The 142,388-nt window shown below is 41.0% G+C and overlaps 5 protein-coding genes across 10 annotated transcripts; 3 read left to right on the plus strand and 2 right to left on the minus strand.

Moving 5' to 3' along the window:
* Nucleotides 1-25,069: 25,069 nt before the first annotated feature.
* Nucleotides 25,070-33,465, minus strand: RAD51AP1 (RAD51 associated protein 1). The gene is made up of 9 exons (XM_074872030.1): nucleotides 33,386-33,465; nucleotides 32,522-32,571; nucleotides 31,024-31,165; nucleotides 30,143-30,252; nucleotides 29,729-29,803; nucleotides 28,929-29,078; nucleotides 27,636-27,791; nucleotides 26,632-26,778; nucleotides 25,070-25,755 (listed from the first exon to the last, which is right to left on the minus strand). The coding sequence occupies exons 1-9, from the start codon at nucleotides 33,403-33,405 to the stop codon at nucleotides 25,628-25,630; spliced, it is 978 nt and encodes a 325-aa protein (XP_074728131.1). The 5' UTR covers nucleotides 33,406-33,465; the 3' UTR covers nucleotides 25,070-25,627.
* Nucleotides 33,466-33,489: 24 nt separating this feature from the next.
* On the plus strand, nucleotides 33,490-56,793 carry FERRY3 (FERRY endosomal RAB5 effector complex subunit 3). Of its 5 annotated transcripts, none has more exons than XM_074872024.1 (15): nucleotides 33,490-33,630; nucleotides 34,541-34,653; nucleotides 35,245-35,439; nucleotides 35,713-35,858; nucleotides 37,264-37,445; nucleotides 39,156-39,255; nucleotides 39,350-39,471; nucleotides 41,698-41,804; nucleotides 42,576-42,773; nucleotides 46,157-46,285; nucleotides 47,416-47,484; nucleotides 49,108-49,310; nucleotides 54,219-54,276; nucleotides 55,478-55,545; nucleotides 56,542-56,793. In XM_074872024.1, exons 3-15 carry the CDS (start codon nucleotides 35,262-35,264, stop codon nucleotides 56,632-56,634), a joined length of 1,653 nt encoding a protein of 550 aa, XP_074728125.1. In that variant the 5' UTR covers nucleotides 33,490-33,630; nucleotides 34,541-34,653; nucleotides 35,245-35,261; the 3' UTR covers nucleotides 56,635-56,793. The 5 variants fall into 5 exon arrangements, with proteins under 5 accessions (XP_074728125.1, XP_074728128.1, XP_074728127.1 ...); XM_074872027.1 differs by having other exon boundaries at nucleotides 46,157-46,264; XM_074872026.1 differs by lacking the exon at nucleotides 33,490-33,630 and adding an exon at nucleotides 33,672-33,689.
* Nucleotides 56,794-82,406: 25,613 nt separating this feature from the next.
* Nucleotides 82,407-85,970, plus strand: FGF6 (fibroblast growth factor 6). Its single transcript, XM_074869511.1, has 3 exons — nucleotides 82,407-82,746; nucleotides 83,652-83,755; nucleotides 85,794-85,970. The coding sequence occupies exons 1-3, from the start codon at nucleotides 82,407-82,409 to the stop codon at nucleotides 85,968-85,970; spliced, it is 621 nt and encodes a 206-aa protein (XP_074725612.1).
* A 22,246-nt stretch (nucleotides 85,971-108,216) lies between these two features.
* FGF23 (fibroblast growth factor 23) lies at nucleotides 108,217-111,545 on the plus strand. The gene is made up of 3 exons (XM_074869512.1): nucleotides 108,217-108,439; nucleotides 110,481-110,584; nucleotides 111,108-111,545. Exons 1-3 carry the CDS (start codon nucleotides 108,217-108,219, stop codon nucleotides 111,543-111,545), a joined length of 765 nt encoding a protein of 254 aa, XP_074725613.1.
* An 11,551-nt stretch (nucleotides 111,546-123,096) lies between these two features.
* On the minus strand, nucleotides 123,097-136,318 carry TIGAR (TP53 induced glycolysis regulatory phosphatase). 2 transcript variants are annotated; one of them, XM_074872032.1, is made up of 7 exons: nucleotides 136,248-136,318; nucleotides 134,216-134,253; nucleotides 131,864-131,985; nucleotides 128,280-128,357; nucleotides 125,406-125,516; nucleotides 124,769-124,981; nucleotides 123,097-123,369 (listed from the first exon to the last, which is right to left on the minus strand). In XM_074872032.1, the coding sequence occupies exons 1-7, from the start codon at nucleotides 136,277-136,279 to the stop codon at nucleotides 123,352-123,354; spliced, it is 612 nt and encodes a 203-aa protein (XP_074728133.1). In that variant the 5' UTR covers nucleotides 136,280-136,318; the 3' UTR covers nucleotides 123,097-123,351. The 2 variants fall into 2 exon arrangements, with proteins under 2 accessions (XP_074728133.1, XP_074728132.1); XM_074872031.1 differs by lacking the exon at nucleotides 123,097-123,369 and having other exon boundaries at nucleotides 123,495-124,981.
* Between the last annotated feature and the right edge of the window lie 6,070 nt (nucleotides 136,319-142,388).

The following is a 142,388-nucleotide window of genomic DNA, read 5'->3' on the forward strand; positions in this document are numbered from 1 at the left end:
GGCAAGTCAGTAATAAGAAAGACAAATATAACAGGATTGGCTGTTCTCCTTGCCGTCTCAGTCTGTTCTTTCTCACTGAGCTCATGTGCTTGTGAAACCAAAAAACACTTGAACTTGTATTTTTTCAAAATTTGTCACACTGACCTCGCTATACAGTGAGTGAAATCTATTCACCAAGACTGCCAGTCTGGAAAATAAAAATAAATTAATACATCAAGGGTTGATTTCTCATGGGACATTATATGTAATTTACTGAGGACCAAACTGTGGCTCCTTGGTCTGTGGTTCCTGTTGGCACCAGTGCAGAGCTGCTCTGCCCTGTGAGATAATGAGGCTCTCATTTGGGTGTGGATAGTGAGACAGAGCCTAGCTGCCATCCTGTCTTTCCTTTTCCTCCTTTGGGTGTTGCGCATGTGTGACGGAGCACTGATGGAGGCGTCCCTATTCCTCCACCATTTTAGGGGAATATCTAAAACCGAAATTACATTGTGATCTCCTCCTTCACACAGCCAAGGAATGGCATGTTCCCTGCTGGTCTTAAATCTGTTGACAACCCAGAATAGTTCTACTTTCACTCAGAAACCAGGGTTTTCAAAGAAGAAATACATGCTCACCCACAGAAGTTATTCTAGAAGGCTGCCACTTTTACTGATGCTCCTGGAATGAGCACCGCTTCTCACAGTGTGGTCAAAGGACACACAGCATTCATGGTGGCCCACGTAATGCCCTTGACTAATATAATTGCTGAGGTGCACCATCCTAAAAGGCACATCACTCCCATTTCCATCACTCCCACTTTTCCATTCTTCCAAGCTTGGCAACTCTCTAGTCAACAAATCCTCCCCAATATTACACCTCACATGCAAGAGAAACTTCTCGTTCTCCAGCCAAATAACCACACAGTCATGCCAGCAGGGCAGGTTCAGCCCTGGGAATGTATGGACATGCCATGTGCTGGAATGCAAATTAAACAGCATAAACATGCATCAATTGTATTTAAGTTAAATCACTCCTGCACAAACATACACAAACAGGCACGTGCAAGCACTTACAGCCAGTTACACTCCAACTCTTCTCTCCCACAGGTATATTAAGCATTTCTGAGTAATTTCACCAAGGTTCACAAGAAGGGATTTAACTAATGTAGTGTGTGGCATGTACTCTAACTGTGAAAATATAGATTTGGGATACTGGGAATTATCCATACAGTCCACTGTTGATATCACGTTTATGAACTACGTAGATGGGGAGGTACCACAATCACTACTGGCACTTGCTAATAGCACACAGGGTTCTTCTTTCGACCAGCTGTGCTAGGTATATGAGGTGGGGTATGTGACAGAAAGCTGCACACTGCATTTCCTCTGGCTGCTTATAACGCAGCCATTCTTTTAATGAGAAGATTTATAATACAACTTTACGTATCTCCACAACCCTCTTGGCCATACCTTTCCCTCTCAGGTTTTGACTCTTGTTGAGAAACTATTAACCTTCCCAGGATAGCCTACATAGATCTGATACAGATCTGACCATGCATTCAACTGTCCATAGATCTGACACAGATCTGACCATGCATTCAACTGTCCCCCATTAAGAAGAATGTGCTCTATTTTCTTTGATTTATTTCTGTTCTTTATAATGCTTTCTATTCTTCTCATTTTATTTTATTTTATTACATTCTTGTAAGCATATTCAAATTTGCTGTGCCAAGTCATGCAGGAATAAAAACTATCTTCAGGATGATTCTTTTCTCATACCTGAAGAGGACCAACTAATTCTTGACAACACAAGAAACTGTATAATATACTACATTTTCAACAATACTCTCAAAGCAAGAAAAACCTTCCAGGATTACTACAAAGTTTCAGTCACGATACACTGAAGTAAAAAGCAGTGCATAAAATGTTTCAGCTATAAATTACAAAGCAATTTTGTTAAGTTTTAAGGAAATATTTATGGTGTTTGTAACTAATTTTTTTAAAAATACCCATTTCTGAAAGATATTTAAGGAACTAAGTGCAATGGTAGGTAAATTCCTCATGGATGTGATCACTGGCTGTGATCATCACATCGACAAAACCTTAACTATAAATCCACTAACTTTAGCAACATGTCTGTGAAGTAGAAATTAAAGAACTTCCCCTGCAAAGGAACAGGCGTTCTGGAGTGGAAGAGAATGAATTCCATCTTAGCCTAAACACTCAGGGTAAACAAATTTCCCTGTGAAAATCCCCCTATCTTTTTATTGGCTTGGCTTGAGAAGGAGCCTATGCAAATAATGTAGACTAGCTATCCCAAATTTTTATATCCCTAAAATTAGATTAGATTCATTCTACTCTTTATACCATTTACTGTGCTCCTCCTGCACTTTAGTCCTCCTGATTTGAGTGAGAACAAAAGATCCAGAAGAACAATGAACTGAACACTGTCTCCAGCCCTGTGCTGTGACATACATACAGGCTTGACCAGTGCCATGGAGAAAGTCAAATCCTGTCACTGCAGGATGAAGTAGGGAAGGTGAAAACTAAAAGTCCATAAAGAATAATGTGAGTGGAATTAGCAGAAAACTTCTTAAATCACTCCTGCCCTATTTGCTGTAATAAAGCATATGAACTATGTCAATAAGACTGTTGCAAAATCAGTGCAAATGGAATGGGTGATTTAAGGTTTTGCATACATTTACTTGGGCAGAGATCCCATCAGATGAACCAATTAGTCCAAGTCTGATGGAAATGGAAAAGCCAGTTGCACAGTTTCTGACTTCTTCAGAATGTGTCTTCCACAGAAGAGTGCAAAAGCTTGGGATAAAGTCAAGTTTCTAACATTTAAATTATTTGCTAGGAAGCTGGGTCTTTAAAGTTTATTAGCAATTCCTATCATGGTTAGGATCTGCTCTTTTTCCTAGCAAACATGAAAAATAAATTAATAATGCTGTTCAGTTCTAAAAGGGCTCAAAAGCTAGATAAGAATCATGAATGGAATTTTACATAGTAGGAAATTAAGACATTGTGTAGCTAAGGGAGATAATTCCTAACATCTGATCATTCATGACTGAATTCAAATAGAATTTGGGTACATGGGGCTTTTCCAAACAGCTGTTTGACTGTCTGAAGCCACCAGGACCTTAGCGACATCATCATTTCTAGGAAACAGACTGGGCAAACAAAGGACGGCCTAGAAATCAGTGCTCAAACAGGTTTTTCTAAAGCATCAATCTGTTCTTAGGACTATTCCAAGAACAGAAAATATGGTTATTCCTGGATTCAGAAAATGAAGAGGAATCACATGAGAAGCAGGAATTGGACATGGACCAGATAAGCTCATTTCAATTGAGTGGGGTGCACAGATGAAATGTAGCTCTAGATATGTGGAAAAGTCATAGCAAAAAAAAAAGTTGATAGGCAGATAAGATCATTACCATGATGGAAAAAAATTTTTAGCTTTCCTATCAAGCCCTGAAAGCCTTGTAAGATGTTCCTTTCAAGAAAGAGCTCCAGCTGTTTCTAACGATCTGCAGGTCAAACTTGGGAAACGCCTGTGTCGCCCCTGTGATGACTGGGAGTGGAAGCTGGAGAGGCTGGTCCAGAAGAATCAAGGCCTCTCGGTCCTTGTATAGTTCATAACTACACTGCTACATTCCTTCCCAAATACTACTGCCATCAGACATCCACCTGTGCATTCAGATATACTTCCTAAATAGTGCCATCTGGGGAGGAAAAGCAGGGGCATCATTTCACAACTTCATTACTTCAGAGGGGTTATACTAGTTTAAAATTTACTAATTTAAATTACAATTTTTATTTAAATTGAAAATTACATCAGTGAACGATCCCTCACATTGATTTTCCTGTAGAAGGTCAGTTTAAACAAAATGATCAAATTTTAGGTTTAAACTTAGAAACATGTGTTTTTAAAAAGGCAGAACTTTTGATTTCAGATTACTTTCTATAGAGCATCTCTTTTTCCTCTAAAATATAAAAAAGACTGTCTGTCTACAATATACATATATTTTTAATAAATCACAAAGCAATTAAACCTAAAGGTCAATCGGAAATCTTCTGCAGAACCCTAGGTAATCTGGGATTCTACAAATTAATTATTTATTCACCATTTATGCACAAACCTATAAGATATTCCTGTACCTTAAAAACGTTAACAGTTCTTAACTTTGTAGCATTAATAATGTTAATGTTTCCATTAAAAATTGTCATCTTAATTCCACTTCTCCAAACAAATCTAAATAATGAATAATCCAATAAAAATATCATATGGAATTAATAGTAGATGGTACTAACTGTCTTATTTCTGTTTTCTAACAGTTATTTTCCATTCCTCACAAGATGTATGTACCTAATACAAACATTTGTACCTCAAACAATAAAAACAAATGCCAACCACTATTACCTTAGGCTTGATTCTTCTATTTCTTCTCATTCGTAAACAAGAGTTATTGAAGAAGCTGAAATCACAGCAGCTCTCGCTGCTTCCTTCTTTCCCCATAATGACAAAGCTCCATGTTTTAAATCTGTCTCCATTAAATTGTTCTCCTTGTAATTTAAACCTGACGCTAGTGTTCATCTAATCCAACACGGCCGCACAGGTGCCCCTCTATGAATAATAGCATGGGTTGACTGATGATTTTTATGGGTGAGCTGGCTGGAATCAAATCACATGTTGTTTTACCACAGTTCCACAGCATTGACACAAACCAAATAACATCCAACTGAACTGAGAAGAATAGCATATTTGCTGACGTGCTACGAAATCTTTGAGGACTTAACGCGAGCACAACATGTTTGTCAATTAGGCTCAGCATGATTGCAAAACCGTCCCTTGAGGCACCACAAGGTGCATCGTTTGCTTTCCTTTTCTTTTCTTTTTTTTTTTTTTTTTTTTTGAAAGACACAACCATAGCTTTAGCTCTCCTGCTATAAACATAAACTGCCTAACGAAGGTAATTCAAAGGTAATTCAGCGTTTTACTGAGAATCCAAAGAGTGCCCCAAGCATTTCACTCACAGCTTCCTCTTAGCCCTCAAAACTACTTGCAATCTTGGAATGACTGTTTCTAGGTAGTCTTGTTTCTGATTAAATTTTAATCTTCTATGCACCCTGACAGCCTTTTAGATACTCCATCAGCAAAACAAATGCTTGCAGAAGGTGCAGGCTTAGCTTGGAATATTAAGGGAATAGACTTCAGTGATCTTTTATTCAGCATGCCGTAATCTATTTTTGTACTCCTGACAGGCTCCATGGGGGAATAGCTAACACTTAGTCTCAATTCATTATTTTCTTTATTTTTCTTCTGAGAACAATAAAGCAATTCACATTTCATAAAAAGCAGAAAAATGCAGACAGAATCTTTGTCAAAGTGAAAAAAAGATTTTAAAAAGCGGAAGAGCAACACAAGCCTTATGACAATAAAGCCATAGTGGGTTTGGAATAAAAAAAGAGAAAAGAAATCTCCAAATCTTTTTGGAAAAGACTGAAATTAATACCAGTTAAATTTCTTATATTTTTAATGTTAAAAAATAATTTTACAAACACTATTATTATTTGATCCTTAAAAATGTTTTCATGCAAAAAAAGATTCAGGACCACAGAGACATAGAAATTATATTCTCTTGTTATTCAATTTTTATTTCCTTTGGAAATTTGAAAAAAAAAAAAAAAGGGAGGGAAGGAAAGAGAAGGATGAGAAAAAAGACAATTGGATGACAAAACATAAATGCCAAACAGTCAAATCCCAGAACTGTTTTGAATAAAAAACCCAAGGAAACAATGAAATCTGAAGACCATAACTTTTCTTACAAAACAAATAGAATCTCAAAGCCTGAGAAAGATTTTAGAGAATCAGCAAAGAGTTTGTTCCACATGGCAGGAGATACAGCAATAAAATAATAAATGGAAGGACTTGCACTATAAAATCTATAATGAACAAATTCTGCGTTTGTGTTCATATCCTGCTTCTACAGGATGTGAACTGTTCTTCTGTTCCCAGGAGTCAAATTTAGAGCTTGAAAGGAGACAAGGCAGGTGATGGAAAATGGAGAAACTGTATGAAATCAAATAAGTTTTTTGTGAAGTCTAGTGGAAGATGGATCATTTCCCAGATCCTGAACCACAGTCACTATTAACTGAGCAAGTCCACATGACATATGTGAGCTTCCATTCAAGCATTGAGAAACCTGTAATGACTCTCCTAGTTTTCACAAACACAATACTTATGAACCTGACAATCAAAAGGTGCCAAATAACTCTGATCATTTTGGTGTAGGTTAGGATAATTGCCAAATTAATTTGGAGGCGTCAGGAGGCGGCAACTTGAAAAACTTAAGTTGATTTGGAGGAAAGACAGCTAAATGAATCTGCACCAGCTCCTTCTACAGCTCAACAAGTGCAGGTGCATGGCAATGACTTGTCATCAGTATACTACTAGAGTAAATATTACTCACATTTGGAAAATAATAGATATTAAGAGGTGCTGAGCTTGTGTGTACCTCCTATAAGGGTATAATTTGATCTGCACTTGTGAAAAACTGAATGGGTATGTACCGCAAAGGGAGTCTGAGAAGGGCATGGCTGAGGGAACTGGGTTGTTTAGTCTAGAGAAAAGGAGGCTCAGGGAAGATCTGATCGCTCTCTACAACTACCTGACAGGAGGTTGTAACGAGGTGGGTGTCGGTCTCTCTTCCCAAGTAACAAGTGATAGGACGAGAGGAAACGGCCTCAAGTTGCACCAGGGGAGATTTAGACTGGATATTAGGAAAAATTTCTTCACCAAAAACATTGCCAAGCACTGGAACAGGCTGCCCAGGGAAGTGGTTGAGTCACCATCCCTGGAGGTATTTAAAAAACATGTAGCTATGACACTTAGGGACATGGTCTAGTGGTGGACTTGGCAGTATTAGGTTTATGGTTGGACTTGATGATCTTTAGGGTTTTTTCTAACCTAAACAATTCTATGATACCCTGTTTCCCAGTGTGGATCTCCCAACTAGGCAGGTCCTAGACCCTTGAGAGCTGAATCCCTTTCCTGCAAGTTAAAAGTCACAGTGCTCTGCCATTGCAGCATCTGGTTCAGTGGTTAAATGTTTGCCCACCCTACCACAGATATCTCCTGCCTCTCTGCTGGATAGACATCAGGCCTATTCAAGCAACAATGCCACCGACATTACCTGTCCATACTTTTCCCATTTACATTACACTAACATTTTCATGTCAGTCTTGCAAATTGTTTACTGCTGTATTTCCCTAGAAGTTTCCAGAGACCTGCTGCTAATCATAGGCCATGTCTCTTCTAGTGTAATCAGATAGAATCACTTCAATTCCTCATACAGAGTGCTCACAGTAAAATAAAATCATTGGTTTATTAAAACCATACATGTAACAGTTCAAGACCCTCCTCTATGGACTCTCCTCTACACTTGCTTCACTACACCTTTGATTCTTGCAGCTACCTCTATGGAGAAAAAGTCTTTGCTATACACAACAAGCCTATATAAAAAATTACATTTGTTTGCTGCCCAGATTTAGGGTTCCTTGAGGAATCTTTATTTAATGAATCTTTTCTGGTTAATGTTTGATAAAGACAAACAAAAGTATTCTCGTAACAGAATGGGCTTCACTCTAGGTTTGCCTTTATTATCACATACACAACTCAGAGTTGGGCCACCACCTCAGTGAATGGCAACTTACAGCAGTCCCTGCTCCTTCTTATGTAGGTGTTCTACACCATTACATCATACAACGTCCACCCCAGTTTCCCTTGATGTTTCAATTCTCTATTCTTTCAGTGATCAAAAGTGTCCATAAATTTCCATCAGTCAGCAAGCCCTTTGTTGTCTTTGGTTCTGCTCCTGCTCACATTGTCTGTTTCAGGGTCATCAAGTCATCCATCTTCAAACAACCCTCTTTTCTTCAACTGTCTTCCACAACCTTTCCTTGATGGTCCATTTAACATGTCTAATTTCTGAGAAGTTAATTTTAAGATTAAGTTAATCTTTAAGAACATTAAAACTAGATGCTTTGATTATCACCCATTTCTTATATCAGTTAAAATATTATAATTAGCTTAAACATGCTTAAATTAAAGGTTTCAATTCATCTGTCTTTATCCACTGATTAACTAGGCTGGGTTTTTTGGCCAGTCGTGGTGAGGGCTATACATGGGACGAATGAGCAGTACAGCATGGTTGTATGACTTCAGACTGTTTGAACACCTGCATCCTTACAATTGTTTACTAATTTCTAGTCTCTTATTCAGAATCACAATGACCATTGATTTCTTATTTCTATGATCTCATTTATTTATAAGTAATAATTAAAAAAGAGAAATCTTCATCTGTTTCTTAACATGTTTTTATACATTATTTGACTGGAGTTATCAGTCAGGTGTCAGGACAACTTTGTGCTGTTAATGTTTAGCATTGCTAGGTAGGGACTGATCCACGAAATGTGGTTTCATGTAAAGCTGACATCAGTGGTCATAGCTAAGGGGAGGGTAGAAGAGGAGGAAGAAGATAAGATCACTGCAGAACAATGAAGCGTTACAAGCAAAGAGGCAATCACAGTCTTTTCCAGCTAAATAGCAGAGGCTGATAGTAGGTAACCTGGGAAGAATGTTGGAAGAAGGAACAATTTAAGAAAAAAACACTTTCAAAACTGGACAGTTAAATTCTGAATGCAAAATATAATAAAGCAGATAACTGAATACTAAAAAACCCAGGCATCTGTATATGCAATCACCTGAAAACGTTAAATCTTCTGTGACTCCTAAACTGAAAGAAATCAAGTCCCAGTCCACAAGATAGATGGCCACAGTTTTTCTGGGGAACTATATCATGGCTGCCAGTGAACCATTTAATAGAAAAAGTATATGGTAAATGTAATCTGAATGAGTGGATAAATACAGGAACAAACTTCAGGTCTGCACATTAACTATCTAATTATTATCAGAAAACACAACCTAGATTAAAAAGAAAAAAAAAAAAAAAAACAAACAAACAAGCAATAACAACCAAAAAAAGAAGTCTGTGACTTTCCAACATTTTTAATTAGGCTGATGAAAGAAATCACCTCTCTCTCCAAACTTTACTTCACTTATATCCTTAGTCATCACAACTGCAATTACATGGCCCCTACTAAAAAACAAAGACAGCCCTATCCATATATTTTTGATTAGGAATAAAAACAGATCTAATGATTAGGTGGAAGTATGTGAAGGCAGGATGCCACTTCCAGGCACATCCCTCTGCCTGCATTTTGCTTTTGACTAGCTCTGGGTGACTCCCTCTGGGTGTTTTGAATGGTTCTGCCTTCCTGCAAGGGCTGTATGTGAAGCCCAGGGACCTTATTTAGGGAGACTGGACTATCTGCTCCTGGTATTTACTTTTAGGTATTGCAAGATATCTACATTTAGCTATACAGGTTCCAGTGGCCAAAAGCCAATTTTCAGAAATGCTGTAGGCACTGAGATGTATCTGGAATGCGGGTGTGTGCGGAGTCCAGGGGTTCACTGCTGTCCAGTCCCTCCTGCTCTCATCCAGTGCCTCATTTAGGAGTCCATGTCCACCTCCTTCTCCAGACCAGCAGCAGCTACAGCTGCAACTAGAGGTACAGAGGTGCTGTAGTATGAGGAAGGGGAACCAGACATGGAAAGGGTTGAAATTGCCTCCCATAATAGCTGCACTACCATCCCCACCGCAGCCTCCTCAGGGTGTTAACAGCTCCTGGCAGCACTGTGTTTGGCAAAGGGGCCAAGTGAGCAAACCTGGCAGGCCTCCTTGATTCACCTATGATGCTGACGTGCATTGTTGGCTGGCAACCACTGTCCTAGTGAGGTATTTCTCAGTGCCTGGACACCACAGGAAACCCCTGGGATTCAGACTAGTTTGCATGTCACGTGCTGTTATTAAGCTGAGAAGTCAACTAGGTCTTGAATAACGTGGTAAGGCAACACCTCTGTGGAGGAGACGAGTTAAATAAGCAGTCTGAGGCACTGATTCAGTAAGGTATTTCAGCACACAGTTAATTTGAAGTATGCAAGTAGTTCTATGAACTTCAAAGATGAGTGCTTACAGTCTTTGCTAGATCCAGGTACGGACACAATCTCAGTACACATGCTGAATTTTAATACATTAATCTCACTGTATTAAAGACAGATGTGACAAAAAGTCCATAGCTGGCACGTGTGTACTGCTACCGATAATTTAAATAAAAGATTTTAAGTATATATTTTGCCTCACTTTCTCTTTGGAGAGGAAAAACCTGTTACAAATCATGCCCCAGTGGGATTCCAGGAGAAATATGTATTTAATAAACGAGCTGTCCTATTATTTCAGGAAAACACTTGAATAATACTCTCTTTACATGCATTATAAATACACAGAATATTAGGGAGATTTTAAAGGAAAACTATTTCCTTAACCATTACATATTATTTTACAAAGAATAATTGGGGTTGAAGTAGATGATATCAAGAGGTGCCTTCCAACCTAAACAGTTCTGTGACTGTCATATTGCAGTATCACTGCAGAACACACAAAGGTTGTGTTCACCTGTCTTTTTACTGGTGTTACCACAGTCGTGTCTCACACTTTGGACAATAACACTCATTTTCTTAGCTTGTGTCAAAGACGCCCCCTGCATGTTCAACTACAGAGTGTAAAATAATGTCATAATCAAAACAGTAATAAATCATATCACATGTTAACAAAACCAAAATTTGTTCATAAATCTTTTTTCCCTTACAGGGAGACATGCAGAAAGCATGAAGAGTGTAGAGAGGAGCTACTGCAGTATGTGCTGGGTAACATGTCTCAGGAATGATACAGATCAAAATTTGGGAGTTAGGAACAGTTTCTGCTTAGGAAAAGGCTGGCTGTGAGGAGGACAGAATGTTTCACATCACTTTAATAACATACTTCCCCACTCTTTCAGGAGCAGCTGGAAAAATCTGCCTCCAAATTTCTTTGGCAAGAAAGATGAATCAAAGCAAATGAAAAAAAGGGGAAGCAGGAGCTGATGTCAGCAGAGACAAGCTCACTCATGTTCCAAAGTGTACACAATTCAGCAGAGAACATACAGTCTATTATCACTTATTTTTTATTACAACCTCACTGGGGCTAATGAAGATACAGTGCACAAAGGTGATGAATGAGGAGAATCAGACTTTCTGTATACAACTGCATAAATTAGAGGTGGAAAATATATCCCATACAGACCATGATTTTTCTTGAAATGATGGCTTCAAAACTATTCAGTGCTGTATCTATATCTTGCTGATTTAAATGTTCCCAGGAACTTTCGCAGCTCTCCACATTTACATTTCCTTTGTAGGTAGCCTGAATTCAGCCAGCTCTTAGTAAATATATCTCATCTTTGTGCTTTATGGGCACACTTCAGCCTTCCTAGAAAAGGCTTTGGGCTATCATGTCTGCAGGGCTCTGTCAGAAAGGCAGATGGAATGGGTGGGGGCAGCCAGACGAGGCACAAGAGCACTAAGACCCATCCACGTGGCAGGAAAATGAGCTCAGAAGTGTTCACTTAAGGATCTTTCTCTCAAGCATACCAGCTGGCCCGCTTCTCTGAAGCTGGCAGCGGCTTCATGCTTACTTCTGCACAGCCATGTGAACACTGTCAAAGAGAACATCTTTTACAATGGATTTGAGTTCTACCTAAACCGTTACAAAAGAACTAGATATTATCAAAATTATTATGATGAACCTGCTAGGTCTTCATATACATGGACACAGAGCTTTAGCATACATCATGTACTGCAGAAATGCCTTTGATGTAAGATATGACTCAACTCAATGTATGCTGACGTGGTCCAGGACAAGTAGAATTTTAAAACTCTAATGGTTACAGGTTATATAAACGCTTCACTATGACTCGCCAGTCAGAGAGGGACCTGGGGGTGTGGATTGACAGCCGGCTGAACAGGAGCCAGCAGTGTGCCCAGGTAGCCAAGAAGGCCAATGGCATTCTGGCTTGTGTCAGAAATAGCGTGGCCAGCAGGGACAGGGAAGGGATCTTGCCCCTGTACTCGGCACTGGTGAGGCCACACCTCGATTCCTGTGTTCAGTTTTGGGCCCCTCACTACAAAAAGGACATTGAATGACTCAAGCGTGTCCAGAGAAGGGCAACGGAGCTGGTGCAGGGTCTGGAGCACATGTCGTACGAGGAGCGGCTGAGGGAACTGGGGTTGTTTAGTCTGGAGAAGAGGAGGCTGAGGGGAGACCTCATCGACCTCTACAACTACCTGAAAGGAGGGTGCAGAGAGCTGGGGATGAGTCTCTTTAACCAGGTAACAAGTGATAGGACAAGAGGGAATGGCCTCAAGTTGCGCCAGGGAAGGTTTAGACTGGATATTAGGAAGCATTTTTTTACAGAACTGGTCGTTAGGCATTGGAATGGGCTGCCCAGGGAGGTGGTGGAGTCCCCATCCCTGGAGGGGTTTAAGAGTCGGGTCGACATAGCGCTGAGGGATACAGTGTAGTTGAGAACGGTCAATGTTAGGTTAATGGTTGGACTAGATGATCTTCAAGGTCTTTTCCAACCTAGACAATTCTGTGATTCTGTGATTTCCATCTTATCCTCAATTTCCTGAAAAAAGTTAGAACTTTTAACAAGCAATATTCCAAGATTTTTTAAAGCCAGAGAAACCCATAATCAACTGTACACTGGAGGCAGTGAATGTGTTGAATTTTAGTAGAATTTCTACAGATGAGGTTCTAGTATTTTACTATATTCCAAAAACAGCTTAAAAGATTTCAGAATATAAGCATTTCTTTGGAGCCCTCCAGCTTATTGGACTGAAATAGGGATCTGGGAAAAGAAAGATGATTACTGAAATTGTTCATTTTTTAAAGTTTGAAATCTTATGACCAAGGATAACCAAGTATGAATTGTCACTACAAATGGAAAATGGGGAAAGAAAAATGCCTCTGAGTCTTCAACTAATGGTCCTTAAAGGCATTTTAACAATACTGTTTGAATACCAGTTCAGGGAGTGAGAAACTCTGCATCTTAAATTAGTATAATTCTATTGTCTAGCTACATTTGAGATAAAGGCAGTCTTCAGTGTCAAAAGCCCTTGTGTCCGCTTGTCATAACCTAATTAAACAAAGACATATTTAATGCTCAGCCAAGCTTCTACACTGAAGAGAAAGTGGATCAGCCACTCTAAAAGGCAACTCATTATCCTGGCTCCCTCTTAAACAGAGATACCCCCCCATGCCAAGAGAAATTATCCACCTTGTTTAAAAAAAAGCAACCAAATGCAAAAGATCACAGGTAAAATTAAGTCTCTACATGTCAAGCAGTGAGAACACAATGATGCCTTGCTTTAAGTTCTTCCTAGGGTATCCACCGTGGGTCAGCTCAGAATTGCTCCATTCAGTGAATTCTGCTGGGCTTTTCCAAGGTCACCAGGAAATAATGCATTAAAAAAATAAAATAAAACTAACATCTTAGTTATTACCAGGTACTGTCCTCAAACGACCTGACCAAAAGCCTCCTGAAATCAAGACTGACCACAATTTCAGTTGGCCTTGAAGCAAACTTTGAATTTCTGGACCTGGTGACCTAAATCATGTTGCTATCATTAAAAGTGAATTTCCTGCGTTGAGTTGGTTGAAATTCAGATTCATATTTTGAGAGGATAAAATGTAAGTAATTGGCAGTTATCCCTCATATACCACATCTTTTCCTATTGGGATGTGTTATCACAGATAAAATGCCAAATACAGAAGAAACTGCATATGTCCAACATTGTTATTGTCTGCTCTCCCTCACCATGTGTTTAATTAACACACCTTTCAAAAAACGTTAAGTCTTTCATACACCAAACTAATATTTAGAATTAATAACAGCAGTTTGGATGGGTCCAAACTGAGAACAATCGAGAAAAACTAGATGTCCAAGATGTCACTTCATGCATACTGAGACTACAGCAGGACAGAGAAGAGCACTGTATTTTCATGAGCATTTTAAAGCAGCACTGTTGCTAAAAGGGGGCTGGGGAGGAGGGGAGAAGTCTGCTTCTCCCTTTGCTATTTATTCTTAATCCTCAGCTGTCCCCTTCTTCATGCCAGCACAAATGTTCACAAAGTCCTACAATAAATTGGATCAAAAAATAACGCAGGTTAAAATTAAACCAGCAAAGCAAACTCAGCTTAGTTTTAACCTGCACCAGTCCACTTCCAATTCAGCACACTGTGGCAGAAATGTTCCCTGGGGTTAAGGACAAGTGACTGGGGTCAGGGAGGTATCTGAGTGCCTCCTCCAGCAGTGGTTGTCAGTTTATGCTGCTTTGCTATGCCGATGGAGCCACCCTCTTGGTAGCATCTCTGTTGTGCTTTGACACTGCCATTGCTGTCTGACATTTAAACTGGGAGCACAGAAATATCTCAGCAAGCTGGGGGCTCTTTTATCTTTTGCTGGTGGAAATATTAATGCTTGTGTGGACCTTCCTGTTTCCAGCAGTCAGTTCTTTGTATCACTGATGTTCCCTCGTAGCACCAAAATAACAGATCAAAATCTGTGCCAAAATGGTAACAATAATTAAAAGAATAATTGTCAACACTCAAGCAGAGATTATTTTTATTGTCAAGAGAATTTGAATCATTAATCAGGACTTGAGTAATCCAGCAAAAGTGAAAATGACAAGTAGCACCCAAAGGAAATCACAGTGTCATGAAATCAGCTATGAATTCCACATTTAATGACACATTATTGAGACTGAACTGACAACATCAAGAGTACTGTGATTACTTGAGTTCAAATAAGAGCAAGGCAGCTATTTTGCAGTCTGAGGGCTTTAGACACCGGTGAAAATACTGATGTATGGAAGTTGTCCCTAATGTCAGATTTGATCGGAACAAACATTTAATACAAAAAAGATATAATTCTGAATTTTTCTCTCATTCTTATACTGTTGCCACCATGAGTCTCTCAATGACTGATTCCCCCACTTTCACTGACATTTAGCAAAAAAAGCCACTACTTTGCCCATGTTGCATATGGATCATCACTCTGCTTGCGGTCCTCCAGTAAAACACAATCCTTCCAATCCCCTTTATAATAATCCAAGACACGTAACACATGTGGCACAACACGGCTCACTTACTGGCATAGGTTAAAATACAAACAATTGTATAGAACAGCAAATTTGTTTTTCTATTATTTGTGCAACCCTGAGTTAGAAAAAAATATGAATTTTGGAAGAGAAGATAGGAATATTTGAGAATCTTGCATTATTACTATCACTTTTTGTTTTCACACAGAGAACCCACAGTTAGCAGTTCCCCCAGTTAATAGACCTCTGAGTCTCCTTCAGTCATCAGGAAGACAGATCAATACATCTTTGAAATCTCTGGGCAAAAACAGTAGAAGGTGGTCAAGAATATGTTGGCTGTGTCACGGAGGAAGCTGGGAGGTGCAATGCACTGAAGAGCACGGGGTGCCAGGCTGCAAAGGGGGTGGGAGCCACCTGCTATGCTCTTCTGAACATCCTACACAGGCAAAATGAGGAGAAGTGCCTTCTTGAGACAGCAGTCAAATGTGGGAGGGGAAAGGAGCAAGCCAAGACATGGTCTGCCCTGCCACCGTAGGGGCCTTGGTCCTCTCCAGCTCCTTAGAGGGAGGTTGGTCTTGAGGCACGGGAAGACAGATTTCCCTGCACTGCTTCAAGTACAAGTTCGTAATTGCAATTGGCCTTTGTGAGAGAAGCAGAGAATGAGGGAGGATTTGAGTGATGACATACCATCTGGACCTGGACAATAGCTGCCAATTGCTACCTAATTTCACTACAGGGAAGCACTATGGCATTCTGAATTATTGCTAAGTTAAACCTAAGCCTCCAACTTCCGAGGTCAATGAAGTTCTCTTACCTGTGGTTGTGCTGAATGCATTCCTTTTCCTTGGAAGATGACCAATCTGGCTATTCTTACGTTTTTCTGACTTGTAGTAACTTTTTCCTACGAAATAGTGACAAAGAAAGTGAACCAGCTGGACCACACTCACAAATTGCATCAGTATGATTTTTACCCAGGTAAGGGCAGGTAAAAATGCTTGAGAAAAATTATAGCAAACATCTGGAAAAGAACTATACATTAAAGCTTATAACTGAATGAAATAATGCAGGAAATACCTACTAGCATTATTACTCACTTCATCTATGAAAATGTATCAGAGTAAAACTGTGTTGCTGATACAATTTGACAAAAGTTAAGACGATTAATACTTATTAAATTTTTATTCTATATATTTTGGATTCAAAAGAAATAGTTGTAAAATAGATAGCTAGAATACCTTCTGGTTATTTTTTTCCCGTTCAGCGAAACATATTAGACTTTTAAAGCTGCAAGATACATTAGGGCACTAGCAGTGTACTGCAATGTAATATTTTATTTATTAAGTGATAATTGCATTTTTTGTAAAGCACTTGTGTTCAGAGAGTAATAGACATCAAATATGGAAAAGATTTATAAGATCATCTTCAAATCAGTACATATTTGTTTTCTGTAGAAATTAGAGTCGAATCTTGCTTCTCTAAGACTCACTGTCACTGGATAATCAAATGCTAGGCTGATGATAACTGAGAAGCACCCGTCACTGCTGGTGCAAGTACAGTATAGATACCTGAATGTCTTCATTCTTATTTCACCTTCTGCCAAAATACTACATACATTCAAAAAACCTACAGCAGACCTGAGGAACAGCTAACTACACTGGCAACTGCCACCTAATAGCCTCATTCTCATTTTTATCTTTTTTTCCTAATTTCATTGCAGTGTGTTCTTTCTGTTTACATCCAAGTCTTTCCTATGCATACACTTTGCAAATACAAATGTTAACCATATAGCTCTACTGCACTGGAATAATAACTTAATGTACTGCCCTCTAACGCTGATTTCCAATATAGCTGCAAGCTCCTGTGTGTTCCAAGAAATACGCATCTACCTTCTAACGTTTCTGCTGAGATGGGTTCACAAGGTATTTCTAAAAGAACTACCTGATAAACACTCTTCAGAAACCTTCAGTTTAATGAATCCTGCAAAACTAACAGGATTAAAGATAGATTTACACAGATTTAGTGGAAGTAAAAAAAGTGAGATACTTGAGGAAGATCTCTCATCTGTTTAAGGAGGGAAACAGTAAGATAATCTGTATTTTTGGCTCTAGTTTACAAGATGGTCTATCTCCAGGCAGATAAATATCACCTGTCTTTCATGTTTGATCACTTCTATTGTCTCATATTTCAGATGGCTTCTTTGTTCTTCAGAGTCTGAGGATTTTTGATGACAACATAAATATGATTGCTTTGGGCATAAGGACTGTAATTACAAAAAATAATTTGGTGAGAGGACTGGAGATGCCTGAGCATTAGATAGAAGCTTAAATACACTAAGGAAAACATAGAACCTGTCTTCTACACACAATGACAATTAGTTAAGCTTTAAGTCCTTTCATGCTGTTATTCAGTTAAGGCTAGGGAAAATTAATCTTTAACTTTTTAGAAATTAGAGTTATATTCAAAAACAATGGTGACAGAAAAAAGTTAAGAAAATTAATTTTCATATTTTCACTATCCCAAATGTATGGGAACAACACGTGCTCAAAGTCTCTGTTTAAAATGCACACAAGCATTGTGAATATTGGGTGTGTGAGGAGTGAAAGATTCAGCACAGCAGAAGCAGCCTTAATTCAAATCAGATCTGTTTTTTTCACAGCTTTTTGGCTTCCTCTCAAGAGAATGATGCCACACATGAGTGGAGACAGACCAATAATTCTTTGAAGTAGCAGGACAAACTGTTTTAAAATGCAAAGAGCAGGTTTCTGCACAGAGGATCACAGGAAGTGGTAACATTGGTTTTTCATTTTTGTGGTTTGCACTGACACGTTACTCGTCAGCTGGATAAAAGAAAGTTGAGACAACACAAAGGATCAAACATGGAAGACAGATGATATTTATCTGCTTAGACATAGTGCATCTTGTAAATGACACCTAACCCCTGTGTCAAAAATTAAAGAGCAGTTTAGGGAAGAGCAACCCACAGAGTTGCACAGAATTCCTGATGCAATTGATCTCAGGAAATGGTATTTGGGCATTCTTGTTCCTATTACAAAAATAATGCAAAAAGGTTTGTGTCCCTTATTAAATCCCATGGCTCCGAGTAAGCATTAAGTTACACCTTTATTATTTAGCTACTCAAAAGATGCAGAATTTCACATTAACAGAATATCTGAGAAAAACCAGTACAGACCAGGAAATGAGGGCTGGGTTTCAGACCTTTTGAATCATATAATGAATTATTCACAAGCTGAGAGCTTCTGAATCAAAAGTAAGTTCATTTTTTTCAGAAAGCTGAAATAGTGGTTTTTGTGTTATGACGGTAACATGATTGATAATATATCAAGAGAAAATAAACAACAAATCTGCAAGCAAAAAATAAGTGAAGCCATTAATGGAATGCTTTGCAAAGGCATGGATTAAGGATGATGGTAGCAGCACATGTATTTGACTAAGTATTTAATGATAGCTAGTGATTTCTCCTATTTCATAGAGATTTGACACATATCATTCTCTGCACATACCATATTCTATAAGATAATGCTAAAGAAGAGAAGTGATTGCTCAGTAAGAATTGCTAGTCAGTTAAGTTGCATTCATTTCTCAGCTGCAAAATTTTGATATTCTCACACGTTGCTTCCCAGATATGTTACCAGAAACAGGAGGACAAGACAGAGAAACACAAAGGAAAAACTTGGACTAATAAAACTGTATTAAGACAATATTCATGAGTTGGTTAACAACATTTTGAGGAAGAATTATACTGCATAGAGAGATTCAAACAACATGAGAACATGTCATCATTAGACTTTGAGTAGACTCCAGCTCTACCAAGTCTGAAGACATCAGTTTATACCTGGAGACGTAGGAGAGTGTAACAAGCCTACAGGCTAAATTAAAAACTCAAAGATCTCCTTACCCCTGCTGAAAAGCTTTTTGACAGTGTGCTCTGCCAGACTCAAGTTCTAGAACAGATCACCCAAGGAAGCTGGGGACGCTCCACCACTCTCAGAGAAGATTTAGACAAACCTCTGTCATGACAGGATTAATGGATCCAGCCTCAAGGATGGGCATATGAACTGCTCAGAATCTTTCACACTTACTTCGTCTAATCCCCAGAAAAGCAATTTTACAGGTACAAGTTCTTAGATATCTTTTGCTGAAATTCAGTGCAGGGCTGAGTCTGAGCATAGAAACAAAGGCTGAACAAATTATTTTCAAGAATTTACAAGTAGAAAAATATTTTATAACTATCTGAACACTAAACACAAGGATTATTTGCACATTATATAATCTATTCCACTAAATTACAGCTCATCAGTCACCATAACCAATTATTTATCTATCCCAAACTCCCTCAATTATAATTGTATACAATGACTTTGTTTTATTTATTTTTCTTAATGTTAAGCTTGTTGTTTTATGCCATTATTTACCTTTATATATAGACTAGAAAATCAGGATGAAGAAAAAAATCATAACACTGATAAAACTCTGTTTTGAAGAAGCCTATTTATTCTTCCAAATCAAAATCTCTAACTCCTTCATCCCACTGTGATATTTCAACACCATCGAAATAATAATCTGTGACCATGTTATCTAAGCTGTTCTCTGAACAGCGCAGAGGAATTCAAAATCAGCGCAAAATCCAGGCTTTGTGAATACAGTGCCAATTTCCTTCGCACACTTTCAAATCTCATTAGTGAACAAAACTCTCATGGAAAATAAATGCAACTTTTCGACAGACCATGAATCTAGACTACGCAACGGAGCACTTGAGCGTGGATCAGAGTCACTGAACATAAATGAGGAAGCTGGATCCAAGAGCTTGGTTTTCATTCTCTTGAATGTGGCAAGAGGCCTTGCAGGGGGATCTGGATAGATTGGAGCATTGGGCAATCATCAGTGGCATAAAATTTAATGAGAACAAATGCTGGATTCTGCACCTGGGATGGAGTAACACTGGGCACAAGTGTAAATTGGGAGAGGAGTGGCTGGAGAGCAGCCCTGCAGAGAGGGACCTGGGGGTGCTGGCTGACAGCAGGGTCAACGGTTGCACTGTGTTCAGCGTTGGTGCAGCCTCACCTTGGGTGCAGTTCTGGGCCCCACACTTTAAGAAGGATCTGAAGGTCCTTGAATGTGTCCAGAGGAAGGCAACAAAGGTGGTGGAAGGGCTGTAAGGCATGTCCTGTGAGCAGCGGCTAAGGACTTTGGGCTGTCTAGTTTGGAGAGGAGGAGGCTGAGGGGCGACCTCATTGCTCTCTACAGTTTCCTGAGGAGGGGAAGTGCAGAGGGAGGTGCTGAGCTCTTCTCCCTGGGATCCAGTGCCAGGACACGTGGGAATGGTTCAAAGCTGCATCAGGAGAGGTTCAGACGTGACATTAGGAAGCATTTCTTTACCAACAGCGTGGTCAGACACTGGAACAGGCTTCCTAGAGAGGTGGTCATCAGTGTTTAAGAGGCATTTGGACAATGCCCTTAATAACATGCTTTAACTTTTGGTCAGCCCTGAAGTGGTCAGGCAGTTGGACTAGATGATCGCTGTAGGTCCCTTCCAACTGAAATAATCTGTTCAGTTCTATTCTATTCATTCTGATGCTGGAGCTCCCAAATACACATCTGTTGCAGTTCTGCTGAGTATCTACTGAAACCCTGTGTCCAACCAAAGCAGGAAGGCTGAGCCCTGCTCTTGCTTTATATCTTATTCAAATATTCTCCTTTAAATAATGCTCTGCATTTAGTATTAAGAATATCAAATCTAAAGTCAAACCCTTACTGCATTAAAAGTTACTGCTAAACCAGGAGTTCTTCAGAGCTGCTGTGGCAAAGTGTCACTGTTAATTGCCAAGCTGTCATTGATGGATCTTAGTGCAGAGACATGTCTTCTGTGAATTGCCCAGTCAATCACCGCTGTCTGAAACAGAATCTCTGTGGCACAGAGAGTCAGGAGGTGCCGTAGGTGTCCCTGAAGACACAGATTTATCCTACCAAGCTGCAGTACTCAACTTTTACTTTGTAGGTTTCTGCTGATCTTGTCTGGCGATTTCCTCCTCTCTTTTTGTGGTATTATCAGTACTCTCAAAGAGAGTAGGAGGTGAGAGATGCACTGATGACATCAAATGTCTGGAGGTACATAAATCTGCTTTATGAATATTCAAAGCAATTGCATGCTGCTGTGTCCCTAAATTATAGCCATTTCTAACTTTTTTTAAGCTTGTCTCAGACCAAGCCTATGTATCAGCCTTGGAGCACGGTGTCTTCAGACTGGTGGAATTCTGCGAAGTGTTTTTGTGATGCAGCCCTGCTCCAGGACTAACCAACCTGTGTCCCCATGGGCGTAGCAAACTGCTCGCACAGCCACGCAAAGGCAACTTTCAGTTGTCCAGCAGTTGCTTCCATCACTAGCAGTACGGCGTGTCGTAGTTGCAATCAGCGCTGGAAAAACCCTCTGCTGTTCCGAAGCAAGAGCTGATCTCCAGATCAGACAGGGGACCTACTCACAGTCGTGACTTTGATGAGTTGGCAGCGAAGTTTACATCTATAAATAGCGATCTCTTCTTTAACAATCCTGTTCTTATTTTTTTTAGTCATACAGATACAGTTCTAAAGCAGCAAGTATGTGAAAACTGTAAATTCTGACACACAAACCAACACACTTTCTGATTGCTTTACAAATTGAAATCAAAACGCATTTCATGTCGTACCATTGTGCAACCATTGGAGAAATGATGCACGGACAAGTCTATGTTGCATTGTTTAAAATTTAGAGCAATAATGGAACTGTAAATGTTATTTTCGGCAAAAAATGAATTTTCCAAGTGTCATGGTTTGAGCCCAGACAGCAACTGATCACCACGCAGACGTTCACTCACCCCTTCCACCCCAGAGCTGGGAAGGAGAAAAGTGAATCAAAAGGCTCAGGAATCAAGATAAGGACAGGGAGGGGTGGCTCACTCGTTAATGGTCACAGGCTCGTTAGGGGAAGAAAAATGACATCACTTTAATTCAAAACACTAATGATAATGATACTTAACAGACAGAATGGGGCAGTGAGAAGCATTACCCTATCTTAAAACACCTGCCCCCACCCCTCCCTTCTTCCCAGGCTCAGTTTTGTTCCTTATATCTCTACCTCCCCCGCCAGCAGCGCAGGGGCAGGGGATGGGGGTGCAGTCAGTCCACTGCTCCTTCCTGCAAGGTGTGGGGGGGAAGCACTCTGCTGCATTCTGCCCCTTCTCCGTGTGGCACCCCTCTCACAGGAGACAGTCCTCCACAAACTCTCTCTGCCGTGAGTCCTCCCCACAGGATGTATCTTCTTGAGATGCTCTGGCATGGGTCACCCCCACGTGTTGCAGTCCCCCCAGCACCGAACTACAACAGCGGGGGCTGCTTCTTCCCACAGAGTCCTGGGGTCCTCCCCAGGCCACAGGGGAATCTCTGCTCCTCCGGTGACCCCCATGGGTGGCGGGGGGTGGCCCTGCTGTCTTACCACGGGATACAGGAGGGGTCTTTGCTCCAGCAGACCTCCCCCTTTCCTCCTCATTCCTTCCACCGACCTCAGTGTTGGCAGAGGTATCCTTCTTGTAACCCGTCCTCAAAGTCCCCCCCCTCCCAGGTTCCCTTTCTTAAATACATTGTCACAGAGGTGTGGCCACCATCGCTAATCAGCCTTGGCCAGAGGTGGGTCTGACTTGGAGCTGGGGGGGAGCTTTAAGAAGCTTCTCACAGGGGGCCCCCCCTGCACCCCCTCCCTCACTGCCAAAAATCCCAGCACACCAAGGTTGAAAGCAGCTGGAATAACACAGACAACCTGTTACTAATAGAAGAAAAAAATTACGGTAACAATTACAGCCCCTAAATCAATTTGGCTGCTTTTGACCATGTCCTTTAATAACCTAGAACAGAAAAGAAGTTCTTTTATAAAAATAATCTACACCTATCAGCAAGAACCTTTTCTGCAGGTCAGGTACAGAGTAGCTTTGAAATATACGATCAAGGACATTTACTACTTCCCTTTCAAAGACATTTTTTTCTAATTGCCTATGTGAAATTTTCACTCAGAAAAAAAGTAGAGAAATACTGGCAAATCCTCATGAACTTGAAAACCCCACAAACCTAAGGAGGGGCTCAAGGACAGGTGGTGGACTGAATATTACGTAAGCCCAAGGCTCTCTGTGCTTCCCATTTTGCTGCAGCCAGTGATCCGCTGTACACCTCAGAAAGGGGCTACGTAAGCAAGCACAAAGAGAGGGAATCAAGGAGAGAAACAGCAGAACACATGTACTACATACTAGTTGTCACAAGCATTGTTCTTGCATACCTACCCTTCCTCCTGCGGGTATTCCTGCCTCGCCCTTTGTGAGGAACTGAAGGAGTTAATGCCTCAAAGATTCATCGATATGAAAAGCCTCAAGGACAAATTGTGGCCTTTGTGGTTAGTGTAAGGAATTAATTAACTGCCGAGGGAAGCGCAGAGCGTGTGGAAGGGTGCACGGCTCCACACCCTTGCAGTTGTGTGGCCCGATTCCCTAGATAAGCCTTGAAGCAGGGAGACGCAGACTGAGTAAAACCGTATGTTCGGGTTAATGCCTACACTTTATGACTTGAAGAAACAGCTAAAATATTGATAAGAGAAACTGCCCACCAGCAGATGGAGCCAATGACTGGATAATTGCCCAGGAGACAAAAAACCGAGGAAAAGGTCAAGGTGGTAGGGGGAGATGATGACCACCAACTCAACTGGACAAAAGGGTTAATGCACCCCGTTCCCCCTCAATGCACACACGCAGAACCCATGCTCCACCTTTCCCCCATCTCTCATGCAAATGAGTTTGTGGAATACCTGCCTCTCTTCATCTAGTATGTAAATCAGTCCATAAAATGAACTTAAAAGGTGTCAGAAAACTTTGCTGGGTGTGCACCCACCACCCGAGATTACCAGACCTGAGACAACACTGGAACCTGGGGGGCTGATCTGGATTCTTTAACACTCCTCTCTCCTCCCCTCCCCTCCTCTCCTCTCCATTTATCAATAAGAGAACACATTGCTTATTATCCTTTTCCAAGTTTAAATCGTGTCTACTGCAAGTACATTTTAACCAGTCGGTTGGTGTCGTTTCACCTTAATTTAATCTGAGGGGACCACAGAACCTTTACGACTCCCTGGGCTCCCAGTCTGGGTCGTAATACCCTTGTTTGGGTGCAGTTTCAAGCTCATCTGACGGGAACCTACTACAAACTTCTGGTTTTGCGATGTGCTGATTTAGCAAGAGAAGACAAGTGACGACCAAGTCAGCCAAGCCCCAGGGACAGCAGGCACATGCCTCCCCTCCTGAACTCACCCTGTGGTTCCATGCCAGCAATCCAAAACGCGTGTGATGAGAGATTATGTGTCACAACGCCCACAGTTCCTTGTTTCTGAGAAAGAGATTTTCATCCACAGATTTCTCATTCCTTCCATAAGGCAATATGTGTATTGTTTTTAGTAAATATGCATTTATTAGTATCTTGGTTTAATAGTGGAAGTATTATACAGTTAAAAAGTAATTTGTCATACCCTAATTTTACTTTAGGCAGCACCATGCTTTTGTCTGTGGAATTACTCTGAACAGGGCTACATATTCCTTTGCTAATGCAATTCACCCAGTCATGACCAGATCCCTTAAGTAATAGAGGCAGAAATGCATCTGCTGTGTCATCTGACAGTCAAGATGCTCAGATTGGAAATGATTTACACTGTGGACTAATACATTTGAAAGCTTGGCTGCATTACTCAGTAACTACCACTTCAACGCTTTACCAAAGCCACGAACTACGCACAGTATTGGGGTCTTCAATGAAGACCAAGGAGCTCAAAACAAAATCCTCACTGTCTGAGCCTGACTAATGCTGCTGACTTCCAATAAGAGTATGCAGATGCAGAAATATTTGCCGGGCTGCAGCCAAAATTTAGAATTGATTTTCAAAATGGATGGTCAATGAATATGATTCATTAGATTATAGAAAGCATTTTATTTTCTTTTTTTTTTTTTTATAAGAACAACATTCTAAAAACCAGTTATATCTATAATACATAAAAATTAATCAAAATCCACATATAAGGTATGCAAACATTAACAGATTTTGAGAGAGTGGTGACAAACTTCCCAGGAAGGGGGTGGAAAGTGATAACTTCACTCTTCCAAGAAGTATTTTTTAAACAGTGGCTTTCACTTGTGTTAAGAATCCATCTGAGACACCAAATTCTATAACTGACAGTGCTGTCTAGACTATTTTAATGCCAAGAGTCCAGATAACAGAGAATGAAAATTATCACAAACCCACAACTCTGACCCAGGTGTCACCTTGATTAAATAATGCTGTTGTTCAGTAGCACTTCAGGCTGCCTAGCATTTTGCAGAATAAAAACTCATTATGGTATTAGACACGTACATAACCAACAGTCCTCCACAATGGATGATACCATGAAGCTTTTGCTGCCCAGCCTCTATTTATAAGTAAAACCCTTTCCAAAGTCTTTTCCTTCATGTGGCACCTTGTCACTGACCACTTAACTGCTGGGAGCACTGGGATGCAGTGGTTTGACTCTCGCTAGTCTGGAGAGGCCGAGTCTAAGACACTGAGTAGGTGACTTCACCGAAACATATTTCATAGAGTTATTGCTGCTTCCCGATGCACCTGAAAATAATTTTAAAACAAAAAGGTGTAAGAGGTTTAGAGGGGGGGAAAAAAAAAAGCATAGGACTGTTGTCTTTTTATAGTTTTCATAGCAGAACAAAAGAAGTATTCTAAATATACTGCAAAAAGGTCTAAACAACCACAGAAGCACATGAAAATCAGCACACTTACCAGGAATGAATCTATGTGGGAGCCAACGCAGCAGGTATGGTGCAGAGTTTTAACTAACCAGCAACACCCTGGAGCAACACTGGACAAGCACATACAAACTGTTGCCAGTGTACTGTGCATTTTCAGGTTTTCCACAGAGAATCACACAACTGAACACAATTCCAAGTGGAAAATGAAGGCTTGAGAGAAAGGAGCCAAACAGAAAGAAATGTGTACAGAAGAGTGAATATGATAGAAAATCAAAGTAAGAGGCAGGAGTCAGCAGCAGCATGCTCAAACACTTTAAGAAAACAAAACTTCTAAGCATTTGCTTTACTAGAGTGGTTAAAACACTCCAACATTTTTCTAATATTATTTGTTTAGAATCAATAATAATGCAGCACGTACCAGAGATAAAGAAAGCTCTTAATGAGAAAGAAATGGCCACAAAACAACCTCTTGATTAAGATTTGATCCACACTCTGAAAAATATATTATCCTCCCCACATAAAGGAGTTAAGGATAATGCTGTAAAAGGAAGAGAAGCATGGAGATAGCTTCTCTTTTTCCTTTTTTTAAAAATCTAAGGTCAGAAGAATACCTTTCCCTATAAGAGGGCAGTCGTTTGTCTGAAATACTGTTTATTTGCTTGTTTGCTTTTAGGAGAGATTGTGAAGAACTTAAGTCAGCTAATGTATCTGTTTATAGCTACAATCTTACAGGTACCTGGTGGTATCCATTTGGGTTTCTTGTCTGTTACAGGACTTGATGTGTGTAGAGGCCTCCCAGCTGGTTCTGAAGAACTGGACATTTTCTTTTGTGTTGCCTCAGATTTTTGTTCCATTATCCGTGAAGGAGAAACTACAGGTGATACTTAGTTGGAAAATAAAAGCAACCTTAGAAGGATACTCTTTAGCAGAGATATCATCATACAGATCACTGTACAGCACCAGCTCTCTGCACTGAGTGAAATAATGACTACGTTACTAGATTGTCACATCTTTAACAGTATATCTTTATACAGTCAGTCCTGTTATACTCTGGAATTTCAATCCTGGTTTGAAAATAAGCAGTGTAACAATTTCTTCTTGAAGTTCTGCCAGGTATCAGATTTCTAAGAGGGAAGATTCTTCTGTCAGCTACACAAAGCAAACCGTTCCTTGTCATAACTAAAACTAATTTTAAACTAAATTACATGTTGTAAACTCAGGCCTGAAATTAAAACACTTTACCAAGTCAGACACAAGATTAACACCATGATAAGAATTTTCTTAAGCTATTTAAAGTAAATTGTGTTAGTCACACAGTGAACAATTAACTCTGAAGGGCGTGCAGATTTAATGTTTTTCACCACATGGTTAATAGAACTAGCATTGTTTAGCTACCCTTGAATTAAAAGTTCAATGCAAGAGGAGGCTCTGAGATTATAATTTTTTTTAAAAAAATCCTCACATCACTGTTATTTAACCTTTTAAAAAACAGATATATAAATGAAATGAATTCTGTCTATTCACTTTTGTCTGCTTTTATTGTAAGGAGTGTTATTTTACTATAAAGTGTTTTTTCTTTCAGGATTTTTTTTCTACTCTGCTCCCTTTACTCTGCACATAGTCATTTTCATCATAACCCTGACCAGTCAGTCTGTCAGCCAAATTTATCTATTCCTTCAGTGAAAATAAAGGGACTTTTATTATAAAGAAGTCTATTTCAAATTCATAGTACAAACTTACCTGTAGTATCAATCTTGGGTTTGAGAGTTTTCTTTTCTCTTTCAGCTGGCATCTTTTGTCTGGTTTTCTTTTTATTTCCTTTGGCTTTCTTCTTTTCCACAGCAAAGTCTTCATCATCACCTTCACTATAATCTGAATCTTCTTCTGACTCCTCACCTACAGCAAGGAAAAGGGATGTCATCTCTTTACAGGAAATACAATTTACTATTACTCCAGGACTTTCTAATCAAATTCTGGACATAAAAAACCAGCATAGCTTAAGGATACAATAAAACAAATTTGTCCATATTTATATGTTAAACTGAGAAAGAAATAGCCTCCATAAAACATTCTGTATTTACAGAATTCTTGCTCTGTACTTTAATAATGGAACGCCCTGGTATAAACTGCATACAATAATGATTTTAACAGCAGAATCACCAATATTCCATGTGGGCAAGATGAAGCAGTTAAAATTATTTGGAAAGGTTTCCAATTTTTACATATATCTTAGTCATGACTATTTAAAGTGGAAAAACACTACGTCTAATTTCAGCTGTAAGAACGATTTTATAGATTTATTGCTAAAAAAGCCCAGACATTAGCAAATCTTAAAAATAGCTCTCTATCAACAGGAGTATCTGGATTATTCCCCTGATGTTTTATTTCACTGACAATTCCAGAAATATTTTCCAATAAACCTTGCAGTAAGGAATAAAAGAGTGGATACAGACACATTAACCATTGGGGAATGAGAGAGAGACGTCTATCACACTCTGTGCGTGTTCAATACCAGGCTGCTACCAGAAGCAGAGTGAGAGGCCAGCTGACCTCCAGTCACACGCAGCACAGTTTTTCTAAAAGTTGAGAACTGGAGGAAGGAAAGAAGGGAGGCTACTCGCTTTTTTAAACAAGCTTAAACAAAGCCAATACTGAAAGCACTAACACCTGACACTACTCCAGAGTCACTGTTTTGATGCAAATCCCAGTCAACAACTGGAAAAATGAACAGAGGTTCTTTAAAGAGACAAAACTTTCCTGGACAAAAATGGTAGAAGAAATTTGTTCTGACATACTGCAGCAAATGCAGAGAAGCAGCATCATTGCTGCCAGTTTGGGGAATGTGTATGAATAAGCTCCAGAGTTTAGATTTAGTATCAAAGTGCAAATGCCACTAGTATTAAAATTCAGTAATGCTGGGGACAGGGAACGTACAGTAGAAGCAGTATGCATTTCACTGAAAATATAAACTAAACGTAAGGCATCCCCTTCAAAGCATATCTAAGGAGAGGGTTTTTATAGAGAAGAACTTACTAGGTACAGACTCTGGCTCAGAGTCAGTAGCACGCTCTCCATCATCACTGTCAACAGTCAGTAACTTCTGATGTGCTGGAACTTTAGATGCTGCTGTCCTTTGCCTACCACCACCCCTAGGTATGTCATCATCCATAACCTGATTGAGACCTAGAAAACAGAAGGTGCTGTAATTAATTCAAATTCACAGTAACTCTATTCTGCTTCTCAAAAAGAAGCAGGTATTTGAGCCCCCAGAACTAATTTTTGTGATTCTGAAGTATACTATACAGAAGCACATCACCAGCACTTGTTTTCATGTGATTTTCATTTTACTCTTACAATTGACCAAACTGGACCTTCTGGTTGTGAAAGTTATCAATATTAATCTGTAATCAAGCTAACAAAAGGACAGAAGACCAAAAACAAAACTGGAAAAATGAAAAAGTTTCCAATGGCACAGCAAATGTTTTGGTCACATTTATTTGATGCTGAGGCATTACAGACCCATTAAGGAGTTGAGGGTCAGTGTAGCTCCTTGAAGAAGTAAATAAACTCAGCATCTGAAAACACACGTCAGTTGCTTTTTCCAACTAACTTTTGGTGATCTCTGACAATCTCACTCAGCAATCCAGAGGTTTTCCCAAAGACTGGGACCAAATTTTTAATGAAAAAATTAATGGATCCTTTAGTCTTTATTTAAGAATCATTTTTTTCATGTAAGTGAAAAAGAGAAACCAATGGAAACAAAGAAGGGATAAGCTACTTAAATGTATCTTGAAATGCTAGTTCTGAGAAGACAGAGTATGAGAACAACTTACCTAAAAGTTCACTGTCTACACTGCAGTTGGAAAAAAGGGGTCTCCTCTGTACATTTTCTGATTTGATGTTTTTACCTGTTTTAGGATCCAGAAAACAAACCAAAAATAATATAAAATATTAGTATTCCAAAACCACATTACAAAATGCCAAGATACTAAGAAATGAAAATAGCTTAACATTTTTATCTGTCTCTAATGAAACTATATGTTTGGAAGATCTTAAAGAATAGTTATTTTTCCAACAGAAAAAAAATGAACATAAGAAGACATGCATTACCTAGAGATTCTCATTTCCTTAACATGACATCTTGAAATAAAACATGACTTTCAACCTATTTCACTGTAAAATGAATTAAGTCATGTTTGAATTCACTATATATAAATAAAGAGTGTTGCATTGAACTGTAAAATAACCTTGTTCTTCTGAATTTTGCACCTCAAGGATATCTGCAGATTTTTCTTTGACAGATAAGGCTAAGGCAACTTCCAAATCTCTTTGATAAAGTTTGTCATCCAAGGATATCCTGGAAAAAAAACCCAAACATGCTAAATAATAAAAGAATGACATGAGGGTTATAGATCTACTTCTGACTCACTGAACTTCTTGTGAAGAAATTAATATTTCAATACATACTTTATAGCATATCGTATCATGAATATTACTTCTCCAAAAGACAAAGTATACACTAATATTTAAAGCACATGATACTTAGAAGTATTATAATTGCAAACCATTGTGTGTATATATGTACTGGCATTATCACAGAAAAAGGTGATTATGTTTGTTTGAAATACCACACTGAAATGTAATATTAATATACACATTTGCCACCAAAACAATCAGAAGTGTTTTTTCATTGACTTTGTATTTTCTATCAAGCTTTAAATATGGGGTTTTTTAAGGAGTCAAACTTGTCTTTATGTTTCTCAGTTTTAGGAGCCCTTAAGTAACTCAGACTTGTTACAGTTATTTTGCACTGTAGAGATATCAAGACAAGATCAGACACGCAAACCTGTTTCTGCACCTATGCAGGCCACTTGTTCTGGAGTTCTTTAGAGCTGTAACAAAATAGACATAGCTCACTACTGAAGTTGGGCAAGTTTTCCCCACTCTGTGCATAATCACGTTATCCCTGATTTGCAACTATATCAATAAAGCTGAAAATATCACATTAATATGTTAGTTGTTTATTCTCAGCTGCTTAAAACTCTAGGGGAAAAAAAAAAAGAAAAAACAAATAGTATTACTGAAATCCAACTTTACACAGAGTTGACCATGTTTCAACATTGCTTACCTTTTACTAGGTGCCTGCTGTTCTGACAGGGGCAATTCTTTCTGTGGCTTTTTTTGCTTCTCTTTTTTCTCCTTCTTTGGATCCTTGAGCCGCGTTCTGGATTTTTTGCTTGAGGGTGCAGTTATACAGGCAAAGTCTTCATCTGTTTGGGAAACAGCAACAAGCTTTAATGAGTTTTCCTATATTTTTCCATATGACCAAAGGGAGTCATTCAACTTACTTTCCTCACACACTGAAAATACACCAAAGATAACCATTTTGAAATTTATTCTATTTTTAAAGAACACAACAACTGTAACTACACTATTCGACTCTTAAATGTCTTTTAAATGAAAATTTAACAAAACCTCTTTTGCATATACTTTTATTCAAGAAGTAATGATTTAAATTTTTATTACCAATATGGCAATAAAGCTTCAATGTCCAGTGTGTTACCAGATTTTCAATAACTAGACGTTCTCCTTTTGATACACTGAACAGCTATCAATTATAAGAGTAACCACTGTCATAAACATTTTTAGAGTTCTTGGTGTTTTGGGAATTGTTCCCCTTCTTAAAAAATGTCGGCCGCTCCCCTTTTTCTCCCATTTTCATACTGCCTCTTCCCAAATACAATCCATTTCTCCAATTTTCAAAGAAAATTAGAAGGCATGAAAACTGTCTTTCTTCCAGCTGAAGACACTGCAGATCACAGTGAAAAGTAAGGAAAAAAAATAATCTTCAGTATTCTCTAAATGATGGAGAACCTTAGATAAGATCACTCATGTTTCTGAGAATTTACACTTTTATTTCATATTACAAGTGGTCACTTATTCCTGAAACCAAGAATCTCCATTAATCCACATGATTCACAAGAGACCTTCAATATTATTTATTTTTGCCCTCCCTTCCCCACCAATTCAAACTGTTTCCTAGATCCTGCAAACAGCATGGAAAAAAACAGAGAAAACAAAAAACCATTAAAGCAACCAAATTCTGTAAGAAAAATGCATAACACCCATTAGGGCTTAGAAGTAAAGGAGGACTGTCACGAAAACAAATAGCCTGCAATCTATTTTTCTGATCAACAGAACTCAAAATTTGACTGCCATGTCCTTAAACAAAACCCATCAAGATACAGAGCTGTAGGAGAAACGTTAGATCTACGTACAAATGATTTACACCTCCTTTATATTCTGATTTACAATCCTGCAAACTGATAATTAGGAAGACACAGAGCAACCAATCACCACTGAAAACTAAGGCAGGGAGAGAAACAGATTTTCCTGCAACAAGACACAGCGTATTCACCAGTTTATTGACGTACTGTGGTTATACTCTGGCTTACAGCCATCATATTCTTGTTGAATTAGGATATTTAACAGTGTGCCCAGATTACTTCCAGTGAAAACAGTTAACAGCCTTCTCAATGAACTAATTCATTATAAACACTGATGATGTTTTGGGTGGTTACATTAGTGCTTGGCATTTTTCTTACGTACAAGAACAGGTCACTTACCATCATCTTCCAAATCCCCAAATTGAGAATAATCAACAATTTTCTTGTTCCTGCGGCAAAAAACATACACTATTATTCTTTTTAGATTGAGCATCTTGACTTGCTAACACTTGATTTTTGGGTGAATCGTGTTTTAGAAGAAAAAAGCAACACATGTTCAAATGTATGTATAACCAGTGCTACTGTACACAATATGGTTATTAGGAATCACTTTTAGGGTTTCTTTTAAATCTTAAAATAACAGTGCTTTTTGTTGTTCTCGTCGTGGGAGCACTGTGTTCTCCTTACGTACGCGCTGTCTCAGAACTGCTGAAGTGCAACGGAAATTAAATAATTTAGTAATTCCCCCGGGTCACTTTCAGGCACTTGAAATGGGGTTTCCGTGCGCCTTCTAGGCAGTTCCCTACCCGGCCCTGCCGCCGGGGCAGGCGTTACCCTACCCAGAGCGGGGCACCGGCGGCACTTTCAAACCCACCCGAGGCCGCCACCCGCCGGGGCCGCTCTTCGCGGGACACAGTCGCCCCCGCCGCCGGCCCTAGGGAGAAGCCCCGCTGGAAGGGACACGGCGCAGGCCCGTCCCCGAGCAGACGCGGAGAAGCGCTCGGTGCGGCAGCGCAGGGGCCCTGGCGGGGCCCGCCCGAGCGGCGGCGGCTGAGGGGCGGAGGGGAGCGGAGGGCGCCAGCCCGCTCCCTCCCTCAAGCGGGCAACGGCCGCCGCCGCGCGCGCCCCTGGGGCTTTCTAGGAAACGGCACCCGGCGCCGCTCGGTGCGAGCTCCAGCGACTGCGCGCCGCACGCACGCGCGCGCGCACGCGCCTCACGCACGCACCTCGCGCCCCGCGCGCCTCACGCACTCACTCACGCACCTCCTGACCGGCCGCGCCATCCCCGTTGCGGGCGGGGCACACGCGCCGGTGACGACACTGCTGCCCCTCCCTCCGTTCCCTCTCTGGGCTCCGGCCCGGCACGGCACATTCGCCACAAAGCGGGCGGGTGTCGAATCTGCGGCTCCGGAGCCGAAGGTTCTAACGGGGAGGCGGGAACCGCCCGGCGTCGCCGCCTTCCTCAGCGGCTGGTCCCCAGCCCCCTCGCCTGCCCGCCCGGGGCCCAGGTGAGCGAAGAGGGAGGAGGACACCGCTCCCGCGCTTCATGGCTGGGGAAGAGGCTCCGGTCCGTGTGGGCGCTGCCTCTTCCGAGCTGAGGGGCTGTGTTTACCCCGGGGTTTTGGAGCCTTCCCGGGGAGGGGGGGGATAAAGGTGGATGGGACCGTGCAGGCCCTTCCCTGCCGCCGCCAGCTTTACTTCTGCTTTTTCAGTAAGGGGTGCTAACTGGCTCTTAGGAAGTATTTCTTTCCAGAAAGGGTTGTTGGGCGGTGGAACGGGCTGCCCAGGGAGGTGGTGGAGTCCCCATCCCTGGAGGGGTTGAAGAGTCGGGTTGACCCAGCGCTGAGGGATCTGGTGGAGTTGAGAAGGGTCAGTGTGAGGTTAATGGTTGGACTGGAGGATCTTCAAGGTCTTTTCCAACCTCTATGATTCTGTAACGTTGCCTCTCTTGGAGTGGGCCACCGGTCTGGCACCCCAGAGCCTGCGGTGGGGCTGTGGGGGGGCACAGGCTCCGGTTTGGCGCTTTCTGCTGCGGCACAGCGGCTGCTCGGCTGTACTGGGGTCAGAGTCGGCGGCTGTCACCTCGTCTCGCCCTTTTCCTCCCCACTAAACCTTGTTTTGTCGGGGAGTAGCAGAAAGACGTTCGTCAGTTTTGTATTTCGAAGTGGTGCCGTTTAAATCCCTCTCTGTGACGGGCCAGGAGAGCGGTTCGGTTTAGCTTTGGTTGCCCTGAGATTTTTTTTGTTACCATGAAGTGATTTGAAACCGATTTGCTTAATCCGTTTCCAACAGGTAGGTTTGTTCACCACAAAAAACCCAGACCAAAAAACTATAAACTGGTCCCATGAATTTTGCTGTAGAAAATACACTTGTTTTTCCTTCTGTTTTCTGCATTTCTTTTTGGATTGTGGTTTTTAGCACTGGGGAGATTTCAGCTGCAGTAATGTTTCCAGCTTTGCCGGTAATATTCCAAAAAGAGGAATGTAAATGAGTAGGAGGAGCCCTCACGGAGGGAAAAACTACTGACACAGGTATGTGCTCTCATCCCATAGACAGTTCTCTTGCTTTTCTTTTGGCTCATTTTTGATGGTATTATTAAAAAATAATTACAATCTGTCCTAAAGCAAATTACAAAATGATAAAATAAGCTTTTTCTGAAAATTATTTCTCCCCACCCCCCCCCCCCCCCTCAGTCTACCACTGCAGAAAGGAGGAAATAAAATCCTAATGAGCTGTGAAGAATTTCAGATTTTGAGATGTGTGGCAGCAGTTGTGGGGTCTCAGTTAAAGTTTGCTATTTACGAGGATTCTTTCTGTCCTGGTTCTGCCTTTAAGTCAGGAGGCTTGTACTGTAATTTGTAAGAGTAATTACCCAAAGTCATATACTGATACACTCAGTTAGAATTTAGAAGCATTCAGTGTTTTGGAAACTGATCTTTATGCTTCAGTTCCAACCTATGTATTTGGAAGTCAGAATGGAGATGAGTATCTATGAACAATTTGGGGGTTTAAGTTTTCTTGCCAGAAGCTGTTAATTGTTAACAAAGCCATGTTTTTAGTTATCATTTTTTACTTATGACTTTGCAAGAACGTAACTCGTGTTATTTTCATTTCTAATGCAGGAAATCAACTCAAGAAGATGAAGCCTAATAAAGGAAAGATCTGCACTAGGGAGAGAGACTATGTGTACAAATTCAATGCTGGAAATCAACACTTAGTGCTTACTGTGCCTCTCAAATTCCCTGTGCAAGAGAATATTAGTCATTTGCACGGACGTCTAATGCTTCTGCACAATCTGCCATGCTTTATAGAAAATGGTAAATTGATTTCTTAAATTAGTGTCGTATACTGATGTCCACAAGCATCTTACAACCTGCTTTAAGAAACCAGAATAAGCGTATTTACTAAAACAGTCTTAAAAAAAAATTTTAAAACAGCAAAACATTAAATAAAATTACTGTCAGTACTAGCAAGTAAGGTGCCCAAATAACAGGTTTTCAGAAAAACGTTATTTGTATGTTTCCTAGATGATTACTGATACTTCCACTGACATGTTTTGTTGATGGACCGTTCTCTTCTTGTTATAATAGACCTGAAGCAATCTCTTAATAAGTTCATAGAAGAGGAAACTATAAAAGATTATGATAGAGAAGCTGAAATAGCTCTGGAAGCAGTGAAATCAGGAAAAATAGACATAAACCAGCTGGCAGATACTTGGGCTAAAGCTTATAAAGAGGTAAGATTAAGGCCGAAGAGTTAATATTCAGGACTTGCTTTGTGAGAGTGCGTGTGCATGTACAGACAGAATCACATCTGTGAAGAGGCAAAATGACACTAAAATTCACTTTTACTGATCAATTCTTACAATTTTTTCTTTTTATCTGAACGTGATCAGTAAGTCTTCATTGTACAAGTTGCCAGTCAGGTTTTTCCGGGATTTACTAGAGTCAAATGATACAAAATCGAGAGGTAAATAGCTAGTGATATTCAGACAGGAATAGACATAAGGGTTGTAGTGTATTAGAATCAAAGCAAGAGATAGTAAAGTGGTACTCTTACCCTAAATGTGAGTAATAGCAATGAAGATTCTAAAGAGAAAGTGTATAGTTGGTAGAGACTTTTCCGCTCATTTCCTGAATTCACGTGACTGTTTTATGTTACTTAATGTTGCTGAGGCTTTAGCTGGAGTAACGAATCCGGTTTTGCATGAGATCTTCAAAATAGAGACATGTGAAAGAACTGAAGGGGTCCTAGCAAAGAGAAAAAAAGAACAACAAACTGCAGCATTTGAGGAAAAATTTGTAGGAATTTGCTTATCATGGAATATAGAAGAATATTGTGAAAAATTCCAAAACATATGTCTGTTATAAAGAGAACTGGAAGCAGATCATCTGCCTTAATGAATGTCAACAAAATGAGTTTAACTTAACCCTTAAGAAGCAAAAAATCTGTGTTGGGGGAGCATGGGAATGTGATAAAACACAGGAAGAGTTTACAATCTTCTGTGCTAGTGGTTTCTATGAATAGGTTAGCCTGAGCACAAGGGTTAGGATTAGATTATTTAGATTATTAACCTATACTTCAATGATACAATCTCAATTTGTCTGCTGAATCTGGTGGGAATGACTGCAAATGTAAGGACTGTTTCAGTATAAAGGGGCTTGCAAAACTGGCATCTCTGGGCCGTTCTTTGGTCAGTAAAAATGGCTTTTCTTCAATCAGTGTTGCTGATCAAATTCTAATGACATCGGAGGTTAGTCATCCTTTCTAGCAAAGCATTTTTGTTTGCACAGCTGGTATTTTGGGCCCTATCTAAAATTAATCAATTGCAAACATTGTTGTAGATATTATTATGCTTTCCAAGTTGGTGATGGCTGAAAATTGGTAATTCCTCACTGTAGCCAACACCTGAATGTTTTTGCTGTTAGTTGCTTTGAAGGAGAAAGAATACGGGAAGGGAGAAAATGTTAAAGCTGAAGTAGAATACAGAAAGCTCAAATTAGATAATCACAAAGATAATTCATGTATGTTGAAGGTTGTGCAACAGTGTGCATGCCCAGCTGGATTTGCACCACCATTATGAGGGATCCTTATATGTCCTAAAACGTACCATATGCTTTAAAATCTCTTATAATTTTTAGACAACGTTAGAATATGCAAAACCTGAAGAAACCAGCTGGGATGAAGATTTTGCAGATGTTTATCATGATCTGATACATTCTCCAGCTTCTGAAATGCTGTTAAACCTGGAACACAATTATTTTGTTAGTATCTCAGAATTAATAAGTGAAAGAGATGTGGAATTGAAAAAACTACGTGAAAGGTATTCCTTTTTTTTCTTTTTTTTCCCCTTATCTTATTAAAGAGGGGTGCATGCCACTGGGTGTATACTCATGGGACAACGTGTGTCAACTTGTATTTATCTGTGTAAGCCCTATTTCAGTTTTAGATTTCCCTCATTAAAGTTATGTAATACTTATCAATACTTATCAATACTTATTGTTACCGTCAGCTATCTTATATTCTCCTCAGTCACTGAAAAAAATAAAAGCTAGGGCCATCAAAGTAATACAAGGTTTGATTTCCATTGTTCTATCCACGTTGGAAGTGGTATATAGCAATGTGAAGTGCTTAGGATATCTAGAAAATGAAGTACATGTATGTACCATGTTTTGCCTTTGTTATGATGTAATTTAAATGAAAAACTGGAAATTCTGTGGAGGGAAAAGATGAGCAAAAAAACTTGAACTAACTTTAAATCAGAAACTTGAATTTGAAATTTAGGAAAGTCTATGTGGGATCCTGAGTTTCCGAATAAGCGTGAATAGCTGCAGGTGGCTGCTTTGCCCACAAGAGGGAACACATACAATGCGGATTTTTCTTTCCTCTTTTTTTCTTTTTTTTTTTCTAGGGAGACTAGGTTAAGGAAGACGAATGCACACAAATACAGATATAGCATAGATACTAAATACTGTAGATGCTTGCAAGGTGCCAGAATATTCTAAGTAGGTCTGGTTTAGCATTCTAAGTGACAATATTCCTCTTGAATTGTGTGTGTTTAAGCTTGCATTATACAATGCGTATCTGTTTATATAGTTTCTTCTAGACTGAATCATACATATTTCTAATTTGGGGATAAATGTTGCCAGTAATGTTAGCAATGCTTTTTGTTGCTTATCGACTCTTCTCAAGTATGCACATAGGAGAAAGAGCACTTAATCCTAAAAGCAGTAATGTTGTAGAGCTCTGGTGTGCTGTAGCTGTATAATTGACTCCAGTGGAATTTAACATATCAATCTGTTATAATCAAGAAACTCCATATGTTGGTGGCAGCTGAGGCTCTCCCAGATGAGCGTAGGTGTTGTTCTGTTTACACAGGAGCTGACTTGGAATCCCTGACCCTCAACTCAAATTTGTTTTGTGGGTATTCACTGCTAAATCCGTGCTAGGGTAAATCGAATGTGAAAGGGCTGAATGTGAAAGACTAAATGAAGCCAGGGATTAAGAAGACTAAGGAGGGACTAGGTGTTGGTTGAACTGATGATAGCAGGGCAGTCCTTTAACTCCAGGTCCCCTTGTTGAATGTAGTTTGATCTGGAAGCTCATCTTACTGTGAAAAATAGGTGTGTTTAGCCTCCTTCCTGGTGTTTACCTGTCTGCATCAGCTGTGATCGGGGCGGGAGGAAAGCAAGGGACTGAGTAGGTACATTTCAAAAACTCTCCTACTGATAAGGATAGTGGAGTGCTATATTAGAGTACCCAGAGATACTGTTGTACCTTCTTTTGAATAAATGTGAGGGCAGACTTCAAACGTACAAATGCCAATTCCAAAATGAGCAGATGGACAAAGTACTGCACGTCATATCTTCCAGCTGTGTGTTCAGTTGTACCTCTGCTTTGTGATGAGCATTGACCAGCTGCCTGATAGAGCTGATCATTGTATCAGTAACGGTATCAACAACAATGGGTGTTCTTCTACCAGTGTTTTTTGAAAGTGTTGCTTGTTGTAAATCTACATTTGCTTCTCTTTCAGACAAGGAGCTGAAATGGATAAGGTGATGCAGGAGCTAGGGAAATCGCTAACAGACCAAGATGTAAATTCGTTGGCAGCTCAGCATTTTGAATCTCAGCAGGTAAACTAAGTTCAGTGCACTAGAATACATCATGCAAATAATTGTCTTAAAAAGAAAACACAAAACACTCAAATTATCACTGTCATATTGATAGGATTTGGAGAACAAATGGACCAATGAATTAAAACAGTCTACTGCTATCCAGAAGCAGGAATATCAGGAGTGGGTGATAAAGCTTCACCAGGACCTAAAGAATCCCAACAACAGCTCAGTCAGGTATTTAATTCCTCTGCAATGCTTGCTTCCATCTGTAGTAGTTCAAAGTAATTGCTTTTGTATAATCTTTATTTCAGATTAGCCATTTAAACAGGATAATCAAAGCAAATCAAAGGCAAATAAACCATCATAATTAAATATTTATATTTTTAGGAGTTTCTTCATTGTGTAATGTTGTAACCTTTCTGTACCAGAAAGTGTTGTAATGCATTAAAACTACAACTTGAGCTGAATGGAGTTTTCTCCTATTTTGCCTTTACAATGTCTGTCTTTAACACCATTTCACAAGGCTTTCTGTCACCACTTAAGGATGTTCTGCAGAATACCTTTAGCTTAATAAATGGTAACAGTGTAGCATATTTTGGATTAATAAACGTCTCTTTTTTTTTTTTTTTTTTTGTTTTGCTTTATGTATACATCACTGGACAGTCAAAAAAAAAAGTAATTTTTTAGTGTGAATGCTTGTGGTGAGAATGAAAAACTTTCTCACTGAGGAAATTGCAGGGAACTCCAGAATTTGTAACTTGGGGAGATCCTTATTTTTTATAATTAGTAACCAGCAGCTTTGCTACTCGTAGGAAAATAGAAGAAGTAAAACCTGATGCTTTCTCATGCCTCGCATTAGTAGAAGAGCCTGTCTGAGTAGATTTAGGTGGATGCAGTAAGGAATTTATGGGAAATGCAACACCTTTGAACCAAGTGGATGCCAGTGATGAGGAGACAGGCATGGATCATAATGCGTGAAATACTTCATCACTTTCTCTTAAGTGTTTCCTTTTGGGATAAGGAAGACGAGTGTATGGAACATGAGGGAAGATAGAGAGGAGGGGGAGTATATTGGAAGATGATGCCGTATGTTTAGATTTCTCACTACTTTTCTCAGGACTCAGGTTCTCAGGTTAGTCTCAGAACGCCTTAGAACTGCCTAGCTCACACTGCTGCAGTAGTGACAGTCTGCTCAATCTCTAAACCCAATCCTAAAATATTTTTCCACACAATTTTCATGTTAGCTTTGTTGATTATTTCCATGAGGCTTTAAAGATAGTGAAATTACAAAGGCTATTCATATTTACCACTGTCAACCTCTTCCCATGTTCTGGCCTTCTACTCCTGTGAAATAAGACCAAGGTGAAGTTGCTTAGAGCTGAAAGCTAGCAAAAATGGACTGCTAAAAGTCCAGAGGCAAGGACCTCTGAGAAAGGGTGAGGATGTTTTGGCTTCATAATCTTGGATGCTTATAACAGATGTGAAGTGGTAGTATTTTAATCGTTGTACTCGCATACAGTAGCAAAAAGTGTGATCCCTCAGCTTGTGTTGAGTCCTGAAAACTATAGGTCCCTAACGCATTTGAAAATAATGCACAGGAAGTCTAAAGCAGGGCGACTAGAAGCTCAAAGAGAGAGAGAAAGATAAAATGTGTGTGTTACACACATATATAGACATAAAAGATACTTATACATATATATATACACAGACATATATATCTTTATGCATCTACTTCCTTTTATGGGTTTGTGTGTATATATATATATATGTTTATTAATAGTGTATCTTGGTTCTACCTCTTTGTTAAGCATTTTCAATTAGTGAAATTGCTTGTGAGTTCATAAAACACCTTTGAAGATTAGGCACTTTGAAAATAAAGACAAACTTTTCATTTAATGCAGAAACAAATTGGAGAGATGTTCATGTAGCAGAAACAGTACTTATTATATCCCTTACTACCAGATAGTTGAATTTAGGAAAAAAAATTAAAACAGGTATCTGAAACATTTCCTTCTTGTTTGAACACTGGAGCATTTGATTTGGCTTTTTTTAATCTCCCATTTTGTGTGGGGAAAAAAGAAATGTTTTATCTAATAACTTCATAATTAAGGCTTTGTCTATTACAAATAGGCTGAGAAGTCTTTTTTTTTTTCCTTTTATTGCTATGTTCTTGTTATAACTAGGTATTGTGATTTATTTTTATTTCTCAATCTCAGAATGCTTTACAAATGAGCTAGGTAATGTAAATCTAACAGTGGAGTCTACTCTTCCTGCTGGTGTGCTCCTGGGGTCTTGTGTGCCAGAAAGGTAAAACCTCAGCTGAGTGGAGTTCAGTCAGATAGGTTTAGTTTCTTGGTTTCCACAGACTAGCCGAGAAAACTTTGGATAGCTGTCACAAAATATTATTGGTCTTGAACAAAAATCAGGATAAACTTTTCAGTACGTTTCTCGTTATTTCAGTGATGAAATTAAGGTTCAGCCCAGCCAGCTGAGAGAATCTGTAGAAGGAAATGGAAGAATTTATGACGAGCAAAGGCTGTTAGAAGAAAGTTTTACTATTCACTTGGGTAAGTAAACTAACACCAAAACCAAACATAATAACAGATGCTAATAAATAATGTATCTAAACCATGTATTATTTATAGTATTTAACTGTCAACATATATAATATATACAGTTTGTAATTGTTTTGTATCTGTTCTTTACATTTGTAAGAGAAGTACAGTATGGTATAAACTGTATCAAACAGTATGTAGCTACCAGAAATATACTTAATGGAAAACATTCTAGAAGCAAGTTTTTATCCACGCTAGTAAGGTGACTAGTGTAGAAAGGCACACTAACATCAAAACATATAGTAGTTAAAAATTATATTTTAACTTTTCTTATGATTGGTAAGAACATGTGGGTATTAAATTCAATTCCCACAATCAATTAACAGAAAATAGATACTTAAAATTTTTAATTTTAGTTTATGCAATATAGATACTTAAAATTTTTACTTTTTGTTTATGCAATAGAAATTTCTTGTTGTCTGTTTTGACTGCATTAGTATTTCATCTATAGCCTTATAATGAGGAACAAGGCTCACTTCTGGTATAGACAAGCCTTGCTTTGTGACAGCATGTGGAAAATATTGCATTTTTGGTCTTTGTAAATTGCTGATATGTATGTAAAACTGAATGTACAATTAAGAACTTTCTTTGAGTGTTATTGATTGTATTTCCCTTAGGTCTTTTTCACAAAACTTAGGGGAGCACTTTGATCCCTTGCATTTTAATAACAGTCCTGACTTTCCTCTTTTACTGTATGTATTAAATCATTTATATTCCATACAGGAGCTCAGTTGAAGACCATGCATAACTTGAGATTACTGAGAGCTGATATGCTGGACTTCTGCAAACATAAGCGCAATCATCGAAGTGGAGTAAAACTTCACAGACTTCAAACTGCAATGTCTCTCTATTCAACTTCTCTCTGTGGCCTGGTTTTGTTGGTAGATAACCGTATCAGTTCATATAGTGGCATCAAAAGAGGTGAGTCCTCTAATGGGGTATATCGTGTCAGTGAAAACAAATGTCACTTAAAAACTTGCTGTCTTCTCTCACAAAAAATATTCCCTGTAAAAGTAAAATTTACTGGAGACCCTAATGTTTTGGACATGGTATTGCAAAAGGGTAACAGATGCAAAGAGAGATCTGGATAAGGGTGGGGGACAGAGTTGTGCTCTGATATGCTGTTATCTCTCATCTCCTCCCTAGGTTTTGTGTTTGAGTAAGGAACATGTTAGAGTGAACACTTCAATGTTGTTTTCCCTCCCTTTGACTTACTCTCTAATGTCAGATTAGCATCCTGAAACCTGTTTGCAAAGATGAAAGTGAAATACGCTAGGATTCGAAGTTGATAATTAAGTTTACAAAATTACCATGTGCTTTAGATATCTGCAGTGCTATGAATTCCATCAAAAAAGAACAATAGGAATATTACTTGCCTACTCCTGGAAACCTTGATTAGTAGCCATTTTAAGTGCCTGTCTTTTTGAGTAACTGGACACTACGAAGGTGTGCTGTATCAAGGCTTACCAATGAAACGTGTTCATTCCTGTGCCACTTTTGGTCACGGAGGCTTTCTCTGAACCACATTATTGAATTTCCCAGCTTCCTCTTGAAGTTTAATACCAAAATATTTACACCTGAAGTGTCTTTTTGACTGAAGCCAGTATTACTTGTCATTATTCTAGCATGCTGTAAAAAAAAAATAGACTTTGATGGTTGATATTATCTTAAAACAGCATGGAATCAGGCTTGTAGTAAGAAGGAAAGGGAAGTGTACCAGTAAAAATTGCAGTTGCATTTGTGCCGTTCACGGTTTCCAAGTTAATTCTGACAGTATTATTTCATATCTGTACTCATTTTCAGTTACTTTTTTTTACTGCTTAAATATTTAAATTAATAACAAATAGAGAAGATTTGGTTTTATGCTAAACCTTAGGTGGTAAGAGAAGATGGACATTTAAGTAATACCCTTAAACACAAAATTGCATCTTCTAGCCACCAGTTAGATCTTGCAGCCACAGCAGAGGGGAAAATAGGGACTGTATCACAATCTGTAAAATATAATCCTAAATAAATTTTGATTTGAGTTCTGAAGAGACTTTGGCAGACTTAACTCTGGGAAAGTTCCACAGCTGTCTGCACCACCGTTCTTTTTAAAAATGTTGCAGAAATTAATGTGTCTCATGTCTCAGCATCTCTGACCTAGTCGGATATATTAGTTAAAACCATTAGCAAATGTCTGGTTGTACTGAGACCCCAAACCACTATGGGCGGCAACTGAGGTTTGGGCACTTTTTTTTTTTTTTTTAAATCCACTCTGTGGTGACAGTGGTAGCTTCTGGCAGAAGAGCAGTAATAAACACCTTTTGAGAGGAGACTTATTAAACTGTTAAAGCTGTTTGTTGCAAGAGCACTAGCCAGAACCATTTCTCCTTCCTAAAAGGCTCTTCAAGAAATAAATGCACCAGGGGGTTCAAAGGTTTATAAAATCTTCTATAGAAGACCTTTAAATAATACGTTGATGCTATTGTTTAAATAGTGAGGTTGTGGCTTGCACAGTCTAAATTTCTGGATTACAAAGGTGCAGTAACAATTTTCTGCTTCCATTTTAAAGCTGGCAAAAAATACAAACCTAATAGCCTTTATTTTGTGATGGGCTAGGAGCTCCCTCAAACCTGTGAGATTTTCAGAGGTAGTTGAAGTAAATGAGCTTCATGTGAGCACGCTATTTATCCAAACATTTTACACTGTTTTGATCAACACCACCAATCACTTGGCAGGCACTAAACGGAGGTACAAAGTCCTGCAGCTTGCTTGGTTGACTTTGTTTAGCTGTATCCTGAGGAAGCTTAGGAATGTGCTTCATTTAGTGCATTTTGTTCCTTCTGTTGTGTCTGGCAAATATTTTGATGTTGCACCTTTGGTAAATCCAAAATGGTTCCATTTGTCTCCAAAATTCAGGATGTATGTGAGGTATTTGCAAGACTGAAAACCAATACTGCAATGTTTTCTGTGTTTCTTACAAAGTGTAAATGGCAACTAGTAAAACGTACCTTTGAAATTGGGTTTGGGCACATCTCTAGAAAACAGCCTTGAACAGAAAGTTGAACTTATTTGTGAACTTTCAGCATGCTAGTTCCATTCAGACTGTTTTTTCTAAGCTAGAAGAATAGTTTCTTCATATACATTATATTTATGCATTGCCTAGCTCAAGTCTCTTATATTAGGACTTTGTAAGGCTACTGTGACTCAGGTTTTGAGTAGGTGTAGCACACTCACACACATGATAAACTAAATTAACTTTAAAATTAAAATACAAAAGATTTTTCAGTTGTTTGTTTCAAATAAAATGTCTTGTGACCTTATTTTATCTTGATACACACAGAAGACACAGTCTTTTGGAATATGAGCTTCTTCCTTCCTTGGTTTTGGACACTGGAATTTAATAAAGCCTTCTGAAAATATGTTTTATGATGGAAACTTCATGTAAAAAGATAAAATACATTAAGATTATCGTGTCTACCCTGCCTGTTCCTGTTGCAGCCTGTTCACAGGAGTATGCAGTGCTCTCCAGATAGGCAGAGTACATTAAGAACTTTAAGGAGGACTAGAGCAGGTACCTCAAAGTGGGAAGTAAGTAGCAATTGCTTAGTATAGTCCAGCCCCTTGCTAATAGCTTGTTTTGGCTCCCAGTGACTTCCTTGGAGAGATGGCTGGACATCAGGAGAAGCAGCTTAGAATACCAGTCACAGAGGCAGTATGTTACGATCCTAACTATAAGATTTCCAAGTCTGCCATAATACTTGCTTATCAGGAAAAGGAACTCTTTTCAGCTGATGACACTTTTCTTTAGCTTTCAGAACTGTGTTTTGCGAACTAAAAGGAAAGAACTGTAATTCCAGCCTTCCAGATAACGCTATTTACAAAGTTCATTAATAGCTCTGATATTTCAAAACAAACTGGAATGCTGTTGTTGCTGTTGGAAGTATCTATTATGCATGTTTTGATAAAGTATCACAGGTTGAAGGGCTGTTAGTAGTAAGACATAATTTTTAAAGCACAATTGCATTTAATGCACATATATTATCGCTGTTATTTTGGGGTTTTTTTTGGTCTGGGTGGTTTTGTTTGAAGAGCAGCAACACTCAAGGTTACTTTTTTCACCAAGCAATTCATTTCTTTCAAAAAGTGTTTTGTCTCCGCCATAAATTTTTTAGAATTTAGAGAGGAGTACAGCAGGGCCTTGTTTGGTTTTGGGGGGGGTTGCCTTTGTAACTGACCTTGCTTGAACAGTAGAGCAGAATTATGTAATGTTGCTAAGCACAGCCTTATGACGTGGATTTTAATCTTATTTTTTTTCCTAGATTTTGCAACTGTTTGCCAAGAATGTACGGATTTCCATTTTCCTGGAATTCAAGAACAGCTTGAAATTGTCCAGAAGGTTGTACTTAAGGCCAGAGCACAGCGTAGCAGTAAGTCGAAAAGACATCATGGTCAGTGACAACCAAAATTACTTTCCTTGAAATAGAATAGTGGTCAGCTGAATGTTTATGCTTATGGACAAGTTGATTTCACTTTTTTCTTCAGTTACCTGATCTGTAAAATGGAATGGTTGAGTTTATTGATAAACTCTGAGAATTCTGCATTAAATTCTCTCTTCACAGACAACATGTTCACATGATGTCTCTGCTGCCATAACAGACATAGCTTACCAAAAAGAAAAAAGTATAAGTCCTTAGGTTCTGATCAGACTTTACAGCCTGGGAAGCATATAGTGCCATTGTGCTTTTCTCAGCAATTTAAACTGCCTGTAGCAGCACAGGCTTTCATATGACTTGACTTTTTTTATTTCTATTTGAATATGAAGCTTTAAAAACTGCAGAAGAGGAGTTATGACTTCTTCCCTTCCTTAAAAGTGACTGCTAAAAGCTGAATAATAAATTGACTAAATGTGTATACTTTTTAGTGCTAACTAAATCCTTGTGAATGGTTTACTTTGCAGTTATATTTACAAATGGCTGTGAAATTATCTGACCACATGGTGTTAAGGCAGTACTTGTACATCATGAAACTTTGTTTTTCTTGCAGAGAACTACTTATGTGATTTAAATACGTTGGTAACATGAATAGATTTGTAAGAGTACGTAGAGAAACAAATTTTCTTAGGAACCTGCGTATTGCTGTAGTCTTGAGAAAAATTCTGAAAGCTGTTTTTATACTGTGAATTTATGTAAATCTCTTTAAAATTTTTCATGTCATACTAGGAACAAATTTGTTTTAAATAGTTACATTGTTTAAAAAACAATAGCAAGATACTATGTAGTTGTGGGTGTAATTTGGAATGCTTAGTGTTATGTCTGAGAATATTGTGGGGTTTTTTGTCCAGATGAAGAGGTATCGTAGGATGATTGAGTAAGGAAGTTAATGATTTGAGGTAGGATTTGGTTCAGTGTCTACTGAAGACAGCAAAAACACTTCCTGTGTATCCCTCTGCTTTTTGGGGGTCTTTATGGTAACTTTATGTAAAAATTCAAGCCAGGTATCATCTGTACATCAGACTTTCATGCCAAAGTGTAATTAATAGATGATACGTTTAATATTTGTGTTATGTATTTATATACAGAAAACAAAAGTAGTGGAAATGAAGATAAATTGAAGAATATTGAACGAAACCAGTCAAATATTTTGCCGGGTGAGTTCTGTTGCATTCTCCCCCTCTTCTTAAAGCAAATTGTGTTTTATAGATGCACATTTTTAGCTCTAAAGTCAGAACATAAATTATAATTATAACTAAACCCAGGTTGACCTCAATCAGAGGAGAAGGATGTTCTTGTGGCTAAGGCAGAGAACTGGGTGTCAGGACATCTGGTTTCTATTCCCAGCTTTGCCATTGCATCATGTGACTTGGGGCAAATCACTTAACTTCTCTATGCCTAAAATCTCTTTTCAGAATTTGAGTGTGAAAAAAAAAAATAATCTCTGAGGATCTTGGGTAAAGGTGAAACTTAAATACTAGCAACTAATTTTATTTATGAAAATAATTATCAGTATGTCACTGTGATACAGCAAAGCATTTTAGAATGTATTTTTTAACTTTGAGAATGTACAGATCCATTCCTCTCAAAGAGGAAGTATCTTCTGTGATATATACTGTGTATACTGTGATACAGTATACTGTGTATACAGTATATACTGTGATTTTTAATAAGGAGAGCTTCTGTGGAATTTGAAGATGAATACACAGTCAGAGAGGGGAGGAGTTAAATCCATACAACCCATGGTTGAATAAGAGTGCTTCTTAAAACTGATTTCATGATTGTCTTAGATCTTGTTAGTGTAAGCGGATTATAAATCAACTTGGGTCCTTAACAGATAAATCCACGTGAATCTTGTGGCAGTGGCTTGTGTGTTACTACTCTTAGATGGTCAGTGCTGGGGATTACCACCTCCTTAGCAGTCATCAGACAGGAGTGCATACCCGTTCTTCAGCTGTCCCAGTATGAAGGTAGTATTTTCACTTAAATGACCAGTGAGAATAGGTTTGAAGAACGATGTTTCTCTGTTGATGGAAGCAGTAGGGGTGTTGCATCCCTGCTTTTCTGTTGACTCTGCTATAGACTTGATCTCCAGCGGAAAGGTGAGATGGAGAGACCTGCATTTCACTGCCCCTTACTCTTTCTCTACCTTTGATAAACAAATACCAAGTTTAAAAATAACCCTGACAAGGTGTCTTGGTAACTTTTTGCAAATAACTCAGTAACTGTTCTTTCCATTACTATGAATTACTTTAAATTCTAATGATCACTGATACCTTTGTCCTATCTCACTTGTTATGTAACCCGCTATCTTTTTCCACAGACTTTTTGCATCCTTTATTTTAACCCATCCATTTTTGGTATTTCCGCCTCCCACATCTGTCTGCAATTCAGTGCTTACATTATGTATTTTGAGTATTACACCTCCTCTGTGTTTGTTTTTCTGTTTCGTGCTATATATAGATCACATCCGCCTGTACCAGCACTGTTATGTCTTATTACACCAGGTGTCCATGATGCCAGTGAAACCCATCAAAGCAGGAAAGTGAGTGTAGGATGAATGTAAAACAATGATATTCCAAGAAATTTTAGATCAGTTGGTTTCTAACTTCTTTTTTCTCCTTATGTATGTGTTCTGATTTATGTGTTCTGATCTCTGTTGTATATTTGTATTTGCCTTTTTGTCTTAACTGACCCTATCCTTACATTGCCTAACAATTGTATTTCAGTACAGATCACTACTGTGATATCTTGCCTTCTTGGTTTATATTATTCTGTAGGAGAATTCTACATCACACGCCATTCAAATCTTTCTGAAATTCATGTTGCCTTTCACCTCTGTGTGGATGATAATGTAAGATCTGGTAACGTAACAGCTCGGGATCCTGCTATCATGGGACTCAGAAACATTCTGAAAGTTTGCTGCACACATGACATTACTACCATTAGTATTCCTCTCCTATTGGTGCACGATATGTCAGAAGTAAGTAAATGTAAAGATTTTGTTTGTTTTTCATCTTCTAGGATGCAACAAAAGTGATTTTTCAAAGGGTGTGTTTCATGCTGGTTTAAGCTAAATGGGACCATTTATCCCAATCACATGCTCCTGCCACATCAGTGTGCTGGTACTCGTATCTATAGGGTGACCCAAATTAAGGAACTGAACCAGTTAAAAACATTTCAGCCAGCTGAATCACTTTTGGTTGTTTATTCCCACCCCTCATTTTGGACGCTTCACTTCCTTGGTCCAGCTCGTTGTGCAGTTGTACAAGTATTAATGAAAGATAGAACTACATACCTGGAAGTCTTCTGGCAACAGCTCTTGCTTAGAAACTATACCTTAAAAACTATACTACTGATGTAACAGTGATACCAGCTCCCCAGTTTTAATTGTTGCTAGCTAGAAAACCTTAAAACTAAGTTTAATCAGCAGCAGAACTAGCAAAGCTTGGCTTAGAGTTCTGTATCCCTAAAAAAACCACTCTTTATCACCTCAGCCCTGCGCAGCAGCAACCACATTTCACCTTTGCTCTGAACTTTTTCACTGCCTAATCACTTGCATCCTTATAAATTTCTGCCCTGTTTCCTCTTTTAAGTCCCCCATATATCAGCTGGCCAAGAAGCAGCATATTGCTGAGGTGCTTCCTAGCTACAAGTGTGCTTGCTTGTTGTGCTGACCTTTTGAATTCTCTTCTTCAGTGGGATGCCGGTGTAGAGCTTGTCTCTTACTCCACTGTAACATTTCACAGTGCATAGTAATTTAATACCATTGGCAACCTCTTTCCTCTGTCACAGCTGGCTCACAAGATACTAGCAGAAAAGAAAAGGGGTAGGGAGGCAGGGAGAGAAGTGGTGAACAGGCAGTATAGCTACGTGCCTCACCTCCCTAGGAGGTGAAAATTCTCTAAACTTAAAGAAATGAGAAAAATAAGATAATGCTGACATTACTGATACCCTTACATGCATAATTATGGTCTATTGTGGGTTTTTTTAAAATAACCCTTTGATTTTTGACTTGTAAATTTCAATACGGCCCTTCCTTCTTTGAAAGTGCCCAGCTCGTAGCAAGACAAAGGCTCCCCAGTGTATTACCTTTAACAGTGACTTTTTTTTATAACAGAATTTGATTGGAACACAGTGTAGAAGTGGTCCCCTTTTGCAAGATCAGGGTCTGTTTTTCTGAAAGTGCAAGCAGTGCAAGAGTTAAAAATATCCAATAATGAAGCTTCCAAAAGATGGATTTCCATACATAAAAGTAGACTTTTAGGAACAGGTGATATTATTTCTGAGATTTTTTTCGTCTCTGATATCAAGACCTATTTTGGGCAGAGATGGAAGTAATCAACTTGCAGCACGGCAGCCAGGCTTACTCATAGGGCCCAGTTAACCATGTTTCGTAAACGTATTCATCTTTTTTCTTAATCAAGTTGCCATCTGACTATATTCACCTTGCTAGTTTTAGCTTTCATTTACATATCTGTGTTTTAAAATACAAATAAAGCACAAGACCAAGTGTTCGAGGTGCTTTGAGAGTGTGGTGTTGCTTGGATGTATGAAACTGAAGAATTTTCTTCTTGCTTAGCACTGGATTCTTAAAAGATCCTAGTGAAACGATTTACCTCTTATGTTAAGCTTTAAGTCTTTGCAGAGTGAGCAGAAAGTGCTTGTATGAAAAGTTTATGTTTAGCCAAAGCTGCACTGTGTGAATTGCATTAGCAGCATCGCTTATTACAGTGCTTTGCAGCTGGCTGACCTGATTTGAAACACACAAATATGTAACTTGTTGTTGAGGGAAAAGTGAATAATAACAGATTTCTGAAAGTTAACCTGAACTTGGTGCCTTCAGCAGCCCCAGTTTTAAATCTGCATTTACCACCTACATAAAAACATTTTTGTAAAGTGGTTAACCAGGAGCACAGCTGCAGAGATGTTTGCATGCTTCACTGTGACAGGCATTCATCATGAGTTTTCTGTGTTTTTCCCAAAGGTTTTCTTCTCTTATGGAAGGAAGAGTTTATAACCTCACAGAAGTAATGAGTGTATCAGTCTCAATGAAGCCATTACATTTTGTTACTATTTCTATGAAAAAAAAAGTAGGAATTCCATTTTCCTTAGTTTTTCTTATGGCGAGAACAACAAAACCAGATTTCTCTATTCTGATCATTAAGTTAAATGAAGGAAAGAAACTGGGTTTGATACTTGAGAAAGGCAAAAGCAGACAAGTTCAAATTCAGGACAACGGAGGCGTTACTGTCTGATCACTGTTCTGAATCTAATAGAAACTGGGGAGCGAAATGGCTCTAATAGCATGGCATCGCTAAAATTGCCAGAGCTGGCACACTTCCTTCATAGTTTCAACGTAGGAGCCGTTGCTCCTGTCCACACAGCAACACAGAAAAATGTGACTCTTCAGGGATTTCAGGCAGCTGCCTCTGTTACCATAAGTTAAGACAAAAATGTTTTGGAGAGAAGTAGAAGTGAAGGGAGTATAAGCTCTGTAACAAATATTTATGAACGGGGTTTATGTATATAGAGAGATTATCAGTGAGTGTATTTACCTCAAATATTTCTCATCTGAGTTTCCTGCCTTTAAATGTACAGCAGCTCATACAGTGTTTAGGATATGCATAGATGTGCCTCGAGTAAACAACTTGCTAATTCTTAATAAAATTAACCGCTGAAATTTGGTTCCATATCTTCATCCCACAAGACATTATTGTTTTCATTACCTGGTTATGACATGGTTCTGCAAAGGTGTAAGCCCTTAGCTTTACAAAAACAGCCCCATGTAGCGAGTGTGTCACAAATAAAAAGGTTTGCAGCATATCCTTCTAATCAATGAAGCTGACCTCCCCCCCTCCTTTTTTTTTTTAATTCAGAGGAAAGCTTAATTTGACAACAAATCATTGCATCCTAAAAAAGGAGCGTGGTGTGGTCTCTGCTAGTCAACAAAACCAAAAGTCCCAGGTGGTTTTTTTACTTGCTTGGATGCTATTAACCAAAACTCACTATGGTGATGGGGTGTTTGCCTTTGTTTTTGGCCCTATCCCCTGCACTGTATTTTGAATTGGTACTTAACCTGATCCTTCATCATTTCCACAACTGTTACTTAGTTTGCATATAGAGAAAAATCCTGATAACATGGCCAAATCATGAGAATGTACTTTTTTAAAGATGGGTTACAATTTAATCACTACTGTGTCATTTTCAGTTCTTGTGGCTTGCATGGAGTGACATTCTGGATTCAACCTGTTATTTCCCTGAGTGCCCACAAGATTTAACATCTATGTTCCTCTGAAATAGTCCAAGGAATAGTGTCATATCCTGCTGGTTTGATCAGGCCTTTTAAGGCTTAGTTCCCTTTATTGATTACGCAAGGTACTCCTGAGTTGCTTTCAGAGCAACAGGACCTTTCTTTCTAGACACTTGGTGGTTTTTTTTTTCACCAAAGCCAAAACAGGGATCAAAACTAACAATAAACACCTACATTATTTGTGGCAGAAAGTACACGTAGGCAGATAAATTATAAGAAAGAGCAAGTATTTCTTCCAGAAAGAAAATTAAAAAAAAAAATTGTCCAGCATGTGTTGTCTACCCTAAAAGCAGTGTCTATTGATGCAGTGATTTACATAATGAAAGAAAGTTTTCTGAAAAGATATTTCTAGCTTATGCTGGTTTTAGCATATTATGTATTTTGGGGATGGCAGGAGATACCCCCACCTATGTAGGAACTTTGACTGTCAGTAGTTGTTTAATGCGGCCACGTGCAGTATGCTGTTGCTGTGTTATCAGTTGGCATTCTTAGATAACCTTGCTTCTCCAATAACTTTTTTTTAATCCTGAAATTAAGCTCTTTGATAATGACAAGATTGCACAGTGTTTGACACTGCAAAATAAAGTCTGGCTTTACTGAATAGAGAATTATATAGCGCTTAAATTTGTAAAAGTACATAGAATGATAAATTTGTTTCTGCATTTATATTCCTGTATTCAGACTAGAAAGTGCTCATTTTCCATGTTGAAGAGTATATCAGAACAAATAGGTACTATTTTCTTTGAGAAGTGTTTACAGTGACAGTCATTCTGTCTCTGACTTGGAATATTCATCTTGATATAATTCACTTTGTAGCATATAGCCAAAGGATGTTCAATGTACAAAAGCATTTAAACTGTTAAATTTTTTAGACCAGTGGTTATAGCCATATCTTAAGATTAAACCACTGTTTTCATATCCCATCTTGGTATTTAACTTTAGGTAAGGATTTGCTGTCTGTTTATATCTGAAACGCCTCCATCAAATGAAGATGGGTTTTGTTTGTTTTAACAGTTAACATAAGTGCATCTTTAGGGGAGAAAGGCTTCTTCCAGTTCCAGTATTAGAGAGGTTTTTCCTGAAGGCAGCAGGTGTGCCAACAAACCTTAACCAGAATCATCAAGAATAGCTAGGAATCATCAGTTACTGCCGTTAAGATGTGGTCACGAGCCTATGTTTGGCTAGCTGAAACACAAATGTGACTTACCCATTGGATAGTATACATTTTTCTGAAGCTCCCCAGGGGAATTCAATAACCCTGTTTCCAATGACATTAATAAGATTGTCAACAGTGTTTTTGTTCAACACCTCAGCTTAAAAATGTATAGATTGTTCTGACACTGGGCTCTCCTACCAATAAGCAGTGGCAGTGCTTTTATGGTCACCTATAAAGTAGCTACCACCTGCATAGAATACTCTGGAAAACTGCATCCCTCTTCATGGCCTGTAATGCTGCTTGAGTACCTGCTGGGAAAATGGGGTTCTGTGGCAAAAATGTATTATTCTTATTAACTTCCCTGCTACTCTTGTTGGTTAGATCCATTGGGCACTGAGGCTTTTCATTTATTCTTTTTTCAGGAAATGACCATTCCATGGTGCTTGAAGAGGGCAGAGCTTGTGTTCAAGTGCGTCAAAGGTACAATGCTTCAGCTGGGGCTTTTTGTGTTGCATTTGGTGACATCCAGCCTTAGCTGAGACTGTATATTTTCCAAGAAAAAGGTGTTTTTCAATAATTTATTGTTTGTTAAAACCTACACTTATATTTTCTCTTTTTAAAATTATTAACTGTCATACCAGGAAATAGTCTCAGACACTTAGAGACTAAAAGTGTTTTGAAAGTATCTTTACAACTTAAACATAGACAGCAGAAGAAAAAGCCCTTACTGCAGCTTTGAGTAGTCTCTGAAGGAAGGTAAGAGCTGGTGGTTCTCTACAGTATAATTTTCAGTCTCTTTTGTATTTTGGTTGCTTCAGACAATGAGGACTCTGTGCATTTTTCCAAGAGTAGTTTATACCCTAATTCATTTCTTTGCTGGAAAGTCCTCATGATTCAACTTGGTTTTCTGTCTTTGCAAGTGGTGTTATTACTTACTGCATTCTTGTGTGCTGCACTTAAATACCTGAACCGGTCATTTAGAGTATTTAAAATGTTAGTAGTGTTGATGTTCTTTCCACCACCTGCTTGACGAACTTCTTCCTGTCGTGACCTTAAGTAATTCACAATGGAGTATCATCCACGTATCCACTTTCATTAAATCTTTATTTGTATCTTTACTTGCTATGAGTGTGTTCCTGTGGACCCTGTAGTTCATTAGTAAGGAAAAGTTAGCATAAAAATGCTGTACCGTAACTTGAGCAATAAATGAGCACTGAGCTTTTTCCATGTAAGTAGGTCCAGGTAGTTTCTGTTGCTGCCAGATTGTCAGTGTACTTTTGGCAACAGGCTTGTACTCATTCATGTGGATGTGGTCACATCAGAGCTAAAGGAAAGAGCTATTTCTCAGTGAAAGCAAGCCATTGAAAGGACTTGTAACACGCATATTTGGAGAAACCTCTCGCTTCTGCTGGCTGGCACTGTGATGTACAGTAGGACTGCTTATCCTGCTCTCCAGGGGTATATTGATTTTTCTCCATAACTCCTCACTAGTTTTTTCCAGTTAAAGCAGATTTCGGTCGTGAGATTGGCCAAGTCTGATTTAATTGTGATTTAACTGCCTTAACTAAGGATGTCGTTAAAATCCTAATTGTATGTGAAAACTTCCTCGCTGCTTGACAACGGTGTAATTGGCAGGGAAGATTGCATAGGTTATGCATATAATATGAATGCTGGTTTTTAGGTTTCATGATGGAAATGGCCTCGTGGGATGGAGGAATTTCTCGGACTGTACAGTTCTTGGTACCACAGGTAGGTTAAACCAAGTTCATATCCAGCCTAGTTGGAACAAGAAGTTAAGTGTCAGCAGATCTAGTTTTGATTTCTTTGCTATGCCCTGCTCCTTTTCTGTGAGCTTAAATTATTCAGTGTGGGTTTGGTTCCTTGCCTATAAAACAGTAATAAGAGGGGTTTATATTTTTGGATGCCCTGTAGTATCTTCTGATTTCAAACTGGGATGTTCACCTTTACGAGCGGTGAATACATCATCTTCTCACAAGATACATTTTTGCTATTTACTCTGAAGAGATGGACTAACCTTGTGTTATTTAAGTTTAGGTGTTCACTAGTCATATTGTCTAACAACTTGGAAAGTTGCAATGCAATGAGTTCAGTCATGCTTCCACAAAGTCATTAATGACTCCAGGTATTTGAAGTTAATTGTAATTAAGATTCTGAAATTATTTAATTCGGAGTTCTGACTGATTTTTCAGAAACAGGAAGTTTTCCAAAGGGGGCCAGCACTAAGTTTTATTTGTTCTAAAAAGTGGTACTGGAAGTAACATAAAAATCAGAGTTATATTAGGGAAGAAGTAACATGTATTTCTTGAAGGTAGTAAACTGCTGAGCAAGAAGGAAGGCAAGAATAAAATAAGTACTGAAGTTGAATCTAATCCTGGAATTTGGAGAGCAGGAGTCCTGTAGATAACAAACAGCACTGTCCTGCTTGTGCTAGGCAGAAATAATCAATTACTGGGATAAGAAGTCTACTGGAAACAGATATGTCACATAAATAAACAAGCAGTATTTTTAGGTCAATCTTTACCTTTTGATAGAATTAAATAGAATTATAACACATAGTTTGAAAATGATCTTCGTGGTCATCTGAAAAACAGCAATTCTCTTAAATGTTAAGAAACAAAGTTGAGAGAGACTTGGTTCTTCCAAACTACAGCGAAAAGCCAAAGCTTACTGGTATGTTTTTTGGGGGGGGGTTGTTGTGGTTTGTTGTTTTTTTTTTTTTTCCAGACAATTTCTGAGGAAATGTTTTACCAACTGAGTAATATGCTTCCACAAATCTTCAGAGTGTCCTCTACATTGACTCTGACCTCTAAACACTGAATTTTGTGCAGCAGTAAGATGTATCCTGTTGACAGAGGATGAGATTACAGAGATTCTGGACTGGAATGTCTCTCTTTCTGAGGGATGATGACCCTGCAGTGACATTTGTTGCAATTTCAAGAATCATGTCGTCGTAATAAAGGATAAATGCTGTCTGTACTTGTGTGTTAGCAGTTGATTTTTGCCTCTTGTTTCATTCAACCCTGTATTAATGTTGAATTCCTCACCTATATCTGAAAGACACTCAATGTAAGTTATTGTATGTAATCTACCAAAATATATAGGTGATTTTCATATTTAAGTAGTAGGAATAAGAGTTTATGGTTGGAATAGGCTTCAGGTTGTTGAGATTCACTGAATTTGCTCACTGACACTTATGAATATATGAACAACGTCAGCTGTCGTCTCAGAGTAATTCTGACATAAGTTGCCACATTTGTCTTTCCAGTGTCACAATGACCACAAAATAAAATGTATTACTGCCTCATTTTACTCTTACAGAATGAAAGACATGAAATGACCATTTAACCTGCTGCATTTTGTAAATCATGGAAGTATTTAAAAAAAAAAAAAAATCAAAATAACATACCTGTGACAATAATCAGAATTTTTCATTATTATTTCTTCCTTTTTTTAAAGTATGTTAACTTTTTCCTTTATTTCAAGATTTCATATTGACAAGTCTGTCACATGAACAACTTTATAGGAGCACTATAGTCTTCTGGACTCTGTTGTACAGGTCTGTTTTGCTGCTTATTAATGTTTTATGACTAAACAATCTAATCAGAAATGCCGAGGAGACAGCTCAAGATGCAACTGTGACATTTCTTGGGACAAACTTGAATCCAGTCAAAAAAAAAAATTTAACAAAAGCCCCCAGGCCCTGCCTCCCTGTGATGGGGACAGGGGGAGGTTGGGAACTGCTTTTCCCCCATCTTGACCAGACAAACTTTTTGAACTGAGCTGTGGCCCCAGGCAGCTGGAAGCAATCCTTCCGTGCAGGGACTGGCCACGGGGAAAGCCCCGTCTCAAACTGGGACTCTGGGGGCTGCAGCGAAGCAGCTGGGGGTGGTGAAGGTCCCGGGTGACTTTCTGAACTCCACAGTCCTGTTTTGCAGGAAGCACGGGGATCCTGGCAGAGCTGGCTCTGAGTCTGAAATCACTTTCCATGCATTGCTGAAATTCTGCCCTTTGAAAATTGGAGATCCTGGAGGCCACATAAAACCCAAATTATTTTCTATTTTCATTGTGATTTTATTAAAAAAATAATATTTAGTTTGTTAAATGTGAAGATTGCAAAGCTCTTTTCTGGGGAAACGGCATAATTCAAAATTCTCAGAGAATCATATTTAATATTAAATTTAAAATAATTTAAATTATTAAAATTAATAATGTTGTTAATCTGTTCATGTTATTTATAAAGTCACTATATAATTAATGAACTCTTAGCTTAGTATTTTTATTGAGTCCTGCATGCTGTACAGAAGCCATGTCAGTGACCTAGCAAACATCTATTGCTGAACTGTCAAATGCTTTCTTTTCCTCTGCCAGCAGCTTCTAAAGAAGAATCATGCAAGTATTGTGACCTAATTTGGTGTTCTAGAAAAGAAGGATGTAAATTCATCTAGAAGGAGCTGGATTAATCCTGTTCAAGCTCATTTTACATCGCTGGCCTTCAGCTGAAATCAAACTCTGGTCCCAGAAAAGCAAGTGCTGTAACCACTATTCTGCCAGTGAAAGGTGTGGTAGCAGAAGTGTTCCTTTTTATAAGTTGTAAGACTTAGCTGTGTTGTAACACAAACTTTTTTCACATGCTTGGTACTTCTGTTTAGTTTTTTTCTTCGGTCAGTACCTCTACCAACAAGTAGCCTTTGCCTAAAGGATTCTTGATACAACATCTGTTATTCCTGGTTTTCATATCTATTCCCCAGGAAGTAGGGCTAACAGCAGATTTTTAGCTGTCTGTGTAGAAAAACAATCTAGAGATGGGGTGACCTAAACTGTACTTTCTGTTTGATCTGTACCTGGCAGCCATACAGAACAGTAGTGTACAGGCTGCAATTTATGGAGTAAAGCCATGTGAGAAATCCTGTTGGGGTCATGAGAAGCTATTTGAGATTAAGAGGAAAATGATTCAATAGGCATGAGGTTTTCTATTTGTATATGCAGCGTTGCATTCCTTGGAAGGATGACAGCATTTAATACCTTGAAAATGTTGGGTAAAATTGTACGTTGTGGCTTATATTGAATAAATTGTTCTTGCCACTGAGAAATGAGGAGCGAATGCCATTGTTTAGCTTTTTAACCTGCTCATGGTGACCAGTATAAACTGCAGGTGCCCTTTACAGTATCTGGACTGAGGTTATTACAAGAAAAAAGAATTGTAGAGAGTCTCTGTTTGTCAAGGACGTAGCTAACTGACCTTCAGCCTCTTCTCTTCAGCTCTATGACCTGTGTCCGTTTGCTTACATGGTGGCTGATGACAAACAGGAGGAGAAGAGCGCAGGTAGCTGAGAAACAGGTTTACAGACCTTGTCCTGACCCAGACTGCTTTTACCCTGTGGTATTTCCAGAAATTTCACTGTAAATAGATGTCACTGCCCACAGAGGTAAGAATCACATCTGAGGTCTTTCCTTCTGCTATAGTTCACTCTGGATAGCAGAATCTCAGTTAATGAAGCAAAACTGAAAGATGTTATTTTGTGATTTTTCCTGTTGTATGAGAGATGAGTGAAGGCACAGAAAATTATTATGGAGAGGCAATATAATTTAAAGGAGGAAATTATGACTAAGGTTACATGTTCTAACCCAGTTCTGTTATTTCTGTGAGCTTAAAAGTTGATCAGCTTATTTGATCTGTACCTCATTTTTCCCTCATTAGAGGAAAGTTTAATTTCTGCTTCTGTAATATTTTGAGCATTAGTCTTGCATGCCACATTTACTCTTATATCTTGCCTGTACTGCATCCAAAAATACGGTGCTGTTCCCTGGTATTCACACCAGGTCAGAAGTGTAAAGAGATGCCTGCCCTCTTCTTGTATCTCTGCCTCATGGAGGTATCAGGACAGACCATCAGTGCTGCATAAAAATAAATTTATTACTTCATACTGTATGCTGGATGTGGTAGAAGTCAGTACCAACCACAGAATTATGATCCCATGGGACCACAGAATTAGAAGAATATATTATTATGCACGAGTACAACCAACCTTATTTCTGGTTGTGTAAGTTGAAGGGCTCGCCTTCATGCTATAATAGCGTTTAAACACTAAGTTGCAGTCTTACCCCAACATTTAGAAGCAGGTGGAACAAAGCAAACACGCAGCACTCGGAGACCAGCCACAGCCGTCCTCAGGGGTGAGCTGAGGACCCTGGTAAAACTGGTCACACTGGGGAGAAGGAAGGGACTAATGCCAGCAACAGGGTGGTATTCTGTGCATGAAGGAGCCCTTAGCAGAGTCTGTCCTGCTCGTGACTTAAGCTATTTGCTCACAAAATTACTTTGGAAAGCTGGACTAAGCCCAGAAGGCAAAGCAGCCTGGTGGTTACAGGGAGCACGGTCAGCAGAGGGGCAGCCCCAGGTCCCTCAGATACTGTTTCCCCCTTCTGCTCCCTGGCACAACAGGCCCCGGGCAGCTCCCACGGGTGGGCAAGGTGGGGTGATACCCCTCGCTCTGTAAAGCCCTGCTGGCAAATGGGTCTGTGAATCCTCTGAGGTGGAAAAGCAACTTGAACTGTGATGTTGAATGTGCTGAGCAAGTGCTCCAAGGGGTGGGTTTTTGTATGAAGTGGGGGCCATCGTACAATGGTGGTGTTTGCCAGGGTGCACGTCACAGGTTTGGCACGTCTACTAGCTGAGCCCCACAGGGGGTGTCTAGTGGAGGCAATCTAACTGATAATCTGATTATCTGGACAGAGACAGTTGCTGATGTGCTTGTTACTCTTGAGATGAATTTATGAATGCTCAGAAGCAGAGCATTTAAATTCCTGGGAAAACTTTCATTCCAGTGCTGCAGTACTAAGCCCTTCCCCAGCTGGGTACTGGCTAAGCACGGGTGGCAGGCTCACAGCATCTGAAGTAGGCATATAAATTGCATCTTAATTCCCATTTGGAATGTGCTAACTGCTTTCTTTGCACACAATCCAGGCTGTCTTGGTGATTTTTGGCTATAGAGGAAGCCATAAGAAGCCTGCAAAACTCTTTTTTGGATTATTTCTTGGAGGTTAGGCCAGATTACAGGAAAAGAAAGGTGACTCGTGGTTCTTTATTTCCATTCCCACATCTGTCAGAATAACCTGCAGAGTCAGAAAAAGTGTTCACCCTTTATAATAAAGGCTTCAAAAGAGAAAAGCCATTGAAAGTAGTCAACATAAGATGTGAAGTCAGTCTCACAAACTCTGTCTTGTTATATAAGCTGTCCCATATGACGTGTCATGCCTGAAGTCCACTGCTTAGGAGGCCCAACCAAAAGTATCGCCCTGGAGGATGCTCCGTGTGGCAGGAGTTGCCCACCCATCAGCTCGGACAGATATATCAGTGTACCTGAAAATGATGTTTAATCTGTTGCCTGCATCCCACTGGATGAGTATGAGGAAGGTGGCTGCTGGCTGTGGAGGAGGAGAGCACCTCCGCTGGTCTCCCGCAGGCCGTGTCTGTCATCAGGCCCGTGGGAAGGCTGGAAGGTGGATCCCCCACAGAGGTTCATACAGCAACAGGCATCGTACCTGACATAGCTGGGTGGAGTGGAGGAGAAGTGGAGGGCAGCCACTAATCCTATCTAAAGGTATTAAGGGGCAAAGCGTAAGGAAAATAAACCGAGTGGAAGAATGTAGTGTAAAACAGCCCAGAGGAACTTCTTGTCAGTGAACAGTCAGCTCTTTTTTTTTTTTCTAAATTTAATAATGCCTTTCAACCAGGAAAAACATTGACCAGGTTAAGAGTCTCTAACGTGGCTGTGACAGCAGGAAGAGTGATGCTGCAAGGGAAGTCAGCTGGAACAACAACGTGATTTACACAAGGCCGAAGGATATGGCTGGGAAATAACTGATGTAATTTTGTAGACCATGAAATATTCACTATATGTTTAGTAGAATATAGCAGAACAGACTGAGCAGGCCACAAAAAAGACTGCAGAGGTGGTAAAAGATAGTATAAAGAGTGGGGTGGCAAGCACACCGTGGGGAAGATGAGATAGCTTTAGCAAGAAAAGCTTCCTTTGGGAACTTTTGTCCCACATGAAGTATTTTTTTTTCATTGGAAAATGAACTATGGACCTAAGTACTGGACCCATAGTTCTTGTGTCGCTGACCAGTTTCTCTGCTTTCAGAACTGACATGGAACAGCGGCTTCAACCAGCCCTATGCAGGGCTGAGAAAAGGCGAAGAAATTTTCTCTAGTGGGGATCATTATCAATACCCATAGGAAAGAAAAAGTCACAGAACCAAAATAAGGTTCTTGCGCCATGTTTGTAACACAGATGTATAAATATGAAGTAGCTGGTATCAAATATTCTTTGTAACATAGAAAAAACCCAAAAGCTAGCAGTGTTAAACCATAAAAGAACTCAGCAGGGACTAGCACATAGTGATGTGCTATATCTGCACTTCTCAGAAGAGCTGTGGTAGATACTGGCATGTTTCAGATGGCTGTTGCCATTCACAACGTCTTCTAAATCTTTGTTCCTGCCACTGGGAATGCAGCAAAAGATACCATGATGGAAAGGCCACCAACCTTGTGCAGTCCAGGGCCCTCAGGATGTGATGTTAGTTTTGATTGTCTTCCTAGTTTTTATTAAGTATTTAGGAGTCACTTTTTTTTTTTTTTTTTTTTTTTAGGAGTCACTCCTTTATTTTGGAGTCACTTTTTGCTCTGCGTTTTGCTGGTGTGAATTCAAAGTCTACTAAAGTTCACTTACTCCCAAATTACACAGATGTAACTGAGAGCAGAATTTGGCCTTGTGTGTCCTTCCAAGGGTGCTAAGTTTGAAGAGATACAGAGTAACACTGGTTAAATGACAGCTGAAGGGGAATATGAAAACCATCTGTAAATATTCAAAGGATGCAAAGATTAAAGAGGAGGCAGGTTTGTACTGCATGTGCCAAGAAGAGTTTCAACTTAATTAACAGAGATAAAACTGAGCAAAGAAAAATATGTAAGAATTAGAGAAGCAATATTTCTAAAAACTTAGAAATCAATCTCATAATGTACAAAAATTTCTCTGACAATGGAGAGATATCCACTGTGTAATTTACAAAATGACAGGAAGATACAGCTATGCCTTTGTGTTATAAAGTACTCTTAAGCTGCCTGAGAGGTGGCAAGACAGGGTTTCATGTCTGCCTTCCTGACTGCTCAGCTGAAATGGATTGATTTCTTCTGCTGTTCCATCCTTGGGAAGCACACGCATGACCATCTGCATCCAGGCAGACATGGTTTGTCCCCAGTTGGCTTGATATATTGATCGAAGGAGCATATCATGGAGAAAAACTCTCTGCTCCTTCAAGACATACTTTCTGTGAAAGACAAAACCTTGGGGGAAGAAACCCTTTAGTTAGTTACATTAATCCAGGTTTGGATAAGAGGTATAGGGAGTCATATGCTACATGGCACTGCCAGCTCTTTCCTAATGTGCACTGGTTCATTTACAGCAGTGCCAAATACCATCAGAGCATCTTTGAGACGCAGTGGTTTCAACAGGGGCTCAAGGCCCTTGGCCCCCATGCAGGAATGGACCCTGTACATACAAATTTAGGAGTGTCTTGAACTGGGAAGTTACCAGAGTTGAAGCTGGTTTGGTTGTCTCCCAAAAGTCTTATTTTAAGTGCTTTAAACTGAACCATAACAGCTCCTGCCCGGCATAAATTATAATCCTCCAAAATGCTCTGTACTCACTCATGCAAGTCATTTATAGTGACTGTTTCAACTTTGCTCCAAAGAACGCTTTTAAATCCTGGCAGAAATAGCATCACTCCACAAACAGGGGCCTGCTTCCTTCCGCCACTCCTCGTGTGTGCAGCATCCACGTTATCAGTCTTCTGCAAGCCTATTTCCGCAGCGGAAATCCTACCAGTGCAAGCCGGCCAAGCCTCCTTTTTTTGAGAAGTGAATCTTTCTTCGCTCACCAATAAAAGGTGGAAATTGCAGTGGGTCAGTGACGGGAGCTTGGCCTCAAGCTCAACCAGCTACACAAGAGGATGTGAGTGCTTCTGTTGAGTAGTTGTTTGGAAACCGCTGCCTGACCACCAGTTGTTATCTTGGATATGTTTTTAGCCATTTCAGGCAATTCTCCCTGCCCATGGAAGTGGTTCTTTCTTTCAAGCAGTCCATAAATCATGGGCAAGTCTTGCAAGCTGATGTTACTACATGCAAAATGGTACATACCACTCTTGCGTTGATAGCTACTCCTTCTCAGCTCTCTTTATGGAGCCTTCCTGTTGAGAAATATGAACTGCAGATAAAAATACATTGTTGGCATCTTTCTGAGGTTTGCTTGATTTCTAAACCTTCAGAATAATTCAGGGAAGTGCTGCCTAACCATGAGGGATATTGTGCTTTCCTTGGTGCAGATGCTTTCACTAGTGCCTGTTTGTGCTGTTTCAGTAGATGGAATTTGCTGTGCAGATTGGAGCACTGCTTCTTCCGTTCAACCTTTCATAATGGATGTGCTCTGCAGTCCTCAAGGAAGGCAAAGTTTCCCCATAACACATTTCCTACTTGTGTTTCTGAATCACTTGGTAGCTGGCAGTTATCATGAGTCCCAACAGAGATGATGAGGTGCCGGCAAAGCTAAGTGACGAATGTAGCACTCAACACGAGCAGTGCAAAACCTAAACATCTGGGTGTCCAGCCCAGGGCATGTGGCACACGAGTGACCACAGCAGTGCAGAAGGCAAAGCTTTATGGTCTGACCACCGCAGCCTTAATGGGAATTAGCTGCTTAACTCTGAAGTACCCAACACTTAACAAAGTCAAACTCTTTATGTTTCTAATTATCTAGTTCTTTTAAAACCCCTGTCGTTGCATCGAACAATTTATTCTACTAAGTTGATGTAGAAACTGAAGGACTCAAGAGACTGAACAATGTATGGTTGACAGTCACACAGAAGACAGGCAGCAGACTTTAAGGGTTTGTTGTTCTTCGCTCTGAAGCTACATACTGTGGGCTAGGTAATGGTAGGATAAATTACAAAGAGGTGAAACGTAGTTGACTAGGAAAACTTTACTGACTGGGATCATTATCAGGCTATAGAAAAGTTAAAATAATTTAAAAACACTTGGGCATTAAAAATCACCTGGACAGTGGACAGGATGTTCTGTCACATAATGGATGTGGTGTTGGGGGATGTGGTGTAGGGGAGAACTTTGTAGAGTAGGGCTGATGGTTGGACTCGATGATCCCAAGGGTCTTTTCCAACCTGAATGATTCTGTGATTCTGTGATAACGATAGGAGCAGCCTTCCTCCCTGTGAAACAGAGGCTGCTCCTCATTCTCATAGCTTTCTCTCCAGCCTTAGGTTCACATCAGCCCCACCACAGGCACCCTGAGCGGGAAGGAAGCTTGCTTGTTGATTTTGTGTTTGTTGGTTGGTTGTTTTTAACGTTTCACTCACTATTTGCAGGACACAAAGTTCTTGAGATCGGAGTCCATCACATACTCCAGGACACCTAAGTCCTAACTCAGAGGCTACTGGAATTACTGAAAATGAAAAGCCAGTGACTCGAGAGCACTGGAGAACTCCAGATCAAATTCTAGGAGATTTGATCACTTTATTATTAAATGGATTTCTGTCTGGCCAGACTTTCCTCACAACCTTGGCCTTTTCTGCCTCTGTAGTCAAAACCACCAGCAATCATGGATGTTCAGACCATCGTGGTCTGCGGTGGGGTAAGTAACATGCCCAAACTCTGATAAGGCCTCAGAAGAACATACCAGCACCCACAGGTCAATTGAAGTTAATTACTTAAAATTGCAATCCCATACCAGAGAAAAGACAAGGGTCTTCCAGCCAGACCAACATATGTAAGCAGCCACATTCTCTGCCCCTGAAAACAGCAGGATTTGGACTGGAAAGGCTCAGTGTTCTGCCATGGCTGTTATCTATGAGCTATCAGATGAACTACAGTCCAGTCCATTAGGCTGTCTTAATTCTCACATATGTAAAATACTATCTAGGGGAATTTAACAGGCTTTTCCCTCTCAAAAAAATAAAAAAAACATAGTAAAGACAAGAAAATTCTCTGTTGATCAACTGAATAATAATGCAGATGAATATAAAACACTATGTTCAAGAGGATGGCTCAAACAACACTAAGAGCAGGCTTTCGAGTAACTTTTACTTCATGTGATGCAAGTGAGTGATGAAACCAGAGATGAATCTTTCCAGACCTTTCCTATAAAATCTCTGCCCATCTGTTTAAACTCCTTTGCTCTGTAAAGAGCACCATCAAGGCTGTTTACACTGAAACTACAGAATTTGAAAAGCTAAAGCCCAAAACCTTCATATGATGAATCTTTGCTGGATGCTGTTACACTGTCTGACTTTACAGTCAGTCTCCTCTACTCAGTTGCATGCCTAAGCCAAATTCAGGGCTTTTTTTGAGAAAGTAATGTTAAATACTGGCCCTACCAAACTTTGTGGGTGTTTTGCTATTGGCTGCAGTGGGCTCAAGATTTCACTGCCTAGCATATCTCTAGCAGTATGTAATGGTTAAATAAGACGATGAATGTGTGTAGAATATGGAAGATGTTAAATATTTGCAACTCTTCTATACAAAAGATGTCTAGCAGCCAGATCTAAAGGCTCAAAATCCAGATTGGGCATCAGAAGAACAAGACTCAATTCCTTGGTGTTACCAATGCCTCATGGTATCTTTAGCCAACATATCCCCTTTCAGCTACTTCATTTGAAAACCATGGGTTATGAAACTCACCCTTGCAAAATTGAGAAATGCAGTACAAAAGTGCTGGGTAAGTGTCATAATATATTTAAACCACCAGTGGGCAGATGGTTTTCCAGTAATAATGTATAGAGCTCCTCACCATGCAAACGTATACTTCCCAAAGCCCCCTTGTTAGCAGTGTATCAGTGTAGGCCAGGTAAATCTCATGAAAAATGAAACAAATTAATAGACATTTATATGTTTCATTCACGTCAGTAACGCTATTCAGGTGCTTATGTTTTCACAAGATCTGGCCGCTTGCAGAAAAAGGGAAAGCTCTGAATATTTAACTTGAAGTTAAAAAAATAGAAAGACAGACAAAAAGAAAGAAAGAGAATAATCCATTGCAAAAGGTCTTTGCAATAAATTGAATCAGACGCTATGCAGTGTATTTAAACGATCACCCTAGTCAGAGAATTATTCTTAGCCTTATAGTAATCATCATATGTTAAGTTAGATGGCTATCTCTCTACGGCTGGAAATACAGCATGAAGGTCAGCCACGGCTTGATCTTTTCTAGAGTTGGCAAGAGTCCCACTTCAAGTGGGAGGTTAGACTAGATGACTTCCAGAGGTCCCTTCCAACCAACATTTCTATGATGGCATGATCTCACGTCTATATTGCAATTAAAGGGACTGTGTTAATTTTTTAAAAATCTTTGGAGTGTGCAGAACTCGTTAAGGGTATTCATATATACAGAATTTAAAAGAAGGGGCTTTCAGTCGTGTTGATTCTTTATCTGCGTACACCACACTCTAGACAACAGTATATCTTACTTTTGCTTACAGTGGGAAACAATTTGCTGAAAGTGGACAACAACATTTTCTAGTTTTTCTTCTCGCCGTATTTATTTTACAGTAAGTTGATAACTGTTTATTGATGAGGATGATCAGCCCTATTGTCTGGGTGTGAGACCAACCTGGGGAGGTCATCTGGCGAGGCTCTCCCCACGTCACTTTGCAGACTGAGCGGGATTACTGCCTACAGGGGTGTGTGACTCAGTAGGGCATGCCAGGCAGGGAAAAAACATTTGGGGGTCGCACCAGACATACTATGGGATGTTTAGGGGAAGGACCAGAGGTGGGGAGGGAGGAATCAAGGTGGACTGGGGAGGAATAAGTCTGGGAAAACAGAGGCATAAGGGGTCAAAAGGGGACAGTTGCATTTAAACAGGTTGGTGGTCAGTACACTTGTCTGGCCATGCCCTGCACATGGTCTCTGCAGTCTCTTCCGTCTTCTTATTAAACTCTTGTTCTTATTGTTTTCCTGGGTGAGGGGCTCTCTGTTCTGTGTGCAGGTGTGTGTACAGAGGTCTGAATGCCAGCCGCTGGTGAGGGGCCCCTGGGTCAAGAGGGACCATGAGACTGAGGTGCCAGCAACTGGGGAGACTGGAGAGCGTGCCTGTTACATGGATATGCATGTTACTGTGTGTGGTTGCTCGTGAATCTCACACTGGCCTACCCACAAGCAGGATTAAAGGCTTGCCAGCCAGGTATTGGCGTGGTCATAAGCAACCAGGGAGTCTGAGAGGTGGCTACTGGAGGCACTGTGGCTACTGGGAAGGCTAGTGGAGAGACTGTATATGTCTGTGCATAAGGCGACAGGGGGGCCAGGGATCCAGGGGCCAGAAACTGGAGAGACTCAACGTCTCAGTCCAATTGTGGAGGGGGGATCCGTAGGAGGACTGAGTACCAGCAAGAAGGTTTGCAGGACTCAGGGTCTCGTATGTCCAAGTGCTAGCAGCAGAGGAGATTGAAGATCAGTCTATCACTGGATAGACTGAGCGTCTAAAAGCACATCAACTACTGGAGGGATACATATAGCATATATGTACATTTTGTATGTGTATGTATACATGCATGTGTACATGCACATATATTTTCAACTAATGGACTTTTCATCCTGATTAGTCAGAGCAGGTGACAGGATGAGGCCATTGGTGCTGTCTGTGTTTGCCTGAGTGCTCTGTTGGCTGCCTGTGTTGATCTGTAGGACCAGCCACACAGATACGTACGTATTGTGTACATGTGCGGCTACTGGGAATACATGCTCAGCCTCACTCCTGCCTGGACCAAGGGGTAAGGAGCTGCACCAGCCTCAGCTGGATTTGGGCTGCATTCAGCAACCCCCAGCGCTCAGGAATCCTCTGACTCCCAAAAGCTCTGACATCTTTTTGTACTGAGAACTTATAGCTCATCTGTCTCATGGCTAAAATAAATCATACCCACCATCTATACAAAATGCAAAGTCAAGGTGGAGAACCGATTTCTTTATGACTACCACTCTGCAGAACTGTTTAGGGCCCTAATTCAGAAAACAAGTACTTGTCTAACTGCAGACATACAAAGAGTACCCAGACGTGAAGTTATGCTCATATTTAAGCACCTTTTTAATAAGGTTTTATGACAACAAGGAGTCATCTTCATAGCTGAGTCCCCAGTCAAGGGTGTTGTTCCTAACTCTACTTCTCTCTGCAATAGCCTTAGCATTCAGAAGTGTTTCCAACCCAGGTTAGGTGTCTTTTCCAGTGTATGGCCTGAGCTTCACACAAGGCTTTCAGATCGACTGGTAACATGCCTGCTGTGCAGTGAGGACACATGCCTCATCCACACGTTCCCTGGCTTCTGGGACACTTGCTAACAGTGGTGTTTCTTTCTCATTCATCCTTTATTCCAGCCAAGCCTGGCTTCGTAACATAGTCTTTTTTCCCTTGTTGATCAAGCCATTCTTGAGCTGTATTCAAACATCTTCAGGCCAAAGTGGGCCTGTAATGTGAGTGTCCTGCTTCAAAGAGATTGATATAGATGTACAAACATAAAACATCCCTGCCACAGTAGAAAAAAGCAGGGTGACCTTCCTTCCTTTTTGGTGCCAAACCTCAAAAAAGGGTTTGGGGCTACAATTCCAGGCCTGAGAGAAAGGCCTGAATCTGGAGGCCTTTGAAGACACCCCTTAGTATTCCCTTACAACCACAATAGATGGTGCTTCCATTGGCTGCTGTTGTTCTCGGGTGACTAATCCTCCTCTGCTGCCTGACAGGGTCTGGATTCAGCCTGAGGCAAGCAAAGTGCTGCCATGCTGAGCGCGTGCATGGGGGCTTCACCTGGGGAGGCTGGAAAACCGAAGAAGCTCTGAACCCTCCTTTGCTCTCTGGCTGCAGCTCTGCCCTCTGAGAGGGTCCCGACCTGCTGCTGCTGGTCACCCTGGCTGACTCCCTCTCCTGCTGAAGGTTGCCACTTCCATTGGGTGAAACTCTCCCCAAAATGCTCCCTGAGCCTCTGTAGGCAAAAAGAGGTGGGTCAGAAGAGCGCCTCAGTTGTTCTGTATAAACTGACCCACCTCTGAGTGAAAGGCAGCAGCAACGAGCAGCAGTAGGTGATAATCTTTCAGCTGATGTCATGGCAGTGAGAGGAAAACTCGATCGAGGCTGAGGTATTTATTTGAGCAGGGCAGTGGAGACAGCACCCTAATTCCTTTGAGAGGACTTAAAAAATAAAAGAGCCTTTGGATCTTTCCTGACTGCCCTTCCTGTTCACCAGGGTTTTCATCTTCCCTCCCAAAAAAGGCATGAAGAATGTGGCAGTGCAGGCTGTATACACATGATGGATCCATGTCATTTGTGTATTTTCTGTATTTTTGTGGGGAAAGATGCATTTGGTTGTGATTTTTGGGAAGCTCAGGCCATGCACATAAAGGAAAGCTCTCTCCTGGCTACCCAAACACCAGTGATGTCTTCATTTTTGAGTGTCCAAACTAAGGCAGCTTAAGCAAATTGGCTCTGAGATGGGGAATATTCAGCACTTTCTGAAAGCCAAGGCCACATGTCTGAAGTTTAATGCATCTCATAGATGAGGGTGCTTGGAATCGCAGGCCTTGGTCTGCACGCTGTGCAAGGCCCCAGTACAGGGGCACAGTCTGGCTGTCTCCCTGCAGTCTGCTCACACCAGTGGCAGTGCTTGCTATCCCAAGTAACTGTAAAGAAGCGTTCTGCCCAGTAATAACTGCCTGCCAGATCACCTACTCACTGCATAAACCACCTTAGTTTTTACAGGGGAGTCATACACAGGCCAGACCTGCCAGGCACTTAGAAAAACAAAGCAGAGCAAAGGTAGCAAACACAAAGCAACCAAAGAGAGGTAAGGATGGGTCAAGCTGGAGACGGTAGCAGGATTCAGCAGCAGGTGGTGTAAGAGGCTTTAACCTCCTGTGTTTGTGTCAACCAGACAGTAACAAAGTACAACAATTCAGGGTCTATTAACATGCACTCCCGTGGCTGGTCCTTAAACCAGTTTCTCAAGGTGGATTTTATTGTGCCATGAGCACAACTATTTTTCACAACATTATTTTCATGAGAGGTTATTACACATTAAATTACAGCATTCCTGTGCCTTCAGGCTTTTTGTAACAGTAGGAGAAATGGTGGGCTGGAGAAGACAGCTGGGTTTGCACGTGGTCTATGTCAGTTTACTTAAGCAGAACCATTTTACTGCTGCTGGAGGAATGCAGCAAAAGGTCAGTGCTGAAACTCCACTAAAGTAAGTTGAGCACACATTCCAGCTGCAAACATATGCTCACTACTTGCTTGATCGAAAAGGAAATTTCAGATCTCTGCTACATGCTTGCCTTGACCCTGCTCCATACCGCCTGTCTAGCGTGCATCAGACAAACTATTCTTTAATCCTGCATAGAATACACATTCTGGTTGAAGGATGCTTGGAATAGTTGCATATCATCGTTAGCAGCGTAATCTTAAACTGGGCCCATGCATATGGAGAAGGATGTCAAGAGGAGAAGTGTTATATGAATGCATGAAATGTGTGGCTTTATTTCTTAGTCCTGTGCGCCCATCACAGCCTGACCCTGTCCAAATGAGACTCATCTTTGCAGGGGAAAATTAAACTCAACGTTATTATTCAGATCTTGCATTTTTCCTTGCCTGTGTCTTCTTCAAGTGTTTAATCTTCTAGAGTCTGCCTGATCTGGTCAGTGTCAGAGGGAGAATTCTGTGCTAACAAAATGCACAAAGAAGCTACATCAGCTGAGGTGGGATGTTAAAAATTGCAGAAGTGAAGCTCTTACAGCTACAAGAGCTTTTGGCTGATTTAGAACATGCCCTCATAACATCACTTGATAAAAATAAGACTCTGACTTTTTAATAGAACAAATTACTTAGGTTTTATATTTAACCACAGTCACTGTTAAAGCTATAACTGGTTTTCAGAATATTTTAGGAATCTGATCTTGATCGTCCATATGTTAAAAGCCATCACAACAAATACCTTACATTACAGTTCTTGACGAAGAAATAACAAGGTGGCTGCAGCCTTAAATACAAAGTGTTTATTTTGTGCTCAGATTTGCTGCTCTTATATCAGAGTAAGTATTAGAAATAATCATTTCAAGCAAGGAAAGAGGCAGATTTGAATGAGAGAAACTTGCAAACCTGTATGATATTTGGAGAGAGGGCACTAATGTTCTAGTTACTCACAGCCAGGTCTTCAACAGCTCCCAGACTCCAGTGTGAAAAATGGCACTAGTATTGAGGAGCCCTTGATGCACTGGGAGCAGAGGAGATTTTGACACAGAGAAGTGGGTTCCTTTCTGAAAATGGGACTTGCAGGCTTCAAAAATATTACCAAAGACCATTGTAATCAAACAGATTAAAACTCTGGGTTTACTGATCTCACCTTGTCTTTCGGTTGTGCCTTGGGGAGGGGGAGCTTGAGTGAGTTCAACTATATTGTATAGTTGTGGAGTAGTAGCCAAACATATAGAATCATACACAGATTAAAAAGACTGTGTTAAAAATATGATGTTAATGAATGAGGACTTTTCTGGCAAAAACCCAACCCCTTTTTTTTATATTGTTTTTTACTACGGGTACTGTATGGGATGACCACATAGTGCAAAATCACATGAATAGGAATTTGGAGAGTGGAACATGCTGCATAAATGTAGTAGGCATTTGAGGAAGAATCCATTGCTAGCACCAGATTAGTTTATTTTCACTGACTCAGCAAGTTTGCAGCTGGCAACAAGAATTCGTAGGAAAAGCTGATGCGATGAAGATAGGGCTTGCACCCAGCTGGACCCTGAAAAGCTGGAGGAATGGGCTGACAGGACTCTCGTGCAGTCTGGCATTAACAAGTGCAAAGCCCCTGCCCTGGGAAGATGTTTCTCCTGGCAATAGTACAGGCTGGACACTAACTGGTGGGGGAGCAGCTTTGCTTTTAGAAGAGGCTGGGGATCCTGGCGGAGAGTGAGCTGAACCTAAACCAGTAGTTGTGGTGAGGAAGACCAACCACATACTGGGCTACATTAGCAAGAATGTGGCCAGGAGCTTGAGGGTTGAGGGAAGTGGTTACTTCCCTATAACTGGCACTGGTGAGGCCACATCTGGTGTGCTATGTCCAGTTTAGGGCATCCCAGCCCTGGAGGAAGTCCAAGGGAGAGCCACTAGGATGCAGAGGGAGCAAGTTGAAGATGTTCAAGGAGAGGCTGAAGGTGCTCTCAGCAACTTACCAAGGATCAAGGTACTGCTCAGCTGTTTGTAACATTTTTGACCAAAGAAAAAAATGCTTCTGTTTGTCTTGGAAAGATGCCTTTTGAACAAGGTCTTGGATATCATCAGGGAAGTCATTCTGTCATCATTCTGTGGAGAATTCACAAAATGTGAATTCTGCAAGTGTGCCATAAATGTATCCCTTCTTCAAGCACAGAAGATGCCAACAGGGTGCAACTCTAACAGATCTCTGAAGGAACCATACAGGTCTCAGAATGAACAGAGCTCATATTATGGTTCAGTTCCACTTTTTTAATGTTATATTTTACCTTTTTCCATGGATTTTTTTGAATTTCTTTATTAATCCCTTTATACCACTGAGCTATAGACCATCTCATCTCATTTTCCTCTTCTCAAATACTGATACTAAAAATAGGTTCACTAACTCTGCTTATTTTGAACCCTCTGCTCCTTAATGCTCTGATTTTAAAACAATTTCTTTCTACATGTGCCTATCTTTACTGCTGTAAGTCACGCCCGTTCAGCAATCTGCAGCAGCATGAGCCCAATCTTGAGTGTGTGAACAGTCCCAGGTTCCACAGGAGTCAACAACCAGAGATCCAAAAGTGCAATTTGCTAAAAGTTAGGTACTGGTTGACCCCAGCCACCTGCTGCATAGCTTTGGTCCTTGATGATGTAAGCCACAATACTTACTAGCTGCCTGTTCTCTATATATTTTTTTAGTGTTTGCTCTGCACTTTAACCATTTCTATTTTTTTCCTGTATACCTTTGCAGATCTGATGTGCTCCTCACAATTTCCAAGATCAATTTCCACACACATGTCTGCAAAATTCCTTCCAGTCTCTTTTGGTATCTTTGAATACCACATCATCACCCTTCTGTCTCAAAATTATGTGTTTGCTATCCTTCTCCTTTTTTCTCCATTTCCTGGACAGACTTCTTCCCTTAATCTGTCTTTAAAGAACTAAGTCTTATCAGTTATATTGCCTTAAAGAGCTCACCTGTCTTGCATTCCTGGTCCCTTGCAGGGTCTATACAAATTTGGAGCTCCTCAATAAGCTATGGCATAGCTTGAGCCCCTTTTGCTTTATTACTTGTCCTGCTGTTGAAGAGCTAAAAATAACCCTATTCTTTTTCCCTTACTCAGAATAGGAGCTATAGGAACAAAGCCTGAATTACTGCATTTATATATGAAAACTCATCCTGTTTGCTTTAGCCTGCAAACCTGGCCAGAATGTAGATCACTTCTGAAATGGACCCATTTCTTCATTTAGCCAATTAATTTTCTCTTTTGATGAATTTCGGGTGAATAACTGAGCTTTAGCCACCCATCTAGATAGCGTTCTGAGAATGCAGCTTTACTAGACCTCTGGTGATGAGAACAGGATATAGTTTTATATGCACATTTTCAAAGAGGGCATGAAAAATCTACTGTTGCTCCTATAGATCCAGTTTAATCTCAGGTGCCTTTTAATCAGTCCCAGGAATCAACTTATTTATACTAAATAACAAAGAAATAAAACTTCCTTACCCTCCCATTCTTGTTTGCCTCTTTATAGAGGTTCCCCTAAAGAGCAACATGAAAAGAAAATACCAGCTCCATCATTAAGCTAAAGTGACATTTTGGAGCCATTGAAATGTTCAAGCTGATGGCTGTCTGATTTATGCTCCCAGGGACTGAAGGTAGAGCATTCGATCTTTTGGACAATTTTAAGGATAAGGTTCTATAAGGAAAAAATATTTATTTACCCTTAAGACTGGTGCAGCACCAGAAAGGGAAGCCAGAGAGGAAAGGAATCTCCTGTCTTTGAGGATACTTTTTCAGAGCCTTGAGTGCATCAGGAGGCTGTAATTGCTCTGTACAGCCCCACCCCTGCCCTCCAAACTGCCCCCTCTGCCCATTGCTCCAGGAGCTCCATTTAAACTCGGAGCTGCGCCTGCAGTCCTGGCCTAAGCTGCAGCATAGGTGCTCCCGAGTCCAGTTCCCATGGGCTTTTGTGTTGATTTTTGGATTTCCTGGTTTGACCTGGGACCTGACTTGTTTTTACCTTGCTTTTGTGTGCCGAGCAGTGGCCTGTCGATGGGACCTGTTGTATCAGCACCCTTGCTCTGCTCACCCGGTTTGGGTGCCGGTGAGGACCTGGCACTGTGTCCTGGCTGAAGGCACTGCCCCTGCCCACACTGTGGTCACCCTCAGCTGCTGGCTTCCCTGGTGGAGCAGCCTTGTTCTTGCCGCTGCCTGATGAGGGTAAGGATTTGATGGGGCATCCTGCTTTTGCTTTGGAGTTAGCACTGCTTGGAGCAGGAGGTTGAACTTAGTGAACTCCCTGGGTCCCTTCTAATGTAAATATTTCTCTGACTCTGACTCAGTAGTTACTCAGGGAGTTAAGGAATCAGGGAGAAGATTAATGGGGAAGGGCAGGAGAAGGCTTGATGAGTTCTTCAGTAATATCGTTGACAGTCTAAATTCCCCCCCTGTATGAGCTATTACATGGTTGCTCCTTTTGTACATGCAATGCCATGATGGGTACATTGCAGCACAACGTTGAAACCAAATAAATGAAACACCCAAGGAAGAAACAAGGTATTTCTGCAATGGGCAGGATGAGTCTGAGAAACCTGCCATGGGCATGAGAGCAGCAGCAACAGGGAGCTGGAATCCCACGGCTCCTGCAATTTCAGAATCATTAAGGATTTGGAGAATCTATTTTTCTTGCTTTGGTTCCACAAAGTATTCAGAGCATCACCCAGCATTTGGGAGGTGGCTGGTGAGACCTGTGTCCCTGAACTCCTGCTAGCTAGGTAGCCCTAGAGGGCTTAATCACATGGAAAGCACATGCAGCTGATGACAGAAGCCAGGGGGTTTCAAAGCCCTGCATGGGTCACTTAGCTCATTTAAAAAGTTCTTAAAGCATGCCCTTTAAAAAGTTCTCCCAAGTGCAGATCTGGATGCAAGCAGGGTGGGGGTGAGGCATGCTGCACAGCCACCCTCCACCCACCCATATGTAGCTGGGAATGTGCAAACACTCTAGAACATGGTCCTTGAAACAACCCCTACCCTGAAAACATCCAGGATATTGCAGCCAGGATACCGAGACATCCACCTGATGCAAGTATGCGTGAAGAGTCTGCAGGGCTTCAGATTATGGACTTGAGATTGTTTTTCAGAACTTTGATTGAGAGACATGTCTGTGCTATTGGGAGAGAGGTGCAAGAGGTGCAAGAGCTTTCCAAGCAGAAGCTGTCACTGCAGATGCTGCTGGGTCCAACACCAGCTCACACGCCTTTACCTGCAGTCTGTTTGTTGCTCCATTCCCAGGTAGGCTGCTGGACACTGGGGAAGGAATTAATCTCCAGAGTAAAAGACTTCCATTTAGGTGTCTCTGTGTGTCTCAGCTCCTGTGAAACACAGACCTTCTCAATAAAGGTAGTGCAGTCCTGAGAGTGCTTCAGCTCACCCTGAAGAAGACAACTACTGGGTGGTCAGCTGTGGCAGTTACTGGGCTCCTTGACTGTATTAACTAGATCCCCACTACCTGTACTGCGAGCTTAGACCTTCAGTGCACATGGACCCACACACTGGTGTCTGAATATGAAGTAATTTCCCACCTCAAGTGGCCTAAGGACCCTTTTCTTAGAACCAAGCTCTACTATCCTCTCCTCCCATGGTGGGACACCCTGCATATTGACCCCTCCCCCTTCCTCTCACTCTCCAGTAACTCTTTCAGTCTTCCCCTGTGGAAGAGCAACATGAAAACAAATGTTACACACCTCCTACCTTATGGGATTTTGAAGACTTCAGATGCTGTGAGTGCAGCCAAAACATGAAGTAGTGTTGCTTTCCCTCACCTTCTGTGGACCAGAGGGCAATTCAGTTGTGTGCTCACACCTCCTACCTTATGGGATCTTGAAGACTTCAGATGCTGTGAGTGCAGCCAAAACATGAAGTAGTGTTGCTTTCCCTCACCTCCTGGGGACCAGAGGGCAATTCAGTTGTGTGCTAGAAACATCTGTTATGCTTCAGTTCAAGTCTTACGTTCCACTTAAAGACTAAAACATACTACCTAATTACCAGGGATCTGAGGACTTTCACTTCTACCTCTCAGGTAGCTGTGGTCAGGACTCAGGAATGCAGTATCTATCCACACAGCATCTTCCTATCTTCTCTTCACCCACCAACACAGCAGGGGAAATGGGAAGAGGACAGGAGGAGATGTCAAAGATAGGATCTTTTCTATGGAAATTAACAAATCGCAACTGCTATCAAAGATGGATTACTAGCTTTAGATCTTCAAGTGTTGCCTGCTTTGCAGGAAAAAAGGTTGACAAAACCAGGAAAGAGTTCAGATGACTGCACAAAAGGCCCAGGATTCAGAATTCTTCTCTGAAATACGAGGAGGGATCCAGACCAACAGATAAAGAATTGGCATGCAAGAGAAAGTCCTCAATTGAACTAATGGTACACAGCACAAGGAAGACACAGTTACCTGGGAAATGGCAGAAGCTGCCTTTAACCTTCTATACTGGATTACAGCATATCATCTGAATAGCTTCCATGGTCAGGAATCACCCAGAGGTCTGGCCAGTTGGGCTCTTGGACAAAATCTCATCACCACCACCACCAAAACAAAGTTATTTTTGCTTTCCTATGAATAATGCTACCTAAATGGGGCATTTAGCACCCCTATTCCTGCAGTGTCCCTGTTCCTGCTGTAATGAGAAAGCCATGCACATAACTAAAACCAAATTAAACATGTTCCATGTCATTCCACTCTTCTAATAGATAACACCAAACAGATCCCTGTGGGGGCTGGAGGCTGTCACTTCTTTTTTCAGTTCAGCATTTTGACCTGGGACTGCCTGTCCTTGCAGAGTGGGAACAGCTGAGGAGGTGATGAGAGAGACAGTGTGGGCTGGTGCGCAGAACACCAGCTTGGGAACCCACAAGTTTGCCGTGGAGTTACCACTCTGTTTTATGACAGTCATTTCAACCTCTGTAAGATATGGAGAGGCAGACATGGACACCTCAGACCTGTTCAGGGTGGGACATAGCGCTGAGGGATATGGTGTAGTTGGGAACGGTCAGTGTGAGGTTAATGGTTGGACTGGATGATCTTCAAGGTCTTTTCCAACCTTGATGATTCTGTGATTCTGTGGATGTTATTGTGCCCACGAATGGAGAAGGACCAGAAGGCCAGCTACACTAAAATGTATCTCTTGCTGACAGCTCTGCACTATAGAAGGATCTTTATGCACTTCTAAAGAGCTCCAAATCTCCAGGTCTCCTTCAACTTGCACTGGCAAGAGCTCCACAGGGGAGTCAGCGCAATCACCAGCAGCTTTGGCTGTTCCCCTTCCAACTCAACGTCAACTGCTTCTGCAGGTTATGTGGGTTACCTTCTTCTCCCATCCCCTAGCATAGAAAAGAAGTTGAAACACAATTTCCTTTCCCAGAGGACTTCCTGCCTCTGGGTTTCTATGCCAAGCTTTAAACAGTCATAAGCCTAGGGCAGATCTTGTGCAGAAAATGGTAAAGATAAAGCCTGCAAGTTCTACTCTGCTACTTCATAGTACATTGAGAACAGCTTTGCTGCAAGAAGGAATTTGTGGTTGTGTCATAAAGAGCAAGATTTGCCTATAACCCTCTCTGTGTGCAAGCCTAAAGATGGGGCTCCATGGTCATATTTGGGCTAACAGAGTTTTATGCAAGTTATCCAGAGCCTGCAATACTCACCCTGCCACAACAGTCAGATTTGTCACCTGGAAATCTCCCTTCTCATCCATTCCACCACCAGCCTCGGTCTTCAACACAGGCAAGGTGAATAATTTTAGTCTGTCCTTCTGTGTTTGAATGAGGGATTGCTCTTTCCAGGCCTTAAAATAGGGAGAGACTTTTAAGAGATTTGAAAATGGAACTTAGTACCCTAAGTCATCATGCATTTTTGAAAGATATGCTCTGCATCCATATCACGTTACTGCTCAGCTGCATGGCTTTTCCTAGACTATCTGAAAGTGGATCCACACTGCTGTGTTCCAAAGGGGGGTTATTTTAATATTGTACTGAAATACTGACAATGAAAATTTGTTACTTTAATTAGACAGTAAGCACTGTCATCCAGGGTCTTAAAATTTTGAGTAAACAGAGGCTGATTGGTGAAGTAAATTTTTACCATTTTGGAGTTCACAGGATTTGTTTTACTGCAAAAGCTATTTGTGTCTCCCTTGATGCCTTCCAAATTTCACTGGGCACATGAAGCCAGGACAACATGCTATCTGAAAATCGAAAGATTACAGTGTGTTCTCTGGAAACAGTTACTTCATGGGCCAAAAGGACAAGTTTAACCAGAATGAGACATCTTTTAGAGGAGACAAGGCTTGCCTAAACGAATCAAAAGCTCCAGGATTTACATGGCAGTTCATCTTCAGACCACTCTGTGAATACACAGAAACTCAGCAACCTGCTGGCCACAGATCAGACTACAGAATGGTTCAAGACTCGTTTCAGCTCCAGTGCAGGGTTGCTGAGCAGTACAAGACTACAGTATACACTTCATCTCCCAGCTGCACACCATTTGGTCTTAGGCCAGATACCAAGAGTCTTGCTCTTATGAAGGCCAGATGTCCCAGTGAAATCACGATTTTTAGCTATTTGTTGTGGTTTCCAGATCAAGCAAGAGAAGTCTTGATTTTTGCAAGCAAGCAATCTGGACACCCTTTCCATACAGTATGCTGTCAGCTCTACTTGCTCAGCAAGAAACCAGCTAGACCTGTCCCCTGGTCTAGCTACCCTGGCCCACCACAGCTCTCAGCGGTCACTTTCTAGCTGGGCTGACTAAAAGCCAAAGCTGTGCACCCCATAGACTTAGCAGAATTTACCCCAGTTTTTTGTACTATATCTACTATTCATTCTAGGGTTGAAAGTATCGGTATGGGACGGGGTGCATCCCACAAGGTGTTCCTTTGACTTGAGCCATCAGAATAGCTTGTTGGGAATCTGCAGTGGCAGATGTGCCAGCACAAGTTAGAGAAGCTCTTTTAGCCCATGCCTTGGCTTTGCTATGAGAAACCTGACAAACAAGGCACAAAGATGCAAAGGCGGTCAAAAGCCGGTGATGGAAAGGCAGTCCTGCACCCTCCTCCCCCAGCCCATGAAACCACCAAGTGCGGTTTTGCCTGCTCATTGGCAGCTGTATTCTGATTTCCCTCCTAGGACACCGATTATGAGCAAACTGCAAAATTACACTTGAAATATTCTGTAGGGAAAATAAAAAGTCGATTGGAAAGAAAATTTTACAATGCATATTTTACAGTGATGGCTCTGAGATTAGATAATGTTTCTAGGAGTCACGTGCATTGGGAATGTGCAGGTCTTCAGACTGTAGCATAAAACAACGTAGGAAATCAGTGCTTCAGCTCTATAACAGTGACCCTGGGCTTTCTTTCCCACCCACACTGGCCTCTCATAAAGACTGCAGCTATGTTGAGTGGGTATAAAACACTAGTATTATTCCTTGCAACAAATTATATATGCAGTTTGCATAGCTGAAAAATCATGAGATGAAGTAGAAGGCAGGAGAGAAAAGGACCTGGAGATTTTCATTGTGAGCAACAGGCAGAAGATATTCCAAGTGCTGCTTCAACAAAGGCAGAGAGGTTTTGAAACACCACCTGGCACAAGTGAGGGTCTAGTCCAGTGGTTCCCAATCTTTTTATAGCTAAGCCTCTCTTGAGAATAATCAGTATTTCCTACGTCACTGAATCTAACCGCTCACCTGCCTCAGGGCTGCCATTGCCTCCCCTTTGCTCGTGGTGCTCCTGCTTGAGTGTCTGCAGCATCCAAGGCCTCATGTTACACCCCTGTTAATGTGAAACTCTATGTCACGCCGGGTGTGCTCAGTTCAATTACGCTTCCAGGTACTCTCCTCATTAACGTGCAGGCATCTCAGATGACATAGACGACGCAAGTTCTGTGCTGTGAAAAGCTGACAGACATATTGGCAAAAATATTTGCAGAAATCTCAGTCATTTTCCTCCCACTAATGTGTTAATAAGTCCTGTGAAACTAATGAAGATAAAAGTCTAATCTGTCCAGCTTCGAAGAAGTTGAAACAGCATCAGTGCAAAATGAGGGGAAACAAGTAAGACAGTCTGAGCAAATGGAAGGAGAGGAAAATTAAGATGCTCGTTAAGGTGCTCATACTTTATTACAAAAAAAGAGATTATTTGTGCTTGAGGAAAAGAGACAGTGAAACAGCAGGGAGGTGTGGCCATTTCCCTTTCTCCTCTTCTTTAACACATTACCTAAACGCTTGTCTTACAAATGTAAATACAAATGCACCCCTGCAAGAGGCACACACCCTTCCCAAATAAATGTCATCATTTGGAAGTCACCTCAGTGAAAACCATGATCACTTAAGAACATACCAATATCCCCAGGTACGTGCAAATGCAAGATCAGTGCTCCAGCCTGCACACACTGCTCAGCAGAATTCCCACTGCAAGCAGCAGAAATGTGCTTGCATAAAGACAGTAGGAGCAAGCCCCGGGGCTTCCTCTCCCTTTAACATGGCTTACCTCACTGTTAACCAGCCAGCAGCGCTCCTTTTAGAGGTACAGACAAGCTGCTAGCGCGTGGGCTGCTATAGTAAGAGGTGCCTTGGATTTGCTGGGTATGTACAAAAAGAGCAGTGAGCACTTCAAGCCAATTCTCCCCAAATATTGAGCTGCCCTGACATACACCCAGTGATCGTGCCACCAAGGAAGTGACTGCAAAGTTTTCATTGCTCCCTGATGAGGTCCATAACTGTTTTTACACCTTCTTCTCTAAATAAGGAAGCCGCCTGCGAGGCCTCCGACTGCCCGACCCATTTGACTCCTTTGCTTTCAACAGCCAATGAAACCCCACTCCTGTCTCTGGTCTTGGGTGACAGCATTCATCAAACCTCAGCCAGCCTGGGAGGACGGCAGGTTAGTGTTACAGCCGTGGCAGGCTTACCTTTGGCAAGCTGTTGATGTCAGAGTGATGATGTGGGGAGGGACAGCCTCTGCACTATAAAGATGGGTCAATCAAATATAACTGAGGCTGCCCACCAGAGAGCAGGATCTACAAAACATGGTCCCCACCAGTTTGGGTCCTGCTGGCCTGTCTCTGCTTCCAACCCAACTGCTCTCGGGCTTTAGTTTCATGTCAGCAATCTCTATTTGCTTTCCAAAAATAAGCCTCTGCCACCATGCTGAAGGGAGAAAAACAAGAAGGGCGGTATTTTTAGGGTCATTAATTCTGACCACGTGCCCAGGAGGTGAACCGGATGACCACTGCACAAAGACTTCTCATCACTATGTCCTGCGAAGCCAGCATTCACCGGACGTTGCCTGCTTTCGTTCTCCTGGGTTTTCTATCTGGGATTGCTTCAACACATCCAGTTGTAAGCAGAACTAATGGCACATTGCTGGAAAGAGGATGGCAATCTCTGTTGTCCAGGTCCATTGCTGGGATGTCAGGGGAGAAGTCAGATGTGAACTGGGAGAGTGACTATTTGCTAGGAATCAAGAGGCAGCGGAGGCTTTACTGCAACGTGGGCATCGGGTTTCACCTTCAAATCCTCCCAGACGGAAAGATAAGCGGAGTTCACAATGAAAACCAATACAGTGAGTTGCATCCAGAAATGAAATAGAATAGATGTCACTTAATTGCTGTGAACTCTAGTAATTACCCTTCATAGAATGCAAATGTTATTACTTGATATTATTAATCTGTGCTACATCTGTTGCCTTTTAAAAATCTCTGAGATCAATAAACATTAGAACCCTCCAGGCTGAAACATGTCACAAATGCTTAGACAAATTTAGATACAATTTATTTTTACTCTGCTTTACTGCACAGATGAGAAAAGACAAACCAGGCTGAAAACTGTTTCTCTGCTGCATTTGCTCACTCCTCACCTTCTCCTTTGCCTTTTGAATTTGGGAGGTTGTCGCTGAGCTCAGAGTGCCAAAGCATGATATTTGAATCCTAGCTGACTAGTACTTTTGGGACACTCGGTCATGGAAGGGGCTTGCTGTTCCTCGTTTGCTTGTTCTTATGGGCGCTGTTCTGTTACCATAAGATTAAAGAAAAGCATTAGCCCTATGGGCTTGAATGTCCTGTAGAAGGCAGTTGCTAAAATCTTTTGCAGCTAAGATATCGTGGGGGACTTGAAAATGCAAGCCACACTTCTCCGAAGCTCAATAACACTCTGTAATTATAGTATATTAGATAAAAATAATGTACTTACTAGAAAACCCAAGAGTCTGACACATCAGAAGAGTTTGACAGAGCAAAAGGATTATTCTGCATGTGACTACGACGCCACAATAATTATTTTAAATTCCTACGGCATGTAGGAGAAAACAAGATCTTCTCTATTTCTATTTTGCTGGACTAGGGAGATAATTCTAGTAAAGAAAATAGGAAAAATTCATTAGGGTTTAAAAAGAAATAAATTATATCTGAATTGACTTTGATTTGCTCTAAATTCTGTGCTAATGCTTCTATTGAACTTCTTACTTTGTAGGTCTCTTTGAAATATCCACTGTAGAGAGAGGTGTTGTTAGCCTGTTTGGTGTGAAAAGTGCTCTCTTCATCGCAATGAACAACAAGGGGAAGTTATATGGAACGGTGAGTACAAGTGTAAACAGTTTTTCAAGGCTTAAACAAAGGCTGCAAGGGGTTTGGTTCTTTTTTGTTTTTTGTTTTCTCCCGAAAATCTCTGATTACAAGCAGAGAAAAGAGCCTTTCAATTACAGGGAGCCTGCCCAGCCTGGTGTCATCAGTGTTATTTAGTGCAACAAGCAGCGTGGCTGTTAGAGGTCTGTTATTTTAAAGCTGTACAGGGAGCACCTTAGGAAAATGTATGTATTCTGCAAATAGTACAGAGCAATTAGTGATGGCTTCTTCTAAGGGCTCAGTACTGCATCTCTGAAGCCTGTTGATTCCTTTTTGCGTTGCATTGCATGTAAAGCAAAGGGGCGTGCTCTGCAAACCCCCCGAGGGGGTAAAGCATGTGTATATGTGAGTGCATGCATATGTGTGAGCGTACAGGTGTGTAGAAGAGGTACAATTAGAGCTATCTGTACCAGCTACTATCAGTAAAATCATGACCACATGTCTCCCCCTTCCAAAAACAACCACACCATGAAGAATAAATAGGAAGTCTACCCTATAAAGTCAACATATGTTCCTGGGGTTATTTTAATGACCAGTTTTCTGAGATCAGTCCCAAAGGGTGAGAAAACAATGATAGCTATTAACAAAGGCCTGCAAGTCATACTGAAACACCATCACCATCATCCTCATCTAGAAAGTGCTAGTAATGTCATCTAAATGCAATTTAATCTCTGAGGCCTGAGCAGGGCATCTCCAGTCTCAACATGCAGCAGAAAAAGGGCTTGTTAGGAAGTGCTTTTGAAAGAGGCTGGCTCTGGGCAACAGGCAGAAGCATTCCATCTCAAAGTGATGAATGGCACTGATTGCATTTGTTTCTTTGGTCAAGAAACAACAAAGTCATTTCCTTTGAAACAGCTGTAATTTCAACAAGACATTTCAGTCGCATAATAAAATACCAAATGTTGTGAAGGACCTGTAGCCATTACTAATCTGACTGATTCCTTCTCTCACAGATGACAGTGGGACTTTTCCAGGTTCCACTCTAGGAAAGTTCTTTCAATCATGTCTGATTTCAAGCACCTAAGAAGTGCCACAAGCCCACTTGTTTTCCTTGACTAGGTCTTTCTAAAGAAATGAAGGGTCTGGCTTCAGAACTCCCTTTGATTTTTTTCCATCAGTTTCAATCCAGTCTTGCTTATTTTCACAGACATTTTTAAAAGCTGTAAGAGATGTGCATTTTCCCTTGCACAATGCAATGCCCTAAGTTAAACTCTTACAAGCTTTGAATGGTGTTATTACCAAGATGTCCAAATAGCACTGGTGGTGTCTCATGTGACAGACCTGATGTCAGGGAATTATTATGCTTTCTCTTTTAATTTTCTTGGTGCTCTGCATTTGTCTCCTTCTTGTTCTTACACCTCCTCTCCCAGAAAACTCCCTCTCTGTGGATGTACATGATGTGATATGAAGAAAAATAAAACTGTTTTCCTGGTTTAGAACCTGATGTATAATCTCACTAGCAGTTAAATACAATATCACTAATGATTTAACAAAAGATTTAGTGCTAATCTGAGATCTTATTTAAATGCTTTATTCAGGCAAATAGTTCTCCCCGGCCGTTGCTGCTTGTAAGAGAGCTGAAGGTTTTGACAGCCAGCATATGATTCTTTTATAAATTACGGGATCTCTTGCAGAGGGGAGATGTGAAATAAAGCTACGTCATTTGGGCGAAAGGGCATGATGCTGACAGAAATTATTGCTTGCAAACAAAATGAAGAAATGCATGATTTATGATGAATTAACTTGATCTGTAACAGGAAGTACACAGTCCATTATCTGGACAGGTGGCATGTGAGTTCATCTGACACCAAATTAGCACTGGGGAGGGAGATTTATTGTTGGATGCAGTCACTGCGGCACCACCTGTTGCACACTGCAACAAGTTCTGTAAAAATGCTAGTAAGAAAAATGACTTGAGTCTTTGTGAAATATTTATTTCACCTGCTTTGTTCTCCCTCCTCCCCCCCCCCCCCCCCTTTCCATTCTTTAGGCTGTTTTCCAAGATGAGTGCAAATTCAAAGAATCCTTGCTGCCCAATAACTACAACGCATATGAATCAAATGTTTACCGTGGTGCTTACATAGCACTCAGCAAACATGGGAGAGTGAAAAGAGGAAACAAGGTTTCTCCTGCTATGACAGTGACCCATTTTTTACCGAGAATATGAACATGAGCAAAACAGAAGATTAAATCCCAGGAAAAACTGTTTCATTTTGCACATGGGAATAATCTCCCAGGTAAAGTATTTATACTGTTCATTGATAAAAAGTCTATATATCTATGTGTATATTTGGATAAAAATATTTGTACTACATTCATCACATAGCATATGTAATACGATGCTGCTTCTCTTCTACTCTGTACAAATTTTACATGGCTGTGTGCCTCCTTTGGTGCTGAACAGAGAAAAATGCAAGCTGGAGTGCAAAGAAAGTGTTTGGAAGACATAGAATGGCTGTGGGTAATCATCTAATCAATCATAGATTATTTACTAAATAATATTAATTACCTCAGATAATAACCTTTCACAGTGAACTGTTTACATATCATGGGCCAAATCAACAGATGACTTTGCTTCACCAGAGCTTCAAGCAGTTCACTCCATCTGAATATCTGCCTGCACCACCCCTTCTACACACTGTGTCCTGTCTTGTAAAGTCCTCAATTTATTTTGATCATTAGGGTGCCAATTCCACAACCATTTCTACACAAGCAAACTGTCTACCACCAGAGTCCCTCTGTCTCCGAAGGGACTCTCCAGGGTCTCCTCACATGGACTTGCTGGCAAAATGAAGATCTACAATCAATTTCCCTTAGGAAGGGCCACAGGATAAATCACAGTTAGATCCCAAATGCAAAATATGTTTGGAGGTGAGGATTTTCAATGGCATTTTGTAAGCTTCGTTTAGACTCACCTCAAATATAGATGTGTACATCTTTTAATATAAATACTTGTCAATATATAGACATGGGATGTGTGAGTGTGTATCTATGTAATTACATACTTTTAATGAATCAGTCATCCCAGTCTTTAGATGCCCAGGTGCCTTTATACGCATACACTCATAAAAGAACATAAATATTTAAAGGCACTATATTTCATTTAGGCTGAACCTTGCTAATCTCTAAGAACTAGAACTGGTCTGCAGGATGCACTTTTTAAAATGTATGAAATTAATGAAAACTTCCAGCAAAGGGTTATTTCAGAAAACTTCTCTGTTTTGAATTTTCTTCTATTTAATGCTTTAAGTATATTTGGTTCTTCTCTATCATACCTCACTGAGGTATGAAGGACAGAGAAAGAAGGAGGCTATATAAGCATTCCTTCCTGGGTTGGGGCAGAGGAATTTCTGCCATTATTCCAATTTCTGTCACTTGCAAAGCATCTGTTTCAAAGACAACACAGCAAGCTGTATGCAATACTCTCCAAAGCTCGCCTAGAAGCCATACAAATGGTATATAACCTTGCCTTACTGTTTTGACAACCTTTTTCCAGATCACCAATGAAGCTGCATTCTCTGTGCCTTTCAAAGAGTATTTTAAGAGGCCCTAAGTCAATAGTCACTATAAATGTCAGTTACCAGAAGCCTTGGGATTCCTGCACTGATGGTGTGCTCCTAAATTTGAAACTAGATTCAATGCAATGTCAGAGCATGAGCATTTTCAGCATAGATGGACCATGCTGCTGCAGAAGTGAACATCTGAGTGCAAGATAATCTCCCACGTCCAGCCAAAATGTGGCTATGTCCAGCCTTGACATGCCATTCTATTTGCAGGGGGTGTCTATTCATGACGAATTTGAGACTTCTGACATGCATGAAAAACACTGTCAGAGCCAGATCCTCAGTTGGAGTAAACCAGCTTAGTGAGACTATCAGTTTATAGCTGCAGAAGATTTGGCCCAAAGAGCACACCTACAAGGATGTATCTACAGCCATGTTTTCTGAAAAATTGTGAAGACAAATGTTTTGTGAAGGAGATACAGTTTTCCGGCTACTTCTGTGTGATTTATACTTGAATTTATTTTGCTCAAATGTAAGTGTTGATCACAGTGTAAATGAAGAAAAAAAAAAAGAATGGAACACTGCTTACAGTACATGAATGGGACGCTTCGGATATGGCAAAGGAAAGGAGTTTTACTCTTCATTTTCTGGTCTTGCAGTATGTAGAGAGAAGCCAAGTTGGCACACTTTGTTCATCCACAATATGTGCAGCACTTGATTTGGAAAAAATGTGCATTTTAAGAGAAGAAGTGGGATGTTTTGAGTAGGGAGAGTGGGTCAGAGAAAAGTTTGGAGTATATCAGACAATTACATCGACCTAGAGTCCCTAGAGGTACAGATAGGAAGACTACTGCTGTGCTGAAATACGTTAGCTGGCAACCTGTATCTTTGTGTTATACTCCTAACTGTCTTTGAATTGAAGTTTGAAGAAGGATGGGAAGAGTACGTGGACGTAGAAGAAATCATAGTTTGAATGCTGACACACAAGTTTGTTTCTGATTACAGCTTAAACTGGTGTCCTTAGGATAGGATGAAGTCTGTTCCCTCTTAAAGCAGTGCAGTCTAGAGTAATTTATTGTTGCCAGTACTGATAAATAATGGGATAGCTGGCATAACAGGTGAGAATCAGACTCACTGACTCCATTTTGCACATACTGGTCAACAGTGAGAACAAAAAGTAGACCAGGTCACAAGAAGCCTGTTTGGATGCAGCCCGCTGGGCTGAGCTTGTTCTTAAGAACTGCAGACCCTTGCAGATGCAGTTTTGGGGGGCATTTGGAAAGCCCCACCAGTCACTCTGCTGAGTTACTCTTTACACCACTCCTTTTTCCTTATTACATATCAATGCCAGATCAACACTGAAGTCAACACTGAAATCAAAAAAGGTCTCCCAGTGCCAGGAATCCGGACGAATATGAGAGTCATTGTCAGAAGTGACAACAGAAGGTGCCACTGTCGAGAGTGGTAACCGTGGCAGGAAACCCCTCCAGCACAAATAGCGCAGTACTGAAGCGTTGTGGAGTTTGACAGAGGTGCTTCTTAAGTGAATACATGGCTGCTTTCAAGAGAGGAGTTAAGGTATGTGTTGACACACTGCTGCGGATGTGCAAGCAGCCTAGGGGCAGCTCACCATAGCAGAATGCACTGTGGCAGTGTTCAAGAAGTTACGTAACTTGCGTGGGAAATGGCCTGATACTGTTCTGCCTCATGCTTGATTAGCTAAATTCCACCTCCTCCTCCTCAGGCCGTTATCACATGCATGGGAGAAGGAGGATTTAGGAAGACCACCATGCATTCTACACACATCAGGATAAATTTGTTGAGCTGGCACAGAGGAAAAAAAAAAAAACCAAACCATTTGTAAGCTGAATGTACATGATACAGAAGCTATGGAGAGAATATGGGCATAATCTGGCAAACTCTTAAGCAAAAGTTTCTTCAAAAGAATAGTTCCATGAATATGTGACTATGTAAAGAAAATGCATGGAAAAAAAGGAGTTTCCCAAATCAGAGTCAAATTAGGAACCTATTATTGATGGTTCTTGTGGTGGTCCCTTTCAGAGCATATCTCATCCCAGTGTGCATTAACGCGGAGTCATGAAAGGGGCTACAAGCTTTGAAAGCATTGCTGTGAATGCCCCACACCAGCCTGTCTTGCCCATATTTTGCACATGGGATTCTCTTGTAGAGTTGATACCTATTTTCAAGGTTTCTTCTTCCATAGGTAAATCCCATAATAATTTAAGACCTACTCCACCTCTGTTAGAAAACAGTCTTGCCTGGAACTGAATCATGGTCTTAAATAATCTAGTTTTCCCCAAACATGCGGAGATGCAGACACACACACACAGTGGAAAAGCAGAGTAATTTTGTATACCTCACTATCTATTTCAATTCCAAGATTTTATTTTGCACAGTAAAATGGTGCCAAAGTTCTCACATTATTTTTTTTTCACTAAAATATACCTCATATTCTGACTCAATATGGACTCACAATTGAGACTGTAAATTTGCAAGAAACACAAAACTGTCTAATCAATTGTTTGTGAAATTGCTTCTATTTTTATATGTATGTGCTGCGCACAATAGTTTAATGTATTCATAAAATAAACTTTTATACATTTTTGGTAGTGTTTTGACTCCAAATCCCTCTTAACATTTGTTTCTTTCCCTGCTTCAGAACTGCTGTATTAATTCCTCCCCTCCACACACAGTTTTTATTCACCTCTAGAACCAGAGATCCTAATGGCACACTTAAAATTGTGGTCAACTTTTGTGTTCTTCAGAATTCTTGCCTGGGAAGTCATAAGAGAGTTGTGCTTGTTATAGAGTTTCACAGAAGAGAAGGAAAATAAAAGTGCAATCTGATTAAAGACGAGCTGTCACAGTCACCTGTCTAAATTCCAGTGCTTTTTAACCTGGGGAGGTTTTAGTGCTGCTCTCCTGTTACTAGTGCTCTTCAGTGTGTAACTGCCCGTGCATATCACTTCATTAAATAAGAAAGGCTTCTTTTTTTTTTTTAAAATGGTGTTTTCTTCTTGCCTGGGACTAACCTGGGAGAGCAGCTTCCTGCAGCCATCGCTGAAGGTTTTTACCTCACTATGCCTCAAAGTTAGGTATTTTGGAATGACCACTACATTTCAGTGATTTGGTAAGTTTTGCTCTCCCTTTCTCTACTCCCGAGTTGTCTTTTAATCAGTCCTTCAGTTAGTTAAATTACAGACTTCTCCCAATCTGGAGACGTGGACTAAGGTATTAGAAACCAATAGCTGGGAATCTGCCACCTGCGTTTTGGTACAAGTGCGCTGTTTAATCCATACCAGCATGATATTGCAGAGTGGGCAAGTCTCCAAAGTTCTGATTGCTGGCAGCTCTTCTCAGGAGTGTAAGAACATCAGCACCACCATGCTGGCTAAACGCCATTCTCTGCATCTGTGTTTCAGCTGCCTAAGCTCCCCCGTAATAACTCCCTTTGCTTACCAGTCGTCATAAATTCTCACCTATCGTGGCTCTGCATATGTGTCACATTTCACCTGAGAGAGGACTATGTTTCACTGGTGGGTTAAGCAATGCTCTGCTTGCTACAGAAGTGCCTTGTTTACAGCTCTGGAGGCCAGTCACTGTAGGTGGAAGTGGGAACAGGAGAAGATACACAGCCCACATGCAGTGACTGGAAACAACAGGACAAACCACAGCTGATGTAAACCAAGCTAGCCCCAGCAAAACACAAACATAAGCGATCTGGTAAGGAGTCATCTGCAGAGGTGAGGAAAAATCTACACGTGGCCATCTCACAAGACACCCCCTCAGACACAGGCTAGTTTCTCCTCCCTGTTTCTCAGTTTGCCCTTTGAAAGGTGACGCTGGCCAGACACACCTAGGCAAGTGCCCAGGTACCCTGGGAGGCACGGACGGTTCCCATGCTCCCTTCCCACCCTGTGCTCTCAGCTCAGGGAATGAAAAATCATCAGGGAATTCGGGGGACAAGAGATGGTGGCTAAGCCCCACATTTCTATGAAGAACAGGAACAATTTTGGCTGAACTTTGCTCAGTTTACACCTTTTTCTGCTCCTTCCCAGGTCATTTGAAACTTAATGCTGTACCTGTTCCTACAGGTACGCCTGTGACACAGTAACCTTATCCTTTTCTTCACCACTTTGACTTGGGTTCTCACCTCAGCAACTCTCTGCTGCTAATCCTGGATAAGCTGTGGGATGCTTGTCAGGGAAGAAGAAGCTTTAATACACAATGGCAAATGCAATTTAAAAAAAATAATAGTCAAAGGGTTTAAAAAGGCACCTCTCCCAGCTCCCTGCACTAATCCTGTTCCTCTACTCTGTTCTTTCCTCCCAAGTCTTTTGTCTGACTTGTCACTGAAAATATAACTGCTCCTTGAAAGATCTCTCCCTGCACCCGGAGCAGAGCAGGAGTATCCCAGCACGTCCCTTCTCTCCCCACTCTCCCAAGTCACGCTGCCCTCTGTGTCCCCTGGCCTGAAGCCATTGGCAAAGGCCCATAATCTGTCCACTTACTCAGGCTCTGGCTTCTCTGATGACCCACCATCTATACGAGGCAGCAGGTGCTGTTTTCATTAGCTTGATGAGCCTGGGTTGTCAGTAGCTCCTGAGAGATATGTCAGCCCTGAGCTGGCTGGAGGTTACAGTGTGAGGAGCACAGGTGAAAGCGGGCAGCACTACACCTTCCTGAAGCCAGCAAAAACTGCCCAGCCATCACAACAAGATGAAAAAAAGAAAAATGTACATGTGAAAGAGCAGGAAACATTTTCTGCTCAAAGAAAGTTAAAGGCTGAATAGGTGTTACCCTCAGAACATCCTAGTCATGGAATCAGAGATATTCAGAGTGGAAGGGACTGCTGGAGGGCTTGGATCCCACCTCTAGCTCAATGCAGGACCAACTTCAAAGCTAGGGGAGGGTGTATCAGGAAGAATCCTCCCTATCCACCTCCTCCAACGGCCCCTGTGATAGCCTCATGATTCATTAAGCTCTGGATGAAACTCTGGATAGCAACTCAAAAGGGGCCAGTCACAGGCAGATGTTTCAAACGGGTCACCAGCACAGCTCATGCTTTGCTGGAAGGCAGTCTAAGAGCTGATGGCATCTTCCTGTCGGGCCTTCACACAAACCATATCTGCCTGTGCACTGAGCGGAAAATGTCCTTCCTACTGGAACCCACCCCGACCAGCACAAGTGTCTGCAGAAATTATCTGAAGGATTCAGTTCCCTGAAGGGAAGGAAAGAAAGAAAAAATAAGGCTTTCTGACAACTCTTGGATGCAAAGCTACCCCAGTTGTAGGTACACAAGATTTGGTGAAAGACACAGGTACATGAACTGTGTGGCTTCAGCACAGCCCCAGATCACTTTCAGGGAAAAGGGTGTTATTCCGAAACCTGAAATGTCACCTAACATCTCCGGTGCTAGAGACAGGTAGAAAGTCTGACCTCCTGAGGCTGATTACTGCAATTTTTTATTGGCTGTTATTATTATTGCCCTCTGGTGGCTATTTTGTAATTTAGCAGCTAGCGGTCAGAGACCAAGCATGGGTTCTGCACCATGGGCCTGGGCACAAGGGGGAAAGGAGGCCACCACCTCATGGCTGTGGTTGCATACAGGCTTCAGGTCCCTCGCTGGGCTAGTATCTGTTCCACCCTTACACAGGAAAGTCACAGTTTTAACTGGGAAGCCACTGAACACAACGTTTGGGATTCAAGTATCTTCCTGATGAGCAAATTTCCATAATGCTAGGCAGGTAAATTGAAAACTACTTTGCTTCTACTCCAAATTTTCCAATCTGCAGATTTGCCACGGTTTTTGCAAACATAAAACCTGAGCCTTGGCATCAAAGGCAGTGCCACGCAGAATGCCTTAAAGGACCTAGACATGGACCTGTTGGAGCAGGTCCAGAAGAGGGCCACAAAAATGATTGGAGGGCTGGAGCACCTCTCCTGTGAGGAAAGACTGGCAGAATTGGGTTGTTCATCGTGGAGAAGAGAAGGCTCTGGGGAGAGATTATTGCTGCCTTTCAGTAATTAAAGGGGGCTTATAAGGAAGATGGGGACAGACTTTTTAGTCGGGGCTGCTGCAATAGGACAAGGGCTAATGGTTTTAATCTAAAAGAGGGTAGATTCAGACTAGATATAAGGAAGAAATTCTTTATGATGAGGGTGGTGAAACACGGGCACAGGTCGCTCAGAAAGGTGGTAGATGCACCATCCCAGGAAACATTCAACCTGATCTAGTTGAAGATATCCCTGCTCGTTGCAGGGGGGTTGGACTACAAGACCTTTAAAGGTCCCTTCTAACCCAAACCATTTTATGATTCTATGGTTCTACGACATAAAATGGCAAAGCTCATTGAATACCCCTGCTATTCCTCATGACATCTGTGGCAGGAAATACCATTTAGCAGCATGGAGCACCTTGAATGGGAAAGCAGCAGCCTTTTCCAAATTATTGAAGACAGAAATTTTAAAGCATGTTAAGAAATCCCTTTTTTTCCCCATTATCTTACTGACCGTTATTACAAATAGTGCTGTGAGACCATAAGTGACCACAAGTGATACAGTCTCCAGTTCATCGACTACCAGAGATGCTCTTTGCAGAATCAGGAGCCCTGGTGAAGATGCTGGTGCTCTGACTGCCAGGGGGCAGTGTGCCACCTGCAGAAACGACAACTCCGGGGAAAAAGAAATATAGAAGGAAAAAGAAAAACACAGGAGAGGTCACTCACACTTAGAAACAAGCATATTGTTAAGAAATTTACTGAACAGAGTAACCTCACCAGCAAAATCTAGAGCATCATACAAATGCTATAGCCACTTCTCCATCAACTACTGAGCTAGCACAGTTTTTCTGGACAAGTGGCAGGTACTATACTAGAGTTTCATGAAAAAATGTAGCCAGAGTTTTCCTCTAAGGAAAAAAATAAGCTTTCAATTCAGTAAAAAGGCTCCTTTCAGATAATTTGTTTACTTTCCTTGGAACATGCAAACGGGTACATCAGAGAAGTGATAGCTGAAAACAATTTTCAGAAGTTTTCACTCATTTCTTTTTTAGATCAAGAAAGTTTATAGCAGAAAACATCAAATTTTATTCAATAGGTCCTTATTTTCTGTGTTGTAGGGGAAGAAAAAAAATCTTCCTAGTTTAAATTATAGATATATGAGACATCTTAGTGTTAATACATTTTTCTCTCTTCTAAAGGTGAATCTACTGGGGAATAATAGGTTGGCACAGCCTGAGACCAAAGGGCCAGCCTGTACATTACATACATAAACGTTGCCTGACTTATAAGGAAGGTAGGAAGCAGGTTCAGGCTTGCCCAGTGTATTTAATCTAAGCCTCCAGCCCAGTCTCTATGATTTTCTGTGCAGGATCTCAGCGCTGATCCCAGGAGTGGGAGAAGGGGTTGGGACGCATTGTTGAAATGTCACAGGGACCTGAGGACCTAATTACCTCCTGATCCTTTTCTCCTTATTGAAACTTGCTGTTTCATGGAGGAGACCACAGCGTATACATCACAGGGTCTCCAGCATCTCTGCAAAGCCTGTCTTCTAGGAACCACAATAAGAAACCATAGCAAAGGTGAGAGCTAGGCACAGTTTCTCAAGCTGGGCCCAGTTTCTCACAGATCAGGAAAATGCTGCACAAGCAAAAGGATTGCCTGACTCCATTGTATGCCAGATAAACTCAGCCTTGCAGAAGACAAGGCCAGCAACCCGTCCAAGGGTGCCTCCAGGGCCCGGTTTTGTTTAAACCAGCCTGAGCCGGGACAGAGCCACATGAGAACATCAGGCACCGTGACGCTGTCACTGAGCTGCGGGCCTGCCTGCCCGAGCGCCCCACGGCCTAGGGAGCCCATCCAGGCCAGGCCTCTGTCCCTGCCTGGCCACAGCAGGAGAGCAGGATCCCCCAGCCCACCATGTTGCTCCCTGAGGGTGAGCTCGGGCCTTCCCAAACCTGGAGGCAAGCACCATGGAGCTGCCCTCCAGCCATGCGGGAACTCGGCCCCACAAGTCCTCACAAGGGATGGGCCTTTCCCTGGGCTCTGGCATCCCCGCAGCACCAAGCCCTTAAGCTTGGCCTTGATTGGACCTAATGGCCCTGACCAGACTCACCTGGGACCTCCTGGATGAGGTACATCATCATAACTCTGGAGATGAACAACATGTTTGTCTGGAAATTGGCAATATTAAGGAGAGGTTAGCATGGATTTTCACAATTCTGTACAATCTTTCTGATTCTGGAACTGGAAGAGAAGGTAATCTCCAGGAAAAGCTTCACATTGGTTTTCTGTGAAAAAACCTCTGGAGAGGCAGCAGGGAACAGTTTACAGCATGCTGGACCAGCATTTGGGAGTCCCAGGCTCAGTTCTCAGCTCTGCCATGGGATTCCTGTGTGAGTGTGGACAACGCACTGAAGTTCTGTGCACTGTCTCTTGTACACAGGGAATGCTGCAAAACTGACAATGTAGAAAATTAAGTTAGCCATACGTTCTGGATTGGAACAGTCCTGGTAAATGCAGACTGGACAAATACCTCAGCAATGTATTTTCTGCATCCTAATAATAAGCACTTCCATGTTATCCTTCACGTAGAGAAACTGCAGCCACATTTGTCTCCTCATCTTTTCCAGGCTGAACAAACCCTGCTTCAAGAGCCTCTCCTTGATATCATGTTCTCCAGTCTACACACCTCTTAGTGATCCTTCTCTGGACTTGTTCCAGCTTGTTAACATCTCTCTTGCAACATGGAGCTCAAAACTAGACACAGTGTCAGATGTGGCCTCACAAATGGGAAATAAACACTTCCTTCGATCTGTTGGCTGTGCTTTTGCTAATGCAACCCAATATGCCATTGTTTTTTTAATGGTTGTGTTGATAGTCTTTCTTACACTAAGGAGTCTCAGAGGGCAAGGAGTGGCAAAGGCAGAGAGTCTATAAACTGGGGATTCCCCCTCCAGCCTCTCAAGGGAACTGCCAGACATTCATTTAAGACAGTTTTGTGTAAGAGCATGACAATGGGGTGAGGCTGTTGTCTGGATTTCATTAAGTGATTTGCAAACAAATTAAAATGTTGTGAAACAATCCGGTCCCTATGGAGCTTAGCAATGCTCAATTCCATTCCCACTGTTGCTAAGGAAAGCAGAGGATATTCAGCATCTTTGACGGACATTTGCAGGCCATGATCTAAAGGTGTCTCAGTGACTTTAGAGTGCTGGTCAGTATTAGCCATGTAATTTAAGATATGCTCATAAAATGAAATAAACAACCCCAAATCTCTTTCGCATTCTCTGTTTTCTTAGCTTTACTTTTGGTGTTTACTGAAGCTACCCTCTCTGCATCAGTTTAAGCAACGGAGGACAGAATTAGGTCCCAGGTATGTAACTACAGATGGCTTTGTTCCTTGGTAAAATGACACAACTGCAAGCTCTTGTGCCTCAGGTTTGAAATCACAAATGACTCAGCAGAAGCCAAGAGGACATTTGGTTTCCTTGTCAGAACGCAAGAGTGAAGGAGGAAGAAAGAATCTCTTCCAGCTGTTGGGTAACTGAGGGGGAGATCGAGGCTAAAACAAACAATGTGGGAATCTCTAGGTTTAATATATATAATGCAAACTGGAATTAGAGTTAACTGCAGTGACCAATCCTGGCTAATGAAATAGCTGTCACTGGAAAAAAATCCTAAAAACAAACAACCAAGTATGCAGCTACAAGCGGAGATTTCTTTTTTCTCTCCAGCCAAGCTCTGCATCCAGCTCAACCCAAAAGCATGTTTGTTTTGGAAGCCATAGTCTGCTGAAAAGTGTTTGGCTAAAATCCAAGGGGCCAATAAGTCCAGATGAGCTGAACAAGCTGTGTCCTTGGATCATGAGATGTGAGCATATTATTCAATCCTGGATTGCATGCATGCATATTATTGTTGGTTATTTTTTGTTACAGGGTGTGGACCAAAATGCCTTGATCGGGACTAAATTTCTGTCCCCTAAGTTAACCATTTACAATTCACAATTTTATTGTGTGCTGTTGAATTCATGGACCAGAGCTTTCAGCACTAGAATATCTCCTCCAAGGACAATGCAACCATACCAACTTATGTCAAATGATTACGATAATGTATAAACCCGAGTTGTTCGCAATTATAATTGTTTCAGGGCTGTCTGGAGAAGAGCATCTATTTTTTTTTCTTAAATATTGGTTATGAGAAATGATCCATACTGAGTCATTCCAGGTGATCAGAGCCTGGTTTTTTTCCTGGGGTTACTCTGTGACCTGGGCCCAGGGCTCACTGCACTAACAAAAATATTCCAGTTTATTGAAGAGGAATAGATCTGCTGTAAAAACATAAGGAAGGTAATTATGATAACCAGCATGGATGTCATCCAGCAAGATCATAACCTTTTTCAATTGCACTTTAACTACCTTGGCTATCCAGTGAGGGACAAGCCAGCTTACATTTACCACAGGGTCAAAACAAAAGCAGTTACTGTGAAGTAGTGGACACGTGACAAATCCTTACCCTACCTTGACTCTTGGCAATGCTTCCATGCAGCCAGGCCTTCAGATCTCAGGCTGAGCTGATGGGAACAGCAAGTAATACAAGCGACCTCTTTGACTCTAACCTCATGATCTTGCCTAGTTTGATCCACAGTCCCTTAGTGAAAATATGTTAAGTACTTCTGCACTTTAATATAACCATGTACCTAACCCTATGCAAAAGCACTAAAACCCAGTGCTAGGCTAACAACAAAGTTGGGAAATAGGAAACTTTACATAAAACTTTTACATAAAAGAGTTTTCCCAAAATAAAACTGTCAGTCAGACTTCTTTTAGCCACCTTACACTGTAATACAGTAGGAGGTGGATGCATGAACTGATTTTCTTTTTGGGGTTGTATATTTGGATCCTCAGTGTTGCTAAGGACCTAGAAGCAAGCACCTGGGTAGGCAGGCCAGCAGAACTGGGTATGCCAGTGATGGACAAACTGTAGCACAGTGCAGATCTCAGAATCTAGACAGATAAGCTGCAGCCCTTCCATGCCAGCTCACCAGTAAACAGCATTTTGCAAAGGCAATGCCGAGAGCAATAGAGAATGTGGGAAAGGGAAGGGAACATGTATGGAGCATGTATCGGTGCCACATTCTGTAAAACTTGAGCAAATCTGTAGACATTTTGTTGCAGATTTTAAAGAGAAACTTGCAGATTTCAAAAGAAGACAGGATAATATCAAACAGGATTATTTTCTACGCCGCTATAACAATCAACACGCAGGTCTACAAGTCACTTGGTTGACTGCGAAATTTCTTCTGTATGAAATTTCTTATGTATGTTTGTGTTCTGTACAACCTCCGTTTATGTTGACATGGTCATCAGCTGCCATGAAGGTGTTAACTTGAATTCATTTCCATTCTTTTCCCAGAAGGGGACACTGAGGGATGAATGAACCATGGAGTAAGAGGTATTGAAGTGACACCAGTGTCAAAGAGACATAATCATATTCAGGCTAGGCAGGTGGGCTAGCCAGCCTCTGGCATGTGAAGGTCCATTAGGGCTATGGAAAGGATAATAGAGAAGATATTTTTAATTAAAAAAAAAAAAGAAAAAGTGGTGTTAGGTTGCATTTATAAGGTTTTTTTTAAATGTCAGCCAGCAAATCTTTGGTTTTGGAAAACTGAGCAGTTTGATGAGAGTCCAAAACTTCAATAAAGATGACAAAACCAGCCTGCTTGTCTTCTTTGAAAGAGCATGCATTTCCCAACCAGCCCTGGCATGACATCAGCTTGTGCCAGCTGTGAAAATGGCCAAAGATCAGTAGGGCCCAGGTGCAGGATCAGTGTCCCAGCAGCTGATGAACCTGTGCATCCAGGGCGCAATGTGTCACTCAAGCTCCTCCTTGCCAGCAGCATGACAGCCTGAGAAAGCAAGATGAACTGTTGTGTCTGCAATACACAAAGAAATGTTGTAGCTGTAAATCTACCTGAAAAGCTATTCTGTGATGGAAAACCTGAATCAGGGGCAGAGTTCAAGATGTATCTTTGCCATATTTCCATTCAATCTAATAAATCCTTGTCTATGTGCTCCAGGTGCCCCCACCACAGAAATACTTCAACAAACAGACCCCAGCTTCCTAGCAAAGCCGAGCCAACACAATTTTAGGTTAAAAAATGAAGTCACTGTTACTTATCTTACCCCGACCTTTATAAAGTTTGATCTCCATGTTGCTTTAAAGGAGTCCAGAACCACATGTTAGTCTTGCAGTAGCTTAGGAAATCTTTCTACTTTCCTTGCATTAGAAGTACTGGGTACAAGAACAATGCTTTGTTCAGTCATAGTCTTCTTCATTTACTGTTCAGGTTTTCAGGTTAAAAAATTACTCTTAACACTTAGAGAGCAAATGTTTCGTGAATCAAGTTTTAGTTTCAAAGAGATCCCACTAAAATATAAGCCTCGTAGCTAAAGAGCAACACATGCAATTGTACTGAAGCAATTCTAATGATATCAGTCACGTGCTAAGTTATTACTGTCCCACAGCAAAAGGACCCTTGGCTGATGATGAGGTTGTTTTTGGACAGTTTCATTGCATCCTCCCTCCCTTTTTGCATTTTCCAGTCTTCATTTCTTTAACCTAAGCCATTTTAGCTTTTCTCCCAGGAGACAGAACGAGTGAAACATGTGAACACAAGAGACTGAAGTTTAAAACCAGTTTAGAACAAAGTTTATTATCTATTCTCATCTTCTATCTAACAAAGGGAAATCATCCTATTAGTTTATTGGAAACTGTCAATGAATGCAGTGGCTTATGTTATCATACTCAACGTCACAGAAATCAGACAAAGACTTAGGTGGGAAAAAGCCCCTAGAGGTTTCTAGTCCAAGTTGATAAAACAGGAGTGCCAACTCTCAAGCTAGATCAGCTCATTCAGGACCTTGCCCTTTCAAGTTTTGAATATCTCCAAGGCCATGGGCTACAGCCACTCTGGGCATCTTCTTGATCACTCTCAGAGGAAAAATTTTTAACTTCTCTCTAACCAAAATTTCCTTTGTTGCAACTTGCGACCACAGCGTATTTTATCCTAAATTACTGATACTTACTCTCAGTCTTAATGAATTTTAATGTACAGGGTTTGTACAGAAAATGTACATTACAGAGGGCTATGAGAGCAGACTTTGAAACAAAGCACTATCCATGGAGATGACTGGAAACCAATTCACTCATGTTTTTCCTTTTCTTTTTCTAAGATTAAAAGTATGTTATATGTTCTGCTCCTGCTTTATTAGTTTTAATTCTGCCTTTTTTCAGTGCCATTTATTAACCTAATGTCACTCTGTTTGGTTTGCAAACACTACTCAGAAATACTTTATAGTTGCATTTCACATCTGTTTGTCAGAATCTTTTGTAATATCAGTGTATCTTTTAAATCTGGCAAGGCTGTTCTTTGTTTCTTAAGATCTGAAACTGAACTGATGCTAGAGAGGTCCGTTTTTAAGATGGCATCTCTTCTTCAGAAAAAAATTCAGAACTTGCATAATCACTAAAACTCAAGTGCAAAGCTGTGGAAGTAGACTGGTGAGATTAGACTGCCTAGACACCTTCACTTATGTCTAGATCAAATATCATTGCTGTGAAGTTGAAAACTTAAGGGTTGTGGATAGCGTACCGAATTATTCCTCCCAAAAGGAGATTTGGAAACATAAAATGAGAAAACTGTCATTAAAAAAAAAAAAAGTCTTTTAAAACTTTTGCTTCTGCTTATAAGGCTGCCATCTCCGTCCCTCCTAGCCCCCTGTGTAAGGGCATGTATTTCTCAAAAGTAAACTCATATTGCAGCCTAGAAACTAAATGCCCTTCAAAGACTGCAAGTAGTTTGACTTGCTAGCAAACTACGTTTTACATCGGACTCCAACCTAAGTGCCACCGACCCCTACAGGTCTTTACAAGAGACAAGGAGTTCACACATCTAAAGAAGTATCTGCAAAGCTGAATTCTCTACTTTGTGTGTGTTGATGTGCAGGAGAAAAAACAATTTTCTTGATCTATTCAATAGCAACACCATTTCAGTAGTATTTGGCTGTAATGGTCTAGATTCAATATAACGGCTATAATCAAATATCAAACATGATAAGAGCATCAAGAATTTTGAACCCTGAGCACCCAAATGCTTCTGTTTCAAGTCTGAAAAGCAGCACAGGAAAAAAAGGGTTCCCCAAGGGCACATTTCTATTTACACTGACTGTGTTTCCAGTGCTAAGAACAATTGAACAGAAATGAAAGACAACAGAGCCGCTGTGGGCAAAATGCTTCACAAACAGCAGAGAGCCAGCCTTTACAGAATCACAGAATCATCTAGGTTGGAAGGGACCTTGAAGATCGTCTAGTCCAACCGTTAAACTAGAGTGTAACCAAGAGGAGTCTTTCAGAGGCTCCTTTTTATCTTTTTGCTGCCTTCCCCTGAAGATGAAAGGGAAGACATTATGCTTATCTTACTGTTGTTTTGTTTGGGTTTTTTTTAAAAAAAACAAGGAATATCATCTGAATTCTTTGCCTACCCATTGTTATTGCCTACTGAGATGCCTGAGCTGCTGGTTCAGCTGCTGTTTGCTGGTGACAATGCCTGCCAGGTCTCTGCTGGCCACGGGTGTCCTCTGCATGCTCTTCCCCCCCAGGAGCTGCGCCCCAGCCCGAAGTCAGCCTGCTGGGCAAAAGCCACCTGGCACACTGACATCCTTCTCATCTCAGGTTGAACATGTTAAAGAGCATTTGGTTATACTGCATTAGAGAATGTAGGAAACAATGGAGGTGTATCCAGAGAAGAAAGGGTCATGCGGTAAAACAAGGGATGGACAAGTGCTGCAGGTTCTTGCTGCTGGGCATGTGGATTTTATTTTATAGAGGGTGGACTGAAGCAAATCAGGCTGGGATCTGAGCAGCAAGAGCAACAACCAAAGGATGCTCAGAGAAAGCATGCAGACGTCTCCATGTGAGAGCTCAGACTGGGTTGGGCTGTCTAGTTTTGAGGAGAAAAAACACCTGAGAGCTGATACAAGTATGTGTGTAGGAGCAGAACTAACTTGAAACTCTTTCACTCTTATGGTACCTTAGATGAAATTACAAGTTGCACACCAAGAGATGAAATTATGTGTTCTTAAATATATATACATATTTTAAACCACAGATTATCAGGAGAACTTGATACCACAGGACACTGAGAAAGGGCATTTGGTTCAACCACCTGCATCGCTCAAGCAGATTACCTCAGATTGCTCATATACAAAGAGCAGAAGCTACCACAGACAAACATGAAAAGAGGTCTGCCTTCATGCCCTCTTCCTCCACTTTCTTGGTGTACCCCCTCACATCTATGCCTCCCCATTTGTCCCCCACTTATTTCTATGCTGAGACCCACCCTCAGATCCCCACCAACTTTTCTCATTTGTCTCACCCTAGGGCGAGGACATCCTCTCATCTACCTACCACCAAGCATATTAGATGATCTGTGGGGTTGGTTGTGTCCATGTGTTGACCTGAGCTGCAGGAGAAGCAGGTCCCCCCATGTGAAAGGGACTTCCCATCCCCAGAGGAAGGGGTGCCACAATCTGAGAGACTCCATTTCAATAAACTAGAAGAATCTCTTTGGAAATGGAGGGTATCAGCAGCTCTCATCACAGATTGTAACCATTCCACAATACCTAAGAAAATTCAGACCCTTTAAAATGACAGAAACACTCTCTGTTCAGAAAACACAACCTTTTAGGGACTGGTTCTGCTTTAACTGGGAGCTCTGCCAAGGTTTTCAGCTGGAGGAGGAATGAGGCCCTTCATTTCAGTTAGAGCAAAACAACACAAACAGCATCACAAATGCCCATCTGGGACATTTACAGGCAGGGAAGTCTGTTTTCTGATCTACCTCCTCCTCAGAATACAGTGAAATACTGTGTCTTTCTCTTTCTGCCTGTCTTTGTTGCATTAAATTTTGAAAGCTGTCTCTAAAGCCACTGGTAAAAATCTGCCCCCTCTTTTGGACTGATGAACCAGAGCTGAAAGCTTATGCCAGTCTTCTGTCTGACTGGAAAGAAAAGTGCCAAGAAGAAAAGACAGGCACTTCTGAGGAAGACCATACATCCCGCATCCTGTAGAGAAAGGCATCAACGAAGCTACTCTAGCAGTATCACTGTTGGAGCTGCCTGTGCAGGTGACTTAGCACTTCTGAAATTGGAAATGGATTTCCAAAATGTCTACTACATAGAGAAAGGGTGAGGGGGAAAAAATAGAAGACCCAAAACAATATATTTGGCAAGCACATTGCAGAAACTGCTAGTACATGCTGCGGTCCCAGACCCAGTGGGCTGTGCTTACCTCATTCGTTTCACGTAGGTGAACCTAGCCAGGATGTTTTCTTTAGTCGTGGGCAGTGTGACAAGAATGGGACATCCAAATAAGGTCACTCAGGATGTGTTTAACAACACCGGGTAAAGTCTGTGGCAAAGGCTCATGCACACACATACACACAGAGCATCCACTGTACATACCGTTGACTTAGTGCGTCATTATTCCTAGAATAACTCCTGGAGAGGCACTCCACCCTTGTATTTCCAATGCTGAAAATGTGATTGTCCCAGAGCCAGTTATTACAGTGATTTTAAGGAAGGGGAGGCAGAGGGAAGGGCCCCTGATTTCTCTGACCTCTTTGAAGAGATGCAATGCAAATAAAATTGTTAAAAGCAGAGGTAGATTCAAATCTGTCAACCCAAACTCCCGTGTGATCTTTGAAACAGCAGAGAGAAAGAGGCTTCCTGAGGCCATCCCAGATCCCAGATAGCACAGAGTTCTGCAAAAGAACAAGCCACACACCTGTTTAAATAGAAGTCAATATGCTTTATTAAGCAAGAGTGCTACAGGTGCTCCTACATGATGAAAGGTAGTCCAGCACCCTGAGGGAACGTGCATTTTTACTCGTAGGAGAATCCTGGAAGGCAACCTCATTATATTGAGTTAGGAACTCCTTTTTTTTTAAGCCTGCAAATTTTTGATGGTGCATAAAGCACTTTCAAGGGGTCTGCAAAAGGTAACTGAGAGCAAATCACTTGTAGGAACTCAAATCTGTTGTCAAAATCTTGCCTTTCCCAACTCCCTCTGCAGTTGACTGAAGTGATAAGCAATAAAAGAAAAGAGTTACTTTGCTAGCAGTGGGACAAGGGATGATGCACAGTTGCTGAGATCAAGGTTTTACAGATTTGAAATGGTAAGCTTTGATCAAAAAATGACCTAAGGCTGAAACTCAAAGCAGTCAAAATGGGGGGAAAGTCAGATCCCAGGCTGCTCCAATGACCCTAACTCAGTTCCTTCTATGTACAGTTTTGGTTATAATTTGCAGTTAAATGACCATATTTTAATAAATTAGAAGACTTTCCACTGTTCGGCTTTGTTCAGCAGAGGAAGTTATTACAGTCATTTACAGATACTCGGTGCTTTGTGGCCCATTTTCTGTGTGTCCTGGGCTAGCACTCCCAGCACATGCCGCACCGGCGAGGCACAAGCATCGCAGGTTTTACAGTCGAGGCTCCTGGCTCTGCTGAGCGCCCAGACTAATGGGCTTAGCCAGGCCCATGCTGCCTCCGATGCAAGGAGCAAGGAGGCAGCAGGAACTGAAATGAAGGCATGGCAGAAAGAGGGAGGGGAATGGGACCCACTAAGGGGCAAAGCATCATTGATTTTCTCAAATTAATTTCAGCCCACAAGCTGGGATCTGTCTTATCCATCTTTTCCTTTCAACCTTGCTCTGAAGTGAGAATTTCCTCACTTTACCTCAGTGGTTCCTGACATCCACCACCGGTGCTACCTCGAGGGTGTCTCCCAGATGCCCTATACCACTGTGGCACCTGACACTGGCTGTGTAGCATCCCTGCAATGGGAAGTGGAAAATGTGGAAACGTGGCCGTTCTGACCACAGAAATGTCCGTGTTCAGCCCTGAGGCAGAGGTCAGACCTGCCCTTTCCCACCAGCATGGCTCAGGCTCCACATGTCCTCACAAGGTTGTTTTCACAGCACCCACTTTCCCTCCTATCTGCTTAAAAGTGTAGGCTCCTCATAGGAGGGACCAACTGTTTTCATGCTTGAACAAAACTTAGCACTACCTGAATTATCCATTTGGGCTAAGGTAGCAGTTAAAGAAGAGCAGTCTGAGTTTGAGGAAAGGGTTTTGGTCTTCAAATTCGGTTCTTTTTTTTTTTTTCCTTCTAAAACAAGCAAAGTCTGTAAGACTACAGCTAATTCTTTACTGAGAACTGAGAAAAGTTGTCTCAATTCATCAGGCATCTCAGAACAATATAGAGATCTAAAAAAGCAGTATCGACATATGTGGTAAAAGTTGCAGAAATATTGTTATTACTGATGCAAAGCGTAACGATACACGAGGAGAAAGGTTGTCATCACTTCTATTAGACTAAGACACGGCTGAAGAAGAAAACAAGCTTTCATACACCCAGTTACTTCATCAACAGCTGAAGGGGTAGGAGAAGGTAAGTGTTATACCAACAGAAGGATAAATGGATCAGCCTGAAATAAAAAGAAATGAACTGTTAAAAAAACCACAAGCAGTGAACATTTAGAGGTTTAAAACAAACAAACAAAAAATCTATGAAAAGGCAAAATTTACATTATCATCCTCACAAGCAGACTTAAATAAATTCTCTTTAGCCCATCAGCTTAAACAGAACTCAGCAAAGTCTGGAGTTTTGCTGACCCTATGGGAAACTTTTGAAAATGCCGAACAATTTAAGCATGTGAAAGTAGTCTTTGCTTCTCTGACAGATAAAAAAATGAAACAGCCACTGGCTGACAACTGACATGGGCTAAAATGGGTTTTGAATAAATTTGTCAAACATCTGAGACCTCTTTCTCTGCAGCTAAGACACCAGAGAGAGATCAAATCAGTGCATAATGGCAAGCACGGAAAAATTTCGTGTTGAATATGAAATATCAAACCAGAAAAACTGCATTCACGGAAGAATCACAAAAAATTCCAAGATGACACACTATCCTCTAAGTGCTTCTCGCAGAATCTTTTGCAACTACTTCTGAGTTATACTTATCCACATTTCCATCGTAGTCTAATGAAAGGGAGCAAAAGAAAAACAAAACAAAAACCCAGCAACAATAAACCCCAAACATTTGTTTTAATACCAGAGTGAAAAACATTGATGGATAATTTCAACAATAAATAGATACATCGCCTTAAAATAAAAATAACCCTCCTTTCCTTCCAAGCTGTCTTTTAAATTACAGCATTTCAGATGTTATAACCAGTAAAACATCTGTAGCCTAGATTGTCTCTCAGTGAAGACAGCTTTGTCAGTCTACTCAGTTTAAGATATGACCCTTATACACTTTGGCTAAAAAATGCTGTCATTTACACAGGTGTATATACACTGACGCAAGTCTCTAGATTTACACAGAAGAATTTGGCAGAGTTTTGCTAATATTAAACAATAAAAAAAAATCAGATCAACTTTTGCAGTTGGTTACAGTTGTATCAATCCATAATATCTTTGGTGCTGATGGCACTGCTCCACAGCTTGTTAATGAAACTAAGAATTTTGAATACTGTGTCCAACTACAGACTGAAACTGAACCTAAGACTGCTACAGTCAAAAAATTCAGCTTTCTCTTTTGAAAAGTTATTAATGTATTGTTTGGTATTCTTTTCCATTTTGTATTAATTTTTAAATAAAACCTTAACACAGTCTAGGTTTATAACTTGTTATTCCTAGCATCATTGTTTTATCCATATACACAGTGTCCCATTAGTACAGCATTTTCATACAATAAAATGAACCATATTTTTTTAAACTAGAAAATTTGTTTGTGAAGACACAGAACATTGGCAGGACAACTGAAAAGCAGGTATTGTGTCTTGGAACATTTTTTAACATTGCTCTTCATCTATTACTTTTCAGCTTGGTCATGTCCCTTTGTAGTGCTTCCAAGCTTGCTTGCTATACCTGAAGTGATAAAAATGTGTCAATATGAGTGATTTAAGGTTCGATTCAGATCCTAGATCTACTGGCCAGGCTAACTGGTATGACTTTGTAAAAGACTGCCAGCCGGATGTGCAATGCAGGAACAAACATGCAGATTTTGTGTTGTACAGGTAATTTTCAGCCATTTGGTCAACTTTAAATTATTTAGGTGACTTAAAATGAAACTGGAGAAATAAAAGGGACAGCTTATTTGAAGTGGGTTGTACTCATATCAAGTTTCCTTTGCTTAAATGGAGTGACACAAATACCAGCCCAAGAGGCTCACTGCTAACCTTATACCATAGTGAAGGGGAAATCAGTCCAAGGACAACCTAATATCAGCTTTTGATACATTTGCAAAAAATTTTAGCAGTATTTGATGTTTTCACTAAATCAGAATGTAGTTTGGAAACTGAGAGTGGAGGTGGGAATCTGAATAAACATATCTGAAAAGAAAAGATAATTCAGGTCTGAAGGGTCATTCCCTTCAGCAAAATTAAAGTGCAGTGGATTGCTCTTCCTGGATCTAACAGTAGGGGCGTGGGAAGCTTTCAGATGTCACAGGGTTGTAGATAACATTTGAACATATGATTAGCTTTCGTGAGCTGTCTTTAGAAACCTTACATTTCTCCCCCCGCACCTTAGCCAGAGATCCTTCCCTTGAGGTTTCGGGACACTTAAAATGTTGCTTTGACAAAAATCAAGGATGTGGAGAGGTTTTTCCTGTGTGATGTCACTTTGCTGCTCTTTATAAGCCTCTGCAGAAGAGAAGGGAACCTGAGGATTCACACTCCAGACACAGGCGACCAAGGGCAAGCGAGAAGCACAGCGGCGTATCAAGTTGCAGATACCGACCAACTGCTAGGAAGGGCGAGCCATGCCACAGAGAAGTCCCTACAGCTGCCTGGGGTACCTGCTGCTGGTACTCTGTAGCCTGAAGGCTACCCTCGCCTTTCCCAACTCCTCTCCACTGCTGAATCCCAGCTGGGGGAATGGGGATCACCTGATGCACCTCTACACAGATACGGAGAGGAACAGCTTCCATCTCCAAATCAACGCTGATGGCTACGTTGATGGTGTTCCTCACCAAACCATTTACAGTAAGTAGCTTGCTATGGACCCTCAGTCTTCATGGGAGCAGGGAAGGGAGGACAAGACTTTTGCTTTCTCACTGACTGTAGAAAATCCCCTCCTCTCATTGGGCAGACAGATGGGGGAATATAGCTATGGGATGGAAAACACACAAAATTCTAATCCTCCTTTAGTTTAACAAATAAACAAAATCACTCCAAAGAAATAAAGTACATAGGGAATTTCATTTCTCGCCTAAGAAAAGTCTTGTGATTCCTGTAATGTTCTGCAAGCAAAAGCTACCTGACTTATCCTTCACTTCATGATTTCACCCACAGCTTCTTGTGGAAGTTCCTATTAGGGGCTGGTGATGACATCCCCCAAATAGCTACTTCCCATTGCAGTGACAGCGTTACCAAAGGAACTGCACTGAGGGAACTCACCACAGCAGTGGTGGAAAACTGATAGAGTCTGTAAAATCTTTATTTTTGGGGTGGAGAGATGATAATTACTAAAACTAACTCTGATGTGCATAGAACACGGGCGTGCAAAGGTTGATTAAAAAGGGGGAAACTACAAAAATCCAGACTGGTGAAAAGGAAGTGTTAAGCCTTTGCGGTTCATGAGAAGTGACTATTCCCTACTGTAACTAAAAGGTTCTCAGATTGTCTCATCATAGTTTATTTTCATGGAAAACTAAAGGATTCTTCTTCCTTTGCCGAATACCTCGCCCAAACACTATCATTAGTAGAAAAAGAGGGTTTTTTTAAGACTTAGGATTCTTTCATAATGTTTCAAAAGTACTTCTCTTTTAGCATCACTCAAATCACAGGTAGCTAGGCATCATAAAGCCATGTTTATTATTGTTGCATCACATCTTCTTTATACATTCAATTAAAAATGTAATCATATGTAATTATGTTTTTACATAAGTATATAAGGAGCAAAGGATATTTTTAAAAGTTGTAATTTAATCAAGGAGATAAAAGGATCAAGTTCTGCTATTTTTAGGAATTACTAATGAAACACTTGCAGGAACGCTTTGCACTGTCTTCTTGTTATTCTTCCTGCATATTTAAAGGTTTTATAAAACTCATTTTAGGTACGTTGGTCAAGAACTGGTGTGATGTTTTAGACACCAATAGACAGCAAAATATGTTTTCCCCATATCTGCCATGAAGCAAACACACCAGTATTTGGAATGGCGAAGCAGGAAGGATGGAAATCAGGCAGCGAAAGGGGTCGTGAAAGGGAGGGTAACTGAATCTCTGCCAGGTCACCATGGTACCACTGAGACGCCATAGAAATGAGAAGTGCAAAGTTTGCACCAGGGCTGCAATAAGACCCTGCAGCCGCACAGGCTGGATGTGTACAGTCCTCCTGGGTAGGATCTGAGGGCAGGCACGAAGTCAACCATAAATGAACAGCACACTCACTTTGAGAGGAAGGCAAACCACCTACTGTGGTCAGCAGATGAAGGAAAGTTTTTATTTCTGCCTTACTTGGTACCAGTGAAACTGCTCTTGGAGCACTATAGAAACCCCAGCTCAAGATGGATATGGAGAAACTGGAGCTGGTCTGGCAGAGGATTTTCAGGATGGTCAGGGGCCTTGAGCACCATCTATCGGGAAAGGTTGAGGGATCTGGCCTTGTTTAGCAAAAATTAGGTTAAGGATAATCTAATACCACAGGGAGTCACAAAGATGAGGAAGACAAACTCCCCTTGGTACTGGCCAACGACAGAACTAAGGGCAATGTCCCCAGACTGTGGTTTGGGACTTCAAAGGAGATGTTAGGGGAAAAAAAAAAAAGTTGTCTTGGGGAGGTTAGTGCAGCATTTGTAACAGGGCCCACGGAGAGGTAGTGGCATCTCCATCCTGGGAGCTTTCCAAAACTCAGACAGACAAAGACACAGCTAACCTGATCTAGGGTGGGCAAAAGTCTCGGGTCATGTGGGAGGTTGTTTCGGAACCCTGGGGGACACTTCCAGCCAGACCACCTTGGACCTGCCAGGCAGCCGTGCAGTGTCAAACTGGGTCCTCGATTTGACATCTTTGTTTTTCTAAACAGGTGCCTTAATGATCAAGTCTGAGGGTGCTGGCTCAGTAATAATCACGGGTGTGAAGAGTGGACGCTACCTATGTATGGACATGAAAGGAAACATTTTTGGCTCGGTGAGTGACTTTACTAATACTCAAGACTGAAAGGCAGGTGCAGCCTGATACTCTGGTGCTTATTTCCTCAGCTAAAGAAAAACTCTATAGACACAGTAGGAGGATGCAGATTTAAGCGAGCTGAGGACCTGACACTTAGGTTTAGCTTTCCTCTCTTCTTTGACTGTATTGAGTTGTAGAGCTGCCAAAAATCATCTGAGTTCCTGCTTGGGTAAACGAGGCCAGAATGAGATCCAGTGATGCACCAGCCTGAATTCCTGCAGTAGCGTAGAGCCATGGGTTGGGAGTAGCTCAAAGAGTGCAGCCCTCTGAAAGAAAACAGTCTTATCGTTATAATACCTTTGCTGAAAACATGGGTGTGCATCTCAGATCTACATTTGACTAAGCCTGACCTGTCTGAATTACAGACCTGGCAGATCAGAAAAATACCTGCTGCAAGATTTCATCCCTCTTTCCGTCTTTAATCAGCACTTGTCATTCACCAAAGCCCTCTGCTCACAGGTGTCATATTTTTTTCCCTAAGCATTACTTCAGTCAAGAGGACTGTGTGTTCAACCACAGGACGCTGGAAAATGGATATGATGTGTACCAGTCTCCCAAACACAACTTCCTGGTTAGCTTAGGCAGAGTTAAACAAGCGTTCTTCCCTGGAATGAATCCACCACCATACTCCCAGTTTTTGTCCAGGAGAAATGAAATCCCTTTATTTCGATTCAACACACCTGAGCCCCACAGAAATACTAGAAGTGCAGATATCGATCCAATGGATCCTCACCAGATCCTGGTCCCGCAGAGAAAGATCTCTGCATTCGGATCTCAGTTGCAGCCGCAAGCAGACTTTTCCCACATACCCAGAAAACCCATGAGAATCAACCAGAACGACGTGGTCAATCCAGACGACCCACACGCAATGATGGATGCCAGGAGGTACGCAAGTCCTCGCTTCTATATTACAAGATAACTGTGGCCCCGTCACTTGCAGACTGAAGGCGTGGGTGAATATAATAGGCAAAAGGAACCGTCTAGCACACTCAGTCTGAATGTCAAAATGGCTATTAGAAAGCTGAAAGACATTGGGAAAAAAATCCTTATTTCAAATTTTGTACTTACAGATGACAATTTACTGAAAAAACAAGTTGCACGTTTTCCAGCTGGGGGGTCTCTTTTACTGGAGAGAAGATACATTTATGAAAAGAATAATACGAACCAAACATTTCAGGGTCTGAATCACCTTAAGTATGCATCAGTGAAAAGAAGAATTCGTTCTAGTGAAACGAGAAACCGATGTTACATTACTGATGTAACCGGGAAGAGACCTGGAGCATCTACAATTCCAACAGAGACAGGGAATCCTCTTAGGAGCACCACCCCCAGCTGTGCAAGCACAGCAGACAAACAACCGATGGTGTGTTATATTATCATATAAAAATTACAATGCATGTTTTTAGCTGTTAAGTTGGAACTTCAGTCTCTTTTCATGCCCATATGAGTCAAGAAGTGACCACTCTGCTGTCATAGGAGCAGCACACACAGAAATTGGAGTAACTGACAGGACAACAGGACAGGATCAATTGTTGTGTAAATGGTGTTGTGCAGAGAGTGATTTCTGACATTTATTGAATCCAAGCTGAGGTTTGAGAAGAAAAGACAACAGTCTCACTGTCTCTCAAGTGCTTCTCTATCACACTTCTACATTCACTAAATTCTAGCATCACAGTATGGGCATATAATGTAGAGACATTCATTAGTTTTGCATATTTCCAACCCAGAGAGAAGTACCGGGATTACTAATAATCAGTAGTGTGTTAAACAGGATGTTTTGTTTTTCACACTGCTGAACGATACAGGGGGAAAAAAATGCAAAAAATATGCCTTATAGGAGTCAAAGTATTAATAGCTCATGAGGACTCTCATCTAATGAATGAAAATTAGGTTTGTATTTAGAAAAGGAAAATCTAAGTTTAGCATCCATGTTTCTATTTAGCTCTGAGCAGGTATCAGAAGCTTTATACTTGTACATTTACTTTAATATTAATCAAGAGATGTCTAATGTTGACAAAATCTTTTCCCTAGATTCGTATATGTTATGGGTAAGTTAATTTATCAGAATCTAACTTCCATATACACACCTGAAGTTTACAAATCTTTAATTAAGATGCGATATCTGCAGAGCAGAGCTTTTCCTTGTAATTCAGACATCAAATTGTTAACTGGTAGAATTCAGTTTAGCTGGATTGGTTTTAATGGAGTTATATTCATTTCCACAAGACTCTGAAAACTGTGTACATACTTAGCTATTTTTCTCCCTTTTTTCTTTTTATGTTGATTCGATCTTCCCATAGTCTTAAACCTGTGTGGCTTTGAAAAAGTTATTCTTGATGTACTCTGCAGAAATCAATAGCAAGGTACCGATGAGCTGCACAATAATCCGGTGTGGTAAATGTTTGAGAAAAGCTTTTTATTCTGGTGTGTGTGCATTTTCTGCATGTCAAGATGCAGATTCTTCTGTTTTGTTTATTTAGTATATTTAACAGCCTGACAACAGCCTGAAAATGCTACATTTGTCCCAGGCGTGCTCATAGCAATAATGCAAAAGACATCAGGCTGGATTCTGGTCCTGTTCTTTTTTCTGTCTCGTGAAGTAATTCACTGAAGCCACTGGAGTTACAGGAGTGTAACAAAATCAAAATAAGACCCCCTGTGTTTCTTGCTTTCATTGAAATTCTTCTGGATTTAGTACAGGCTCTGTTCTGCTGACAGCATTTAAAATATCTTTTTTCCCCCTATATATGAATATATACATGATACCTCTTTATCTACAACATCCAAGCTGTTATGTTAGAAAAGTCATAGAGCCTGATTCTGCTGTTAGAATAGTTTTCCTGTGTGGAGTGATACCTAATTCATATAAGTTCTTAGGAGCACAGGACAAGCCAAATGATTAGGATTAGACCAAGAGTTCTGTCTCATAATTTGTTGGTTTTCATCCTCTAAACTCATCATGTTTTGATTAGGTTCAAAAGGAGAAGAGTGATTCTAAATGATTTAGGAGAATTGCAGGGTGGGCAGATAATTGTGTATTTTCTTGCTTATTCAAAATAGAGGAAGATTTTTTACCTTGCTGTCTATACAGTGGAGGTGTGATTTTATTTGTATGTTCTCATTTAATAATTTTACTTGTTTCCTATACCATTCTTTTTGGCTTTTGCTCCTTGAGAACTCTGGACTGCAATTACACGAGTGAAGTTTTAATTTTGCATAAATTGTTGTAAGCTCCACAGGGCTGTCTTGGACTCCAAGTCAATGGGCCTACAACAATTTGAATCATGAAAAGTTCTGTCTCCATCCATATCAAACTTTGACGAGAAGTGTCGGTGCGGTTAAATCTCCATACCAAGTCTGTATTCATACATTAGAGCAAAGTAAGAAGGGTTGCTCACTCCATCAGTAGCCAGGGGATTGAGTCTCTAAGCTAAGAGTGAATGCGAAGTGGATTTTGCATCAAAAAACATATTTGTAAATATGAAGAACTGTACTGCAATGTCAAAAGAATTAATTCTTCAAAGGAGATGCTGGTAATCACCAGCTATAAGAAAGCATTACTTATTTATATTGCAATATTTATTTATTTATTTGAGTGGGTCTTAAGTCCCACAGAATATTTATAAATATATTTATAAATATAACAATGTATTATAGAGACTGTTTCCTTTTATAAAAGTACCAATAAACTTTTCCTTCTCTCTAAACGGTGGATTCTGCATCTTTTGTTCAAGCTCCCCATTCCAGAATTACTTGAGTGAACAAATGATAGTAGCCATGTCTGAAAATCTTTGTGTCACGCTATCCCCTGTGATTTTCAGACTCTTATGTTGCAGCTTCCTGGGTGTTTCATGCACCTCAACCATGAAAGATGATGAGGAAAACAAAGTCTTAGTAGCTCTAGACTGATCATGAAGAGATTGTCACCCCAACTGTGAAACTTCTTATGCAACCCAAAAGCAACGGAAAACCACTGATCTAGAAATTTAGTCCTGCTAGGAAATATTTGTGATGCTGGCTCTAAGGTCATAGGGCAAAAGATACTTGGGAAATTACCTTTACTGCTCACACAAAATATTCTAACTCCATTCCTAGGGCTATGCTAAGGCTCTGCTTTGCAGCAGACAGGTCACAGATTGAATAAATTGCAGATACCATCCCCATAGTTCTTTCCTGCAACGGTCCCCAGGCCCACCAAGACCCAGCAGAGAGCTGCAAAACAGCAAGAGCCCATGGGTCTGACAGATGATCTCCCCGCAGTGCTGTCCCTCACCGCAAATACTCTGTGGAGCTGTCATACTCAGTAGCATCGTTTGCATCTGCTGTGGTGCCAATACCAAGAGAAATGTCATATTACCACCAGGTACCACAGTACTGCCACACTTTGTGGGCAAGAGGACAGGGGTCTTCAGTGGGAGGGTGGTCAGGTAGGTGGGGAACTCTTTTCTCTTCTCCAAGATCCCTTTCTCCTCCCGTTGCTAAAGTTTAGGTCCACAGACTTAAAGGGGGAAGCAGCACAGCAGGAATGTGCAACAGAATTGAAGTATATGAGAAACTTAATAGGTGCCAAGGTATCATTAAAAAAATCAGCTGGTATCATTTAGTCTCTCACACGCTTGAAATCTCAGTACTGCCTTGGGGCTGTTCCAACTCATTCACAGTAAGCTGTGCACAGTGAAATAAGAAGAAAGCATGCTGCAGAGCAGCAGCCATGGCCCCAGAAACCATCTCTGCCACCTCTCTCTCTTTCCACGTGCAGGACAAACATGAATTTTCAATTCAATTGTTATCTCTCCTTGCCCAGGAAGCTTGCTCTGTTATGACCTGAAACTGCAACGGGATCTTAAAGCAAGGAAAAAATGTTGAGAAAGAGGAACAATGCAAAGACTGTTGTTCTATGGATTATGATTTGAATGATATGAATCATAATTTCTGAGACCATTTTCTCTATGGAGTAACCCACATAAAACACCAAGCATCTGCAAGGTACCTTAGCACAGCACTGAAGGCAACAGCATGGATGATAACGGCAAAGGATAATCAATGAAATCCAGACTGCCTGTTCCTGGAGTCATTCTAAAAGCAGAGATCTCCTAAAAAAAGCACTTGATCCCCATCTCTAGGCCAGACAAATTCTGGGAAATGCAACTGAAAAGTGAAACAACTCTTTTTCTAGAGGTGTCTGTAAATGGTGACATTAAAGAACAGCACTCAAACAGCAGTGTGAATGGAGACTCTTGGAGGACGTCACAAAAGAGTTAACTGGGCTTTGTTTATTTATTTACTAAATACAGAAAGCTTTATCATCTAACTCTTTAAGTCCACATTGCTACAAAGAATAAGCAGAAAGCTGGACTGCATGTAAACTAGTCCACCTATGTACACATCTGAAACATCTTTTTCTAAAGACATTTTTCAATTTTCATTTTTCAGGCAAAATCAAATTAGAGAGTCATTAGAATCAGTTGTGTTGGCCTTTTTACAGGTAACATGTGCCTGCAAAGTGAGGGGACAAAAACCCCTGCAAAGACATCACCCATCTCCGTTTCATCCCTGCTTCTTTTGCCTGGGTCGGGGCTTGGAATTACAGTAGCTGGATGCCTTCGTGTAACCTTCTACCTTCCCTCCAGAGACCCTGACATTGCCTTTGGCCAGTGCTCTCTCCTTCCAGAGCTGCTGAAGATACAAGGACAAGGAGCAAAGGGGGCTGAGCTGGCCTCTTCAAGAGCCCCCAGCTATTCTTTCTATTGCTAGGTTTTATCTCATTGCAAATTGTATAATTTTACAAACTGCTCTTCAGTAATAACCCTGTAATCGTGTTTGATAAGAGTACCAGACAGTAATGGTGCTCAAAGCCCAGAACAAAAAGGCTTTTGCAAAACACCCATCGGCCCCCGAGTTTTCCTGTGGCATGGGCTGGGCTGTTGGACTTGCCAGCACAAGCTCAAAGGCTGTTAGTGCTTCAGGTGTAACAACGGGGAAGGACCAAGTACTTTCTAGCACAAGCCACACCTACTGAGTATAACACAGGCTCTTGCAACCACCGGATCTGCTCTCCTGCCTGCTGTGTGGGCTGTTGCTAGGCCCTTTTCATCACCTACCATCCTGTGTCCCCTGAGTATTTTGCTTAGTAACTTAGCTGAGGGCTGTGTGGTCTTTCTGAAGCACACTGTGGACAGCAGGTTGAATACGACCATTCCAGAACTCTGAGCAAATCCTCATCCCCAACAATTCTTCACTGTATTTGAACAACGTCTGGTGCATAAGCCAGGAGTCTATTTGCTGAGTCTACGGCACAATCCTAGATACAGCCCAAATGTTTTCAGAAGGGAGAAGAACTGATTTTAAGACTCAGGAGTAGGATTGGCAAGTTAATTAAATTTAACCTCAATTTCTATGGGGTTTTTTTGCATTTTACTGAGCTTGAAATCCTTGTGTAAAGTAGGTCTCCCCTTCTCCAACCCTACTCCGAGCATTTAAATAAGATGCAGGACTTGTACCATTTATCTGCTCAAGAGTGAACTTCATTCTTGACTGTGAGCCTTCAGGATAAGCAACATGCTTAGGAAGGCACAGTTTAGAACCAGCAACATTCCTAAGTGAAATATTGCCTACTCGTTCCCCCCAGAACTAACCGTGCATTAAACACCAACCCCTAGATCTATGGATTAGAGGAAATCTACAAAATGCTGGTGGTGTTTATCTGAGTAATTCAAGGATTTTGACTTACTTAACCCAGGTCATTGTTTCCCATTTTCAAGGTAGAGTTACGTTTCCCAGCTCCTCCTCGAAAGTGGCAAGAATTACACAGTGTTGCAGGTGAGATCTCATCAGTGCTCGTGCGATGGCATTAATGACCAGAAACACCTTTCAGGATCGAGCTTATCTTTCTAAATGCAACAACACCAACTACCCATAGTAAGTCAGAGGTTAATATTACCCCAGGTTATTCTCTTCCTTTGTTGTTTTTCAGTATTTTTCTTCCAGCTTGTAGAGGACATTCTTGTCATTGGTATCGAAGTGCCAGCGCTTGCAGCCCATAGTAGGTGGTTTCATGCCATGCCTTTGAAATTAATCACTCCTCAAGTTAATAATTTCTTCCTCTGCATGATATTCTGACCCATGTGGTTATTCATGATGCTTCCTCACTAATATTTCCACATTCTTATATTTTTATTCAAAGTCATTACAAAAAAAATGCCCCATAAGGAATTTAAATATTAACTCCAGTTCAGTGCTTGACCTTGGACATTACTACTTACTCATACGCCCATAGATTATTTGCATACCTATTTCACCTTTTTTTTTTTTTTTCACAGTAACATTTATCTTTTCCAGTTGAGATGATGGTTTCCATCGTGGCATTGTGTGAAGTGTTCAATTAAAATTCACCTAGATCATATTCCATCATTTTTTCCCTTGCCTAGACAGTTATTTCATCAAAGAACTATCAGTTTAGTGTGAACTACTTACAGTAAAAATTCATTTAATTATATTCCAGGTTTCATTTACCTCTCTTGTCTGTAATTACATTCTCCTTCAGAATTTGTTCTGAAGCCCTGAATGTTATTAAGGTCAAACTAACAGTTCTGTCAGATTACTTTGTCCTCTGTTCTCAAATAAAAAATATTTTATTTTCTATTCTCTAGTCATACGGTTCCACGCCCAACGTGACAGATCTATTTAAAATACTTGCTTACGGATGTGTAATTTTAGATGTGCTTTCAGAATTCTGGGATAAAGATTAGTCATTTCCCCTGACAGAAGCATATTAAATTCTTTAATTCTTGGCTTTAAATGTGGTATTTTCCGTATCCTCATTCCCATTATCCATCCTCTTTTTACCCTTGTGTTCAATACCGCTGTAAATGAAGTAATTCATTTTGGGGATATAATTTAAGACTATCTAAGTTCTATTCCATCCACCCACTGCAACATTTCTGATACTCCTTTCCTCGTTCTCTATTTTGATACACACATATCTCAAGATGTTTTTGCTACTTGCTTTAATTTATTTTGCAAATTCTCATAATTTCAGAGCTAAGATACAATGTTCTATATGATACAACTTTATATCTACTCCTTATAGGCTTTCTTCCCAGAATCACTAACTTGTTCTGAGAGGATTAATGACGTAACAGGGCCTAGAGACCCTCCCCATAATTTTTGCCTGTTTAGGATGCGACTTCTACATAATTTTTACATCTCTGATTTAAACAAGCAAAGCTTCCCCCCCTTTTTTCCATATTAAGTCCATCTAAGGCTCTTAAGTATAGCTGACCTTATTAATTTTGAGATTCTTAAGCATAGCCGACCTTCTTAATTTTGTGATTCTTAAGCATAGCCGACCTTATTAAACTAATTTTCCGATTCTTGCCCTTCTGCAATAAAACCTTCTTTCTTACCTCAACTATTAACTTCTGTAAATTCACTTTTCAGCAACTAGCTCTTCCAAAATATATTCATGATTTATCACAGTCAAGCCTAGTGCATCACCCCATTCAGTTCAGCTATGGCTTGATCAACCAACTGGCTGTCAAAGGGAAAGAGTATCCCATCCATCGTGCCCCAAAAGGGCTCCTGCTACCTCAGGAGCATTCCTTTAGCGACCAGTAATTGCCTATTCGTGATTTGTGGTTTTATCCTGGTATCCCCCTCTGTCCCTATTCTCAGGGCCTCTGCTGTTATTCTCTGATTGTGTTCTCAGGGACTCCACTACCAGCTTCTGGTGTTCAGGTAGAACATCTGTAGACTCATACAGGGCTCCCTGCATGTCAGGAGATCCCAGACATTTGCAAGTGACACTAGAGCTGTCTCAGCACAGGAGACCTGCCCAAACGGCATTGGATTTACCACGCACAAACAGATCACCCACACAGAGGGTTTGCCATATCCACAGATGTCAGGGAAACAGCTCACACACTGTGCAGTTGATTTGTGCTCATGCAGCTGCCATTTGCCTGGGATTATTATATATCCAAAAACCTCAGGCTCGTGGCCAAAGCCCTCACAAGAGGGACCCATCTGGGGAAAATCTGACATATTTTAGGTCCAGGCATGTGGGCTGTGGATCTAAGGCAGTCTCATGAAATACCAAAAGCTTGGATAGAGAATGCATCTGATCTAAATTGCGTACTTAAAAAAAACAACCACCACCTCCTCCTATTGCAAAGACGGGGCTATGTCTGGAAAACATAAACCCAACAGAGAACTGTGGGAATAGAGCAAATATCTTGAAAAAGGGCTGATACTTTAGAGGAAGGAAACTGTGATACTCCCAGCGCGTGCTGCCAAAGCACATGCCTGGTGACTGCTGGACATTCAGCAGACCTGCTGGGAGATGGTGGTGGTGGAGTCAAAACTGAGGAACAAGTGTGCTACCCTGCAGTGAACTCTGAACTCCTCTTTGTCTCTCCTGTCACCTTTCCCAAATCAAGCCCAGCCTGGTAAAGCACTGCTTGAACATGAGCAATGGCTTTATCAAAGGAGGTCACGACTCTCCCACCTTTCAAAGCATCGCTTGTTTGGGAGCAGAATACTCCTCAGCAAAACATTAGCTTAGAAAGGAGCAGACCTGAGTTTCCTCTTGATCTTGGTGATCTCCACAGTCACCTTTTCTTTCCCTATTGTTCAGCTGAAAAAGCCCGTGATGACAGCTTTTATTTTAACCTTCACCAGTTTAAAAGATAATTTTAAAGCACCCATTGGTTCTCTCAGATCTGACTACAGGCCAGTGTGTGGGCAAGCTGAGATGTTTCTAACATGTAGTTCTATTTTCCTACAAAGCTATTCAAAAGAAATGTACCTTTTCCTTATCACTTGACATTCTCATCATCCTGGTAATGTGCTTAACAGCTCGATCTGCTTTCACAGCCTCTCTTACATCTTGGCAGCTACCGCTGAAAATCCACCCTGTAGTTAAGGCCTTGTCTCCTGCTGCTAATTAGAGACTGGCATTTCACAAGGACAAAACATTCATTGCCCACTACTGAGTAATCCCTCAAATATTTATGTTCTGTTACTATTCCTAACAGAACCATCTATAACTGCAGCTCTCCTTTCCCATGATCCCAATAAACTGTACAGAATTACTGTACAAATGTGCGAGAGTCACTTTATTAAAAGAGCAAGAAGATTTAACCTCAGCGTGGATGTAAAGATTTAAAAAGACCACTACTATACACAGGCCTAAATAAAAAAGGTTTTACAATTAAATTCAGAAGCTTCCAAAATTACTGGTTCACTTTTTAATGCATAGAGAATCTTACATCTGATATAACAAAGGTGAAATTAAAAGTGTAACTTTATTAGGGCAGGCTATAAGACCACCCAGGCCAGGACCCTGCCTCCAACGCTGTCAAGTGCAGATACACAGGGAACTGCGGAACATGCTTGGCTGCTTATAGTCCCCGGCTGCTGGCAGATGTGTTTGCACCAATTTAGTGTGTTTAACAGTCTTAATTAGAAGATTCTGGCTCGTAAGTTTTTCATTGTAAAATGTTACTTCATTAACACAGGAGCTGTTTAGAAAACTTGGTCTCACCCTTTGACATTTTTCATGGTCAGACACTATCGTACTGCCTGCTTGCCCTATGTAAGAGTTGAGACATGATGAAAGGATTTGTTAACAATAACTTAAAGAAAACAATCATAAAGACAGGTTTCTTAGGATGGGTCTAAGTTTTAACCACCTACAACTACATTAAAGAAGGTAAACATTATTATAGAGAAAGAGTCAAAAATCCCGGTGGGTAGAGTATTACCCAGGAAGGGGCGAAGCATTTAGCAAGTAAGTAGATGTTCCTGTAAGATATTTACCTCATCAGCAAGAATAAAATGTTAATTAACCTGCTCGAGGGTAGGCAAAAAAGAAGCCTTTCAAATGAAGGGAAGCACACAAATCACTGGTGCGTTTTGAAGTATTTGACAAAAGTTACTGACTTAAGGAGGAAAACCTCTTAGGTCCCCCCTCATTTTCTGGCTGATGAAGAATACACATTTTCAACTTGGTTACTCCAGCTCCAAGAAGCATTAATGGAATGGCTGACCAAATTCAGGACACGGCAATTACAGAAAAGTTCAAGCTATTTAAAGCACCGACAGGATAGTCTCCTGCTTCAGCCTTCCTGAAATAAACAGGCACTACCAGGGACAAGCAAATTAAGAATGAGCTCCCCGCCCATCCTCTGCCATTAACTCTCCTAATAGTCGTGATTAACTTTTCCACCTTTTTTGGCTGTCATCATCAATTTAATATTCCAGAGTCCTCTAGGAAGACGCATTTCACAAGAAGCTTGAGGGGTCTGTGCAAAAGCCCACATTCCCATTTTTCCTTCCTGCGTACACAACTTATTTCCTTTAATATACTAAGAATTGTTTTATTTGTGACAAAGAGCTATGGATGCTTTCAAAGATGCCTTAAGCTCAAGCTACCACTATCATCTCTGTACTTTTGAATTGAAACAGGCCCTTTTTAATTTCATAAGTACAAACTTACTGTTTAGGTGGTAATCATGCATAATGTCAGTAATGGTTGGCTAACAAGGATTTTTCCAGTTTGCTGGCTTTCTCAAAAAAAATATTTTACTAATTTTCTAAACATTCGATTGTGATTATTTGAATTCAGAGATTTTTCCATCTGAATAACACTGAAACACTTTGCTTAAGAAGCCCTTTGTTTTGAACAAAGGCTGTTTATATAAAATTAAACTTGAAACGGAGCCATTTTGACCAAAGCTTGTTTTTATGTTATTGAGAAATCTTAAGTTTCCCAGGATACTATGTTATGAAGATTTCAGGTTTGCAGGAAAACCCCCAGTCATAAAACTTTGCCCACGTACACCTGCCCATTTATGAGCTGCCTCATACGGGGAAAGAGAAGCCATAAGGAAGTGCCTTTCCTCTGCGTTTGTAAAGAAATGGAAGGAATCCAGCTGATAGTAAGTAACCAGTTCAGTCTATCGACGTAGAAGTTCAGTATAAAACTCCAATTTAAATTCACCAACCCAACTTAAGGGCATCCAGTCCTTCACATTCTATAACGTGCTGGAGGTTGAAAGACCAACCCTTGCTGACACCAGTGACTAGTATCCACTTTCCACACACGCGTAAGCTGCTTTCCCCTCTACGGACCCGTTTTTCAGACACAGCGGCAGATGGTTTCGCCGTTATTTGCTACATAAACAACCCCCGCTACAAGGGAAAAGCCTGAGGTTCATTTCCAGGCTCTGGGAGCCCTCTCTGGCCACCACAGGGCTGAACACCTCGCACCGCATCCTCGGCACCTCAGCAGGACTGGACAGACAGCACCGAGAAGGGAGGGAGATCCCCAATCTGTGCTCAGGTAGGAATCAGGAGAACTTTCCTAATGAACCACAGTCACCGAAGCAAAGTACAGTCACTACAGCTGGATTAAGTAATTCTGTTGCTGTTTTTTTTTTTGTAGGGCTGCAGTTAAGTATAGGTGCCCACCTCTTCAAAGAAACAATAGCAACCTCTTTTTCCTCCTCAGAACTCAAGTCTCTGCTTCAAGGTAAAGGAGCCGAGTTGTTCAAAGTACAGAGGACAACTTATTTTTAAAAATTACAAGAAATCAAAACTTCAAACAGTTAAATTTGTACAGTTGTAAGCAATTTACGTCCTTAACATTTTAACATCAGTGGTTCTTCCAGGTAAGAGTCAGGGTGGCACTGATCCATCAGCCCTAAAAAGGGCTCTTTTCTTTTTCACAGTAAAAGACCAGCCTAGGGTTTTTCGGAAGGAAAAAAAAAAAGAAAAAAAAAAAAGACAGTTTTATGATCTAAGCAAAGCTTCATAGAGTAATATTAACAAAAAATTTTATCTCAAAAGAAATACAGACAAAATGGAATGCTGTTCAGGAGCCTTTAATTTTTTTTAATTTAATTTTTTAAACAGGCTTAAAATATGCAAACGCAGAAAAGGTATGTGGATATTATAAATAACATAAATCAGATAAGCTTACACAGTAACACTACAAACACCCCAGTGGGGAAAAAAAATGCAGTACTAACAGCAACTATAAGCAACCATCAAGCAGTCAAACTTGCCTAATTCTAGGCAAAAATATTCATCCATCAAGTGTATCCTTGTGATTGACAACAGGATTCTAGTCGGGTACAACTCACCCGATCGATAAGGTTCCTTTTCAGAAGAGAGACCCTCATTTCAACTATGTGCACATGAAGTTCCTCATCCTCCTTACAGCTAAAAATAAATACTTTATGTTTGTGTACAGTGCTCTTCAACGGAGGTCTCAACAACACTAACAACTTCTTACAAAACACTCCTGTGAGGTAGGTGTATCATCATCCCCATTTTACAAATGGAAAAGAGATTTGCCCAGAGTCTCACAGCTATTCAGTATCAGAGCCAGGAACACACGCCCTGACCCTGTACCAAACCTTTTCCACTAGGCAACGCTCCTGTTTAGGTTAAACTATTGCATTCAAAAAAGTTATTTTAAGACAACATAATGTTTAATATTACAATATAGCATTTTGTAATAAAACAAGAATACAGTATAACTTGTCTCTGAGGTACCATTCTTCTCCCCTCCCCAACTCTTTTACCTGGAGATAGCCAAAATAACTATGGGCTAACGAAAATAAGTTTTTAAAAATATGCACTATAGGAGCAGATATGCAAGTGACTGGAAGCATCACATTTCTGTTCATAAAGAACATTGTGTCATTTCTCCAGTGCCAACTTATATCAGGCACTAGGACTGTGCAAATCATGTTATTTTAAGATGGTAAGCAGTTCCATGTCTTCAGTTTTGCAGTTTAGTGTCAATAACTCCAGTCAGTCTCAGTAATTACTACAGATACCTTTACCCAAGCTTAGTATAATAGTGAGCTAAAACCCCTACAAAGACTCTTAAAACACTTTTGGAGCTACACATTCAGCTCCCACATCCACTAAGTGAGAGTCTTGATTAAGACAAACACATGTGACTTCAGGTTTTAACAAATTCCCATTTTCAAGTTTTATAATGAAGTGACTAACTCCCGTATTAGGACTGACAGAAGACAACTGAGACTTTGTTAAATTTGTTGGTAAAGTACAGTTGAGATCTGAAACAAAATAACCAAGCCAGTTCCTCATGTAGGCTCCATGACTTACCACTAATATATTGGCATCTAATATTTTAGAAGCTCCACCGTTATCAGAGCTAAGTTCTGCTTCACTGCAGTGGTTTGTCCAAGGGAAAACTAACTGTTCTTCAGGTGTTCCTGAGCTTCTGCTTGCTGCACCATGCGCATCTTGCTCTTTCTGTTCCAATTCAACAGCTAGCTGACACAGAAATTCAAAAAAATCCCTTGCACGTTCTCTTACCTAAAGAGAAAGGTCAGAAGAGCACATTGTGAAGAATGCAAGAGACTTTGGCTTCTAGAAATCTGAGATATAACTACTTCAGCAAAAAGAAAAACATTTATCACAGACAAGTCTCAGAAATCAATGATAAGTTACCGAATGCTTTAAAAACTCCTCTGCCCTCCAAAGCCAAGGCTGAGAGTAACTGCCATCATCCTTCTGCAAACAAGGACTTATGAAGTCAATCATAAAATCAGTATTTTGGTTCTAAAGAGATTCCCTACTTGGCAGCCACTGTAATCAGGTCAAGTAGTGATTTTAGCTTGGGAAGTAACTACCTTTGGTTGGGCTACGCTCTCAATACGGTGTTTCTAAGTGCGCAACAGCTGCATCTACACGGGTAAAACGGCCTAGAAAGTAGGGCACAAATAAATAAATACCATACTTCATCCAGTGTTTCTCCTCCAGAAGGTGTGAATGACGGACACTGCTCTCCAGCAGCCTTTGCCATAGCTTTGAGGTCAGTCAAAGGCCTTCCTTCTGCAACACCGTATTTCTGTAAGAGGCAAGTTACAAAGAGCGGTGTAACATGCAAGCTTAACTACCTCTTACATTTTATCTCAATACTGGCAGAGGAGCTCTTTTTATATCTGCTACTGAAGTTAAAAGTATGTATATAAAGTGTATATATATATATAAAAATACAGAATTGTATATGTATGTTATACAGAAATACATTAAGAACAGCACCTCATTTAAACTAACATACTAATTAAACTAACATAACTAACATACTAACATTCAAAACACTACCTTCAGCCTGATCTTTGCCTTGAGATTTTTTCCTACATTCTTGACACTCCTCCTCAGCACACCAAATTCAAGTGTCTCTGTAACTGAGGTTACATTGCAAACACCTCTGTCTGTAGCTGTTCACACAAGGATAAACTCCATTTACTTTTCATTCGCAGAAAGACTACATAGCCCTCTACAACTCCCTGAAAGGAGGGTGCAGAGAGGTGGGGATGAGTCTCTTTAATGAAGTAACAAGCGATAGGACAAGAGGGAATGGCCTCAAGCTGCGCCAAGGAAGGTTTAAACTGGATATTAGGAAGTATTTCTTTCCAGAAGAGGTTGCTGGGTGTTGGAATGGGCTGCCCAGGGAGGTGGTGGAGTCCCCATCCCTGGAGGGGTTGAAGAGTTGGGTTGACCCAGCGCTGAGGGATCTTGTGGAGTTGAGAACAGTCGGTGTGAGGTTCATGGTTGGACTGGATGATCTTCAAGGTCTTTTCCAACCTTGATGACCATGTGATTCTGTCAATTATTTTTCATAAGAAACAAATAACTTCTCTACATATCTCTGAAATCTCCACAACAGAGGAGGAGTGCATTTTAAAAATCAGAATTTTTGAAAAAGACAAAAAACCACAAGTACTCTACCTATTAAAATAAACATTAAGGCCTCCCCCCACTTCTTCAAGACATACAATACTGCTGTGGACAGTGTTTTCAGAAAACAAGAAAGGCAAAAAAAAAAAAATCTTAAACACATACGCTAATGGAGTCAGAGAACATGCATTTAACTATCTTTAATGACATGCTTGTTCCCAAGACCCCCAAATGCAAGGCCCATATGAGAAACAGTAGTAAGAACCCATATATACCAGCCATTTATTCTGGATCACTAGAAGTCACATTATAAAACATAATATTTCTCATCAGTCATGTATTTTACAAGAAATATATACTTGGATGTGCATTACCATTTTTGACCTTGAACATCTTTCCAGGCACCTCTCTAACAATGCTAAACAGATTAAGACTTCTCCCTCCAAAGATTAATACTTCGCTACCACCAAAAGATGAAAAATATATTCAAGTGGAAAGCTTTGGTCTTTCCTTGGAATGTCCGAAGACAGTGAAAACGCTGCAGTTATGGCTACTTTGAGAAAGTAAGAGCTGATGCTATACTGTCAAAAGCTCCATTACACACGGTCCAGATGTTGGTGACTAGGATACAGACACGTACTCATTACTGAGGCTTTTCTGACTTCTATGTCACTATCCACTTGCTGTGGATATGCAATTCGATGCCATAATAATTAATTTATTACAGTCTTCAGAATTTAAATGTACTGAAACACGTTTACTTCAGCCTCTCAATTCCCTTCTCTAAAGCAAAATACTGGCAGTTTAAGAGCAGTAAGAAAGACATGAAGAAATAAGTGCTCTGAAGCTGCTGAAAACGAAATCCTAATCTTAAACGTTTTTTCCAGACTTCTCTCAGGAAAGCAAGGCATGAGAGAACAAAACTTTCTTAACAGGGTCAATGACATATGTTCTTTTAAAGGACCTGGCTTCTTTTCATGCAGTTCAAACTTAATTCCAGTTATCCAGAGTAGTGACTTATAACCTGTGGCCTGCAGACACTGTATTGGCATTTCTATAAATCCACACAAACACCATGAAAGGGGAGAAAAAGCGTAACAGAGACTTAAGATTATCTTTCTAAATTTCTGTATCAGGAACCATAATATTTTCAGAAATGTCAGGTGGTTAAGCAACTAAAGAAGTTTGCGAGGCATTTAACTTGCTGATCTCAGGGGGAAGGACTGGAATTTCTGGCAGAAAGAGACAACCCAATCATGTTCTGCTCCTTAAACACTTATTTGCCTGCTGGCAATATGCCATCCCACTTCAGGTTTTTTAGCATTTCCTTATTTAAAACTCAGCTGACACTCTCAGTGCAGCACCTGAAGGGCAATTTACATTAGCGGAAACAGCCAGCATCTGAGTTTATTCTGATCAAGACACACTTAAAAACAGATAGGTACAAATCTATTATCAGGCAGAGAGGCTAATCAGGAAAGCAGACTGTTCCACAGGCAGCAGAAAGATTTTCAGTAGTCTTTGTGCAAATGAAAAGGTATAAACAGCCAAAAAGCCAATAACAAGTTGTGCCATCAGGCTAGATAAGGTAGGCAGAGGGAGTTTCTTTAACACTTTACATATGGGGTTAGAAAACAGAGCTAAGCTTTTTATTACATTTAAGATAATTTCCTCTACGTGTAAATCTTACCTTACTTAAATCATTAAAGCATCATAGTTTCAGCACTAGATTTTGGCTTCGCTTCACAATTCTGCAAACAATTTATAGCACCTGATGTGAAGAGTTCAGTTTTCAGTGATTAAAACCACATCAAATAGTGCTCTCCACTGTTAAACCTACCGTTTAATAAGCCAAGATATCCTTCAGCAATAAGTTACATTTTCAAATTGTTCAGTGTTCAGTATTAGAACAAACTCTTTTAGTACTTACTCTCTCTCGAAGTCTTGCATCATACTTGATTTCCAAATCTTTGCAAAACTTGTTTTTTCCTAGAATTGTAGCAGCAGTCTAAAAAGTTAATATACAGTCAGGTCAATGAGCTGCTTTCTCATGGGATAACAAGACCATCTTACCCCACCACAGCCAGTGTGAATCACATCAGTAGTACCCAACAACCCAAACAAATGAGATAAAAAAGTTTTTCAGCCTGAGGCATCTGTCAGAATTGGATATACAGCCTGCGTCTGGCCACAAAAGGTAGGAAAGCTGCAATCTTCTGACAGTTCTTTCACAATTCAAAGTCCAGAACAGTTCAAGACACTTAGCACCCATGAAAGGTGGGCAGCAAGACATACGGCCGCAGCAGGATTTACCAGGATAAAAGCCACATCTTCTCTTGAGGATACTGCCACTCACAAAGCAATCGTGCTGACACATTCTTTACATGTAGTACGTGGGTCAGACTCACAAGCAGTACCTTCCTAAAAACCGATCAGTTAATCTGACTGCAAAAAACACAGCATCTAACAAATGGAATTACTTTCTGGCAAGTGGCTACTTAATGCACCTCAGAAATCAAATACTCTCGAAGAAGTTAAAATGCAGGAAGGGCGTTTGCTGGCAACACACCGAAGCGTCAGCCTCTATGTTAGGAGGGAGAAATGCACTCGATAATACAGTTCAAGGGAAAGAAAAAAAAAAGCTAGCTTATTGTATTCATCTGCCTTTTGATAGCATGGCCAAGAGACAGAGAAAACCCAAAGGGCTTAGTTTGCTTTTATCAATAGTCTGGATGACTTCAGTTTTGTGCTATATGTCTGTCTTTCAAGGAAGCATGTGATTTTGGGGGTGCAGGGAGGGCAAGACAACTGATCAAGAGGAAATTCTGATACTGCTTTTGAAAAAGCATTGCCTAAGCCAGGCTCTAGCGTGTTGGATTACTGTACAGCCAACCAGGTGAACTAAAGCACGGCTAAACTGCTCCTGTTCTTATAGGCACCAAAGTGTGAAGGCTGTACTGGATTTGCAGACGGTTTTGTCTGGTAACATCAGCTGAAAGTCTTGTGCAAATGTCCACATCCAGTCGAATTGACATTCAAAGACCTCACTCATTTTGAAAAGGCTCCTTGGATTCTGGCAAACAACAAGCAGCCTTGCTGTGCTAACAAGATTTTATGACATATTTAATGTATTGTTTTAAGTTGCAACTTTAAAATTCTGTCACAGAATAATGTTAAAATTCAGATAGGGTTGAAGCAACTTCCTTGTACATATGAATAGCATAGTTAATCATACGATTACATCCTGGAATTTCTCCAGGACTGAGATCGTGTTCAGTACATAGAATAGACAACATTCCTCTACTGAGCAGTAATTCATACTCTGAACTGTGAATATTAAACATGAAGCCTCATTTGCTGTGCTGAACCCAAAATCTGCTCTGAAGAAGAGATTAACTTCCTCACACCCTTCCCACCCTATCCATTACTGGAATACCAGCACGCTTTAGAAACGTTCTTGAATCTTCACAGTACCACAGTGAGAGAAGGGATAATCAGCCCCACTTCACACCTGAGAAGGATTCAAAGATTTTCTCTCATCCTTCTCAAGGCCCAGCCTGTCCCAGTCCTGAAGCTACCATCACTGCTGCAGAGTTCTTATCCCAATGGCATGAGCATCTCACAGAAGGCCCCATATTCCCCTGCAGACTTTGGTGTTATGCTCTGTTAAGCTTACAAGTCTTAGAGAGTTCTGCTCTGTTCACACCACATCCCAGTCCGCCCAACCAGTCTGGTTTTATTTTCACACTGCAGGTCTGCCTGCTCTCTTCCACACTGCTGATCTCCAGAGCTAGGCTTGCACCCTCCCTCCTAGGTTTACTCTCTCAAACTGGCTTCCCTGCAAAGCCTCTCTCTGCATTTCCCACACCCACTCCCTTTGCACCTCCCGTAGCTCTCGGAATTCCCGCCCAGCTAGTACAACTCTCCTTGCACACATCCCTGTTTTCTCCTGTCCTGCTCGGGCTTGAACGTTCAGCTCTCAGCCACAGGCCAGAGGACCACGTACCACTCCTGGTTCCAGCAACCAGTACACACCCTGCCTATGGCTGATACAGGAGACACTGCAAGGAAAACTAAACTTTACCTCTAACAGTTTCATTAAAAAGCATTTTTTCCTCTTTTGCAAGGGAACTTGCACATTCCTCTCATACTTGAGCTATGAAGTGACAGCGTAGTAAAGGACACTTCATAGATTTGCAGCTGCCTAAGAAGGGAGTTCCAAGCAAATGGAAACCGCAGCTTTACACATCTTTGGAAAAGCTTCCAGAAAGTCTGGATAACTTTTCAAACAAATGGCAAAACACATTTTCTTTACGCAAAGGACAAATTCAGGTCTGTCTTCCACATTATGAGTGCGCAAATGCATCTCATGGAAAAGTCTGCCTGGAAAAAAAATACCAACCTCATCCTCAAGTGGCTGAGCATTCAAAAACAATCCCCTTAAGGCAGGCACGTAGCACAGACAGTCTTACAAACGTTATAAAGGGCTATTAATGATTTTAAATATAATCACTGCCATTCGCACACTTAAAGGAAGTGACTTGCCAGGCAGTTAGCATGCATTTTTAAAATATCTAATCATTGCACTCCTCCCTCCCTGCCTCTCTAGTTTGCTTTCTGCCTAAGATGTGCTGCTACAGCAGTTTATGGGATTGTGCTGCAAAACTGATGAGCGACATTAATCATGTATGTTTTAATAAAAAAAGGGGGTTTATGCTAGATTTTGTTGATCTGGTTTACAGTGATGTGTCACAGACTTGTAGCAGGACAACAGAGCAGAAGACAAGCAACCAGCAGGACTATGAAGAATAGCTTAGTAGTTTCAACCACGTGAAGCCTACGTGTCTCCTGAAATCACAGCCAGTAACAGAAGGGAGAATTAAGGACAGGGCTTCCACAGGAGACATGACCCTCCTAGAACAGCTGATCTATGCCTCTACCTTTAAAAGTTCTGTTTCCCTAATTTGTTGAGTATTTCATAATCTTGCACACAAAATCACATGTAATCCCACTCAGTAACTAACATTTTTTCCTCTTTAATTAACCTATTAAAATAGTACATCAAGGCAAAAGGCATGCCATTACATTCCTGCCAAAACCCAAACTCTGCACCTTTAATGATCCTTGTACTGACTTTACAGCAAAACTTGAGCTTGCCTGTATTGGTCTGCACTCCTCAGAAAAACACAGAGTACAGCCGCAATGCATAAGACGCTACAACAACATCACTGCCAATTTTTGTTTCTTCAGAGAAAAAATGGGAAGTCCGTAAGAACAAGACTGCACGACATCCTGCAAAGCCAGCTGGCCTTCATCGCCTCCCAACTGAGCTGTTCTCATCGAAATTTCCCCTCAGAGACTGCCTTGAATTCTACACAAGTCAAACTTCAGTTCTAAGTCCATCAAAATAGCTTTTGGCTCTCCATCACTCTATTATTTTTGCATCATCAATAGCAAATAAATGCCAAATTCCGAAGCTAATATTTACATTCAGTTGCCTGAAGAAGCACTTGCCTGCTTTGCTCGAAGGAGGTCACTTGAAAAGACGTGAGTAAACTTCACGTTACTGAGAAATGAGCCAGCAGCATCTGCTTGTCTGAAACCAGTTGCAGAGAGCGGCTCATCCACTCCTTGACCTAAAAAATAAAAACACATCAGCATTAAGACATGCAAATTTTAGATCATTTAGCAGCTGGGCAAGCACGGCAGCAATAAAGAATCTGCTCAGTCGCAATAAAATGCTCTTCTCTCAGTAAAGCAAACCATTAGTAAAAGTCACTGTTCCTCTGGTCTTCCCTTAACTCAGTCACAAAAATTGCATGAAAAGAGGGAGTATAGCCTAGGAAGACAGAAGGATCGTTATCAATGATATTTATATTAATGTACACACATGACAAATTTAAACATAAACCAGAGGCCTACATTTTCTAAATGTGAGTAGTCATTTCAAATCACTTGTCCTTTTTAGAATGCTCACTGGTAGGCTTCCTGCGAGAGGAATCTCACAACTGAAACTCTATAAACATATTTGCTGATTGTAAATAAAAAGGACAATAAAATTGAGATAACATTGTTGATACTAAAATACATATACGGAAAAAACACGCACATTGGGAGAGTCAAGCCCTGACAAATATGAAACGCCTGCTCCTCCCCATTCCCCAAATTTGACAATGCCTTGAAGAAATGAGGCGAGAAGGGATTCTGTGTAACGTGGAAAGCAGCACACACTCTTTGCCAAAGACACAGTTTCACAAGAATTTTACAGTTGATGTAAACACAATCTGTTGCGGTCTCTTCCTCTCCCCTACCCCACCTCGCACGTTGACACCAATGCTCACGCAACTGCACAGCAAGCACGTTGATGGAACAAACCTAGCTGAAAAGCAGCAACCCTTCCAAAAATTGTTTTCAGCCAGAGTAGTCTGTGAAACTAGCCTGTCACAGAGCTGTAGGACAGCACTGAGAGAACCAGCACTTTGGTAATCCAACCTGAATTAAATAGGTGCGCTCCTGTCACAGCTCAGTCTGTAGGAGAAACAAAACTGTGGCAGAGGGACAAACTGTAACAAATTGCTATGTCCACACCTGTATCGCCTATTGTACTTTTGAGGGAAGTCAAAGCAGAGAGCGTGTAATTCTCATCTGATCCAGAACGACAGAAACAATTTTCACCAAACAAATGCACAATCATTTATATGCTTCCAATAGCAAAAGACAGGACAGCAGAAGTCCAGGACTTGAGTTCTGAGCACCTCATCTGTAACACAGCCACGTGAGAACCTGGACCCCACCACACTGGTATGGCTTACACCTCTCGAAACACAAAGCAGTCTTCACTTTCTGCACTGGAGAGGGGAGAGGAACCTACTACATGTCATTTGACAAAGTGGGCTAGGAATTAAAGACATCATTGGTACTTTTAAGAACATAAAGCAGAGGAGTATTCTTTATTCACTTTATTATGAGCACAAAGCCATGTTGCAAGAACTGTAAATTGCAATGTCAAAACAGGGGTAGCGAAATTTAGAAGCACCATTCTTCCTCACAGCACGTAGCATTGTATAAAGTTTATTTATTCAGAGTACAGCCCCGTTAGGCTCCTCGTAGCGGCAAGCCTTTGTTTTCCTACAACAGACATCTAAGCAGCTCAGCGTTTTCAGTTCTGGTTGTGCAAGTCTGCAGTCACTGAGGAAAAGTCTGGTTTTAAACGTTGTGCCTAAAGACTGCCTTCCTACAAAAAGAGCTGGGATTGAACGATCCAAGCACTTAAACAATCTCTGCTTTTCATTCTTCCTTGCTCTACTCTAGGCTTTTTTTGCAGGTGACAGACTACCTTCTTAAGGCAACAGCCTCCTTCACAACATGACCTTTATCCGTCCTTTGGCAGCTCCTTATCAACTCCATCGTGCAAACGTGCACCTCGCTGGCTCTTCACCAGAGCTGCCGCTCTCACTTCTCCCCTGAGCCCCAGAAGCCCTTTTCCCAGACCTCACACCACTGAGATTCAACACGGTGCTACAGGACACTCCAGCATCCTTAATAACAGGCACTGCTATCGCTTTATTTGATTACAGGTAACTTTTTATCTCCTCCCTGTTTAGAAAAAGGATCTATTCTAATACTCCTGTTGATGCCAGAAATGCATCGCCATTTGTTGATATTATGTGGAGACTGACTTAGAATCTTCATAGTTCTGTAAAGCTATCAAGCTAACGTCCTGGCTTACAAATAAAGTCTCTTAAGGTTTGCAATATTACTCCGTAATAATACTTAACATTTCAGCAGTTGGTTACAGGATTTCACATTTTGCAGGGAAGAATAATTTTCCATCTCTAACAAGCTAGCAGAATAACTGATACTAACCTTGCAGTATCTTGTCTTTGTTGTATCTTGTTTCTCCACTGAAAGAGATTATAAACAAAAAAAATTAACTCACGATTTTACTGAATGTTCAAACCCATTATTATTACATTAGATACCAACAGGAGACAGCAGAGTCTGAATATGAAAAATGAGATACAGTACAGCAGAGCCTCTTTTCAAAAAGACGTATCTGAAGACAAAAAAGAGAAAAAGACGTATCTGAAGAACAAAAAAATCCCATTTTCAAGTAGTCAGCCTCAATCATGCTGTCAATATTTACTAAGACAAACCTACCTGGAATAAAAGAGAAGTAATTTCTTAAACTTATCATAAATGCAGCATAATTTATCTATTACAATTACACTTCCATGCTGGAGAGGAAGATTGGAGCCCGCTTCGGAAAAGCATGTGCTAGCCAACTGGACCTCTGCGCTTTAAAAGGAAGTCAATTCAAGAGATAATCAAAGATAGCAGCAGAGCAGGCTGCACACCTTGAAGAGACAGCGTGTAAGAAGATAAAGCTGTAGAAAAACTAGTAGAATAACGAACACTAGTAGAATAATGAACATCACCATCTTTAGGAATTAGAATATAATACCTTGAAAACCATAACTGATGGTATTTCAAGAGAAGAGTGACTAAAACTACTTGCAGATTTATTTAGGAGGGAAAATCTCAGAACTAAACTTGACAGAAACAAAGTTAAGCATGCTGACTTCGTTGAGACTCCTGCCCTGACTGAAAGGTCACATGATTTTTTGCAGTACTAAGGCCAAGTGTGCCGCTTGGTTTTTATACAGAGAACTATCACCACTGCTGTGCAGAAGTCCTCAAGATGAGTCCCAAATAGGGAACTGATCACGGAAGGCCAGTAATTTTAAGATAAAACACTGTATTTTAGTATGCTTTAAATTTCTCCCTGCGCAGGGGGCAGCAATTTAATCCTTCAGGATTAAATCACCTCATGTCCTGACAGTTACTTCCAGCCTCCCGAGGAAAACGAAGCGGGCAGGGTGAGTCCACCCTGCCGGCCATCAGCTGGAGGTGGGGGAAGAGCAGAACGTGCCGTTTTCCAAATAGCACTAAGCTAGCACAGCCTACGCAGGCACAGCCTGATGGATGAACTCCCATCCATTTGCTGGTGAATGAACTGGGATCTTTCTGAAGTGTCTGCAAGAGTCTCACCTGCAGATTTCCAGTTCAACAAATCGTTTCAGGCTCACACGTTTTCTAGCCGATGTCAAAGGCAGGCTGCAACTACAGCACCAAGTCAGCAAATCCTGGTTTTTAAGGGAAGTCAAGAGTAATTCTTAACAGGAGGAAAATCAGAAATCAAACAAAAAGTGATCTCTGCAGTTGCACTGATCAAGTATTAAAACTGTATTATGCTAAAGGAGAAAAAAAGCTTAGCTTTCATAAAAATTAAACAGTTAACTACTGTCAATTGCAGGAAGCTGGAGCTATTTAGTGTAGTTAAGGCCAAATCTTCCTCAATATCCGCTGTAGCTTGAAAGGAAAACTCACTTTAACAATTCTAACTAAGCCACAAACACCAATTCTTTAACGTTTCACGGCAGAAACGTTAGACTAGCATTCCTAAACGAGCTCTGCGCCCCGCCAGAGAGCTTCTGGCAGGAGAAAGGTCTCACGAGCAGTCACCCAAGAGTTCACAAACAGCGCTTACGGATGTTACGTGTAAGCCCGCACTTCCATCAGTCCCGAACTACACCGACCCGGTTAACGGCGGTACCCCAGCGCGGGTTCCCGTGCCGTGCCCTGCCCTGCCCGACCCGGGGGGCGCGGACCCCCCACGCCGGTCCCCTCAAGGCCAGCCCGGCGCGCACCGCGCCCGCCACCTCCCTCACGGCGCCCCCCGCCGACTGACACAGGGGCCGCTCCCCCTGAGGGAGCCGCGCGCGCTTCACGGACCGCCCCAGGCCGGGGGGGGCGGAGATCCACCGCCGGTACCGGCGGGGAGACGGGGGAAGGGCGCAGACCGGGAGGAGGGGGGGGTGGGTGCCGCGGTACTCACTGCCGGACGACGGTCAGCCCGAAGCGAACCATGGCGCGGCCGCACAGGTGGGCGCAGGCCCAGCCGCCTCGCCCCGCCTCCACCCCCCCTCACCGCCACCGCCTCCTCCTCCGGGCCGCACTGCGGCGCCCGCCCGCCCGTGACGCCACGGCCCCGCCCCGCGCGGCGGCGGGAGGAGGAGGCGCCAAAGGGGGTGTCGGGGGTGTCGCCCCCCCCCCCCCCAATAATATTTTGTTCGACGTGGTTGCAAACCCGGTTTCTGCGGGGAGTTTCTGCAAACCCCTCCCTGGCCTGGCCGCGGTCCCTGGGCGTTGGGGGAAGGCGCAAGGCGCACCTGCATTCCCCCGGCTCACACTTTTCTACAAAAGTAGAGATTTATTTTGCTGTTCCATCCCCGCTTCCCGGTTTTGAAGATTCGTGAAAAAACACGCAGACATCTCGGCGAACTGCAAGGGTTAGGCATAGAAGAGGTTTTCCTCAAGACAGAAATACAATTCGCCTCAGGAAAGGTCCTGCTGGTCAGAAATACTAAGGATTCAAAATAACCAGTATTTGAGGAAATTAACATAAAAATTTGGTCAAATCATCGCTGTTACTGATGTAGAATACGGTAACAGGTAATACGCATGTTATGGTTGTGAAAAGCAAGGAAAGAAACGGAAAAGTCACATGGGTGAACAAAAAAATCCAAGGAACTATAATAGCACACAAGAACTAAGAAAATAGCATTTAAAATTAATACCTTAATCATTTTGCTAGTGGTGCTTTATAATAGACAATGAAGGCAATGACCCAATTGCTATTATTAAATAATAGCATTATGAAGTTACTACTGGTAAAATGGACAAAGTAGCAGAAGAAACAACGGCAAATCATCCTTTTCCCCTCAGAAATCTGAAGTTTTATGCATTACAGACAATCTGATTAACCAAAATGGTCAGATAGCTGCGTGTATTTCCTTTAAGATTTCACAACCGAATGGAATAAAGGCTATCTGAAAATTAGTCATTTGAGAAATTCTTCCGGGTTGCCCAGAGGTCTGACCTAACTTTGAAAATGGTTTGTGCCAGTTGGGAGGCAAACACATTCTAAATGAAGACTAAACCATGATTTGTTTCATTTGATAGCAGTTTAAAACAGACGCGAAATTAAATAGTGCAACGGTGCGTCTGTTTCATTCCCTGTTTATCTTCCTTCGGCAGAGTGGCATGACCTTGTATTTCTGCAGTGCCTCTCCTCCACAGATTTCAGAACTGACATTTTCAAAGGGTGAGACTAGTGACATGTCTAGCCTCTAAACAAGTCAGTGCCAAATGACTCAGCTCTGACCTATTTCTATTGTATCACCATTAAAAAAAACTGTCTTTTGCCAGGATGATAAGACCCCAGCTGTGTTTCAAGCATGTTTTAGAAGGACAAGAAACAAGTACGAGCCAACACTGCTAGTGTCTATATTCTAAATGCGTGTTTTGATACAAGTCCCTTTACAAAAGTGACAGTCCTTCAGGAAAAGTGTTAAAGAGACTTTGTTGGAAGTCACACAGTTCAGGTTTGTGAGAAAACAGCTCAAAAGGCCGGCAGCTTCTGACTTACAGCCTCGTGGTTTGGCTACTAGATCATCTTTCCCTTCTCCATTGTTTAGTCTTCTTATCTGTGCTCCTGTCTCCTTCATCTTTATAGCATGTGCACATTTTTTCCTGAGCAGTAAAACTCTGATTTTTCATTTCTTCCTTCTCAGTAATTTCTCCGATCTGCTGTAACACGTCAATTTTTTAAACTGACCCATTGAAACAAAATGTTTATAAAGCACAACTGCTAACATGAGCACAGAAGGTCACCAGATGAGGGACTGTATTTTGAGGAAGTCATCTTAGGAAGGAAAAGCTTTTGTGGAGCTGGAAATTAAACATTTTGAATGAGAAAATTTTATTCTGATAAAAATTTTAAACTCAAATCTAGTAAATTCACCATGATACGGATCGCATAGCACTAACCTCAGACAATATCATCAATCCAGGATGAGTTTATCTAGTCTCCATGGAACAACAGTTGACAATTAGGAACACAAAACAGAAATCATCAGCTGGGCTCTACTCCCTGCAGCCCACTTGTCGTTTGGGATCAGATCTTGCTTCCTGTACAAATACACCAGCCCAGCAGAAACCTAGGCTAAATTTCTTCAGTTTTTTCCTCCCCCACTCCCCTCCCTACATAACATGCCTCTAAAGGATGTGCTGGCATGAAGAAATTCGTAACTTGGTCAAACCCAAGCACAGAGATTGTGCTGTGGACAGTTCTAGAATTGGACAGGCTGGAGAACACGGTTCTGCAATACCTTTGCGGCAACTACATCAATTGCTTTCATGGAAAAGTAACAATAGGAAAGTGTTTTAATTATTTTTAAGATGGTTTTCAGTGTGATACACCGGCTGCAAACAGGGAGCAGAGCCAGCCCCTTGTGACTGTCCAGCCAAACAGAAAACCTTTCGTGCTCCTGCAACAGCACTTGAGATCGATTTGCCCAAACCCTCAAGTGTCGAAGTTCAAAGTCGTGGCTGCAGGCTTTCTGGTTGATGAGGGCGTTCCGGTGAGGAGCTGTCGGAGAAGTGAGAAGGTTCAGTTAAACATTTTACTTTCCAGAAGGCTAGGAAACCCCAGGCAGCTCCTGGAGTTGCTCCAGGAGTAGCTGCAGCTGTAGGAGTTACGTTACCGTCATCTAGCGGTCCTCCAGCAGGCTGCACTCTTGGGTTCTACAGTCCAGTTTTAATCAGTTCCCATTCAACAACCTTTGCATTTCGCTTAGATTACATATTTAATCTTTTGCTCTTGTGTTGCTAGCCATCAGGGAAAATCACATCCAAATTTTATGCATTTCTGTTGCAAAGTTCTATGACGTTAGACCAAGCCTTAATACCTAAACTTGGGAAACTATATAATACCATCAGGGCACTCCAGAAAGATAAATACTTTGTTGTGTGTAAGAAGCAAATCCAAAGCAATCGAAATAAAAAACTTCTTGGAGAAGCAAAGAAGTTGAAGTAGCTGGAAAAATTGAGAGACTTTTTTGTTTGGATGTGCTGGGTAACGATTGTGAATTCATTGCTCATCCTCCAGCCAGTTATGTCCCACTCGCAGTTTTGTTCAAGTTCTATCAGAAAGGTCAATCTATTGCTCTTTAGGGATGCTTGCTAGTCTCCTGCCAGACGAACCAGAGTTTTTGCTCTAAGAAGCATTACCAAGTAATCTGAGGAGCCACAGCCCCAAACGCGGCCAGTCTGCTGACCTTTCTCTCCTTCACCGCTCTGTCCTAATTCTTCTTGTAGTTTCTGCATGTTACATCTTGGAAGAGCTCAAATAACATCTCAGTTTATTTTTAGAGAAAACTCAATAGCAAGACAGAGCTATCACCGCATCATTTCCACAGAAGGACAGACATTTAAGGAGACTGACATTTCCCCCCCCCCCCCCCCTTTTTTTTTTTTCCCTCTTTGCATCAGCTCCTTTCTCTCTCTCTAGCAGGTTGCAGCAGTCCCTCATGCCAGGCACATTGCATACAGACCTCATACCTAAGTATAAATACCTCACCTTTACTCACCTTTCTTTGTTGCCCTAACAGATCTTGATTTAATGTATCTTCTACTGAGGGATTCCCTTCCCCAGAGTGCACCTGAAGCCCAGCCGAGTGCTGGCCTGATGTTCTCCCCCACAAGTGTCCATACTAAGACCTCCACAATTTTCACTGTCATCTCCTGGCAGCAGCAGCAGCAGTAACATCAGCTGCCATGCACTCTTTTTGGTGTAAAAAGATTGTGGTACCTGTGCCCCCGTGGCTGCACGCACCTGAAATGCAAATCACCTTTGAGAATCCTTTTAAGAAAAATGAAATAGTGCGTCTGGGCTTTGTTAATATTTCAAGGAGGTACAAAGTAAAGGTGGTACAGCTAGCCTTCTCTCAAGATCTAAAGGGATCCCCAAAGTCTTTTAAAATAAACTTTCCCTTAATTGGGAGAAATGATTCAGTGTGCTGTGGGGGGCAAAGAAGTAGAGCATAGCCTGCTTCCCTTCGTGCCAGCTGGCTGGCTTCGATTTGCAAACAGCACAGAGAAGGCTCTAATACAATTCTCTAAAAACTGAATGCAACTACTCTATGTTTATGGCTGCAAGGGACTGCAGAAAGGGTGGGTGTGAAAATGTATCAGCAACAGAGTCGCCTCCGTGAGCAAAGCCATATGCTTTCCTAGCCTGTTTCTCTCCATGAAATGTGAGATTAAAATACACCTTTTCTACCTTATTATCTACATTACCATTGGTAGTGCATGCTTTATTTCTCCCACTGTTTACCCATGGGACATTCAAGTTACAGTGTGTTTGAAAATACTTGTCATTTATGCATCCTTCTGTGCATCAGAGTACGGATGACTGATGGACTGTGACTGCAGACAGCGAGCTTCAGTCACCTAGGGAGTCCCGTGTGCTGTTTCTAACAGGGTGAAGCACCAATGTAATGCTTAAGGGTTAATACCATATTGAGAAAGATGGTCTCTGCACCTCATACCTACCTCTTGGCAGTTAAATCCTGACTTTTCCTGCTGAAGAAAAAAAGGAAATGACTTGGCCAGACTTAGCAGAAATTCTATCATCTGTCTTTACATCAGCTTTACATTTATTGATGTGACTAGTAATTTACAGTACAAGGCAAGAATGAACTGGAGTTGGTGGGAAAATTATTAAATCTATTAGAAGTCAACAGCGCAGTTCCCACTGTCTTCAGCAGGGATAGAATTTCATTCTGCTTGTGCTGGTTGCATGAGATTTGTAGGGAATTTTGCCTTTTTAGAGCAGCACAGAATGAAGAGTGGCTACATAGTTCATGGACAAATTAAAAAATACAGCAATTGCAATGGAAGTGTTTGAAAAGACTCCTGAAACAAGCATTAAGGATACCTGCTTTGAAACACAAAGGAAGATTCCCTGCTTAGAAAGATAAACTGCATTTCTGGTCCTTACAGAAGATTTGGGGAAATATAAACTAAACTATAATCTAACTTGTATACTGAGATTGGAAACACCGAGCAATTGAGTGGTTGGGTTTTTTTGCTGGAATCTCAGTGCTAAAGCTTTATTTCCTTTGCCTCGGAAATTTTCTTAAACACAAAAGTCCGTCCAGCATGCAGTTGTTTTAAAGCATGGTTTTGCTATGTTGTCCCTCCTTAAGATCCTCAGGCTGTCCTTATGTAAAGTATAGGACCATGATGGGCAGAAATTGTTTGCAGATGGTAAGAAGACGACAATACAAAACGGTTTCACAGGCCACATAATAATGGAACTTAACACTATTGTATGTGGCTTCTCAGCATTCAGCCAGCTTTCTTTAAAGGAAGGGAACAGGCTGTTGTCCAATTAATTTCAATTTTAGCTTCTGCGCCCTATACCCACCAATTCTGGAAACATACATTTACTTAAACAACAGAAAATCTCTTTTCTGCTAAATCTAGATTTAGTAAAACCTCTGAAAACACAAAGCTGCGGAGCACATCCCTGCTGTTCCAGAAGGACTGTTGGTGACACTGTAGTGAGAAAGGAATTAATCCCCTCAAACCTGACATTAGGCCAGAGAACACCCCTTTGAGCTTTAAACCACAAATGGAAGGTGTAAGGACAACCCTCACAAGTTCCAGTTCTTCCTAGGCTCTACAGGACACCTACAAAATGCTGCAGACTGCTGGTTATGTTGTTAAATGGTGGCCAGAGGAACACGAGGACTCATTATGCTTTAAAATCTCCACCTTTGGTGCAGACAAACTGTGAAATATGAGGCTCACAGGTCACTTTGCAGGGAAGCCTTAAGAGACTTTGCCTAAAGCCACACACAGGTCCCAAGGTTGTGTGATTATGGTTAGAAAGATCTCAGTCTCCTGACTCACAACCTCATGATTTAGTTCGTATTTCCTATCCATTCCATGATTTTTTTCTGTTTGTTCATATCTATTTTTGCTCATATGTTTCTTCATTTTAGCAACATGTGTTTTTCCTTTTGAGTATTTTTCCTTCTCCCCATTCATTACATCTTGGGGGGGGGGGTTACTTTTTTTTTTTCTTTCTCTTCTCTGTTTTTGGCTGTATTATTCACTTTATGTTGGC

The sequence above is a fragment of the Strix uralensis genome, chromosome 5 (assembly GCF_047716275.1).
Source record: "Strix uralensis isolate ZFMK-TIS-50842 chromosome 5, bStrUra1, whole genome shotgun sequence".
In the NCBI taxonomy this organism is placed as follows: Eukaryota; Metazoa; Chordata; class Aves; order Strigiformes; family Strigidae; genus Strix; species Strix uralensis.

Bases quoted from the DNA above. Each gene is read 5' to 3' on its own strand.
- TIGAR (XM_074872031.1), bottom strand. From the start codon at position 136,279: ATGGTTCGCTTCGGGCTGACCGTCGTCCGGCA. The intron at 134,254-136,247 runs GTGAGTACCGCG...AATCTCTTTCAG, and splicing joins GGGCTGACCGTCGTCCGGCA to TGGAGAAACAAGATACAACA. The intron at 124,982-125,405 runs GTATGGTATTTA...CTTTCTCTTTAG, and splicing joins GAGGAGAAACACTGGATGAA to GTAAGAGAACGTGCAAGGGA.
- FGF23 (XM_074869512.1), top strand. From the start codon at position 108,217: ATGCCACAGAGAAGTCCCTACAGCTGCCTGGGGTACCTGCTGCTGGTA. The intron at 108,440-110,480 runs GTAAGTAGCTTG...TTTTCTAAACAG, and splicing joins TCCTCACCAAACCATTTACA to GTGCCTTAATGATCAAGTCT. The intron at 110,585-111,107 runs GTGAGTGACTTT...TTTTTCCCTAAG, and splicing joins AAGGAAACATTTTTGGCTCG to CATTACTTCAGTCAAGAGGA.
- FERRY3 (XM_074872024.1), top strand. From the start codon at position 35,262: ATGAAGCCTAATAAAGGAAAGATCTGCACTAGGGAGAGAGACTATGTG. The intron at 35,440-35,712 runs GTAAATTGATTT...TTGTTATAATAG, and splicing joins GCCATGCTTTATAGAAAATG to ACCTGAAGCAATCTCTTAAT. The intron at 39,472-41,697 runs GTATTTAATTCC...TCGTTATTTCAG, and splicing joins CCCAACAACAGCTCAGTCAG to TGATGAAATTAAGGTTCAGC.
- FGF6 (XM_074869511.1), top strand. From the start codon at position 82,407: ATGACCACTGCACAAAGACTTCTCATCACTATGTCCTGCGAAGCCAGC. The intron at 82,747-83,651 runs GTGAGTTGCATC...CTTACTTTGTAG, and splicing joins TCACAATGAAAACCAATACA to GTCTCTTTGAAATATCCACT. The intron at 83,756-85,793 runs GTGAGTACAAGT...TCCATTCTTTAG, and splicing joins AGGGGAAGTTATATGGAACG to GCTGTTTTCCAAGATGAGTG.
- RAD51AP1 (XM_074872030.1), bottom strand. From the start codon at position 33,405: ATGGCGCGGCCGGTCAGGAG. The intron at 29,804-30,142 runs GTTATTTTACAG...ATCCTAAAACAG, and splicing joins GCAAAATTCAGAAGAACAAG to GTAAAAACATCAAATCAGAA. The intron at 27,792-28,928 runs GTAAGTTCTTCT...TCCTTGCTGTAG, and splicing joins TGAGCCAGAGTCTGTACCTA to GTGAGGAGTCAGAAGAAGAT.